The sequence below is a fragment of the Erythranthe guttata genome, chromosome 6 (assembly GCF_056151865.1).
Source record: "Erythranthe guttata isolate IM_541 chromosome 6, IM_541, whole genome shotgun sequence".
Taxonomy (NCBI): domain Eukaryota; kingdom Viridiplantae; phylum Streptophyta; class Magnoliopsida; order Lamiales; family Phrymaceae; genus Erythranthe; species Erythranthe guttata.
The window spans coordinates 15822859-15967037 of record NC_142538.1 but is presented as its reverse complement, the minus strand read 5'-3'; the positions used below and the strand labels follow the sequence as shown (position 1 = coordinate 15967037).

Genomic DNA, 144179 nt, shown 5'->3' with positions numbered 1-144179 from the left:
GACTTCACTAGAGGACCGATTGTATCGTGACCTGTCTCTGAGTCCCACCGCGGACCACTCCAAGGGCCAACGTTCGTGCAATCCGAAATCTAGTGTGAAGTCTGTGCATTGTAGTAGGGGATTCGAGCGCTTGAGTAGTCATGGATGTCCTGTGTGTTCTGACGGTTTATAATCCATGGAATCTCTGGCCAGAGTTGATAGTGGGGTGATTAGGGAAATGTGTTTCCCTAAGTCGCACACGAACGGATTTATAATACCAAGAACGTTCGCACGGTTATTGAACTTTATAAGAGGTCTCGGTGAACCAATGCCTCTAGTTCAATCGGGACATGTGCTACGAAGGGATCGTACTGTACGCTAACTATATCATAAGGTTCTTGCAGGCACTTCATTTGTATCTAGGGAATCATGATGCGTAGTTTCTAGACGCCAATCTTGACTCGTTGGGCACCGATTTGATCGGGATTAGGTAAAATGAGTTTTACTCTAATCGGGACTCTTGGGAGGAGTTCGTATAAGAACAATGTGTTGTTCGAATCACAAAGAGTTGTGAGCCCACGGCTAGCATACACCTGAACCATTGAGGGTCACACTTCTCGTGTAATATAGATCCTTGATAACAACAAGCATTGATTAATGTGTTAATCTTTGAACGATTGGATGTCAATATGATTGAATCCAAGATTCGTAATTGTGGATTGCAAATCGGAATAAACGTAGAGAAAGAGAGACATGCGGAATTTAGTGAACTTTCTAAATTGGGAAGTTTCCCGATTTAGCAAGTCCACTGAAGTGGAAGTTTCCAATTTTGGAAATTGGAAATTTCGAAGAGGCACTCGTATCAACGAGGACTTTGAGCTCGTCACAAATATAATTTTGTTATAATTTTGTGAACGATCGTTTATTAGAAACGAGGCCGACGAGGGAATGGGCTTAATGCATCAGTAGGTCAAGCCCAATGACTTAAGCCCACTAGGGTTTAAAACCCTAAGTATAAATAGACCTCAAAAGGAGTTTTGAGATCAGATTTTCAGCACCAAACCCTAGCCGCTCAAGCCCTAGCCGCTCCCCTCTTCGGCCGTTGCTGCCCCGGCGCGCCACCGCCGACCACCGCCGGAAAACCGCCGGTTTTTCTCCTCTTTTTCCTTCGTTTTATTCGTGTTGTTATCTAACTCGTTTACATCTAGTGCTGTAGTTCGAGTGGGTCGAAAATACGAGGTGAAACCTAATTGGAGAGGAGCTGCTGCCCCGACGAATCCACGCACCGCCGCACGTGCCGATACGCCGCTCACGCGCCGCCGCTGCCGCTGCCACGCGCCGCCGCTGCTGCTGCCGTTCGTCGCCGCTCGTTGCTTGCTGGATCAGCTTGTTCCAGCCGTGAGTTGCAGCCCCGTGGATTGGTAATTAGCAGCTTGTACGTGACTCGTTCTAGGATTTCGATTCGTCGAAATCGCACGCTACAAGAGGTAATTAAATCGGAACTTTCGTAATTCGATTCGAACATGTTTGTATGATTATTAATTTGCGAGCATGAGTAATACGTGATTACATGTTTCGATTTTGTGAAATGAAGAATAAGCATGTTTCGTAATTTTCGGTTTTACGCGTTTTTCAATTAAATCGATAATTACCATATGTATGGCGGAAGCGTTAAGGTACGTTGACTATGTGATTAGTTTATGCATGTAATCGAAACTAGTTCGATATAAAAATTTTAAATTCCGCTGCGTATTCATGCCCGATCCCCAACATTATGGTGGTTGGGGTAATGGTTGCATGAAAATTATGAGGGGTAATATGCTATGTTTTAAGGCCATGAGAATGCAAAATATGTATGTATGTCATTCTGAATCATCTGCTTCTGTGAATGTTGTCCAAAGTTATCATTCTATTCTGTGGCATAATAGACTAGGTCATATTAGTAATAAAGGCCTCAACATTCTGCATAATAATCACTATTTTGGCGATGATAAAGTGTCTGAGGTTACTATGTGTGACTCTTGCATCGTTGGAAAGCAAACTCGTGTTTATTTTCAACCAACCCCTTCCCCCAATCCCTCTAAATGTTCTGATATTCTTGAGTATGTGCATGCTGATGTGTGGGGTCCTGCCAGTGTTCCTACACATGGTGGGAACCGTTACTTTCTGTCCATAATTGATGATTTCTCTCGTAAGGTGTTTGTCTTCCTGTTGAAACAAAAATCTGATGTTGTTGATAAGTTCAAAACATGGAAAGTTTATATTGAGAACCAAACAGGAAAACGGATAAAAAACCTTAGGACAGATAACGGTACAGAATTTTGTAATCAAGAAATGGATGCTATGTGCTCTGAATCTGGTATTAAAAGGCACAAAACTGTTCCTTACTCCCCTCAGCAAAACGGGGTGGTTGAACGTATGAATCGAACTCTTTTAGAGAGGGTTCGAGCCATGCTCGCCACTTCGGGTTTACCAACTATGTTTTGGGGTGAGGCTGTTTTGACTGCCACCTATTTGATTAATAGATCTCCCTTTGTGCCTTTAAATGGTGATTTGCCTGAATGTGTTTGGTTAGGTAAAAAGATCGATTTGTCCAACTTACGTGTTTTTGGTTGTGCTGCATTCATGCATCATAAAAGTGATAAGCTTGAACCTCGTTCTGTGAAATGTGTTTTCTTGGGTTATCCCGAAGGGGTTAAAGGTTATAGACTTTGGGTTAAAGGGGAACATGGCTATAAAACTGCTATTAGTCGTGATGTGATTTTTAATGAATCTGTTTTTCCTTGCCTTGTTGTGCATAATGCTGTGAATTCAGAGGCTGCTCCAAATGAGGTGGAGCTGCCTACTGTTAAATCTGAAAATCTGCCTGATATTGAGTCTGAAATACTTGAAAGTTTGCATGACCAAAATGTTCAACATGACTTGCCTAATGTGGATGACTTGTCTGATTATCAACTTGCTAGAGATCGACCTAGACGTGAAAATGCTAGGCCTCCACAACGTTTTGATAGCTTTCATATTGCTTCTCATGTTTTCAATGTGTTTGAATCTATAGATAGCAATGAACCTAAAACTGTTAGGGATGCTCTAAAATCTGATAAATCAGCTGAATGGTTAAATGCTATGAATGAAGAAATGAACTCTTTGCATGTTAACCAAACTTGGACTCTTGTTCCTAAACCTGCTAATTGCTCTTTAGTAGACTGCAAATGGTTGTTTAAGGTTAAGGATGAGGTAGACTCCATTAGGTATAAGGCTCGTCTTGTTGCTAAAGGTTTCACGCAAAAGGAAGGTATAGATTATACTGAAATTTTTGCTCCCGTTGTTAAATTTACCACTGTTCGTATTATGCTTGCATTAGTTGCGCATTTTAATTGGGAATTGAAACAAATGGATGTAAAAACTGCTTTCTTGCATGGTGAATTAGATGAGCATATTTACATGAAACAGTCCGAGGGCTTCGTAGATGCTAAAAGGCCTGAATATGTGTGTTTGCTGAAAAAATCTTTATATGGCTTGAAACAATCACCTAGACAATGGAATAAGAAATTCGATTCTTGCATGCTTTCATTGAAGTTTAAGAAAAGTGATTATGACCCTTGTCTTTGCTTCAAAGATACTCGCTCTGTGCCTATTTTCTTGTTGATCTATGTTGATGATATGCTCATAATCAGCCCTTGTGTGAAATCTGTTGATCATGTGAAAATGTGTCTAAGTGAACAATTTGACATGAAATACTTAGGGGATGCTAAGAAAATATTGGGCATGAACATTGATCGCAATCGAGATAATAATTTGCTATTCTTGAATCAAATTTCTTATGTGAGTAAGATCTTAGAAAAATTTGCCATGTCTAATGCTAAACCTGCAAGCGTGCCTTTAGCTGCCCATTTTCAATTAAGTAAGGATCAGTCCCCCAAGACTGAAACTGAAATTGACTCTATGCAAAATGTTCCTTATGCCAATGCGATAGGTTCTGTGATGTACTTGAGTGTAAGCACTCGTCCTGATATAGCTTATGCGGTAAGTTGTTTGAGTCGCTATATGTCGAACCCAAGTATGCCGCATTGGGAAGCTTTGAAATGGCTTCTTCGTTATTTGAAACATTCTTTGCATGTTGGCCTAAATTTTTCTAAATCTGAAACTGAAATTGAATTAATTGGCTATGTTGACTCCAACTTTGCGAATGATAGAGATAGTAGGAAATCATCCACTTCTTACGTTTTCACTTTGTGTGGATCATGCATTAGTTGGAAATCGCAACTGCAGAATATTGTAGCCCTATCTACAACCGAGGCTGAATACATCGCTGCCACTGAGGCAATGAAAGAAGCTATATGGCTTAAAGGCATTCTGCGCGAAATTGGTTTTCTTAAAAAGGATGTCATTGTTTTCTCGGATAGCCAATCAGGAATTCAATTATGTAAAAACCCGGTTTTCCACGATCGTACTAAACACATTGAGATTAAGTATCACTTAATTCGTAATATTGTGGAACAGGGTATTATCAAGCTGGAAAAAATCCCATCACAATTTAATCCAGCTGATATGGGTACTAAGTGTCTACCGCTCGAGAAGTTTCGCTCTTGCTTGAAAAGCTTGAGCCTAATCTCTCAATCATAATTACTGTGTGTAATTAAAGGGCTGTCTTCGTGACTGCCCCTATTTTTTTTTAATCTGTGTGATTAATCTTTTAATGTACGGTGCTGACTTTGTGTGTTGTTGTGCAGGTACATTTAAAACGGCAATGATGACCTCATATCCCAATTTTGTCCCGATAGTCCATTTGGTCCCAAGTGGAGATTGTTAGATAAAAGGGGCCCACATGTTTATTTGGCCCAAAATTGCTAACCCACTTTGTGCAGCCCATTCCCTTGGTGTCGGCCCATCAGCTCACTTAAGGCCCAAGCAAATTCAATCTGGACCGTTGATTGATAAGTCTCGATCTCAGCCATTCACTCTCAATATAAATATCCTCCCTCTCTCACAAAGCCTCCAAACCCTAACCTAGCAGCTGCACCTCTCTCTTCTTGACGGCCGAATCTCTCGCCGGTTTCCATGGCGGTCGGATATTCGGTCGATTCTCTTTCCTTTCTTGCTGCAGCTGCACGAGTATATATACATCTCTTCTTGAAGATGAAGAGGACAACGAGAACGACGAAATCTTCCTATCTTCTACCTTCTTGTCTTAAACCTCTATGTGGTGAGTGGTTTTGTGACCTCTGTGAGTGAGGGTACCAGATCTGGGGAAACACTGTGTGTGTGAGTTCGATTCGTTGGGGTTTTGGGTTGGGTTGAGACTACAGTCGGAGTGAGGCTGAGATCTGAGCACTCGGATGATGTTCTGACTACGGGGCGTGGATCTGTGAGCTTGACACCGGGAGTGTGCTGGCTGCCGCCGACTGGACTCCGGACGTGGACACGGGAAACGAGGACTGAGCCGTTGCTGTGTCATCTTCTCCACCGGAGCCGTAAACGGGCAGATTTTCGATCTGCCCCAGATTCGTTCTTATTATTATTTATTTCTGTAATTTATTTGTTAAGTCTTAATCCCCTTCCCCTTAGGCTTATTAATCTGTGTAATTCATTTGATTAAAGGTCTGTAATATTAATGCTATTTGAACGGCCACCCAACATGTTTCCGTTCAATTTCTTCAAGAACTTTGCGGCGGCAAAGAGAAATTGGCGGTGGAAGAGAAGATAGTCTTGAAGGCGAAGAGGAATTAACCTCTGCTATGGACGGTGTCACCGGCGAGAAGAGTGGCGGCGATGGAAGAAATTTGGGGAAGACATATTCCTTCAGATTTTTTTTACTGTATTCTTTTCGTTTGTTTTAAGAAATTTTGAAAATTGCTATTTGATCCAAAAATTTGAATTATTTATATTAAGCACCAATTAGATTTATCTTTATTTATAGAAGAACTTCAGAGGGTATTTTTAACTTTTCATATCAAAAAATACACTCTCAGTCGCACAACCCGCGTGTGGATCACACGACATGTTTTCAGGGACTTTTTTGGCTTTAAATAATTTTTATAGGGGGGTTTATGCTAATTTTTTTAACACTGGGGCTTTTTTAGCCATTCGAGATTACATAGGGGTGGTTCTTGCAAAAAACCCGAAAAACTTGTTATGTTGTTAAACAATTACTTTGAAAGTGTTAAGAGTGATTTATTTATTATAATATAAATTTTCAAATAACAGAAGAATAAAACAGACAAAACACATTTTCTGTGAATTTAAACGGTCAAACACGGTTAGAAGGAGATTTTCGTAATTGCACAAACACAAGAGGAATTTTTATAATTTGCCCTAAATATAATGTTCCAAATCCCAAATGGGAGGCCATAACAATAGACTAATAAAATATATTATTTTCAAAATCGTTGAAAATGTGGAACCGAACAATTGACTAGGCCACCTTTGGACAAGTTCGATCGGATTCAACTAGTTTTTAGTTTATTAATATTTATATTTTTATAATTATAATTTATATATAAATGTAAAACAACTCTACTGGAAAAATACATTAAAACCTATAATAGAAACATCAATATTGAGACTGAGAGCTATTTCATGCTCTTATTTTCTTTGTCACTAGCTAGAAAATGTAAGGAATCATTGCTTTGACTTCTTTGGGAAAATCTTCAAACTTTGACTCATACCATTCTCTAGTGGCATAACTCCTTCCCATCAAGTAGAAAACTGATCCCACAGTAAAACACAAGGGGTAGAGTGTTTGGCAAATGCAGGAAATTCCCAAAAACCCGAGAATTTCGAAGAAATAATGCGGACATATCACCAAAGAAAAGAGGCCCCCTTGAGGGATTTGGTACCCTTTTTCGCCGTCTTTTCGCAGTTTGGATAGAAGAAAATGGTGATACAAATTTCCACCAATTCCCAATAAAAACATCGCAATTCCGACGTATTTAAGATCAATAACGGGTTCGGGGAGTCCTTGCACCAATTCTTGATTGTAGATCATTGTCGATGCGGATAAAAAGTAACTCACCGAAAGCAGGATCATTATTTCCGCATCCATCGACCCACTAAATTTGTGAACGAAGAGCACCTATATTCCACATGAAAGCATAATTACTAGTTAACAAAAGGGTGAATTACACCTAGACCTCTAAGGTATGCTAAAATAACTTTAAGGTCCCTATGGTATTGGTAATTACAGTCACGCCCCTGAAGCAATTACTAGAGCCAAGATTTCATATCATGGAGACCGATATGCACTATTTTTGTTTTTTGCGCTATCATAGACGAATATTTATTAATGTTATATAAAATAATAAGGATTTAAGAAATGCTGGGGGAGGAATGTCACCTCCAAACTCTAAGTTGTCTCCACCATTTCCTGAAACTAATAGTCCGTTAGAACCGTAACGAAATAACTTATACAATACATTATTCCTTTAGTGTTTCTAGCAATGTTTCAGGGGGTCATTGTAATTACCGATTTCACAGGAACCTTAAATATATTTTAGCATACCTCAAGGGTGTATGTGTAATTTACGCTAACAAAAATCGCATATCAAATTGACTAGAAATTTAAAAGAAAAGGACAGCATTAGTGACGTACCCTGCAATGGTGACGATATCAAAAGTTGTGACTAAATTCTTATAGTGACAAATACACTGACAATATGTTTGGCCTAACCATATGAATTCGAATAGAAATTGTACACCTAGCTAGAAATGTACCTCCAAGACTCTCTTGAGGAAATGGGTGGTGATAGCACAACGAACCAGATTAAACCGGAGATTTCCACTGGGGCGAAGGGCAAAAGAGGAAACTCCAGCAAGAAAAGCAGGCGCGTAGAGAACAAACATACCGAGTTGACTCGGTACTTTAGCCTTTTCTACTATCTTCACATTCTTATTGTTTTTGTTGTTTTCTTTATTGTTATTATTAGTATCATCACTTTTTTGGAGCTTAGAGTACTGCAAATGCTTTCCCCGAACTTCCATCCACCCGGAATTGGCCATCGACACAAGATTGAATACTGAAATTGCTGTTACCGCCAAATTTGCCGGCGGTCGGTACATAATATTCAGCAGCACTGACAGAACCATGCTTATGTTTGATGTGTAGTGTGTAATGAAGATTACAATTTAAAATGATGGAGTACTATGTGGTTTTATTTGGTTTTATTTATACTATAGTGTTTGTTAGTGTGGGTGTGCTATTTGTCGTATTATTTTTACTGGTACTGTTTCATTTTTTAGATCTTGTTTCTCTCCTCTCTTAACGGAAATTCATCCGACGCATTTTTCTCTACATCCGTTAAAAAACAATCTTATTCAAGTAATTATCGGACGAGAATTGGTTATCGGATGGGGATTTTTATCCACTTGAGGCGGAGTAAAATTTCAACATTTTGTCCCGCAAGAGATGCCCTAGCGCTGTGTGCCAATTGACTCAGGTTAGAATTCCCTTACCAACGGTCGAGCTTGTCATAAATGGTTAGCCTAGTGTGGTTTACGTCTCTCGTATGGTTTGCAAACTATTATAAGAGAGCGTATGTTTACCCATTGCACCTATATGGTTGGTTGTGTTCCTTTGTTACCAAAAGAAGAAAAAAAAATTAACATTTTTATGAATTGTTAAACAATTATTAAAAATAATATCAGTATTTAAATAATGTCTATACATTTACTAAACAATTAATACAAATTTATTAGACATTTATTAAACATAAATGAAATATTTACTAAACAACTATTAAGAAATTATTATGTAATTTATCAAAAAGATAAATAATATAACATATAAAATGCCCTATATTATATTGGGAGGTGATATTCGCGGTAGCAAAATTACGAATGTCGTTTTAAAAAATCCACTCTCTATCTTTCTTTCTCTCTCTACAATTTTAGCTTTTATATTAGAAATCATTCCAAAACTCATGTTATTGTAGCCATTTGCAAAAAAAAAAATTAGTGCATCGAATGAGGATCGAGATACGGAATCCAATGAGGTAAAATTTGTTCGTTTTTGTTCTTTAAATCGTGAAAACGCGACCCACGACCAATTTGGACACCGAAAAATACGATTCACGCCCAAACTAGGCGCAAAAAACTCGATTCACGCAACTCATGTTATTGTAGCCATTTGCAAAAAAAAATTAGTGCATCGAATGAGGATCGAGATACGGAATCCAATGAGGTAAAATTTGTTCGTTTTTGTTCTTTAAATCGTGAAAACGCGACCCACGACCAATTTGGACGCCGAAAAATACGATTCACGCCCAAACTAGGCGCAAAAAACTCGATTCACGCCCGGTTTGGGCGCGGAAAAGCACTTCCGGCGCCCGGTTTGGGCGCCCAACACAGCTATCCGCGCCCGGTTTGGGCGCGCGTGCTGAATGAGTTTAAATAAAAAAAAAATAAAAAAACCATATATTTGTGCAACTATAGGGACTCGAACACGAGATCCATTTGTTGAAGTTCTAACTTACCTAACCAGCTAGGCAACAGTCAATTTAGTTATAGATTCTTATTTAACAATAATTACACATTTCATTATACTGGGGAAAAAATAAAAAAATACGCGCTGGTACCATGACTCGAACACGGGTCTATTGGGTAATAGACAAAACGCCTGACCAACTAGGCTACAGCGAGTTTATTAAGTAATACTTATTTAAGTATATTCATTCAATTCCGTTATACTGGGCAAAAAAAAAAAAAATGAACCGGACGACCGGTCCAGAACCGGCGTCCGGACCGAACGCCCGAAGTAATTTTCCACGCCCAAAATGGGCGTGGGAAAGCAGTTTCCACGCCTGGTTTAGGCGTGGAAACTGCTTTCCCACGCCCATTTTGGGCGTGGAAAATTCGAAAACCCAACACTAAAAACAGCCCAAAATCGCGATTTTCATGGGATTTTCACATGATTAACCACAAATTCAATATATATAACTACTTTAGATGATTAATTACGTTTCAAATTGACGAGATTTTTAGATTTGGGATGATTTGTGAGAGAGGTAGAAGATTTTTGTGAATTTTGGGGGGTTTTGGGGATTTTGGGGTTTGGGTAGATTTGAGGATTTTTAGAGAGAGAAAGAGAAGACTATTGTGAACGACGTTCGTAATTTTGCTGCCGCGTAAATCATTTCAGTATTATATTTGTTACATTTAATGATCCGAATTTCTACCAAATTAAAAAAAAATGATTATTTTAACTTGAAGTGATCATAATAAATTGAAGTATATATATATATATATATATATATATATATATATATATATATATATATATATATATATATATATATATAAACAAGGAAAATATATATACTATATGATGAGAAAAGATTAGGTAGATAGTTGGGCAAGGGAAATATTAACATGTTCTTTATGTGCTCACAACATATGCTCTTACTTTTATGGACAATCTAGGTAGTCTTTAAGGCTGGAATTATTTGAATTGCCCACCTCAAAATCAGTTCATTTTTTGGTTTGAAAATTGACTTCTACCAAACTCGTACCAGATTATTATCAAACTCTCGAATTTCACCTCGTGCAATTCGATCCACTTCTTTTGTACCACTATATATAGAAAGGTCAGAATACGGCAAATAAACGAGGGAAATAGATGGAGATGAGTGGTGGTGGTGGCTTGGCAGCACGGTAGTGGGCACGACGGCGCATGGGCAGCCTAGAGAGGAGCGGTCGGCTAGGGTTAAGTGGAGTTGAAAAATTAGTCAATTCCACTTAATGTGTATATATACTAGGGTTCTCAAAACCCTCGTTGGGCTTAAGATGGACCGTGTCCAGTAAGTTGTTAGGTCCACAACTTGGCATGTTTTTTTCTCTTACAAACGATTGCTCATATTATTGTGATGAGTATAAAATTCTCGTTAATACGAGGGCCACTTGAAATTTTACAATTTTCAAAACTGAAGATCTTCAATTCAGTGCACCTATTAAATCTGGAAACTTTTCCCATTTATAAAGTTAATTAAAATTACTCATATCACCCCCTAACTACATGTACTCTTCACCACTGCCGGAACTAATAGTCCGTTAGGATTTCTAACAATGTTTCAGAGTGTGATTGTGATTACCGATACGACATGGACCTTAATTTATTTTAGCATACCTCGTGGTTGTAGGTGTTATTTTTCCTTACTTGTATTGAATTATGTCACAATTATACTAAATCGTTCAAAGTAATAGAGTAACTCGGTAGGAATATTTCTAGAGGCATTTACAAATAAGCCATCATGGGCTACTTATTCTTAAAGAACACCATACCAAAATCTCTTTTACGGAAAAAAATATACAAAGTCCAAATGTGTGTAAAAGACTAAAATACGCCACATTTTAATATGCTCTAATTTCATCCCTTAACTCAATTTAACATCAATTGGACCATAAATTTCACAAATTATTCAATTTTGACAGTCGTCGCCGTTGACTTTTTCTTTCTTTCTGCTACCGCCATTGTGCCTCCACTAATTACCCCCGTAGATTTTTTTTTTATCTTTTCTACTACCGCCACCGTTGACCGGCGGTCAACGACGGTCTCCACGACGTTGATCTTTCTCCGTACACAAAATAGTAATATTTTGTGGTTGACATCATATTAACTATAATACTGTTTAACACAATCATATTGCTATATGTTATATTACTATCTAGCACAATAATATTAACTCAACAAAATCACTAAGTTACATAATATATTATCGTGTAATACAATAATATTATTATGTTAGCGAGTCAACAAAGGCAAATATAATAAAAAATAAAATAAAAATAATATTATTGTGGTTGACAGCAATATAAATATTGTAAATCAAGTCTAATGTAAAAATACATTAAAACCTATAATAGAAACATCAATATTGAGTCTAAGAGCTATTACGTGCTCTTATTTTCTTTGTCCCCAGCTAGAAAATGTAAGGAATCATTGCTTTGACTTCTTTGGGAAAATCTTCAAACTTAGACTCATACCATTCTCTAGTGGCATAACTCCTTCCCATCAAGTAGAAAGTTGATCCCACCGTAAAACACAAGGGGTAGAGTGTTTGGGAAATGCAAGAAATTCCCAAAAACCCGAGAATCTCGAAGAAATAATGCGGACATATCACCAAAGAAAAGAGGCCCCCTTGCGGGATTTTGTACCCTTTTTCGCCCTCTTCTCGCAGTTTGGATAGAAGAAAATGGTGATAAAAATTACCACCAATTCCCAATAAAAACATCGCAATCCCGACGTATTTAAGATCAATAACCGGTTCGGAGAGTCCTTCCACCAATTCTTGATTGTAGATCATTGTCGATGCGGATAATAAGTAACTCAGAGAAACTGTCACCATTGTTTCCGCATCCATCGACCCACTAAACTTGTGAACGAAGAGCACCTATATTCCACATGAAAGCACAACTATTTTACAAAATTCTCATATCAAATCAACTAGAAATTTCAAAGAAAATAACGGCATTAGTGACGTATTCTGCAATGGTGATCGATGAGATACCAAAACACTAGTGGAAACATTGTTTTTTACTACGAATTTCTTTGCTACGGTAAAATGCCGTAACAAAAGGTATTTCTTACTGCGGGACAATTTTGGAGTCGTAGTAAATGCTAGGATTTACCATAACAAAAAAGTATTTGCTACGGTCATTTACCGTAGCAAAATTTTTGTCACGCCCATATATGCTACGGTGCAAATTCGTAGCAAACACGTAACAAAAGCCTTTTTACTACGAATTTGATACATTTTGTTACAGTTAATAGTTGTAGTAAAAAGTCATTTCTCTACTAACGAAAGTTGTCACTAAATTTTTACATTATGTGACAATATTTTTTTATCTTATCACTAATATAATAGTTCGATATATGCTGATGTCAATTAATTCTTCTTTTTTTTTTTTTTTATTGTCACTATATAGGACTAGCGATATATTAGTGACAAATATATTGACAATATGTTTTGCCTAACCATGTGAATCCGAATAGAAAATGTACCTCCAAGACTCTCTTGAGGAAATGGGCGGTGACAGCCGAACGAACCAAGTTAAACCGGAGATCGCCACTGGGTCGAAGGGCAAAAGAGGAAAATCCAGCAATACAAGCAGGCGCGTACATTACAAACATACCGAGTTGACTCGGTACTTTCGCCTTTTCTACTATCTTCACATTCTTGTTGTTTTCGTTAGTATTATCACTTTGGAGCTTAGCGTACTGCAAATGCTTCCCCTGAACTTCCATCCACCCGGAACTGCCCAACGACACAAGATTGAATACCGACATTGCTGTTACCGCCAAATTCGCCGGCGGTGGGTATATAATATTCAATAGCACTGATAGAACCATGATCACTCTGTTTTGTGGTGGTTTTGGTTTTTTTTTTTTTTTTTTTTTTTTTTAAGTGTAATAAATATATATTTATATATATATTTATGTAAGTAATCCCCACAGACACTCACGCTTATGTTAGATGTGTGGTGTGTAACTGATAATTCCAATTTGAAATGATGGAGCAATGTGTTTTATTTATAGTGCTTGTCAGTTGGGAGGTGCTTATATGGTGTGTTTGATGCTACACCCGGTAAAATACTTTATATGATTATTAATTGTTGATCTGTACACAATATCACACACACACATCAATGGTTAATAATTATTATATGTGCTTAGTGGGAAGTTATTTCACCACATCAACGGTTAATAATTACCCAGTTACACCAGGTGTGGCATCTCATAAACGGTGCTTATATTATTTTTTTTTTCTCTTCTCTCGTAATTTTTTTTTTTTTTTTTTTTTGTAGTTTTGGTCCTGTATTTTTTTCCCCCTATTTCTTTCATACTTAATGGAAATATAGTATTTTGTTTTTTCCTATTTCATTCAAAATTTGAATTTTATCCGTTGTTTAATAATTTAATTAACAAACTCGTTGAAATTTATTTACATGGACGCTTACAAATTACAGATGCTCCTTTAAGCTCTAACTAAGTTTACTAATTCGTCTTCTCACATAATCAAAATTCTATCAAGTTTAAGGTTAAGTTAGATGTCAAATATATAATCTTTAAGCGTCCACATAAGTAATATGTGTCAAGTTTATTTGTCAAGTGAAGTCCTAAAATAAAAAATGCAAATATGACACCTGGTTATTATATAAATTAAATTGAAAGTATGTATTATGTAGATGGAGTTTAGATTTTACACCTGGTTATTTATATTGGGTAGATTTGAATCGTAAAATTTACACATAACCACATACGCCCATGTGTATGTGTGCTTAGTGGGTAGTTATCTAATCAAATCTACGATTGAAATCCATCTTATATAAATAACCAGATGTATCATCTAAGAGGTCGTTTGGCCAAGCTTATAAGATGTTAAAATGAGCTTATAATAAGATGATTAACAACGTATAAGCTCTTCCAAAGTATTTGGTAAATTTTAAAAAAAAGATCTTAATTTTTTTTAAATAAGTTGTTGGAGAGTAAATAAGATTTTTGTTTTAAAAAATACATTTACCCCACCTTTTTTTTAAGATCGTATAATGAGTAGAAATAGGAAATAAATTCATTATCCAAACACTTTAAAAATTAATTGTAAAAATAAGATATAACAACTTATAAAGTCTTAAAACATCTTATCAAAGCAACTTTTTAAAATAAGCATAGGCAAACGGGCCATAAGTTGGCTATGTGGACAAGGGAAATATATGATGAGGAAAGAGTTAGGTGGATAGTTGGGGAAGGAAAATAACATGTTCTTTTATGTGCTCACAAGGTATGCTCTTACTTTAATGAACATTCTTGGTACTAGTCTTCTCATGAAAGGCTGGAATTTTTTGAATTGGCAAACTCAAATTAGTTAAGTGCTTGCTTTTGAAAATTGACTTCTATCAAACTCTTACCAGAATTTCAATATTAGATCAATGATGCTTTTCACCTCGGTCCGCCCCTGTCGGAACGTTAGCTCCGTTCACCTGTAACTCCGAGGATTGGACACATTGGAAAATTCTCTGACGCTCAAGTTCGACGGGGAAGACGGCTCAAGAAAAAATAAAACGATACTAATGTCGTATGACGAGAACATGAAAAATAATGTAATATTTACACCTAAGGGTTTAGAAGTAGTAATCTTTTCCAACTAGACCTCTTGATTTACCCTACATCAAGTTACTTTGTTCACACATACTTCCCGTATTATTCCTCACCATACGTTAAAAATCAACTTTCTTTCACATACTTCTTTAAAACATATCCCATCTCTACCTTGGCGCCGAGCACAAACAAAAAGCCTACAATTTACAGCCCAACACGTAACGAATTTGGCCCATGATGCCGAACTAGCCCCCATAAATTTCATTAACGTACAACCAGGGGCAGACCCAGGGGTTTTGGGTGGTGGGGCTATAAATATTTTTAGGGGCTTAAAGTGTATAAAATTCAAATTTTGGAGGTTAAAGTACATAAACTAATAGATAAATTATAATTTTAAAAAAAAATGCTTAATTTTATTTTCTACTGAGGCAGAGCGCCCCCAAGAGACATTGTGGGTCCGCCCATGCGAACAAATCCGCTACCACTAGCATCCCCAAAATGTATTGCACGTCGTGGAGTGTGATATTCATCTCGCGTGTGGAAGGTGTTCGAGTCGAGTTGCAACATGTCCAGAAAAGCACTAACCAATGTTGGTTATGAAAAGCTAGCTAGTGGGCAGTCTCGTAAGTTGTAGAGCCTGGTCCCCTCAAGGAGGTCAATAAAATATGATTGTACCAGCTAGCTCGATCTCTAAAAGTACTTTGTCCGAAATTCGACCTATGTGTTGTTTAATGCCAAACCCCATGTAGTGCTTTGTTCCTTGTCTAAGCTCTCTTTCTAACTCCCGGTGTATTGTAGAATGCATTTTTTCATATAGTATAATACTCATGTAAGCTCTGCTACGTGCTATGCAGTGCAACATTTGTGAGTCGATTGATGGTTGGCAACGGAATATTTAGTTCCTGAATAGATTGATTAGGGGTATACATGTCATCTAGTTTACTTTAAAAGATCCAAAATTTAGAGTAAAAGTATGCACTTTCTACCTAGTACCACTTTGCCATTATCATATATCAATTCAAATTATTAATAGCAACTAAAAAAAATTACAATTCCAAAATTCAAACTAATTTTAAGCAAGCAAATTATGCCATAATGTCACAATATCATTATCACTTATCAGTTCATAACAACCAAAAGCAAATCAAGAAAAAACTACTTCAAAGTTCAAACTTCACTCTACTGCCAATATTAAAAAATAAAATAAACCACAGCGTTACTCTGCCCTACTGTGCCGCGTCATATAATAACGAAACCTATTTATAGTACACTATTTACTTTCATAAAATCCTCTCGATAATCGCTGCTTCATACAATACATAATAGTTACAACGTTTGAGGTCAACTAGAAAATGTAAGGAATCAAGGCCTTTACATCCTTAGGAAAATCTTCAAACTTAGACTTGTACCATTCCCTAGTAGCGTAACTCCTCCCCATCAAGTAGAAAGTCGTCCCCATAGTAAACGCAAACGGGTACATCGTTTGCGAAATGCAACAAATTCCGAAAAAACCGAGAATTTCGAAAAAGTAGTGCGGGCATATCACGAGAGAAAAGAAACCACCTTGTGGGATTTTGTACTGTTTTTCTGCCCCCGTTCGCAGTTTGGATAGAAGAAAGTGGTGATAGAAATTACCACCGATTCCAACTAAGAACAAAGGAACTCCAATGTATTTAAGATCGATAGCTGGTTCCGGGAGACCTTGCACCAATTCTTGACTGTAGATCATTGTCGATGCGGAGGCTAAGTAACTCAGAGAAATTGTGATCATCGCTTCCAAATCCATCGAGCCACTGAATTTGTGAACAAACAGTACCTATATATATAATATCCACAGAGCAAGAGTATTAAAAATATAGTCCATCGCTAAAACAACTCTATCGGGCATTTCATCGAACACCTTCTCTGTATCATACTTATCATCAAATTTATCCATATTTTATTGTGTTCTCCACAATATTTGGGCAACTGCAAAGAGGATCTTAATACACTTTGATTCTTATATTTCATATTCACCAATTAACTGTTATGTAATGGTGTAAATTACTGCATGCAGCATAATAATACTTAATATACATTTTCTTAATAAAAGAATATAAAGAGAATTAAAAAATGGAGTGAAGTGTGTACCAACCTACCTTGACTCTATGTTTTAATAATACCTGCAGACTCCATGAGTTTGGAAAAGTACCCAAATTTCTATTGATGTTTGGTTCCAAACAATATTTTATTACATCCACCCTTTAACCTACTTAAAATTGATGATGTAAGACGATAAATAAAATTTATTGTTTTTTATGAGTAAATTACGGTCACCCCTGAGATAAGGCAAATTACGAAAAAAAAGCACTCCCTGAGGTAAGCTCGAATAATGAAAAAACTCATCTTTGGGTAATTACCACCACCTCTCACCTATGAATCTTCTTACACGTCCATCCTCACGGTGTCAAACTTAATGAAATCTTCTAGATTATGTGAAACATTCTCCATTTTGTACTCGTTTTACCCCATTCGAGCTCAACATTTTGAAATAAGATGATCATAAAATGTGCCTCTTGTCTTGTAAATATCGAATCGTGGTGCATCAAAAACTATATTTTTACACAAAACAAATACACACTAGAGAACATTTCACGGAATCTAAAAAAATACATTGAATATGTCACTATAAAGGTGCACGTATAAGAAGATTCATAGATAATGGGTGATTGTAATTGTCCAAACAAGAGAGAGATTTTCGTAATTTGACTTTATATCAGGGTGGGCGTAATTTATCCCCCTTTTTTTATCTTCAATAAATTATGTATCTTGTTAAATGGTACCATACTCTCCTCTCCCAATATTATATTAGGTCTAATTCGGTATTAAAAAATCACGACCTAATTTTATTGAGGTTTTACTCCGGTGAGAAATCCAACAAAATTTCAATCAACAATAAAAAAAAAATTTAATTCATTTCATATAAAATCCGAACAGAAAAAAAAAATAAAAAATTGTTAATTAGTACCTCAAGAACCCTCTTGAAGAAATGAACGGTGACGGCGGAGCGAAGCAAATTAAACCTCAAATCCGTCACCGGAAAGAGGAAAAATGAGGAAACTCCGGCGAGAAAAGCGGGCGTGTATAGAACAATCATGCCTAATTTACTCGGGACTTTCGCCTTTTCTGTTATCTTCCCCTTGCTACCGTCACCGTCACCGACATTCCGTAGCTTAGAATACTGCATGTGTTTTCCCTTGGTTTCCATCCATCCGGCATTTGTCAGTGACGCAAAACCTATCACCGCCATCACCTTTACCACCAGGCTCGCCGGCGGCGGGTAGAAAAAATTCAGCAGCGCCGATAGAACCATGATGTATAATAATATATATCGCTCCGCTTCTTTTGTTTAATTTGTTGTGAGTGAATAAGGGATCTTTATGGCACAAATGCTAGTCTTATATTATACGTATAGTGTGTGTGTGTCTGTGCGTGTTTTTTTTTTTTTTTTTTGTGTGTTAATGTTTAATGAAAATGTACATAGGATAAACTATATATTGTGACTAAATACAGAAGAGAGATGATTGGAATTTATGAACTTAAATTTTAAAAGCAATGTGGTAATAATTATTTTTTCCAATAAAAGTTTTTATGTTTACTTTTTTTTTTTTTTTTGGTGGGGAATTATCCATGAAAATTAATGGGGGTGGTGTGCATATGAGATGATGCACTTACGTTTGTGGACCAAGAAAACATGTGACCAAGATGACTACACGAGGTAGATGGCTCTAAGCCAAGAAATTAAAACAACATTGTGTAGGCAACGTGTATGATTTTAGGAGCATTGATTCTTGGTACTTGTCTTTGTTCGAATTAGGTATGACCACCGGTTCTGTTAGAAGCGGGGTCAACGGTTTTTTTAATCGAACCGGAACCAGTTTGACTAGAACAGGAACCGAAAAAATCGGTTCGGTTCCGGTTCTCCATTTTTTAGTGTTTTGATATTTGTTCAATTTTTGTTAATTTATACTTTTTTTTTCTCTGATTTTGAGATTGCAGCTTAATGGAGTCATTGATCCTCTCTTTGAAGGTGTTAAAAAATTTAGATGAAGTTGTAAATGAATTGATGATTTTGACATCTGCTTCAAGTTGCAGTGTTCCACCGACTGTGTACATTACTACACATTACTATACGTTAACATGTAGTAACATATGCATCTAATTGTGTATTTCGACTCGTATTTTTGGTTCTAAGTTGATTCATAATATAAATATTTAAATTGTGAATTTTTGTTGTTGGTGTTTATGATTTTTTTTTATAAGCGTCGATATTCATGTGTGTACATAATTGGTCGACTAAAAAATTGGGTTTAAAAGAAAAAACATTATTACGAATTACTATAGTTTACTACAGTTACATGTAGGATTTTCAGTACAGTAAACATATCGATTTTCAAAAAAAATTAAAAATGAAAACTAAAAAAATTAAGATTTAAAAAAAAAAAAAAAAAAAAAAAAAGAAGAGGAAGAAGAAGATTAATAAAAAAGAGGGTAAATTTCACTTTACTCCCTTGTACTTTGGTTGGATATCACTTTACCCCCTTGTACTCTCAATTGCATCGATTTGCCCCCTTTATACATTGGTTTGATATCATTTTACCCCATTCTACTCTCAATTCATCGATTTGCCCCCTTGTACTTTGGCTCAATATCACTTTACCCCCTTCTACTCTCAATTGCATCGATTTGCCCCCTTGTACTTGAAAAATTATCTCAATGTGGCCCTCCCGTTAGTTTTCAGACCTTTGACCTTAACACCGTTTGATTTAAGTTTGAAAATTACAAAAAAGCCACCCCTCCTAATTTAAATAAATCCTCTATTTCAAATAAATTCAGCCCATTCAAACTTATTTGCACATAAGGAAAATCCTTTTATATATACCAAAATTACCCTCAATTCAATGAAACCCAATTTAACTCCAATTTCATGATTTACACCTTAATTTAGCCCAATTTCATCAATTAACCAATTTTAACCCTAATTTCAATTTTGACCCCAATTTTGACCCGCCACCACCGGAGACCGCCGGTCGCCGCCGTTGACCGACGTTGACTTTTTTTTTTTGAAATTTCTTTTGAAATTTTTTTTTCCTGAAATTTTTTTCCTGCCGGTCTACTGCTGTTGACCGCCGGGTCTCCGGCGTTGACTTTTTTTTTTTTTTTTTTTTTAATAATTTTGTTTTATCTTAAAAAAATAATTTTAATTAATATTACTGTCTCCGGCAGTTATTTTACTGTCGGAGACAGTAATTTAACTTAACTCTTTTGTTTTTTTTTTTTCTTAAAAAATATTTTAATTAATATTATTGTATTCGTTGCTAAATTACTCTCTCCAGCAGTTATTTAACTGTCGGAGACAGTAATTTAACTGTTAATTGACTTTTTTATTCTTAAAAAGAATATTTTTAATTAATATTACTGTATTTGTTGCTAAATTACTGTCTCCAACAGTAATTTAACTGTCTTAGACCATAATATTAATAATATTACTGTTCGGAAAAATAATATTCATAATATTACTGTCCCAAACAGTAATATTACTGTCTGAGACAGTAATTTAGTAGCCAAGACAGTAATATTAATTAAACTATTTTTTTTCTAAAAAAAAAAAAAAAAAGTCAACGCCGGAGACCGGCGGTCAACGGTGGTTGACCGGCCGGAAAAAAAAAATTCAGGAAAAAAAAAAGTTTCAAAAAAAAAAAAAAAAAAAAAAAAAAAAATCAACGCCGGAGACCGGCGCGGCGGTCAACGCCGGAATCTGGCCGAAAAAAAAACATTTCAGAAAAAAAATTATTTTCTGAAAAAAAAAAGTTTTGGGGGTTAATGTGATATATTTGTTTAAATTCGAGGTCAATGTGTAATATTAAGGAAGTTAGAGTATAATGGGTGGAATTGATAAGAATTATATTATTGAGGGTATTTTAAACTTAAGACATGGGGATGGGCTTAATTGAGAGACTGTTTTTTTTGTGGACTAACATACATTTAAGTCCCATGTGATGGGTTTTTTGCCATTTGCCCAAATCATGAAGCATCTGCACATACCGATTCATCTCATCTATTGATATTGCATGTAATTTTATAATGTTAATGCAAGGTTGTTGTAATATTTTATTTTTTAATTTTTAATAATTTTAGCATATTATTGTATTGTAATGTTGGTATTAAAAATATATTTGAAATAAATTATATTTTTTAGCATTTTAATTAAAAAAAATTTGTTCCGGCTGCGACGGAGCCGCGACGGAACCGCGACGTTGCAATGGAACTGGAACGGCAGTGACTGCGATAACAGACTGTTCTGTGCCGACGAACCATGTTTGCCACCGAAGGGTATGATATTACCTTGAAGTCAAACGTCAATATTCTATAACACATGTTAGGGCAGTTTCGTTATTAGGGCGGTCTTAAGCTTTGGAAGGCCCACGGTAGGGAGTACAATTTGACCAGCCCATTGAGTACAATCTCGCCCGGAAAAAAATATGAGGTGAATATAGGTATTAATGCAAAATCTATGTAGCACGGAAACTAAAACATATTTCCGCATTTCGAGTTCACATGTACTTAATTAATTGTGCCACTTTGCCCTTTTTTGTCTATTTTCAGGTCAAAATGATCGGTTCTGAACCCATGTGCGTTGCACATGCAAAATTCAAGGCTATTGTTACGTTGTCTCTACAATCCCAAATCTCCCAACCTCCAGTGGTACAAACAACAAAGGAAAAAAAAAGAATGCCATTCTGTAACGTGGGCCCTTATTAAAACGAAGATGGGACCAGATGACCACACTCTCTCCGTCCTACTCCTCCTTGGTGAGACCTCCCGTTTCTTAATGGCAGATATGAGGATTTGTGCGGCCCTCTGCCGTTCACTATGTTTGGTGGAGTGATTCGCCGAAGGAGGTATGTGGATCGCCGGCTTCATTTTTTCTGCCAAAGGTAAATTGATTCCAAATTCATTTCCACCACCAATAAGACTTATGCCGACTGCAATGCTTGGGCTCCCAAACAGACCTTCACTCATGGAGACTATTTGAGTAAAGCTGATTTTTCATTAAGTATTTTGAAATCCGAGATTTTTGCTTGTTGCATTCATTTGGTTTGTGTGATCTGAGATTTCGTTCCTTATTTGTGTTGTATTGATGGTTGCCTTTATGGAGATTTCAGAAATTGTTTATTGTTAGGGTGAATTACAGTTTGCACGTCTGTACTATCGAAAAGGTCGCATTCACCCCATGTACTATCAAAATCTACAAATACCCCCTGCTTTTAACAATCAATGGTCAGACATTTGACAGTGCTAACTTTTACTGTGCTTCTACCCTCGTTTTTACGTCTGATGAGTGTCGAAATTTCTCCAAGTCCTTTCATTCTCTCACTAACAACACACACTCACTCTCTGCCTCTCTGTTTCGAATTTTCATAAGGTAAAAAGTCTCACAAAAATCTCCCTTTCTCTTTGAGTTTTTGTGAAATTGGTTTTTAGAACTACTCTATGAGTGCATTCGAGGGACGCTTACTGCAGAAGAAGGTAAGATTTTCAATTTTAGGAGTTTTCTCAACTAAGCTATGAACTTATGCGGGTACATTGAATTTTGTTTTTTGGATTCTTGAATTCGATGAGCTTTGAAAGTTTAGGATATGTTTTTGAGTAAAATTTAGGTTGTTATTTTTTATTGTTGTCGATTTTTACTGTTTGTTAAAATTAGGGTTTTGTCGATTTTTATTGTTCGTTGATTTTATGACTGATGTAGTTCGAAATGAGGGATTTTTCAGTTTTTTTTATGGGATTTTATTGATTGAATTCTTCTTTTTTTTTTTTTAATCCAACGGGGAGGAAAATTCACAGTTGATGGTTTTGACTACATTGGAGTTGATGGTTCCTGAAAAACAATACATATAATGTTTGGATCTAACACACGATTGTTGAGAATTTAAACCATTAGAAGACATTTTAGCATGAAAAATTAAAAGGAAACGAAGCTGGAAAAAAAAATAGAAATTGAGGTTGAATAAGATGCAGATTCATGGAGAAAAGAAAACAGGAGAAAAAACAAGAAAAAAGAGGAAAAAATGAGAAAAAACGAGGAGAAAAGGAAACAAAAGAAAAAATGAAAAAACAGAGGGGAAAAAAGGAGAAAAAAGAGGAGAAAAAAGGAGAAAAAAGAGAAAAAACGAGAAAAAATAGGAAAAAATGGAGAAAAACGAGCTGAAAAGGTGAAAATTTTGGTGAGAAAAAATGGGCAAGAGTACGCAGCATTTATATAGTGATTTTTTGGGGGTATTTTCGTCAGAAAAAACCAACGGCTCTATGAAACGGTAAGTCAATGCGTTTGACAAACAGAGTCAATAGTCAGTTCTAACGGCAGAGGGGGTATTTGTAGATTTTGATAGTACAGGGGGGTGAATGCGACATTTTCGATAGTATAGGGGTGCAAACTGTAATTTCCCTTATTGTTATTAGGGTTAAATACAGTTTACACTCCTACAATATATCCCTTATAACACTTACCCCTAAAGTATCGTTTGTAACATTTACCCCCTCAAACTCAATTTAATTTGTATTTTAAATCTTAGTACCTTAAAAAAAAATTTTTTTTTTAATTTAAAAGATAAAATTAAATTATACAAATAAAAATATATGTTGAAAAATGCAATGTTTTATAATTTAAAAATAGGGGTAATGGCAAATAGGCCCATGACAAGGGCACTTAATTAAAAGAGGGACATCCAACTTTTTTGTCTTTCAAATAAATCCAGCCCATTCAAACTTATTTGCAAATAAGGAAAATCCTTTTATATATACCAAAACTAGTATCTCACCCGTGCGATGCACGAGATCAAATTTTAGATCAAAAGAAATTATTCTAAAATATCACCGAACTAAAAAAAGGTCGAGGATTTAAGTCGAATACGACCGAACAAAAAATAACAATTTCGTATTTTATATCATCACCAAAAAGTCTACATAAATATAAAATGGCAATCTTGTACAAACCATCCACGCCGAAATGCCACAACCAACTCCAAGTGGGGAATCGAATGAATGGACCACTCTTGTACATTAATCTAAATGTTGGTACAATATAACATGAAGCTACAGTCACGAACAATGAAAATACATTTAAATAAAATAATATAGTAAAAACTTTAATAAATTGATATATAATATGATATAATCCAAAACAAAAAAAATATCCATTCCATCTGATTTAAATACAAAACTTAAACAAAAATAATAATAAAATAAAATATAAAATAAATACTTGTGATATAAAATATACAATACCTCATCTGACCCAAATCGTAAAACTATCTCGCCCAATGCACTCGAATCTTTAACATGAAATTTAGTTATCAAAGTGAAATTTTATACATGCATTGAAATCGTTTACAACTCATCTAATACCTTGTGAGTAACCTACACATTTTGCATTGTTCATATTCTCTCAGTCGTACACATTACTGAATAATAAATCACCTAAAAATGTAAAATAAATACAATTTATATAAAATTACCTAGATTAAAAAAAATTCATTGGAGCGGCACTCATGTACATTAGAGATGAAATTTTTTGTTATAAAATCACAAAATTTTGTGCTATACCTTCACAATCACTTATAAACCCTCCTTGTAGACAAAATTGTTAATAACATTATTCGCCTGATTCCAACTTGATAAATTTCTTTATGCTACCCATTCTCTATTATCTGCATTACGATATATAATTGTCCATGCAACTTGTAATACTAACGTTGATACTAATACTAATACTAATACTAATATTATTACTAATACTAATCCTAATACTAATACTAATACTAATACTAATTATACTAATATTAATACTAATACCAATACTAATACTAATACTAATACTAATACTAATACTAATACTAATACTAATACTAATACTAATACTAATACTAATACTAATACTAATACTAATACTAATACTAATACTAATACTAATACTAATACTAATACTAATACAAATGCTAATGCTAATACTAATGCTAATACTAATACTAATACTAATAGTATATTAATAACGATAATAGTGATACTGATATTGATACATATTATATTCACTAATATTAATACTAATACTAATACTAATGTGAATACTGATACTAACACTAATCGTAATACTAATACTAATACTAATACTAATACTGATACTAATGTTAATGCTAATGCTAATGATAATGATAAAAATAATGCTAATGCTGATACCGATACCGTTACCGATACCGATACCGATACCGATACCGATACCGATACCGGTACCGATACTAATACTGATACTGATACTAATCCTTATATTCGTACTCAAAATAATACTTATAATCATACTCATACTTTATTATTAAACAAACCAAAATACTTACGGACTACCATAAAGTGTGCATGTAGTATATGTAAATGGTAGAAAATATAAGATTTCAAAATTCAAAAATTTCAATTGGGCGGCAAATAGCAAATCGATTTTCCTAAAAGCATTAACTCTGAATGGAAGGAGTATAAATTTTACCTAAAAAATATATATTGTTATATAATTGGACATAAATGATTCAAATGTATGTCTCAATTAAAATTTTATTAACGTAAATATTTAAATTAAAATATAATACAAAAAAAAAAGACATTAAAAATTACGTTTCTCGGAACATTAAATTAAATAAGATAATATTTTTTGAATTTATAAAATATAAAATTCATAAAAGAATATGTATATACAAAAGTTAAGTAGGAAACAATTTAATTATACAAAAATAAAAGCTGACAAATAATCAATTGACTAAAATGCATAAGCAATTTAGTTCAACTAAGCGATTTCAAAGTTTAACATAAGCGCATCTTGACACATGTCATTCGTTAAGGCAATAATTTTTTTAAAATATTTTATATAGATTAGTATAATATAAATCATGCCTATTGTCCTTTTTGGTTATATGCAAATTAATTTCTCGAACGTAGCATTGTATTGCAATTCATTATTTATCATGCCTTCAATAATTTTATAATAAAAGATCATTTATCAAAAAAGTTATAATATTTAAAATCTCAATTAATCTAATTTCCTTTCTTATAATATGAATATAACACGCTATTTTATATTTAGCATTTCTTTCACTTTTATGAGGAGAGTAATACAAAAGGTATTGATTGTTGTTTGATGATGTCACATGCTTATTTGAAAAATTAGCTTATTAAATAAAATCATGCGGTTTTTATTTATACCAAAACACATTATGCTATTCAGATCATGAAGGCAAGATTAAAACACTTCTAATTATAATCAATGATTTTTTTTTTTTTTGCGTATTTATATAATTTATCAAGTCAACTAATTAAAACTTGATATTCATAAGTTCAAATAAATATATAAGATTGGGAGGACATATTAAAATAATCTATCCATTTAAGGTAATTAAAGAATATAATTTGAGGAAATAAAATAAATTAAAAACTCGTATAGTTTTGAAAATAAGATTTGAATATATCAAATTCATATCAATATTTTTGACAAAGTTAAAATAAATTAATATGTAAGTTGATTGGAATATATTGATAACAAACATGACAAAAATAAAGGAAACATAAAGTAGATAATGACGAGTGAATGTCAAACGAATGTAAGGAAATAGTAATTATCACCGAAACATTATTAAGTGAATAAAGATACTAACAAATTTTATAATATAATATAGCATTTAATGTGATAGATTCTTTAAAATTGAATCATGTAGACAAAAAAATTGACGTATGTACGAAAGACTTGTCTTAATCGATTGGAATAATATATAATCTTAAAACTATTTACCATGAATAATCAAAGTGCGGCAAACACTTATATAAAATTTTGTAACCTAGCTACTAAAAAAAATGGGAAGATAAGCCTAATAGTAGCTATGCCAAATTAAAGAATTGGCCAATGGCGTTCATACTTCATACAACTATAATGTTGCAGTCAAACTTCCTTGAATCCCATTTTGCATTTCTAATTTCTTTATAGTCTCATTTATTCCGTGAATTTGTATATGTACCTGTATGTTTTGTATTTTTCACTCAAACAACGTAACTGGGTAATTCCACTATATATTTTTGCCTATTTTTCAATAGTTGCACAAGTGCACATGATTTGGCCTCAACTAAGTGGCTAAATTTTGTCACTTCTGTATAACAAAAAAAAAAATCATATATCAAATTGTGTTAATGATACAAATAAATAAATAGAAAATAAAAAAAAAATTATAGAAAACTATATAATAAAATATTCGTATTATAAAAATTATTGAATAATAAAATAAATAATTATAAATAAAAAATGTAAGCAAACCCGTTTCGATGAATTATGTATGATCGAAGTTGGATTCGTGAAAATACTCTGCAAGAAAAACATAAAACATATAACATGTTATTATTTAACTAAATAGAAATATCAAATGGAGTTAAAAACATATATAAAAAATTACGAAAACATAAACATATAAATACCAACAAAAAATAAGAGAAGAAAAATGCACAAAAAATATAAACAAAAAAAAAATCAAATTCAATGTAATGTACATTATACTATGTGTAGAAAAGGGTTGGGTAGTGTGAATAAAATGAATGGGGGATTATATAGTTTTGATTATGATATATCGTTTAGGAAATTTTATGAATTCAAATTTCAAATTAATTGGTCATGGGCGGCAATAAAAAAAAATAAAAAAAAAATATGATCAAAAGTCCTCACATTTTGGATTTTAGTAATGGAATATTTGCAAAATCATTAAATACAATATATACATATACCATATTGGTTCCAAAACTCAACTCAAATCAAAATCTGATACCATAACTGAATATACACATGCCCCATATGCCATTGATTGAAAAAAAAAAAGTTACCAAAATTGGATAACTAAAAGAAATCATCATAAATAAGTAATCATTCAAAGTCTAAATTAATTGGGAGAGCATTTTGGCAACATATTAAAAGGAAAACTTAAATATTCAAATTTTATAAAATTTGAAATCCGGATAATTGATTAATTTGTTACATTAAAATATAAAAATGCATAAGATAGTAGTAGAACTAATTTTATCAGAAATTAAATAAAAGAAAATTAATAGTATGTATATTTAAATAATTATTGCATTACAATAATTATTAGATGATATTAATTTTAATATGCAATTTCAAATTTCTAATTTACTTTCGGATTTTGAATTTTGACGTGATTTTAATTTATTACACGAATTATTTTCATTCTAAAATATTGGAAGACTTGAAAAAATATTAATAGAACTAATTAGATCAGAAATTAAAAAACAAATTAGAATAAAAGAAATTAGTTTTATTAATTTAATAATTCATGAAACATTAAATGAAAGAAACGTGTACAATATATATATATTATAAAATATGGAAATGACTCAGACATACTAATAGATATCATGCAAAATATGAAAACCATGCATAGTTTATATTATGCAATTCGTATATATTATCAAAAAATCTCGCAATAAACTCAACTTGTTATGATATTATCATATCTTGAAATGATAAAAACTTATGATATTATGGTATATAATATACATATTATAGAGAAATGATTTATATAATAAATGCATATCCAAATTTTAGAAAAAAATCAAAATATATGAAATATAAATACATTTGTTTTTGTATTTTAATAATAAAAATATAAATTTCGTAATATATAAAAATTAAAATTTTCAATTAGGTTTAAACATTTAAGTCTATAAATATACTATATTTGCAAGAATTAAAATAAATGAAAATTAATATGATATCAAAATACATGGAATGATGTTAATGTAAATTTTTAATTATAAAAATACTATATTTTCAAGGAACATACAATGCAAGATCCAGAGCGTGGAATGACTTTGATTGATTCCCTACATGAGACGCACATACATGGATCGAAATTAGGATCAAAATACGCGTTGCGAAGAACACATTGTTTGAAATGAGCGCAAACAATTTTTTTGATCTTCATAAAGTACGAACGACTTTATTTAATAAACTGCATGAAAACAATTAAAAAAGTATATTAAAATTAAAACCCAAAAGAAAGAAATACAAATAGTACTAATATGTATTTATAAAAATAATTATAAAAAAAAAATGTAATATGAAACTGTATAATACGAACATTGTGCACTTTGTAATCGAATGGTGGTAGATAAAAATGAAATGAACATTGAGGGGTTTATATAGTATTGAAAATGAACTTAATTCTATGGAAAAATAAAAAATTCATAAGATTTATATATTAGTAAATCAAATCAAATCAAACAAATAAAGGAAACAACCCAAAAAAATAAAATAATAACTTGTGGAAAAAAATCTTGCAATATAAAAACATTAAATATGAAGATACGATTTTTATTTTTTACCATTCAATTTTGAATTAAAGTGTAAATTAAATCAATCAAGGATGATATAAAGGAATCTTGGAATATTAAAGATTCCTTTGTATTGGTGATTTGATATTTTATTTGAAATAGTAATTGACAAATATAATGCATAATCCGGATTATAGTTCGAAACATATTATATAATAAATAGTGTTTTCGAAATATACTTTAAAACTACTGCATTTAGAAAACAATTTCTTGTCCTAACAATTGCGGGCTGGAGATCACAAAAAATTTAGAAAACAACAAATATGCTTTAAATTGTTAAAATATACTGCATTTAAATTATTAAATTTTCAAATTTCAAAATATTGCATATTTATTAAATAGTATAATTATTTTTAATTTGAAATATGGTATAATAAAAATTATATACAAAAAATATTGTATATTTATTAAATAGTTCAATTAAAAAATAAAACATTTTTTTATTATTATTTTTAATGGAATGGATATTCGAATATTCTAAAATATTAAAAGTTTAAAAAAAAACAAAAAAAAAAAAAAACACAACAACAACAACACATTCCTTTATTTTAATATTTTAGTATTTTTAAAAAAAATTATGAAAATTATTTGAATATTCGTAAAAAAATTGAGTTTCATGAATTTTTTTCAATAAATATATTTTGAAATACTGAAAATATAAATAAGATTTTTTTATTTCGAATTTATAAAATATTAACTTTGGAAATAATATATATACATGTGGTAATTATTTAATGATTGTGTAAATGTAAAATAGGAAAAAACTTAAAAACATCCATAAATAAAAATGCCACCTAATCAATTGAAGAATCCACCTCATCAATTGAACTCCAACTAAGCAATTTTGACAAATGACATCATCATTTGCCACATGTCAATCATTGAGGGCATAAATCCTCTTTTTATATTATATATAGATTACCACCAATTCATTGAAATTCATTGAAACCCAATTTAACTCCAATTTCATGATTTACACCCCAATTTAGCCCAATATCATCAATTAACCAATTTTAACCCTAATTTCAATTTTGACCCACCACCACCGGAGACCGCCGGTCGCCGCCGTTGACCGGCGTTGACTTTTTTTTTTTTTTTTGAAATTTTTTTTCCTTAATTTTTTTTCCGGCCGGTCAACTGCCGTTGACCGCCGAGTCTCCGGCGTTGACTTTTTTTTTTTTTTTTTTGTTTTTTCTTAAAAATAATATTTTAATTAATATTACTGTCTTGCCTGCTAAATTACTGTCTCCGGCAGTTATTTAACTGTCGGAGACAGTAATTTAACTGTTAATTGACTCTTTTGTTTTTTTTTTTTTCTTCAAAAATATTTTAATTAATATTACTGTATTCGTTGCTAAATTACTGTCTCCAACAGTTATTTAACTGTAGGAGACAGTAATTTAACTGTTAATTGACTTTTTTATTCTTAAAAAAAATATTTTTAATTAATATTACTGTTTTCGTTGCTAAATTACTGTCTCCGGCAGTTATTTAACTGTCTCCGGCAGTAATTTAACTGTTAATGTTTCCGAACAGACAGTAATTTAGTCAATTTATTTTAATTCAATTGTCTAAGAAAATTACTAAATTACTGTCTCCGGAGAAAAACAATTGAAAAAAAAAAATTTAGTCGTAATATTTTAATTCTAAGAAAAACAATTGAAAAAAAAAAGTCAACGCCGGAGACCGGCGGTCAACGGTGGTTGACCGGCCGGAAAAAAATTTCAGGAAAAAAAAAATTCAAAAAAAAAAAAAAAAAAAAGTCAACGCCGGGATCTGGTCGGAAAAAAAACATTTCAGAAAAAAAATTATTTTCTGAAAAAAAAAAATGTTTTGGGGGTTATTGTGGTATATTTGTTTAAATCCGGGGTCAATGTGTAATATTAAGGAAGTTAGAGCATAATGGGTGGAATTGATAAGAATTATATTATTGAGGGTATTTTAGACTAAAGACATGGAGATGGGCTTAATTGAGAGACTGTTTTTTTTTTTACCAAAATGCATTTAAGTCCCATGTGATGGGCCTTTTTGTCATTTGCCCTTAAAAATATTGCCTTGTGTTGTGTTGGGTACATATTTAATAAATAACATCTAAGTGTTATTTGGACCAATTAATCGAATATATTCATATATATCGATAAATTTCAAGAAATCAAAATACATAACTACTAGTAATCTTAAGTATTTAAATTTATTTTAGTTCATTAATTTCTTAAAATTTATTTTCATGCATTATTATACAATATATATTGCTTCTTATTTTTTTTCAATGATTTACTTTTAGTTACTTTTCATTTTTTTATGATCCAATAATTATTAGATGGTTATGTTTTAAATTTAAAATATAAAATAATTGGTGTTGAGGGGTTAAGTATTACAAATAATACTTTAAAGAGGTAAGTATTATATAGACTCAGGAGTGCAAAATGTATTTAACTTTGTTATTACTCTAATTCAATTTATAAGAAATACATTGGTATTATTGTTTTTGAAGGCAAAAAGAAAAAAAAAGGAAGAGGACAAATTTGACCAACCGGCATGTAGAAATATAGTCAAGACTCAAGCCCTTGAATTTGCATATTGCTCAACATATATCATCTGATCTTTAGTTTCAGTTGTTTTTTTTTTTTTTTTTTTTTTTTTTTTTAACAATTGTAATCAATTGTGATTACCATATTTTCTATCAAATTTTGATTTTATAAATTTTGGGATCTGGCTTTGCTTAAGACCGATCGAAATGATTGGTTAAACGGTGTTCCATATCTGATTTAGAGCCGCCACCGTTATTGAAAACAAATATAGCAGATGCAGGCGCGGGCAATAGAAGATTGGGGGTCGACTGCGCTTACAATGAATAGTTGATTTATACTTCTCACGTGACAGTGAATAGTGGATTTCGAACTCTCAAGCAACAGTGAATAGTGGATTACATTATGTATAGATGGATTTCAAAATCTCAAGCCATAGTGAATAGTGAATTCAGTTAGAGAGGACAGAGTGTAGTTCGAATTCTCAAGCACCAAATAATGAATAATGGAGTCGATTTCAAATTTACACACTGACAATGAAAAGTGGATTTACGTTAAATTTTATAGCAAATGTCGATATTTTTTTACGAATGTGTAGTGGATTTCGTTTTTTGGTAAACTTGCTGGGAAAAAAAATAATTTAAAAAAAAACTGAAAACGGAATTAAAAAAATAGCATAGTAAATTATGTTAATTATATAGTAGATTTCAATAAGTTTGTAGGGGATTTTTAATTTTGCTTAACGCACTGAAAAAAAAAATTAAAAAAGATAAAAAAAATCAAAACTAAAAAGACGATTTTTTTTAGAAAAAACAAATTTAAAAAGAAAAACTGAAAATAGAAATAAAACATAGAAATTAAAAATATAAAACAAATAAAAAAATCCAACAAGACACTAAATTGGGGTACTTTAGGTATTCTGCATTTTAAGGGGTTATCCCAAATATGGGATTTAAATTTGGGTTTATCCCTCTACTGAAATTCATGACCACTGTCGGAAACATTCTGGGGATGTTTATGATAATAATGAACAATTGAAAATGCGTTTCCAAACAAAATAAATCCAAATTTCATTTTAAATAAAAACTCCGAATTGCATACGTTTAAAAAATCTTAAATATTATGTCTCATTTCCACTTCTTGTGGTGTTTTAATATTTTTGTAGAGGTTAATTCCATACTAAAATAAATTTATATGCCTCGAATGTAATTTGTGGAATGATATTAAACATTATAATATTTTTTTTAAATTATCAGTGCACCCCTATATTTTTATTATTTACGCGTTTCCCCCACATTCCCGTATCCAACTTCTTGGAAAACAAAATTTTGCCATGTCTGTTTCCCTATTTTCCCCGTCCACATTTCCGTTTCTGTGCTACATAGTATACAAGTAATATAGTTGAAATTGAAAATTTAAACCCCTAATTCAATAATGACAGCATTCTCGCTTCCTTCATCATTAGCTACATTAAATATTGCATAAACAGTCCCAATTCGCCACCCTTTTCTGACAAAACCACCCTTTAATAACATTAATAAAGGCAAATTTGATCCCGGAAGAGACAATCAAGCTGTTGAATCAAGTGAGTCTGTGACAATTGACCATAGTTCGAATCTCCTTGCCAACAACATTAGATGGAGTTTGTCACACATGATTAGCCTAATGTGGTTTATGTCTCTATTATGTTTTGCAAACTATTTATTATACGAGAGTATAAGTTTACCTAGTGCACTTATATAGCTGGTTGCGGGTTCCTTCATTACAAAAATATAAAAACATAGGGAAAATCTCGGTAACCTTCTTTCCAGATTATATGCTACATTGGGTCATTTTTAATCATTGATAAAAAGTTCAAATAACAATTCACTTAATACACATATACATGTTTGTGTATATAATTATTGTACGAAATTAACAGTAAACCCCTTCTTCCACAGTAGTTTAATTGCTATGTCATAGTCATAAAATGAAACTAAAGAAGATAAGAATCACAGCCGCCCATGTGCAATAAAGCAATAAACTAGTCCAAATTAAAGAAATTGTAGGACCCGTTACTAGCAAGCAATTGGAGGCGGACTTAAAGTAAATATTAACCCTGTCCGGTTACAAACTTTTGTAAATGATTCTTTTGTGCTTGAATTATCAGCATATAATTCTTTTATGGTAGATTGGGATAACTTTTGTTAGTTTTTCCGTCAACTTAACCGCTTGTGTCAAACATTAAAGTCTTTTTTTTTTTTTTTTTGCAGATGACCGCTTTCATTTTTGCAGATGACACCCTTGAAGTTTGACATACGTAGTTAAGTCTGACGGAAAAACCAACGTAAGTTACTCCCTATAAACTGATATTACGAGCACAAAGAGATCATCTGCAAAATCTTGTAACAACCGGGGAGTTAAGTGTTATTTACCTACAAATGAAATTTGTTTTCATTTGAATTAGAAACTTCCTCGTTTTTGAGTGTGGAGACATAAAAAATGTTACTTAATTGGACTTAAATTTATGGTCTTTGCCATTGACTTGAGTTGCGAATAATTTGCATATATTCCCTTCCCACACTAACTCTTTAAAAAAACACACACACACACACCTAACATTTAACACTTCACGTCAATTTTATCAGTCATGAAAAGTTCAGGCCAATTTTCCACACTTGCATTTTTCATGCTGGTTCATTATTGTCTGATGATAATGGGCAATACAACCTTAGCCAAATCGAAACCCGGCAACACGATCAACAACGATCGATCTTCGCTTCTTACATTAAAATCCCATATCACTTCAGATCCTTACAATAGCCTAAAATATAATTGGACAACAAAAACCTCTGTCTGCAGTTGGATCGGAGTCAGCTGCGGTCAAAGTAACCGAGTTACCGAGTTGGATCTTTCGGACATGGGTCTTTCGGGCACGATCCCACCCGAAATCGGAAATCTTTCGTTTCTGGTGAATTTGAAGATGATGAATAATCTTTTCCATGGCCCTATTCCTCTGTCTCTTTTCAACGGCATGCCTTTGTTGGAGATTGTTTGGCTGACGAATAATAGTTTGTCGGGAAGTTTGCCGACGGATATGTGCGGTACTCGGCCGTACGATGGTAATAATGTTGGGAGCCGATTGAAAGAGTTTGATGTGTCGTATAATAGTTTTTCCGGAGAAATACCGACGAGTTTGGAGCGGTGTTCGATGGTTGAGGTTTTGTCATTGTACAAGAATGGGTTTGTTGGGAATTTGCCGACGGGGATTGGGAACATGACTCGGCTTCAACGGTTGGATATTGGTTTCAACAACTTAACTGGTAAACTATATATCTATATATATATATATATATATATATATATATATATATATATATATATATATATATATATATATATATGGATATATATTTTAATTTTCAGTCTGCAGTTTTGATAAATTATATACATTTTATTATTGGGTAAATTACGGCGCCCTTGAACTCTGAGATATGGTCAAATTACAAAAATTCACATCATGTTTGGGTAATTGTAATCACGTCCATCAATTGTGATTTTTCTTACACATTCACCCTTACGGTGTCAAATTTAGTGGAATCTTTTAGATTATATGGAATATTCTCAAGTTTGTATCCGTTTTATCCCATTCGACCTCTACATTTTGAAGCAAGATGATCATAAGATGTGTTTTTTGGCTTGTATATATCAGATTGTGGTGCACCTGAAACTGCAATCTGTGCACAAAACACTAGTAGAAAAATGACTTTTTACTACGACCATTAAGCGTAGCAAAAAGTATCAAATTTGTAGTAAAAAGGCTTTTGCTACGAATTTGCCCCGTAGCATATACGGGCGTGACAAAAACTTTGTTACAGTAAATAGCCGTACCACATACTTTTTTGCTACGGTAAATCCTAGTATTTACTACGACTTCAAAACTATTCCGTAGTAAAAAGTACCTTTTATTACGGTTTTTTACCGTAGCAAACAATTTCGTAGTACAAAACATTTTTTTTACTAGTGAAACAAGAAGATTATGTTGAATTTGACACCATAGTGATGGACTTGTAAAGAGATTCATAGTTGAGGGATAATTATAATTATCCAAACATTAGAGGATTTTTCGTAAATTAACTTTATCTTAAGGAGTTGGTTGTAATTTACCCTATATTATTTTATCGTGGGCCTAGGTGGTGGGTGGTGAGTGGTGGTAGGTAGAAGGAGAGAGAGAGGAGAGAGAAAGAGATTGTGCGCCAAAAATTATGGGGTATGAAGAAAATGTTTAGGGGATGGTGCACTAGGGCTTATGAAATCCTACATATATTCACTGTATAGTTTTAAACTATAGATCTACATAAATAATTATCTACTAAGCATATTTATATATATGAGTGCGTGTGATATATTATCTGTAAATCGATGAAGTAAAACTGCATGATATATCTCCTAAGAACCATGCATTGTTTAGGAGTCTTTGCCAATAAAATGATATGAGAAGTTTTTAAGTTTTAACCATTTGATACAGCATGGGTACTAAATGCAATATACTCAATATGGTAGAACCTCGATAAATTATTAATAATTTCACTTAAATAACATTTTTTCTGATTCTGACTGGTGCACTAAATTGTTAGTTCGATAATTTAATATTTCACTAAATTAACAGAATTTTGCTAGTACTGACTGCAATAATATATATATATATATATATATATATATATATATATATATATATATATATATGTATATATATATATATATATATATATGAACAAGATCGTACTTAATATATCAATAGTATCCTGTTGGATCTTTTAGAAACACAGATAGGATATTACTGAGGACATCCAAAGTCCATAAGTTAACCTGAAAAAAGCTTAACGCCCAAAATCGCCTGCGCCTGGAATCAGCATAACGGCAACTAGGCAAGCCCACATGGTTAACTTATGAATATCACTGGAAACCTCATACCTTCTGGTCAAACCAAACTCTACCTTTGATATCTTAAGTAAAATAAATCTTACATTTCACAAATGCACATGATAGTAAAGTAACGTTAAGTCAAGCCATGATTTAATACAGGAAACCTAGCCGGCCATTGAGGCGGCGATCATTTGAAATAAAAATAAAAGACTGAAGATGAAAGTAAGAGTACCTTAAAGAACACCAAGAAGTTCAAACCAACTACTATTCCACACGATAATTATACAAGAGAGGAATTAAAAAAAAAAAAAGAGAGAGAGAGTCTAGTCCCTTCTCCCTAAAGGAGTTGGAAACTCCAACTATAAATAGAAAAGAGAAAGAGCCGGACATCAGCCCCGGATTTCAAAAAGATAAAAAAATGTGAATAGTAAAAAGTGTGAATAGTGTTTTACTATTCATGAACAGTGCTTGGTCTGCTGGTGTAAGCAATGACGAAATTTAATTTGTCGGATACTGTAGATGCATATTGCTGAAATGCTCTAAGATAAAATCTTCCTTAAATCGCCATTAAAGAAGCTTGTTTCTTCAGAAGTCTTAGAGTTTTCTTAAAATCTTTTAAGGACTGGACAACAAGATTGTTTCTCTGCCTAATTTCTTCCCCAATTAGAATAAAATTTTCAAGGGCCGTAATCTTCTTTCTAAGAATCTTGAGATAATTTTTACCTGTGGTCTCGTTAGATTTTTCATCGAACCTAACATGAAAAGGAACTTCCCAGATGTTCCAATCTGGTGATGAACTGAAGCGTACGAGATAAATCTCCCAGTCTTCCATTAATCTTTTCCTTCCTTTACTTTCTCTTTAAGAGAGGATTTGAGCAAATCAAAACTTTCTTGTAAAGAAAGATCTTGATAATCTTCGTTAGGATCCTGAGCATCTTGGAGGTCAGTAATAGAACTCATAGAAGCATCTGATTTTGAATCAGAAAAGTCAATATCATTGAACAAGTCCTTCTTAATGTGGTCCATATAAAGATCCATAATTTTTTCTTTTGAGAAAATGTCAAAATACTGCTTGGAGAACTCAGAGAACGAAGGAAGACTATATGAAGTCTTCTTAGCAGAGATCTTCTTATGATCTTCCATTTTGGATTTAATCCTACGAATATTTTCCTGTAAAGGTGACTCATTGGAGCCAGGAGTAATAACATTTAGATTATTCCAAAACCTAGTAGTATGAATTCTCCATAAACACGGCGTACCATTGGTCGTGAACCCGAATTGTGGTTTCCATTTCCAAACCCATGGAATTCCGGAATCAACAAAAAACATACAAATAGTTTTACTACTTGTATTGTGAGTTTTAAAAGAAGAAAAACTAATAGAGTATTCTTCTAAGAGAGATTTAATCTCTTCTGGCAAAATGTCTGCCATTGCACCAAAAATTTCCCACCAAGAGAAAAGCCAATTCGGAATTTGATTCCCACTGATATTATCACAAATTTTTATAAGCCATGTGTGCTAATGCTTAGGATTCCGATATAAAAGAGTTTTATAAAAACTATGTAGGTAATCCCAATAATTGTACTGGTAGACTGACCTAGTAACCTCATTAGTAATGCTTTTCTCAGCAAAAGGAGAAGTACCCCATTCTTGGATGGAGATGATCTTCTTGATAACAAACTTGGAGTAGTTAATAACCTTATTCTTAGGAGGATAGTGTTGAATATCAACACTTCCCAGGCTGGTGAGGATATTCTCATAGAATCCTCTCGTTTTGTAAGTCTCGACCTTCCAACAATTTGCCGGGAGGTACTTATCCATAAGAATCCATGGGGACTCTTTGAACGTCTCATCGTCATCTTCCATGACTAAAATTAACTCTTTCTTAGGGGAGTCAAAGAATTTGTATTCTTTCTGAGCAACTAAAGAGTATGATTCTTCCTCTTCTGACTTTGAGGAATTGTCCTCCATCGGTATATTCTTTCCTCTTTGTCTGAGGAATTCCTGGAACTCCTTTTGGACCTCGTCTCCTTTTGAAGAAGAACTAACACCGGAAATATTCTGGCTGTAAAGGGATTTCTTCCCTTGCTGAATAATAGTGAAACCTCTGCCTCCCCTTCCTCTTTGAGAGGAAAAAGGGTTTCTTCCAGAATAGCTCATTTCTGTCATGAAGAAATATATTCACGAGTTAAAAAGTCTGGAAGATGATTATCTTTCCCTTGTTTATAAACAATGTTAAAATCAAAGTAAGCAAGATGAGATTGCCATCGGGAAAACATTTATTTAGAGACATTATGTTCAAAATCTTTAAAGAGCATAAAAATAGCTGCTTTACAATCAGTTTTAATGGTAAACTTTTGATTGTATACATCATCCTGAAATTTAAGGACGCATTTAACAATACCAAGAATTTCTTTAGCTGTAGTAGAATAATTTTTTTGAGCATTATTCCATTTACCGGAATAAAATCGAATGATGTATTCAATCTTATTATCAGGGTTGATTTGTTTTAAAATACCCCCATACCCCAAATCTGAGGCATCAGTTTCAACGTATTTTTCCCACAAAGGGTTAGCAAGCATAAGACACGGGATGTTTTTAACTTTCTCCTTAATATTAATAACATCCTTAGTGTGATTATCACTCCAAGGAGAAAGATTCTTTTTAAGCCTATCATATAAAATAGCAGAATCGTTAGCAAGATTTTTAATATAAGAAGAAACATAATTAAGACTTCCTAAAAATCTTTGTAACTGAGGTTTATCTGTAATAATATCAGGAAATTTATTTCCAAGCTCAATACTTCTTTGAATGGGGATGATGTTTCCTTTATCAATAGTATGACCTAAGAAATTTATCTTTGTCTGAAAAAGAACCATTTTAGGTTTTGAAATAACTAAACCATTTTTTATGATTAAGTTTTTAAACATATCAAGATGTTTAAAATGCATCTCAATGTCTTTAGAGAAAATCAAAATATCATCAATATAAACAATGATAAAATCGCTATACCGATAGAAGATATCATTCATAATTTGTTGAAACTCAGAAGGAGCATTCTTAAGGCCAAAAGGCATGACATTCCATTCATAATGACCGAAAGGGACATTGAATGCAGTTTTATACCTTTCAGTCTGATCAATTTGTATTTGCCAAAATCCTGATTTTAAATCAAATTTTGAAAATATAAGAGCATTGACTAGTCTGTCAAGAAGATCCTTTTTATTAGGGATAGGGTGTCTAATCTATTTAAGAATTTTATTAAGAGGTTTGTAGTTAATAACCAATCTGGGAACTCCTCGTTCTTAGTCCGAATGTTTATTAACATAGAAGGCAGTACAAGACCAGGGGGACTTGGGATTACCTACGTAGTTTTTATAAAACTCTTTTATATCAGAATCCTAAGCATTCTCACATATGGCTTATAAAAATTTGCGATAATATCAGTAGGAATCAAATTCCAAATTGGCTTTTCTCTTGGTGGGAAATTTTTGGTGCAATGGCAGACATTTTGCCAGAAGAGATTAAATCTCTCTTAGAAAAATACTCTATTAGTTTTCCTTCTTTTAAAACTCACAATACAAGTAGTAAAACTATTTGTATGTTTTTTGTTGATTCCGGAATTCCATGGGTTTGGAAATGGAAACCACAATTCGGGTTCACGACCAATGGTACGCCGTGTTTATGGAGAATTCATACTACTAGGTTTTGGAATAATCTAAATGTTATTACTCCTGGCTCCAATGAGTCACCTTTACAGGAAAATATTCGTAGGATTAAATCCAAAATGGAAGATCATAAGAAGATCTCTGCTAAGAAGACTTCATATAGTCTTCCTTCGTTCTCTGAGTTCTCCAAGCAGTATTTTGACATTTTCTCAAAAGAAAAAAATATGGATCTTTATATGAACCACATTAAGAAGGACTTGTTCAATGATATTGACTTTTCTGATTCAAAATCAGATGCTTCTATGAGTTCTGTTACTGACCTCCAAGATGCTCAGGATCCTAACGAAGATTATCAAGATTTTTCTTTACAAGAAAGTTTTGATTTGCTCAAATCCTCTCTTAAAGAGAAAGTAAAGGAAGGAAAAGATTAATAGAAGACTGGGAGATTTATCTACGCTTCAGTTCATCACCAGATTGGAACATCTGGGAAGTTCCTTTTCATGTTAGGTTCGATGAAAAATCTAACGAGATCACAGGTAAAAGTTATCTCAAGATTCTTAGAAAGAAGATTACGGCCCTTAAAAATTTTATTCTAATTGGGGAAGAAATTAGGCAGAGAAACAATCTTGTTGTCCAGTCCTCAAAAGATTTTAAGAAAACTCTAAGACTTCTGAAGAAACAAGCTTCTTTAATGGCGATTTAAGGAAGATTTTATCTTAGAGCATTTCAGCAAGATGCATCTACAGTATCTGACAAATTAAATTTCGTCATTGCTTACACCAGCAGACCAAGCACTGTTCATGAATAGTAAAAACACTATTCACACTTTTTACTATTCACATTTTTTTATCTTTTTGAAATCCGGGGCTGATGTCCGGCTCTTTCTCTTTTCTATTTATAGTTGGAGTTTCCAACTCCTTTAGAGAGAATGGACTAGACTCTCTCTCTCTCTCTTTTTTTTTTTTTAATTCCTCTCTTGTATAATTATCGTGTGGAATAGTAGTTGGTTTGAAGTTCTTGATGTTCTTTAAGGTACTCTTGCTTTCATCTTCAGTCTTTTATTTTTATTTCAAATGATCGCCGCCTCAATGGCCGGCTAGGTTTCCTGTATTAAATCATGGCTTGACTTAACGTTACTTTACTGTCATGTGCATTTGTGAAATGTAAGATTTATTTTACTTACGATATCAAAGGTAGAGTTTGGTTTGACCAGAAGGTATGAGGTTTCTAGTGATATTCATAAGTTAACCATGTGGGCTTGCCTAGTTGCCGTTATGCCGATTCCAGGCGCATGCGTTTTTTGGCGTTAAGCTTTTTTCAGGTTAACTTATGGACTTTGGATGTCCTCAATAATATCCTATCTGTGTATTAAAAGATCCAACATGATACTATTGATATATTAAGTACGATCCTGTTCTTATATATATATATAGCCCATCATAGATTACATATTCATAAAGAGGACCAGACCAAAAACTTTTTTACAAAACACTCCACACAAAGTCTAAAGGTGTGTAAACTAAAATACCCCTCACATTTTAATATGTTCCAATTTTATCCCTTTAAACCAATTTAACCCCAAGTTGACCTCAAATTCCACCAGTTATTCATTTTTGACCAATAATTCAATTTTGACTCCAATTTTGACCGTCACCGCCATTGACCGTCGGTCTCCGACGTTAACTTTTTTTTTTTCTTTCTTTTTACTTTTTTTTTTCTCCCTTTTTTAAAATTTTTTTTCATGAACATTTTTTGCCCTCGTAAAATTAAAACAGTAATATTACTGAGTAATATTATATTACTGTTTAACACAGTTACATTGCTATATTACTATCTAGCACATTAATATTAACACAACAAAATCACTATTTTGCATAATAAATTATTGTGTAATACAGTAATATTATTATGTTGACAGGTCTACAAAGGCAAAACATAATAAAAAGGCAAAAAAACTAATATTATTCTCGTTGACAGTAATGTTACTGTAACATATTACTGTCAACCACAGTAATATTGTTGTGTTTACAGTAATTTTATTGTCAACCACAGTAATATTACAATAGTAGGCAGTAACATTATTACATTGACCGGTCAACAAATCAAACAAAATAAAAAAGCCAAAAAAATAAAATAATATTGATATGGTTGGCAATAATATTATTGTGCTTACAGTAATTTTGCCGTCACCGGCGCGTGGAAAAAAAGTTAATAATTTAAATTTCAAATAAATAAATATTTTTTTTTGCATAAATTCCACTTTTGTTGTAAAAATCATGCACCAAGCCCTCTTGTCTTACGAAAGACTTGCATTAAATCCCTTCAATAGTTAACGATGTTAATTATTAAAGGAATAGATAATTTCATGCAAAATAAAATAAAACACAGGGAGATTCTACTCAATAAAAATAATACAGGGGGATTTGGTGCAAATTTTTCTTAATACATTGTGATTTTATGCAGTTAACCCTCCATTATATAGGAATTTTAGCAATAAAATAACACAGGAAGTTTTCTAACAATTCGATATAACACGGGTACTGAATGAAATAATTTTAATATATATATATATATATATATATATATATATATATATATATATATATATATATATATAATTTTAGTTTAATTTATTTGACTAAAGCACACGAAATTCATTCTATTTTTTATGGAAAATTCGATATCAACTATTCATGGATTTATAATGACGATATATATATATATATGCAGGTACTATTCCAGAAGAAATAGGGCATCTTAATAAATTGAAGGAACTGTGGATGGAAAATAACAAGTTGACGGGGCCGTTACCTTCAAACATTTTCAACATATCTTCGTTGGAATATATTGACATATCATATAATAATTTGTCTGGAAGTTTGTCTATTGAAATGTGTAGTGAAAATCTAAGTACGGTTCGTCTATCTGGGAACACGATTCGTGGGGAAATACCAACAACTATTGGTCGCTGTTCTCGACTTCAAAACTTGTGGCTTTTTTCGAATACGCTGAGTGGACCTTTGCCGACGACTATCGGGAATTTGACAATGCTTCAGACGTTATACCTTGGCGACAACTCCTTAAGAGGTATGTAAGGCTTATTATGTATGCTTCCTTTTAACTTGCATGTTTTTTTTTTTCATTTTTTCTTTTTGGGGTTTTTATGGATTAATTAGAAATTCCGTAGCCATTTTTAATTTCATATTGCTTTTGGGTTACTCGTGTTCTATATTTATTTTTTTATGTGTGTATGTCAAGTGGCGCGAGTCCCGAAATTTGTTATATGGTGGACTTAATTTTCTGGGGGTTTGAGAACGGCGTCCACATTTTTTTCTTTTTTAAGATTTGTTTTGCATAAGATGGGACAAAATCATAAAATAGGAAAAAGAAGAAAAAATAAAGAACAGAAACAATGTAGGACTTTTTTCTGCATAGGGTAGGACAAAATCAGAAAATAGAAAAATAAAAGTTTTTTTTTTTTTTAGGATTCTATTGCATTAGTTTGATTTTTGAATGAGCTACATACTAAAAATTGAGTAGCTAAATAAAAATATGGATATGATATATATTTCAGGGTTGGCTTAAATCTACGTACTCTAGCCATAGGGTGGACTCGCTCCCGTGTATGTATGTTATATAATCTACCAATCACGAACTAGAAGAAAACTTGTTAAGAAACGAAATCAATCACTCAATTGAAGCATCAACACCAAATGTTAAGCCTAGAATCACTGCAAAAACTAATCGTTTTTGTGTAGTTTATCATTTTTCAAAAAAAAAAAAAAAAAAAAAAAGGTGTAATTTATTACAAAAAGTACCCATGTGTTCGTGGAATTGTTAAAAATCTACCCTATATTATTTTATTTGCAAACACCCCCCCTATGATTTATATTTTATATAAATTAGTACTCGTGTTTAGAAAAAATAATTCACTCCATGTATATAGTTTAGTTATTTGAATTATTAAAAGTTTTGTAACAAGAATTCCTTCCAATTGTATAGTGTAATTGGTAACATGATTTTTCAATGGATATTATAATATTTCAGGTATTATTCCAGAAGAAATTCGTCATCTAAATAACTTACTGGTTTTAGACATGTCGAATAATAGACTTACTGGAGCATTGCCCAGAGACATTGGGAATGCGACGTTGCTTTGGGGTTTAGCCCTCCGTGACAATGCTTTAACTGGTAAGATTTACTACATCTCTCCAATATAACATTACGTTTTTCAAAGCACACCGGTCCTTATTTCGAAATTTGTTATCGACTTCTGTGAAACGGCCAAATTACCCTTACGAAAGAAATATTAAAAAAAAGAAAGAAAAAGAACAACAAAGGAAACAAAAAGAATTTCGAGGGTATTTTAGACTTTTTTGCTTTGACTATTTTTCATAAGGGGTTCTTGCTAAATATTTTTAACAAAGGATTTTTTTAGCAATTAGAGACTACCCAACGGGTAGTTTTTGCAAAAAGAAAACCCTTAAACAATATTTCAAAAGTTAACATAAGCACATATTATCATTTTGTTTTGTGATCATAAAGCTTTTAACAATAACATTGAGCTATAATTTTTATTTTTTCTTTATTTTTTGCAAAGTTATATGTTATTGAATTAATTGCCTCACTTGTTATATTTTTTTCAGGTAACATTCCATCGGACATGTTCCAAGGAGATATCAGAACGATCGATCTTTCGAACAACAATCTATCGGGTTCAATACCTTCAAACATTGGTAATGCCACAGATTTGGCTTTCTTATTACTCCACGACAACCAATTGGAAGGGTCAATTACGCATTTATGCAACTTACGAGTCCTTCAATATCTCCAAATATCGCACAACAATTTGGAAGGTTCGATCCCACATTGTTTAGGAAACTCGAGCATGTCTTTGATACTATTGCAACTAAAGCAAAATAACTTCCGCGGCCTCTTTCCTTCAACTTTTTCAAATGGTAGCATTCTCGAGTATCTCGACTTCAATGGTAATAATTTGGAAGGGACGTTACCCAAATCCTTGCTAAATTGTGAACTATTGACGGTTTTCGACGTTGGAAACAATCAAATAAGAGACGTGTTTCCTTATTGGATGGAAACTCTACCCGAGCTTCGAGTGCTCGTCTTGAGGTCTAATAGATTCCATGGTGACTTTTTGGTTTCGTCAAAGAGTTATAGTAAGGTCCCGTTTCTTAGTTTGCAAGTTTTCGATATATCCAACAACGAATTTGCCGGCGCTTTGCCCGTCAGATATTTGGAGAATTTCATCGCCATGATAGATTTGGGGGATAATAGTACAACACCGAAATTAGACTTGTTTACGTATTATGAGCAATCGATGACATTTGTTCTTAAAGGAGTGGAGCTTCCGTTGGTCAGAATCCTGACAGCGTTCACAACCATTGACTTGTCTGGCAATAGATTCTCGGGGAATATTCCTGAATCCATAGGAAAGCTAACTTCTCTCAAGTACTTGAATTTGTCTCGTAATAGCCTCGCGGGGAGTATACCTCCCTCTCTGGGGAATATGAGTGAACTCGAGTCATTGGACATGTCTTCAAATAAATTGGTGGGGGGAATTCCGTGGCAATTGTCAAGGTTAACATTTCTTTCCAAATTTAACCTTTCGTTCAACAATCTTGCCGGGCAGATACCTCAGTCTAGTATTGGCCAATTTCCTACATTTGACAATAGTTCGTACATGGGAAACTCGGGATTATGCGGATTCCCATTGACGAAAAAGTGCAAAGGCGACGATGAACAAACTTTGGTTCCAGTGTTGCCGCAAGGTGATGATGAGTCCGATTTTCTCGATGGTTTTACTTGGCAAGCTGTTGCTTTGGGATATGGATGTGGGTTAGTATTTGGAACTATTATCGGTTATTTCATTTTTCGATATGGAAAGCCTAAATGGTTTGTTGGTCTCTTTGTTAGTGTTCAATATAAGATGAATCGACGTACTAAAAGGAATGTAGTACGACGAAGAGCTTGATTAATTGAAGATGTAAGTAGATTAATTAAGCTTAAGTTGGAACTCTTGTATGCTTATTTTGTATTTTTGATGAGATTGTTGGAACTCTTATTTTCGAAACGATGCATATGTGATAAGACTCTTATTTTCTATTATATATTATCAAACAAAAATTTAGTTCCGAAAACTTAGCAAATAATTATGCTCGGCGGTTTTCCTACATCATGGGCTGTTTGCTCAATTGAGTTATCAAATACTTATTTAATATTTGAGATAATATTTTGATATCAATTTAACCATGGCCGTCAAATTAATTATCAATTGAAGATTTTAGGTGGTTTTATTTGTAATTGTCACGTGTCAATTTGTGATTGAATATTCAGGTAGTTTTTTTTTTTTTTTTTTTTATAACTCAATTTCCACTAAGTATTTTCACATACAAAAGATATCGAATATCAAAACAGTCACCCATATTTATGTGTTTTATCTGGAGGTGTTATCAATGCATATCCAGGTTAAAGTATCTCACCAACTCAAACAAGCCTCTTTTGTTTAATATTCAAAATTTTGAAGTTGTAAAAAACATGAATACGTAAATGTATATGGCTAACGAAAAATTACAAAAAATAATTACCTATAGCATATAGCATATAGCAGCAGCTAAGTAGGGACAACTCGAATAAATTCTACTTCAGTTAGACCGACTTTGAAGGAAATCCTCGATTCGAATGTTGTGGCTTCTCGGAGCCGATTAGTCGCGGTAAACGTCAAAGACAACGATACACAACCCGGTGAGAGATGTTTGTTTGCTTTGATCACGTCCACCACATAGTATATGGTGCGCTACACATACACACACAGACATAACATATAGACATAACAAAACAAGTTTATATATAGCAACTAGTATTCACCCGTGCGATGCACGGGGCGGCATATTTTCAACTGAAAATACATGTCTGTAAAACAAATTTACGCATATATCAATTATTACGCTCATTAATTTAAGTACAAAACGTTATCGACCAACAATATTAAAAATATGTTATAAGTATCATATTCTTCATAGTTACAATATAAGAATAATATTAAATATTAGTATATCGACAAACATAAATCTTAAAGATAATAAGATTTGCACTGAGCATCCTAGGGACATGACTGAAAATAAAATCGCACGGGGAAAAACATACAGGAAAGATAGACCTGCCAAAGAGTAAGGTGTTAAAAAAAATAAAAACCAAGACATATTACATGAAGAACTCATAAATATGAAAATATTTTCAACCTTCAAATTCGATGAAATACTTCCTTGTATACGACATTTCTAGTAACATCGGTGAGTTCGCCCGAATCCCACTTGATGAATATCTTAATGCCACCTCTGCTCTTAACTCTGGATAGTGAAACATATAGTTGACCATGGCTGAAGACAGGCCGAGGAAGATACAAACCAACATCCGAAAGAGTTTGGCCTTGGCTTTTGTTGATCGTCATTGCAAAAGAAACAATCAACGGAAACTGTGTTCTCTGAAATTTAATTGACAGTCCGGAGTTAGATGGTATTAAAGTCATCCGAGGAATGAACACAATGTCACCGATATTTTTACCGGAAAGAAGTTTACAATGCAGAACGTGAATGTCGATTATAATAATTTGAAGTCTGACCCCGTTTCACAATCCCCTTGCAATCCTACCAATAGAAAATCCTTTTTTTCTTGGCACCCAAGTGCAAGAATCCTTCTTTTACACCAACTGCTGTGGAAAATATCCGTACCTCAAGTCCCTGGCATGTGGATAACTCTTGTTCGGCTCTAACCACCCTAAGAACATCGTTTGCTTGGCAGATGGGTCTCTGTAATGAATATCAAAATTAAACAACCTCCACATTGCCTCACATGCCGAAAGATATATGCAGTCGTAGTACATCTTTATCTCGTCACGAATCTCAGCACCGCCATCTGTATTGCGTCTTTCGTAAAATGCCGCCGTAACTCGATCATGACCCTTGTTGACGTATTTGAACAGGTATTTGATTGACATGTTTTGGTTGCATAGCTCTATATTAATGTGAGATCTGTATTTACTCAATAATACCCAATTGTACGGAACTGCAAGCCCATTGTCAAGAGTAGTCTTCTTCTTCATAACCGTTCTGCCATCTTCCCTTCTCCTGTACACAGTATAACCATCTGCATCTGATTCAGTTCGCTGCACAAATGGCTTTGGAAATCGCTTTGTGCAAACTCGATCCTTCGTACTGGGAGATTTCAAATTCGCCTGATCACACGATCCATGTATCATATACTTCTCCACCAACTGGTACATCTTTTTGTCGGTTTCTTAGTCAGGAATCTTAGCACATATAATCTTGTCAATTTCTTCTAAGGTCTTGGGCTTGTCATCATTATGCAACCACAACAAAATATGTGCATGCGGTAGACCCCGTTTTTGAAATTCAATAGTGCACACATTTGGAGAGGAACTGTAAAAAAATGATATTAAACAATATGTATTAATTTAGTTAATGAGTAAATAAATATTAAAACTCACACATGATCCATATCTCTAATTCCTATGGATGTAGTAAATGTATAATTATAAATTGAGATCTAATTAAATACTTACTTGCTCTAATACGTCCGAATATACGTCTTTTCTTAATTTATGTCATCATACTATCGAGCTTCATCTTGAACACACGACATATAATGTTTGGCCGATACCCCAACCTGAGATTTGTATCTTTCAACATGCTCTGTATTTCAGGTCATTGAGGATTGCATGTGATGGTGATGAAGAGAGTTGGAAATCCTATAATGTGAAAATAAACAATAGTTAGTTAAATATAGTTATAATTAGATTTGATAAATGGTTCCTATTTGTATTTTATTGAAAATGTATGAATAAATAATGTAGCAAATACATTGTTATTACCTCATTTGTTTCACTCAATTCGTCCAATTTTTTTCTAATAGTCTTACGTATGAAATCGTCTTCCATCGAGTAAGAAGACTGCGACGGCATATGACTTATCACTTGACCACTATTTGGTTTACTCCCAAATGAAACTAAAATAAAAACTACATGCTAATAAATCGTAATGAACGAAATAAATGTAAAAACAAAGTAATTTATTTATTTAAAGATAAAAGTATAACCTCGATTTGAATTCATTAATTGCAGGAATATCCTCATTTATAAGCACACGCGATGAATGCCGATGGTTGGATACCTGGACGTCACCTAAGAAAACATAAGGATAGTCATGAAATGTAATAAATGTCCTTCACATTCATTAAACCAAATACATAAGAGAAATATTGAACAAATTAATACCATTCTTAATCTCAGTCTTTGCAAATTGTATTACAACAATATACGGCCCTTCACTAATATCCTGAATTCGTTGAAGTATGTAGTCGGCAAACTTTTCCCCCAACAAACAATCACTTGCATGTCAAATAAAACGATGATAGATACGAAAAACACATGTAAAACATTTAAGATCTAAAAAATATATTTCAGTGAGCTAATTACAACTCGGTGAGAGATGTTTGTTTGCTTTGATCACGTCCACCACATAGTATATGATGCGCTACACATACACACACAGACATAACATATAGACATAACAAAACAAGTTTATATATAGCAATTGAAACCCCGAAAAGAAACAAAATCAAAATCAAATTAAGAAAAAAAAGAACATACGTACATCTGTAACGTTGAAGTAACCTAGTGCTACTTTTGCATATTCTTTGAGACGCTTCGCTGTTTTACAATCATCAATGTTATAGATGAGTTGTTCATCTCCAACGCTGGGCTACAATTTATTTTAAAATAGGATATTATAATTACAACAAGATAACAAATAAATATAAGAGAGAGATATGTAGAGAGAGAAACACACAGAAATCTGGCGTAACTTCTCATCTGAATCCTCATCTTAGTCTGAATCATCCTCCTCCGCCGCCGCCGCCTCCGCCGCCGCCGCCTCCTCCTCTGAATCTTCCTCCGAATCTTCCTCCTCCTCTGAACGCTTCAATTTTTCGAGTATTCTGCGTATCTTGTCGATCCGGTTCTTCATCTCGACCCGGATCTGGGAATCCGGATCCACCTCCTCCAAGTTTCTTTTCTTCTTCTTCTTCTTCAATTTGCCCCGATTTAAATCCTCCAATTCTTCGAGTAATTTGTTTATCTTATCGATCCTGAACGCCGTCTCCCTATATTTGAAGTGGGCGTCGGGATTCATCTCCCAACACAAAATTCGTATTTATTCTAACAACCCCTAATCAATCGTTTTCGATTCTCCCTTTGCTTAATATTCTTAAATATCCTTTGCCACATATTGATGAATTATCCGAGAACTAAATAAGGTGACTGTTAAAAATAAATATCCTTTGCCACATATTGATGAATTATTCGACAACTTACAAGGATCTGTTGTATACTCAAAATTGGACTTACGACAAGGATACTATCAATTAAGGGTGAGGAGTACTGATATTTCTAAAACTGCATTTTACACACGATACGGACACTATGAATTCGTAGTCATGCCCTTTGGATTAACTTATGCCCCATCCGCCTTCATAGATTTAACGCATCGAGTCTTTCGTCCCTATCTAGATAAATTTGTCGTAATTTTCATTGATGATATATTGGTATACTCAAAAACCGATGAAGAACATGAAAAACATTTACGGATGGTACTACAAACCCTCAAAGATTACCAACTATATGCAAAATTCAGTAAGTGTGGGTTCTGGAAGAATAGAGTGACCTTCTTAGGACACATAATATCTGGAGCTGGTATAGAGGTGGACTCGGATATGGTAGAGGCGGTAGTAAATTGAAAACGATCAGAGAACGTGACCGAGCTTCGAAGTTTTCTCGGATTAGCAGGATACTATAGAAAATTTATTCTAGATTTTTCTAAAGTAGCAAACCCGCTCACCAAATTAACCCAAAATGGGAAACCATTTGTTTGGAACAAAGCGTGTGATAAAAGCTTTAGGGAATTAAAGAAAAGATTGACATCAGCTCCAGTATTGGCACTACCCGAAGGGATTGAGGGATTTATAGTGTTTACCGACGCTTCTAAAGAAGAACTAGGTTGTGTGTTAATGCAAAACGACAAGGTGGTCGCATACGCTTCTAGAAAACTTAAAAACCATGAGCAAAATTACCCTACACACGATTTAGAGCTAGCCGCCATAATATTTGCGTTATCGAAATGGCGGCATTATTTATATGGAGCTACCTTTGAAATATTCACGGATCATAAGAGTCTTAAATATATATTTAGTCAGAAGGTGTTAAATTTGAGACAAAGAAGATGGATGGAATTTTTGGAAGATTATGATTGTACGATCTCCTACCATCCAGGGAAAGCTAATGTAGTAGCAGATGCATTGAGCAGAAAAAGAAAGATTGCGGCAATCACAAGTAAAATAGAACTAGAACAATTAACTTCTAAATCCAAAGTCGACACAACTATATCACTCAAGACGTTAGTAGCTGGGATAAGCATTTACCGCGAACTCTATAATGAAATTCAAATTGCACAAAAGGAGAGTAAGTGGACGCAATAACAAAAGCAATAAGCAACAACAGGGAAACATTCAAACTTATGGATCGACAAAAATGGTTTAGTATGCTTCAATAAAAGAATATGGGTACCAGAAAATTTAAGAGAGAGTGTTGGCAGAAGCTCATACTACCAAGTATACAGTTCATTCGGGCCGAACAAAGATGTATCGGGATCTAAAAAGAAAATTCTGGTGGCACGGGATGAAGCATGATATAGCGAATTTCATTCGGAGGTGCCTCATGTGTCAACTAGTAAAAGAGGAACACCAACGACCCGCATGATTGTTACAACCACTTCCAATTCCTGGTTGGAAGTGGGATCGAATTACAATGGATTTTGTAGTCGGACTACCAATAGCACAAGGAGAATATAATAGTATATGGGTAGTAGTAGACAGGCTTACGAAATCCGCGCATTTTCTACCTGTAAAAACTCGGTATAATGTAGAAAAGCTTGCAGAAATTTACATTAAAGAGATTGTAAGATTACATAGTATTCCACAAAGTATTGTCTCGTATCGAGATCCAAAATTTACTTCTAGATTATGGAAAAGCTTGCAAGAGCATTTAGGCACAAAACTACAATTCAGTTCTGCAGCTCACACGCAAACGGATGGTCAGTCATAAAGAGTAATCAGAATTTTGGAAGATATGCTACGCACTTGTGTACTAGATTTCAAGGGAATTTGGGTAAAACACTTACCACCCGTTGAATTTGCCTACAACAACTGTTACCAATCCACTATTCAAATGGCGCACCCTATGAAGCCCTTTACGGAAGAAAATGTCGATCTCCACTACATTGGGATATGAACGAAATTAAAGATGTATCGGTTAAGGACCAATTCAGTTTACGGCCGTAAAATGATACAAGAAGCAATAGAAAAGGTTCGACTTGTTAAACACAATATGAAGACAGCTCAGGATCGTCAGAAAGTTACGCCGATAAACGCCGGAAAAATTTGATGTTTGAAGTAGGTGATAAAGTTTTTCTAAAAGTCATACCTCGAAAAGGAATAAAGGGAATTCGGAAGGGTGGAATATATGACCGACAAAAAAAGTCAAATCCATTATATTTAGGATACCGGGAAAATATATTTTTTCCCCGCTAAAGTTTTAACAAATATAACAGCGTTTTATTTCAAGATTTGGAGCCCGATAAATTAAAAGCTATTATAGCCTTTTTTTTAAGCAATTAAAATATTAAAGATGAAACAATAGCACCTAACGAATAAATGCTATAATAATAAGCTATAAAAAGTATATATTCTTGTCGTGTACAACGAAATAGATATTTTAATATTTTTTTTTTAAATTAGAGCTGTTTATCTTAGTCAAATGAATGAATATCACCCTAATTCCCCAAAAAATAACTTTAAAAACGAAAATAAGTTTTTAACCTTTAAAAACTTGTGATTTAATCGCATTTTGAACCTTGAACCTATTTACGATTACGAAAATAGATATTTTAAAAATTATTTCTCATTATTAGAAATGAAAATAAGTTTTAACCATGAAAAAATTATGTTTTAACGGTTTTTTGAATCTTGTATCTATTTACTAAAACAAGGTAATAGTTTAAAAAATGATTTCTCAAAATTAAAGCGGTTTACCTTAGTCAAAGCAATAAATATTGTCCGATTTAACCAAAAAATAACTTTAAACACGAAAATAATTTCTCAAACTTTACAAAATTATGATTTAATCGCATTTTGAATCTTGAATCTATTTAGGATTACGAAATAGATATTTAAAAATTATTTCTCAACATTAAAGCGGGTTTATGTTAGTCAAGGCAATTAGAATCTTCCAATGCACGTAATTCATCAATAACATCATTAAACTGAAAAATATTTTTTTAACCATTACAGAATTATGATATAACCGCTTTTGAATCTCGTATCAATTTATGATAACGCAATATGTATTTTAAAAATATCTTTTCAACATTAAAAACGGGTTTATGATAGTCAAAGGAATTGAAATCTTCCAACGCACGTAATTCACCAAACGATAAATTTAAAAACAAAAATAAATTATAACCATGGAAAAATTAAGATTTAACCGCTTTTCTAATCTTGTATATATTTATTACCTACAATGAGATAGATATTTTAAAAATTATGTCTCAAAATTAAAGCACGTTTGTCTTAGTCAAATCAATTAAAATCGTCTTAATTTAAAAAAAATAGCTTTAAACAAGAAAATAAATTTTTACCATCGAAAAATTAAGATTAAACCGCTTTTTGAATATTTATTTATTCACTATAATGAGATACATATTTTACAAAATTATTTCTCAAAATTAAAGCGGGTTTATCTTAGTTAAATCAATTAAAATGGTCTTAATTTACAAAAAAATAAAAAAATAACTTCAAATACATAAGTAATTTTTAACCATGAAAAAATTCTGATTTAACTGCTTTTTGAATCTTGCATCTATTTACTATAACGGAATAGTTTTTTTTTTAAATTATTTCTTAACACTAAAGCGGGTTTATGTTCGTCAAAACAATTAAAATCGACCGACACACGTAAATCACGAAACCGTAACTATAAAAACGAAAATTATTTTTTACAATGAAAAATTATGATCTAACCGTTTTTTTGAATCTTGTATCTATTTATTACAACTAAATAGATATTTTAAAAATTATTTATCGTCATTAAAGCGAGTTGATGTTAGTCAAAGCATAAAACCTTCCAATGCACGTAATTCATAAAAAAAAAACCTTCAAACACGAAAATAATATTTTAACCTTTTAAAAATTATGAACCGCACTTTGAATCTTGAACCTACTAACGATAAAGACATAGATATTTTAAAAAATATTTCTCAAAATTAAAGCGGGTTTATCTTAGTCAAATCAATTAAAATCGTCTTAATTCATCAAAAAATAACTTTAAACACAAAAATAATACTTCATCCATTTAAAATTTATTATTTCACCCTATTTTGAATCTTGGTCCTATTAACGATAACGAAATAGGTATTTTAAAATTATTTCTCAACATTAAAGCTGGTTTATGTTAGTCTCTTGATGCCAATTGAAAAAAATTATCATCCCGAATTCGTTTCTGAAAAAAATAGGAACAAACACTTAGTATACGTCTCGACGCATCTTCGTAGCAACGGATTCCATCAAGTCCTTCACGAATTCGTTTTGAGGATACATCTCGACGCATTCGTCGTATTCTTTTTGTAAGACGTCTTTTTCACTTAGATAATAGACATGCTTATGTTTCCGCAACACCTTCAGAGGTGTGAGGAAGTTGGTGCACAAAAGACTGATAATTAATTTCCACCTATTGAGTCAAATGGGTAGAGACATTAAGAATTAATAGGTGGAAATTAATTATCAGTCATGGATATCTTGTGTGTTCTTGCGATTTATAATCCATGAAGTCTGTAGCCACAGCTGAAAGTGTCGTGATTAGAGAAATGTGTTTCATCCGATCAAGAACATATCGAGAGGTAATATCCCTTTAAATTTATCTGCATTATTTACGTATGTTTGATATTTGTACTAAATTCAAGAACACATTTATTTTTTATAGCAAATTAAATGGCGTACCGTTTGTTTGGGAAATGTTTTCCGATCAAGAATAACGTGGTGATGGCTCGGCTACTCACGTTGGACAATCTTAAAGGGGCCTTCATAAAGATGGTTCAGTACGATAAAGAAGGTTTGATTGAGAACGATTATATTTCTCAAGAAAGTCTTTTGTGCACCAACTTCCTCACACCTCTGAAGGTGTTGCGGAAACATAAGCATGTCTATTATCTAAGTGAAAAAGACGTCTTACAAAAAGAATACGACGAATGCGTCGAGATGTATCCTCAAAACGAATTCGTGAAGGACTTGATGGAATCCGTTGCTACGAAGATGCGTCGAGACGTATACTAAGTGTTTGTTCCTATTTTTTTCAGAAACGAATTCGGGATGATAATTTTTTTCAATTGGCATCAAGAGACTAACATAAACCAGCTTTAATGTTGAGAAATAATTTTAAAATACCTATTTCGTTATCGTTAATAGGACCAAGATTCAAAATAGGGTGAAATAATAAATTTTAAATGGATGAAGTATTATTTTTGTGTTTAAAGTTATTTTTTGATGAATTAAGACGATTTTAATTGATTTGACTAAGATAAACCCGCTTTAATTTTGAGAAATATTTTTTAAAATATCTATGTCTTTATCGTTAGTAGGTTCAAGATTCAAAGTGCGGTTCATAATTTTTAAAAGGTTAAAATATTATTTTCGTGTTTGAAGGTTTTTTTTTATGAATTACGTGCATTGGAAGGTTTTATGCTTTGACTAACATCAACTCGCTTTAATGATGATAAATAATTTTTAAAATATCTATTTAGTTGTAATAAATAGATACAAGATTCAAAAAAACGGTTAGATCATAATTTTTCATTTTCGATTTTAATTGATTTGACTAAGATAAACCCGCTTTAATTTTGAGAAATATTTTTTAAAATATCTATGTCTTTATCGTTAGTAGGTTCAAGATTCAAAGTGCGGTTCATAATTTTTAAAAGGTTAAAATATTATTTTCGTGTTAGAAGGTTTTTTTTTATGAATTACGTGCATTGGAAGGTTTTATGCTTTGACTAACATCAACTCGCTTTAATGACGATAAATAATTTTTAAAATATCTATTTAGTTGTAATAAATAGATACAAGATTCAAAAAAACGGTTAGATCATAATTTTTCATTTTCGATTTTAATTGATTTGACTAAGATAAACCCGCTTTAATTTTGAGAAATATTTTTTAAAATATCTATGTCTTTATCGTTAGTAGGTTCAAGATTCAAAGTGCGGTTCATAATTTTTAAAAGGTTAAAATATTATTTTCGTGTTTGAAGGTTTTTTTTTATGAATTACGTGCATTGGAAGGTTTTATGCTTTGACTAACATCAACTCGCTTTAATGACGATAAATAATTTTTAAAATATCTATTTAGTTGTAATAAATAGATACAAGATTCAAAAAAACGGTTAGATCATAATTTTTCATTGTAAAAAATAATTTTCGTTTTTATAGTTACGGTTTCGTGATTTACGTGTGTCGGTCGATTTTAATTGTTTTGACGAACATAAACCCGCTTTAGTGTTAAGAAATAATTTAAAAAAAAAAAACTATTCCGTTATAGTAAATAGATGCAAGATTCAAAAAGCAGTTAAATCAGAATTTTTTCATGGTTAAAAATTACTTATGTATTTGAAGTTATTTTTTTATTTTTTTGTAAATTAAGACCATTTTAATTGATTTAACTAAGATAAACCCGCTTTAATTTTGAGAAATAATTTTTTAAAATATGTATCTCATTATAGTGAATAAATAAATATTCAAAAAGCGGTTAAATCTTAATTTTTCAATGGTTAAAATTTATTTTCTTGTTTAAAGCTATTTTTTTTTTGAAATTAAGACGATTTTAATTGATTTGACTAAGACAAACGTGCTTTAATTTTGAGACATAATTTTTAAAATATCTATCTCATTGTAGTTAATAAATACAAGATTAGAAAAGCGGTTAAATCTTAATTTTTCCATGGTTATATTAAGCATATATCTTTAAGTTCTTTAACAATAACAATTAACATAAACAAAATAAAGCATGAACTCATTTTTTTTATTAAAAGCCCAACTTATATTTTGAAATAAAAAAGTTAACAAAAAAAAAACGGGTTTTGTTCAATTTTTGGCACTAAAGTTTGACCCGCCTCCAAAGTTTGACTGCCTCAGATCGCCTCAACCCGCCTCAAACCTCCTCAACCCGCCGCCTAGGACCGCCTAGAAACGCCTCACAGGCCAAAACTCAATTTTCAAACATTTACACAAAAATCGTTAAGGTTTGGGTCCACCTCCGCCTCAGAGACAGAATATCAACCGCCTCGGCTGATTTTTAGAACACTGCAAATAACTATATGAAATATTTATATGATATTTTCTATTATTTCACCACTGCATGCAATGCACGGGGCAATTTAAAAAATAAAAATGCATTTTACATAAAATATTCGAACGTAAACTTTGAATATATAGTTGATATTATAATACGCTACATTCCAAAAACTTTAAAAAAATCCATTCCATTGATTTGAGTACCAAATTAAACAAAATAAATGATAAGAAAATACAAAATACAAAAATTGTGATATACAAAATAAAATACTTCATTTGTCCTAAATGGTACAACTATCTCATTCAATGCACTCGGATCCTTAACATGAGACTTAGTTATCAAAGTGGTGTTTTATAGCACAAGCATTAATATCTCCGTAACTCATCTTTGGGAGTAACGTGCACATTTTTCATTACTCATATACAATCAGTGACACGCATCACTGAAACATAAATCATCTAAAAGTGTAAGAAATAAACAAAATTTAAATGAAAGTACCATGATAGAAAAAACTTCATTGGATTCGACAATAAGATTAGCTTAAAGTGCAAATAAACCTAACACTGCAAAATAATTGTTCATATAAATAATACAAAAGATAAATATGTTATCGAATCACAATATACAATTTCGTGATATAACATTATATTCGCTGAAAAATTATTTTAGTCAAAAGTGCTAGTAATGTTAATCGCTGGATTCCGAGTTGATGAATATCTTTATGCCACCTCTACTCTTAACTCTCGACATTGAGACGTATAATTGTCCATGTTGCCTCTAATACTAATAATAATTCCAATACAAATACCAATATCGATACCGATACGCATAACGATACCGATAACGATACCAATACCGATAGCGATGCCGACACCGATACCGATACCAATGCCAAGACGATACCGATACTAATATTAATATTAATACTAATACTTATATTAATGCTAATGCTAATAATAATACTAATGCTAATCATAATACTAATAGTAATACTGATACTAATTCTTATACTTATAGTTATACTGATAATAATATAATATAATAATATAATACTAATATTAATGGTTAATACTAATATTAATGCTAATACTAATGTTAATGCTAATATTAATACTAATACTAATACTAATACTAATATATATACTAATATAATACTATTACTAATACTTATAATTATAGTTAAGTATATAATGATAATAATATAATACTAACACAATAAATAATATGTTAAATTTACATATTAGTATATTATAATTAATTTACATACTTAAACAATGATTATCAAAAATAGGAATTGATTCCATTCAGATATGGCAAAACATAATAAATAATCATCTAAATATATATTTCAATCATTAACAAATCATTCAACTTGATACAAATTACGCTTAAATACAGTTTGCACCCCTAAAGTATAGGGCTAGTAACACTTACTCCCTTAAAGTTACACATGTAACACCTACCACCTCCATAATGAATTTGATAGACTTTGACTTTGATAATGCGGAATTTTTATTCCATAAATAATACCCTTCAAATCATTATATAAATAATGAATATGCAGCAATAATTTTTTTAAACACCCTTTCAAGATATATCTCAATTTTATTATTTCAATATATAATTTTACTAACGAAAAAGAATGAATTTTGGTTTCATTTTTTTTACTTTATGTTCATTGTTATTTAAAGAAAGTTTAGTAATTACTCGAAATTTAATTTTAATTTTATAATTGATCTTGTTATATTAAATAATGTATTACTCTAACATATTAATTATTATTTTTCTCATGAATGTTTAACAAATTTTATTACTTTTCAGAAAATTAATTGATATTTTTATTTATATTAGGGTCACACAGTAATTAAAATGTGGAGGTACATCATAAATCAAAATAATATTTTTAATAATTTTTTTATTACATAATTAAATTAGTTTTTTTGAAAGATTGTTGAAAACTATTATTCCATATTCATCTTTTCATAATGGCTAGAAGATATTTTGGGAAGAAAAATGACATATCATTCAAAGTTAAAGTCTTAGCATTAAATTCACTAATGGAGAGGGTAAGTGTAATATTTGTAACATTAAAGGGTAAGATTTAATACCCTTATACTTTAAGGGTGCAAACTGTATTTAATCTATATATTAATAGGGCTTAATTCCACGTTGCATCTCTTAAAAGTTGCATTTTGGCACTTTGTATCCTTGAAAAAAATCAATAGAATATGCCCCATCAAAGTACAATAAATCATTCACAATTCACCTTGTATCAATTTTAAAAAAAAATATTGAGGTGAATTTCATATTTTTAGTTGTACTTCTACAAAGATGCAAATTGTCAAATTAAATTTTTTATTTTACTGAATCTTTCAACCCAAAAATTTCAACCCAAAAATTTCATAGATATATGTCATCTTGAAGTAATAATATTTTCTTATTTTTCTGTTAAAAAAAAAAGTGCAAAAAATTGTAAAATATCTCGTTGAAACTTGAAACTTTTATTTTCCCACAAAAAAATTGATGTTACAAATATTTTGTCACCAAATTATTTGTCTTTTACCGAAACTGGTAAAAAGAAATTCGTAGTGTTTCTTGTATATGAGAAACTATATTTTTCTACTTATCCTGTGATAGATATATCTTAAACGTTACTCGTATTTTAAACCATGAAAAGAAATAATACTCAAAAGAAAAAAATATTCCCGTTCACTTAAGAAAGGAAAACCAACATGGGATGTACTCAATCAGAGTATTTTTTAAATATTTCAAAATATTTATCATTGCGGAGCAAAGATGCATCACCTTAAAATTTTTAGTTTCCGTTCGCCATTTTCTGAAAAATTACTGAAAATTGATTTTTTTTTATATAAAAAATTCACCAAATATTTTCACCAACTGCAATAAATGTCCTACAATTGAATTGTTTGGTGATAAAAGTTTATGAGAATTCTTTCTTTCTTTTTGTGAGAAAATATAGTTTAAGGAGACATTTTATTTTATTTTTTTGCGTTTTTCACTTGAAATTAAAATAATATTTTAGTATATTCTGCCTAAACAAAATCACCAAAAAGATGAAAAATCACTCATAACTTCTAAAAAATAATTACGGAGTTATACCTTGTAAACACGGAATTAATTAATAGGCGAACATAATTATCTGATTCAAGATGCACAACGTTGAACACAAAAAAATTAATCTTGTTGGGCATGTGCAATGCCTGTAAACAAAGATGAAATTGTAGATTCAGACAATCTCAACAAATTTTACTGTAGCTAGGGCATCGAATTCATCAAGCTTGGCTTTGTAACTTCATATAGAAATGAAAATCGGAGGACAGACTACAATTGATCCGACCACGCCCACCATATGGTAACATGTAGACTGCACACATGCAAACCCAATAAATAAATCAAGAAAATATAAATATTTGAATACTTGTAAGTAAAAGAAATGGATTAAAATTCGCCGTGGACTGATAATATAAATTGTGAAAGTTAAAAAGATAAATATCATTTGTGAAAGTAAAGAAGATTTTTTTTTGAAATATATATATATATATATATATATATATATATATATATATATATATATATATATATATATATATATATATATATATATATATATATATATATATATATATATATATATATATATATATATATGAAGTTAAAGAAGATGGAATCAATATTTATCAAGTAAAAGGGTGTCCTAACTAAGATTCAAGACATATTTGACACTGAAAACTAAGATTACAACCGGCTTCTAAAGCCAATACCAATTTCACCGCATAAAATCCACAAAAAACAAATGCAAATTAACCCTTTTCCTAGATAAATTGCGTAAGAATTTTGTTTTCAATCGACATTAAAAAAAAATTAAAATGAAAAAAAGATAAAAATATAAAAGTATAAAAACATATAAATTAAACTAATGAATACCAACATTGTGCACTTTGTAATAGAATGGTGGTGTAGTGAGAAGTGAAATGAAGGTTGAGGGATTTAAATAGTATTGAGCATGAATCATATTTTATGGAGAATATAAAAATTCAAAATATTTTTATATTAGTAAAATAAATCGAATCACACGAATAAAGGAAACAAACCAAAAAATAAGACAATAAATGAAGAAAACAAATCGTGCATTGTATATATGGATAATAATCTTGATTAATGGTTGTGATATGCAATTAAAAAAATAGTATGTAGGATATATATATATATATATATATATATATATATATATATATATATATATATATATATATATATATTTATTTATATATATATATATAGATTGATATGGCAAACCTTCTTTCAATATAAATTGATATACTTACCATATATGGACATAATTAAAATAAATGTCATTTAACTCTAAAAGATAACATATATAAATGATTTGACAAAATATAAAAAAAATACATTAATGTAAATTTATAAAATATGTTAATGCATTAACAAAAATAATATTAAAAGATTTTGAATATTATAATAAAAAAATATCTAAAATAATGTTTTTCGTATAATTCGAAAATTTTCAAAATCTTATAAAATTCAAAAATATATACATAATATAAGAAAATTCGAAAATATATACATACTATAAAAAATCGAATTTTTTTTCGAAACTATATACATACTATTAAGAAAAAGTCGAAAATAAATTCATAATATAAAAAATTCGAAAATGAATTCATAATATAAAAAAATTCGAAAATATATTCATAATATAAAAATAATTCGAAAATATATACATAATATAAAACAAATTGAATATTCATAGAAAATAAATTGAGTGTTTCAATTTTTTTTTTAAATACATGCGAAAAACATATTTCGAAAAGTTAAAAATATTAAAAAGACAATATTTTTTGAATTTATAGGATATTAAATGCATGAAATATTACATATATACGTGGTAATTTTGAAATGAATGTGCAATTGTTAAATAGGAAAGAACTTAAAAACATACCAAAATAGAAATGCCTAATAAGCAATTGAGTATTACACATCTTCAATTGAGTGCCAACTAAGCGATTTGAGAAAATGACATAAGCATTTGCCACATGTCATTCATTGAGGCTATAGATCCTATTTTTATATTATATATAGATTAAATTGAATTCCAAGATTATAATTTATCTTGCAAAGTAAGTCGGCCAATAGGATTATTTCTTCTCTTCCAAGTTATAAGAGATAAATATCAATTTAAAGAGAGTCAATCAAATCGCGTCACGCCATCAAGAAGACTTTTTGTAGGCAATAGACACCATGCATATTGTTTGCGACAATTGATTGACAATTTTAGAAACACATGTATAGATTAAGTCTATGAAATTATTCATTTATTCGTTAGTATGAAAATTAATTTAACTCCGCAGTACTTATTTTGGCTACTGAGATGAAATTATACATTGTCTCTATTCATGTGCAGTCTAAAAGTGTTGAAGGATCGTACAATTCGTTTCTCGTAAACGTTTTATAGTGATCAAGGTATTGGTATGCATCAAAGGAAGGACTCCAAACAATTTTTAAACAAAGAGAGGGCATAGTATAACAGAGAAATTCATATACAACTAACCATATAAATGGAAAAAACTAAAGAATACAAACCCGAATGCAATAATACAGTTGATCGAAGTATGAAATAGTTCACAAACCGAATGCAGAAACATAAATGTAGTCACAACCCGATTAGATGAAAAGCAACACAACTTAACAATCTTCCTCTTCTGAACTAGAAGAATGTTCTGAACTAGAATAGCCTGCAAATGAAAAACAAATTTCTATAAAACGAAAGAAAAGAAAGTGCAAATAATTCAAACACTACGTACATAGCAATTAATTGAAATATATGCAATCGCAGTAGACTGTGGAAAAGACAAAGCACAAAGTCACTTGAATGCAAGTCGAACCCATGAATATAGAAATTATTTAACTAATTTTGTTTACGAACATGGTATCTGAGAAGCGGAAGTGTGCATTTGAGAAGGAAAGATTAAAAATTTGTTTTTGAGAGGGTGCAGTGAATTGGGGTACTATTTGAACAGTTTTCAAGCGACGTTTTATTCAGCACACGAATTAGAACAACTTAATGTTGTGAATGTAAGAAGGAGGCGGGATAACTAAAATGTCTCTATCAGTAACGGAATAATCAAACGGTGAAGTAACAAATCAAGTCATTTGCATTTCAAAGTAAGGATTTTCTAATTTATGTCTACCATGAAGAAATTGAGTCCGTCGTGGTCAAAAAGAAGGTGGGGATCGATTCATCATTAAAGAGAAATTATGAGCAACAATATTTGAAATACCACATATTAGTGCCAAGAATTTTTATGAAATACCACATATTAGTGTGAAACAAATGATTCCGTCATCAAACACGAGCAATGCAAGGACTCAAACATAACATTCAGGTTAAAGTATCTCACCAACTCAAATAAGCCTCTTTTGTTTAATAATATTCAAAATTTTGAAGTTGTACGAAAGACAGACGAATATGTAAATGTATATATAAAAGACCGAAAAAAAAAGAATATGAAAAATCATAAAAGAAGAGCAAAGATTGAATTGAAAAAATAATTACCTGTAACAATTCGAACAGATCTGACTTCAGTTCGATCGATTCCGAAGTAAATCATTGTTTCAAAAGTTTTGACTTGTTCCTCAGAATTAAATGTGGCGGTAAACGTCGAACACAATATATAGCCGCCCCTGCACGGAGATTCGGTTGCTCTGATAACGTCCACCACCGACCGACCATTCGTTGTGCGGCAGCTACACACATACATACAGATATAACAAAGGAAGCAATAAGTCTCGGAAAAAAAACAAATTAAAAAAAAAAAAAAAAAAAAAAAAAACATACATTTGTTCTGCGATAGTGACCTAATGCAATTTTGGCTGATTTATTAAGAAATCGCGCTTTTTTGCAATTACGAAGTTCACTGGATGTGGAATCTCGATCATAGACGAGCCGTTTACGTCGATCGACGGCCTGCAGTTTGTTTAATTTAATACGATAAAATTGAAGCTTAAAATAAATTATTAATTCGAAGAAATCAAAAAAAAAACAAAATAATACATACCTTAATGAAAAGCGTACGATTGATCCGCTTCTTCTCCGCCGCGATTATTTCGAGTTGTTCGCGTATATCATATATCAGATTCGCCAATTCCAATTTAATATTTTTCTTCTGTTCCGTATTATTCACCTCCTCTTCCAATTCCAATTCCAATTCCAATTTATTATTCACCTCTTCCACCTCCTCCAATTTGTTGAATAGTCTACTCATCTTATCGATCTTGGTAATCGCATCCCCGTTAGCATCTTTTTCTCCCCATAATAACCTTTCAATCAATCCCTAATCGTCTCCACCCTTTCCCTCTGGCCTTCTCGTCTTTTCTTTCCCTTTCGTCTCTTAAATATCTCTCTCTCTTAAAACGGAAGAACCCCTAGGGGTATTTTAGTCATTTCCTATTTTGGCCGTTTCTCTTTTTTTTTCTTTCTCCTTCTTCTTCTATGATATATATGGTTATTTGTGATAAAGAAAAAAGTAATTCCAAAAATTGAGAGATATATTAGAATTAGGTTTTAACTACTTTTCAGATTATTTCTTGCAAAGTGGTCGTTTTTTTCTCGATTTATCAAGGTTTTTTGAGTTTAACAGGACGACAAAGATTCTGTCAGTTGAGTTGTTTCTAAAATGGTGAAATTTAATAGAATTATGGATTTAACTCATTTTCGCATTTTGTTTGAAAAATGGTTGTTTTTCCCAGTTTCTTAATATCTTTTGAGTTGTAATAGCAAGTGAATAACTATATTCCCAGAAAAATGGCACATACCTAAACTCATGAGCATAGCTCATGAATCACGTCAGATTTCGGTGATTCGACGTCGTTTCGACTAATAAAAATCATTTTTTTGCAATTTTTGGAAAAAAAATTAGAAAAAATTCATATCAATATATTAAATTACAAGATCTATTAGAATTAGGATTTAACTCATTTTTGCATTTTTTTTTTCAAAATGGTCGTTTTTCCTGAGTTTTTTTTTGTTTTAATAGCACATTAAAAACCATATTCCGAGCAAAATGCCCCAACAAACAAAACTCACGAGCATACCTCATGAATCACATCACATTTTGATGATATGACGCCGACTCATATAAATAAAATTTTACTATTTTGGGAAGGTTTTAGAAAAAATCATAAGAATTCACAAAAACATCGGATGAGGATTCCATTTGTTGGGTTGATTGTAAAATTGATAAATCTGTTAGAATTTGTATTTAACTCATTTTCACATTTTTTTTGAAAAAATGTCGTTTTTTCCCGATTTAATAATATATTTTGAGTTTTAATAGCGCGTTAAAAACCCTATTCAAAGCAAAATGCCCCGGCGAACAAAACTCATGAGCATAGTTCATAAATCATGTCATTAACCCTTTGCCATTAACCCTATATTTTTTTTATATATAATTGACAATGGTTAAATTTAGGGGTGCAAGTTGGAACGAAAATTTCAATTTCCGCTGGTTCCGATCCCAAAAGTTCCGATTTAGAAACAACTTTTTTCATTCCGACTTCCGAAATTTCGATTTTCGATTTTTTTCCGAGTTTTTTGGATTGGAATTGGAATTATATAAAATAAACCTGGAATTTCCGATTTCCGATCCGATTTAATTCCAAAAAATTCCGATTTTTTTCCGAAAAATACAACGACTATGGATAATATATATAATATAATACTTATTTTCCGAAAAATACACCTATACGTTTTTTTTAGGATTTTGACATAATGAATTGTTGTTAGAAGTTTTATTGTATATTATGTTGTGCTTATTTATTTATTTTTTTGAACTGAAATTTAATAGTTATTAGTTTTACTTTTATCGACGGGATGTTCTTATTTTTGGAAAATTATGAACATTTTAGAAAAAGTTTTGAAATTTTAAAGCTTGTGTGATTTCTGATTTTTTTTTCCGAAATTCCAAAATTTCACGGACCTTTTGGAATTGGAATGAATTTTTAGATTCCGAAAATTTTGGAATTGGAATTGGAATTGGAATTGGAATTGATTTTGTATGTCCGATTTTTTATTTTTACGAAAAGGCTAATTCCGATCTGATCCATCCGACTTTCACCCCGAGTTAAATTATGTCATCACTTATACTAATAAAGTGCATAAATAACGATATTAAATAAGTATCTTCCGGTAGTTCAAACATCCTAAGATTACAAACATCTTTACAATCCTGTAATTGTTGAGAATTTGAACTACCGGTAAACATTTAAGAAAAAATGACAAAAATAAAAAATAAAAGGTTTTATTCAGAAAATTAAAAAAAAAAATCTAAGTAATTAAATGTTTTGGAGAAAAAAAAATAAAAAAATCAAAATTTCTCAAGTAAAATTGACAGAAAATGTTAAAAAATATAGTGGAAAATATTTCTCAAACAAACCTTATATTTATAGGCTTAGCAGGTGTATTTTAGTCAGATTTTGGAAAAAAAATGTAATAATAGGGGGTTTTTTGTATTTATGTGTAGTACATGGGTTATATGATACAAAATCCACACTACAATGATGTTTTTGTATTTAACCCTAATTTTTTCATGGTTAAAAATTATTTTTGTGTTTAAAGTTATTGCTTTGGTAAATTAGAAAGAAATTAATTGTTTTGACTAAGATAAACTCGCTTTAATTTTGAGAAATTATTTTTAAAATATCTATCTCGTTATATTAAATAGATACAAGTTTCATAAAGTGGTTGTCCCATAACTTTTTCATGGTTAAAATTTTATTTCCTTTTTAAAGTATTGTTTGGTGAAGTACATGCGTTGGACGATTTTAATTGTCTTGACTAACATAAACCCGCTTTAATGTTGATTTTTTTTCCAAATATCTATTTCGTTATCATAAATAGATATGAGACTCAGAAAGCGGTTATATCATAATTAAGTAATGGTTAAAAAATTATTTTCTAGTTTAATGTTGTTTTTGGATGAATTATGTGCATTGGAAAATTTTAATTGCTTTGCCTAACATAAACCCACTTTAATGTTGAGAAATAATTTTTAATTTATCTATTTTGTTATCGTAAATAAGTTCAAGATTCAGAATGCGATTAAATCATAATTTTGTAAAGGATGAGAAATTATTTTCGTGTTTAGAGTTATTTTTTGGTGAATTAGGACGATATTTATTGCTTTGACTAAGGTAAACCCGCTTTAATTTTCAGAAATAATGTTTAAAATTACTATCTCGTTATAGTAAATAGATACGAGATTCAAAAAGCGGTTAAATCATAATTTATTCATAGTTAAAAATTATTTTCGTATTTAAAGTTTTTATTTATTTATTGTAAATTAGGAAGATTTTAATTGTTCTGAATAACATAAACCCGCTTTAATGTTGAAAAATAATTTTTAAAATATCTATTTTGTTATCGTAAATAGGCTCAAGATTCAAAATGCGAATCACAATTTTTTAAATGTTAAAAAAATTTCTTCGTTTTTAAAGTTATTTTTTGGTGAATTATGACGATGTTAATTGATTTGACTGAGATATTTACTTGCTTTGCTTTTAAAAAGTAATTATTAAAGAGATTAAATTCTGGGCGGATCAGTTGATATTTAGGTGGTGTTTGTAAATGATTATTTAAAAGCAGATGTTAGTGATTGTGATTTAAGTTAGTTTTAAGTGCTTATTTCTAAAAGTTGTGGGTGTTTGCAAATATTTCGGAAAATGAACTAAAATTGAAAAAGCAGGGTTAGAGGTGCTTTTAAAAAAATAGCTTAAAGCAGATTATTTTAAGAGAAACAAAAGCAAAAGTTGATTTTGGAAACACCTAAAAACAGATTATGAGCAAAAAAAACTGCATAATCACTTTCAAAAAGCATTTACAAACACCACCTTAATATAAGGGTCCATTTGATATATACCACCCATATGGAAAATATATAGGAATAGGTCCACCCCTAAAACTCTTCCTTTAAGATACCCCCTGGAGAGGTAAAAGTACTTTTGTGCCCTTATGTGCAATTTTCGCCCAAGTGCATTCAACATTTTCACCAACTACATTTAGCATTTTGGACCTGCATTTAGTATCTTTTGTACTGCATATATCATGATTTTTTTTAATATTTTTTTATTCATGTATATATATTGTACTATTTGTTTATTATTATTATATTTTTTTTATAAAATGTTTTTTTTTTAATTTTTTAATTTTTTAATTTTTTAAATTTTTAATTTTTTTTTAACTTTTTTTAATTTTAATTTTTTAATTATTTTTTATTAATTCGAATTTTGGTAAAATTACTGTACTGAAAGTATATTACACATGACTACAGTGTGCTACAAGTTTAATAGTCATGTATAGGTATATGTAGTAATGTACTGTCTTTTTACTCCAAAATTCATCCACACCAACAACAAAATTCACAATTTGGATCTTCATATTATAAATCAACTAACAAACAAAAATGAAAAATCACAATTAAATGCATATATTCTTCAAATATAAACAAGCATTACTGTACATTAAAAAACCTATACATGTGAGTTATAGTCATATATAGTGACATAAAGTCTAGACTACTGTAGATTAATCTAACTTCACAAGGCACTTCACCGCATCTTATTCTATGCATCTCAAAAAATTATAATAAAAGAAAAACCTGCGACAAAAAACTACGAGTTAAAGAGCAAAATGGAACATGCGATTTAGATTACATGAAAAATACAAAAAAACATGAATTTTTTTTCTTTGATAAATTTACTGTACAGAAATCGACTACAAATGACTATAGTATACTACAAGTTCTATAGCCATGTATAGTTATATGTAGCCATGACTATACGCGACTATATATGCATGTATATGACTATATATAACTGTATATTCACCTGACCCAAATTACCCATCTAAGTAACCACTACCGATTAAGTTTCTACTACAAATAAACAAAGCTCTCACACTTGAGGCATTTCGGATCATCTTCAAATAAATACAAAACATAAATGACATAAAATTTATAACAAAAATAAACAAGATAAGAGAACAATTTTGAAAACCTTACATAGAAAAAAACATCCACTATATTATCAGAAAACATGGACACACATTTTGTAAGAGAGCGAAATTCACCAAGACATGCGAAAAAAGAAAAAGAATTTTGCTTCAAATTTGAATATGCACACACACTATCACCTACTAATATACACTATCACCTACTAATATACATACACATCACCAGCATATACTCCTCACATAACTCATACATGACTACATGTTACTACATAAGTTATATATAACTATATATTACGACATGTTACTACATATCCACATATAACTATATATTACTGTATATTACTATACGTGACTATATATGACTACCAAAAGATTCATATCATAATAGAGCTTAAGGAATTATTATCAAGAATAATAAATAATTTTTTGGAGCTGTTATAAACCTTGGTTCAAAAGCAACAAACTCAACTGAACCTGAATATTCAGTCAACGAACCAACAACCTGCAATTTGAGACATCATTAAATCATTCATTACCCAAGAGAAACTACAACTTTGCGCCAGCAGAAGATATATAAAATAAAATAAAATAAAAGGTGAAGAAAAAAACACCTTTTTAGTTGAACAACATGAACAAAACCATCAATTAATTAATTTCTTCAAATTCTTAAACAATTGCAGTACCGAATAGAGAAAGGAAAGCTGAAAATCCAACTTCAAAAAGCAGCACACAAAACCGATAAAATTAAATCATTCAATCAACACTCAGAAAATATTCTCCTCTGCAAATTCTCATTAATTTTCTAGTAAATTTGATTCTCGTTAATTAATTACCTTCGATGGAATCGACTTGTTGTAGGGCATTCCTAGCGACAAAGATGACTTCGGGGCCGATGCCATCGCGGGGAGAAGAGTGAGGGTGTAGCTTTTCGACGACGATCCGGCAGCGCAACGGATGGTGGAGAGTTTGGGTTGCGCTTCTTCTTCCTCTTCTTTGTCGGTGCGAGATCTGGCGAGAAAGAGTAAGAAAGAGGGAGAGACGAAGAGAGATGAAGAGAGAGGGAGAAGCCAGATCTGGCGAGAGAGGGAGAGAACGGCTCGGTGTAGGAACGTGTGAGTGAGAAGAGATAAGATTAGGAGATTAGGGCATATATTGAATTAAAACTAAAAGGGTAAAATATGTACTTCAAGTTGTCCAGGGGTGTCTCACTAATTGAGATCATAATTTGAGTTTTTGACTAGGAAGGAAATATTTATTGGGTCTCTTCATATATATTTTCAAAACTAGGGGGTTATCACTCATTTCCCCTTAATATAAATCGGATTCTATTAATTTTTCGACATGTAGCACTCTTAAGTGTTAACAGATCTTAATAAATCACGCTGATTATAATTAGGGATAGAGAGGTTATGAATTATGCTTTTTTTTTTTCAGTTATTAAAATCTTAATTATATTTTTATTTAAACTATCCATGTGTCAATCATTCCATGGCATCCGATTTTCCTATTAAAACAAGCTATCCGGTCTAAATTTGCACCCATTATTGAAATATCTATATCTATATAGATATAGTTCACTTTCCAATATTAATCACCCATAGCTTATCTTGTTCATGCGTGACTTGAGAGTTAAGGTAAAAAATGAAAAACTATCACTCTAAGCTCACATGTGAGTCTGACCAAACACTTCAACGAAAGTCCCATTGACCAACCAACTTGACCACATTTAAAGCAAACCATGGCAGAGTCACTATAGTGACACTGGGGGGCATGACCCCCTTAATAATTCTCGAATTCCTAATTTTTATGTAAAAATTTAATAAAATTTGTGTAAAATTAGTCTTACCTCGACCCCCTTATGAGTACAGTTTTAATGCATTCGGCCCCGTAAAATTAAAATTGTCTCTGCTAAGTGACTATAACTGCTAAGTGACTATAACGTTTAATAATCAATAAAAATCTAACTAGCATGGCAAAATTAATCAACGTCGTATACATGAATGACTGTGTATTTATTTATGCATTACACTTTTATTTTTTTTAATGAAGATTTCGCAACCAACTATATAGGTGCGTTGAGTAAATCTATACTCTCGTATAATAGCGTGTAAATCATACGAGAGAATGCATTACAATTTAACAAATACTAATGTGAGTAACCATATATAATCTAATTTTGTAAGAAATGTACATGTACAAATATAAAGTATATAAGATCTCCTATCTAACCTTATAAGGGTGGAAATCGGAACATAATTTTTAAAATTCCTTTGTCTTTTCTATCTAACAATTTTGTGACTTTGCAATAATATATTTAATATTTTTGGATCATAAGCGGGATTATATATAATTTTAATTTCTAATTGTATTTCAAGTTTCAAAAATATTTTTAAAGTTTTTTTTGTAATTTTCAAAGATATATGTCTATAAATCTATGTTGTATTATTGTTAAAATAATATTCTAGACGTGAAAATTGAAATATAATTTCGGAATTTACCGATTTTAGCTTTATCCGATTTTTTGTAGAACATTTTTTTCTCCATTTTGGTTACCAAATTGCGGAATTTCGAATTTCTGATAAAAATTTGAAAGAAATTGAACTGAATTTTTAACTCTTGGTTTGTTTTTAAATAATACTAATTTCGATATGATGCGTTCGATTCTCACCCATAAAGCCAAAGAATCGTAATAAAGGCGTGTAATTTGTGAACATGACCTCGTACTATTCTCTCCATATTGTTCGACAAATTACATATAAAATAAAAGAGGATATACTATAGAAGAATATGTAAGTTTAAAGCAAAAGCAAGAAATTAAAGTGTGAAATATGACATGTATAAATTTGCAGAAGAATATTCCGTGAGTGCACAATATATATAGAGATACAAGAAACTAGTGTTTTGGACATATATATAACAACTATAATATAGATATAGGTACAAAAATGATGAGTCTTACAAGTATGGGGAGCAACGGGCGACCATCGACCGATGATAAGGAAGAACACGAAGCTTCAAAAACGGCGATTGCAACATATCAAGAGAGAGAAGAAGAAATCGAGAGGAGAAAAATGGAAGTGAAGGAGAGGGTTGAGTCTCAGCTCACCCGTGCCGAGGAAGAGACCAGACGCCTGGCTCAAGTGTGGGAGGTAATAATTAATTAATTAATTCACTTTGTAATTTTGTTTAGAAAATATGAGATTTATCTCAAGTATATACGAAGAAAAACAAAATATTGATATTTGAACTATGTTGCTTATTTAAATTCAAAAGATGTAAAAAAAATTGATTAAAATGTTTGTGATAAAATCGAGTCAATTAGTTGAAAATAAGAATATTATTCACAAACATAAAAATGCTCTTTTCGTTTTATTTTAACTGTCGCTTTGGGGAACTTTTCATCGATATTGTTTGTCACTTTCCAATGATGAATGTGTCAAATTCCAATTTCGCCCTCATTATTCCTAGATTTTTTACAAAATTTGATTCTTACAAAATAAATCGAACAACTAATGGAGAGAATTACTGGACAGATATATATTTTAGTCATATTGTATTTTTTTTCCTAAGATCTATACATATTTATTGATTTTTTTTTACTATGTGTGCCGAAATCTTAAACGACGTGTAATTTAAAAACGAACGACGTAATTTGATATATTAATGTTCTTTTTTTCTTTAACAATTTTGATATATTAATGTTAGGAATTGGAAGTATTGACTGATCCAATGAGGAAGGAAGTTGCCACTGTGCGCAAAAGAATAGACTTGGCCAACCGAGACCTCAAATCAATTGGACAGATCTGTCAAAAGAAAGTAAGATTTTTCCATTCAGCTTCATCTTCTTTAAATTTTCTCCATTTTAGTTAACTGAAATGATATTCACAGAGGAAAAATTAATAGGTCACAGAGTAATTTCAATATTTATTAATTTTTCGTATTTCAAAACCTTACGATTCTTGAATTATGTATATTTCAAATAAATGAATTATGCTACTTCCGTGTTGTTCAAAACGGAACCCGGCCGGTTTTCAGTTTCTATTTTTTTAATTTTTTTTTTAATTCTGTGTTGTTTAACACGGAATTAAGAATTGGAGATAGGTTTTCCGTGACCAACACGGAAAAACAAAAAATAATAAAAATCGGAAAAACGAAAAATTGACATGAAAATTGGGATAATCGTCGTCCATTTGGTTTATTGTCGCTTCCTACTCGATAAAATCCAAGAAAACGTAACGATTTGCGAGATTGAAAATGAGAGACGTTATTAAATTGTTGGAGTTTTTTGGATTATAGTGAAAATTACGTCTGAAACCTATTAAAAGCCCTTTCTGCGTCTATCAAGCTCCTTTTACTTTAAACCCGTATTTAAATTAGAGCGGGAAAAATGAGATGAGAGAGACTATTATTGCTTATTATTTAGCTTTTTATATAAAATAAAAAATAAAATAAATTTGAATATAATTAATTGGGCAGGAGAAAGAATATAAAGAAGCGATGGAGGCTTTCCAAGAGAAAAACAATGAAAAGTCTCAATTGACCACTGCCCTTATTGAGGTACATAATTAACCTCAAACCATTACTACATTGCTTTAATCTTTTTTAATTCAAATTATTTTACATGTGTAGGTTTAATTAATTAAGAATGCGATTTACTTTATTCTAACCACCTATTATTTGTCACCTTTTTAAACTTTGTTTTATTTTATTTTTTATTTTTGTGGTGATATTTAATAATTAATTACAGCTGGTGAATCAAAGTGAGAAATTCAGAATGAGGAAGCTTGAAGAACTCAGCAAGATTGTAAACTCAAACACATGAATTGCACCATAATTGGCCTATTGATCACATTCTCTGCATTATTTGATCTCCATTAATTATTATTCTACTCTTTATTCCAATTTAATTTTTAATTTTCGTTTTATGCATGTTAATAACATAAAAAAAACATGTTCTCCTAGCTATTTATGCAAGCTATGGAGTAAATTTTTCAATTTAGGCCTCAAAACAAGTTTCATTCGACATAAGTCTCGACCTATTTGACGTATCCCGTACTTTACTGGGGCCATAAATTTGGGAGGGTGAACTAAACTTATCTAGGCGTTCAATGCCCCTGAATTGTTTTAGGAATATTTATGTAAAAATAACAGAAATAATTAAGTATTTACAAACATTAATTAAATAAAAATAAATTGTAACATAGTATGTACAAATATGATAATTGGAACTCCGTAAAACAAGAGATTGAATAGGTGAGTAAAATTGTTTGAAAAAAAAAAAAAAAAAAAAAAAAAAAAAAAAAAAGAACCCGAAATAGATAGAACTTTGATTGACTGAAAATAAACCCATTGAGAAGAACTATTTTTAATTAGAGTAAACTGCAAAAACTACCCCTGTGTAATCTCGAAATAGCAAAAACCCCCCTGTGATAAATAAACTAGCAAAAGCCTCCCCTGTGAAATTATTTAAATAGCAAAAACCCCCCTATGGAACTATTTGAGGGTTGACTTGATATAAAAAGACACAAATACCCCTGGAGTCTTGCAATTAATAAATTCTTATATTTTATAAATATTTTAATTATTTTATTTAAAAAATAATCAATTTAGTTGTTTACTATTTTTTTTTTAATTTCTAAACAAACAAATTAAAAAGAATAAATATACATATAATATGTATATATATAAATACATTTTGAGGGACAATTTTGTCATTTCAAGTCTAAAAAATCAGCTAGGGGGGATTCTGCCTTTGACTAAATTTCACAGGGGGGTTTTTGCTAGTTTATTTATCACAGGGGGGTTTTCGCTATTTTGAGATAACACAGGGGTAGTATTTGCAGTTTACTCTTTTTAATTATTTTATGTTAAATTGGTTTTATAGTGGATTTTATATAAATTTTGATAAAATATTTCGTAGGATTAATTATCAAACTTGATTCCAAAATTATACATAATGGTTTATTTTTTAACGAGAGCCAATACATAAGTAGTTCTAAATAAAAATAAAAATGCAATATATATATATATATATATATATATATATATATATATATATATATATATATATATAAAGAAGGACGAAATGCACTTCGCCCCTTAGAAATTTTTAGTTTTTACACTCTCCCCAATATAAATTAAAAAATGAGACTCTCCCCCTTTCAAATTTTGTTACAGTACTTTGTCCCAAATAGGACTTTTCGGCGTATTTTTCACCAGTTTTTTCATATCTCCTTCAACTTGAAGGGTAGTTTTGTCATTTCACCAACCCCACCCAAATATTATAACTACCACTAGTACCGACATAATTACGGCCAATTTCTCCTGCCTTAACATCTCCGTCAGAAGCAGCGCCTCAACTCTGTCGGTCCCACTGTCTAAATCCGCACTTGATTCCTTCCATAGTGTGTTGGTGGCCACAGGTCAATCTCCAGGAAGCTTAATGAGGCACGCCAATATGATGCTGCCCACCGCCATGTGGGTTACGACACCAGCGGCGCCGACCACCGTCGTTTTCGGCAGCACATTCTAAATGCTCATATGACCGCAGCCGATGGTGGTGGCAACAACCCCTCATCCTCTGGCCCATCTGAGGCAGCCTAGATGTGCCCGTTAGCCAACCCCCACGACGGCGACGACAGAGAAAACACGGTGCAAGTGCCATTGTATTTTATGCCGAGGTTCAATTACTCCGACAACGGCCTTGATTTCAAGGCGAAAGATCCAGCCCATTGCTGCTTGAATCGATATTAATGAGGCACGCGGATATGATGCCCTTCAAGTTGACGGAGATATGAAAATACAGATGAAATACGTTGGAAAGTCCCATTTTGGGCAAAGTGCAACTATAACAAAATTTGGAAGGGTGACTCTCATTTTTTAATTTGTAGGGGGGAAAGTGTGAAAACTAAAAATTTCTAGGGGGCAAAGTGCATTTTGTCCTATAAAGAAAAATAAAGGGCGAATTGCATATAACCCCAAGGAGAAGGACTTAAATGCACATATGTGCACAAAAACAATTTCGCAAATAGACCCATCTCCAAGTTTTTTTTTTCCCTAAAATACCACTTATGATATAATTTAAATCACTTTTATCCATTAAATTCTAACTTCACCAATATTGCACAATAATCCCAAATTTAACGAATATATCACATTCACCCCCATTTTCAAAATTTAAAAAAAATTAAAAAAACATTTCCCGTAATTTTTTTCTAGCCGGTTGCCGGAGTTGACTGCAGTCTCCGACGTTGACTTTTATTATTTTTTTAACAACCAAGACAGTAATTTTACTGTCTCAGACAGTAATATTGCACTGAGACAATAATATTACTGTCACAGACAGTATAATTATCAGTGACAATAATATAACACTAAGAGTTTGAGACAATAAAATTATTGTACGAGACAGAAATATCGCATGCGGAGATGGTATTATTACTGACAGTAAAATTACTGTTTGAGACAGTAATATTACAGACTGCGACATAAATATTAATATTAACAAGTAGTATTAACACATAAATATTATTGTCTCAGACAGTATTATTAATATTGACACATTAGTATTACTAAAGATAGTTAAGAAACAAATATTTCAAAAAAACTAAAAAATAATGCGGGAGACCGGCGGCTATCTTTCAGGAAAAAAAAAATCAGGAATTTAAAAAAAAAAAAAGTTCAACATCGGAGGAATTTTTTAAAAAAATTATAAGTCAACGTCGGAGTCCGATGGCCAACGGCTGTTGACAAGTGGTCACCGGTAGTGCCAGTCAAAATTGGGGTATCTCTAACGGTATTACAAAATTGCTTAGGAAAACTACCAGTGACAGTGACAGTGATTTGCACAGTTTAGTTATATTAATAAACAACAACTTAAGTAAAATAAACTGAATAAAAAACTAAAACAAAATTAGATGCATCCCACATCACATACGCAACTTACAGAGACATCTTAGAAAATTTATTTACAGAGCTTAGTTTTATTAATGAGCAAAACTTCTAGAAAAAAAAAATGTATTTCATGTAATTTTACTACGAAGTTTGAGCTAATTAGACAACGGAAGCTTATTTGAATAGCTTAATCACATAACTTAGTTACATTGATGGTCAACAACTTAGTTAAAATAAAACAAAGAATACTTAAATCTCGTGCCTACATCACCACCAACATTACCAACACCACCAGCAAACAATTTTTCGTATTTTTCCTTTTTGGTTTCCGGGATTATCATATTACAGTCGGGAAAGTGTAACAAAAATTGTATGTGTGCGCGTGTGTGTGGTTGCGTACATGTGCACTTGGCAGAGTTTCGGCCAAAGTAGCGGAAGAGAATGGGGTGAAGCAGATTCGACGAAGTGCTGATAGTTGGATGAGAGTGCAATTAGATTAGACAGAATAAAGGCGAGTCAAAATAAAGAACATAAAACTTTTAGCAAATGACAAAAATCCAATTGTATTATTGCCCAAAGTATGTAACAAATTCTCTCATTATAAATACAAGTATTTTGTGTCGATTCAACTCTGTCAAAATATAAATAAAATCCACTTAGAAATGCATTCATCTAACCACAATTCAAAATAAGATGACACGTGTCCAATTCCCACCGTCATTATTACGAGAGATATATCTCTTTTTAAGTCCAAATTTTATGTAAACACAGGGAATTAACGGCGAGTTTCAAAGTTTGTTTGCACTGGCTGACGGCAATTGAACAACTATTAACGGCGAGTTTTCTGTAAATAAGTATCCATTATTTCCGTGAATGTTTAATTTGTTTTTCTCTTTTCCAGTGTCCCCTGTTTTATCCATTATAAATGATTTGTTGTTTTAAATTTTTTGTGCTTGCTGAACAAACAAAAATAAAATAAAATGAAAAAAAGAGGAAAAAGATCAAGTGGTTTTGTTCTGTTGTTTATAAGGACAACATGAAATTCATAATTTGATACAAATAATTATTCCTTACTAACAAATTTTTACATATATATGCAGAGATATGTCAAGTGATCAGTACTTGTACATGATCAGAGACATAAACAATTCAACTATCTGGTGGGATGCTAAGGTCGTAGTATATGACAAAACGCACCCCCGTCGCGCATCGTCCAGCCCGCGTCTATACCAACGCATAACTTTCATGGATAACCTGGTACGTATGTTGTATGGCCTACTATTTGTATCTATATACTAGAAAGGTGTACGTGCGATGCACGTGTTGTGTTAATTTTCATCTATATTATATTTTGGATAAATTGCAATTTCAAAATTCGCACTTTCCCTCCAAGAAATTGAAAAATGAGACGCCCCTGCAAAATATGTTTATGTTTCACTTTGCCCCAAAGTTAAACTTTCAACCTATTTTTTCACTGGAATTGGCAAAATTCCATCCACTCAAAGGTTATTGACGTCATTTCACATTTCCTACTAAATCCAAGCCCCTAATATCATTCTATTTTTCACGGCAATCGTCAAAAACTCCACTCTCATTTCACCAAACAATTTCAGAACACAAAATTAGGGATTTTTCTCTCGGGGCAAGTTGTACATAGCGTAGTCCGAAAATTGTGAGAATCTTTCATTTTTTGTTCGATTAGAAAGCTATCCCGGTTTTCCCATCACAAGCGTTAAAAAGAGGACACAAGTAATGTGTGGTTTCAATTCAAACAGTGTGTATGCAATTGTGAGAATACAAATGCATCAGAAAACGCACAAAGATCTTACTCCGTTCATTAAAGCTCTCGCTTTGGGAGAGAAGAATCGTAATTTTAGAGAGAAGAACCCTATTTTTCAATCCTAATGTTTGAGTAGACGGATTTGTCAATTCCAGTAAAAATATACGCCGGAAGTTTGACTTTGGGGCAAAGTGCAACATAAATATATTATGCAGGGGACTGTCTATTTTTTGAATTTCTAGGGGGCAGGTGCGATTTTTTAGAATTTCTAGGGGGCGAAGTGCAGTTTGTCCTCATATTTTTCTACATTGATTAAATATTATTTTTTATATTTAAAATGTGATGTAGATATATTGAGATAATAAATATATCTTCCATTGTATCATAAACAGGGACAAAAAGTTGATGCAACAATATTCGGGGACGACGACATTGCTTTTTTCGACCACGCATTCAACTTGCACGAAACGTATATAATCAGTAACGCGTGGGTAAATTGCATCTCCGAAAAGTGCTACAATAGACACAACTATCCGTATCAGTGGGCCGTTGATATAGATACGGAATTTCGTTTGGAAGTGTCCGATCCTATCCCACGTTCCCTCCTACAACATCACTTTACTTCTTTCTCCGACATTCATACCCTCATCGGCAATGAACATTTACATCTTGGTACGTAATTTATACATGTTTTTTGTATCTTCGATATATTTTCTTTGTAATAACTAATTCAATAATGTATCTAACAATGTATTACCATTATAGATATTCTTGCTATAGTGATCGACCGAAAGGAACCACGCTCAGTCTTTGCAAGAGGCGGACTAAATCACATTAAAGAATATGTTTTGCTGGATCAACAGTTGCGTACCTAATTCCTTACATTTATTTAATTGTCTCGAATTTTATAGGATTTTAGTTAAATTTATTTATTTGTCGGCTAATAATTATCGTTCTATATGTAAACAGGCATAAAGCCGTTGTGCTAACTTTGTGGAACGTCGTCGCTGAATCGGAAGGAAATGTCATCGACACTTGCATAGACACCCTCCCAATTATACGAGCAACTGCACTTTTCGTCTCTCCATATTACGGCACGGTTTTTTACTCCCCCTATATTATATTGCTGCACTTTTTTTTTTATCTAAATAAATAATTTCTTTTATTTATTCTTAGGTGGATCTCTCGGCTCAACAATGTGGACAACTGTTGCGGTGAATCCACAAATTCCCGAGGCAGCAGCTTTGAAATCCTGGTACTAAAACACTCGTCAATAGATCAAAAACCGCCACTTATAAATATCCTATTTATTGTACATTGCAATACTTCTTGTATGCCTATATCTGCAGGCGACAAAATAACATGCTCGCTATAGTAGAAACTGTAAAAGGAAAGCAACACTTCGATAAAATCTCCTCAATTTCGGACATATTTGTCGACACGAAGGTGAATGCTGATCGATGGCGTACAATTTAATTTATCAATTACCGCAACAAATTATCTTCTATTAATTAATTCTTGCCTATGGTGGCACACGTTTAATTTATTGAAGGTTGACGAATTCGATGTCAGAGTTACGGCAAAAATCACTCGGCGTAACCAGAAAGGATTCTATATGGGATGCGGAGAATGTCGTTCCGCTGTTAGTGCAGATTACAACTACAATTACACTTGCAATATTTGCAAGAAGAATACTACTGCTACACCACAGTATGATAGATATTTAAAAATGATAAAAATAGCTATTTTAAATTAATATTATTCACTAATCACACGTGCATTAATGCAGCGAAAGCATACTCCTAACCATTACCGATCCCAGTGGCTCGTTGGATGTTATCGCCTTTGGAGAACAGGCTGTCGAGTTTACACGTGTGAATGCCGTAGCCTGCATGGAGATGTTCGACAAGGTTATTAAGCAAGAAAATCTCTCATATTAATTATAAAAAATAGATAAAAAAATTCGCTACGTACATCTCATCCGTGTATTCATAGCAGGGCCTTAAACTTGCCACGGACGAAATTAATACGATGCTCGGCAAGGCTTCTTTTCTGATGAAAATCAAGAAAAAGAAACGCGAGTTTCGAAATGCAGTTGAATTCCAATACACTGTCGTGAAGAGTGAAGGTAATTTTTTATACTTAGAATTGAACCACTAACATTTCGCCACGTGTTAGTTTTTTTTTACCCCCGGCCCTCACCTTTGCAGTTAACACAGAGGCTGCGGCATCTTCCAGTCATTAATTCCCTCCACTCGCATGTGTACATATTTTTGTAGTGAGGCCACTTTAGTTTTTCTTTTTTGCAATCGGGACCCCTGACGTAAAAAAACTCATCATTAGGTCCCCTAACTTGGGATTTATAGATTTTAGTTGTTACATTTTTATCCTGTTTGTATGAATTTGTTTAATAGAAGAGTTCTAACTGAAGCTCAAAGAACCACTAATTACATTTTTAATCAAGTATTTTCTAATTCCACATACTTTCTTCAATTCCTTTCAATTTAACTTTCATTAAACATTGAAAAAGAGGCCTACAAACCATTTTGGCCTTCGGTATCGAAATTTGAAATAACCGATAGTAGTTCCAAATACAAATCCACATCCATACCCCAAAACAACCGCTTGCCAACCAAAACCATCGAAAAAGCCAGAATCATCACCTTGTGGTAATATTGGAGGCAAAGGCCGTACCTCGTTTTGTCCACACATTTTTGTCAATGGAAACCCACACAATCCCGAGTTTCCCATATACGAACTGTTGTCAAATGTAGGAAATTGGCCGGTACTTGATTGAGGTATCTGCCCCACAAGATTATTGAACGAAAGATTTAACAAAGAAAGAAATGTGAGACTTGTCAATTGCAATGGAATTTCCCCGACCAATTCGTTCGAAGACAGGTCCAAAGATTCAAGTATGCTCATATTTCCAAGAGACGATGGTATACTTCCCGTGATGCTATTACGAGACAAATTCAAGTACCGTAGAGAGTTAAGATTTCCTATGGATTGCGGAATAGTTCCGGAAAATCTATTCCCGGACAAGTCAACGGTTGTAAATGTTTGTAGGATTCTCATCACGGGAAGCTCCACACCTTTCAAAACAAACACGATCGACTCTTGATAATTCGAAAACCAATTTCCTTTCTCGATTCTCCTTCCCTCCACAACCGTCATGGCTCTAAGATTGCTCAAATATCCACTAGGCAACGAGCCGGTAAATTGATTCAACGATACATCCAAAACTTGCAACTTGGGAAACGGAAGCTTATCCCTTGAAGTAGATAATATGTCACCATTTAATTTATTAGACCTCAAGACAAGCACCCGAAGCTCAAGAAGAGTTTCCATCCAATAAGGAAACACGTCTCGTATTCCATTGTTGCCGATATCAATAACCTCCAGTTGTCCGCAGTTGACGAGGGATTGTGGTAACTTTCCGTCGAATTTATTACCGTTCAAGTTTATCGACTGAAGGGTACAACCCTTTGAAAACGTTGTCGGAATCGGACCACGAAAATTATTACCCTTCAAATGCAAGACCCCTAAAGTTGTGCTCAAGTGTCCTAAACAATTTGGAATTGGTCCTTCTAAATTGTTACTTGACAGATGAAGATATTGAAGAGATGTTACGTTGCAAATGGACGACGGAATGTCGCCTATGAGTTTGTTGGAATGGAGTATTAAGAGAGATAAGTACTGCAGGTTCCCAATTGTGGAAGGTATTCTACCGGAAATATTGCTTTTTGCAAGATTGAGTGAAACCAAATTTCGAGATGTTCCGATTGTTAGTGGTATAGAACCTTGTAATAAATTGTTGGAGAGATCGATCGTCCGGATATTGGTTGTGAATATTTCCCAAGGAATGTTGCCTGAAATATATACAGAAAACTTGTAAAATTAAGAATCAACAGCTTATTTTGTGAATTTTTAAGATTTAAAAAAATAAAATTACCAAACACTTTGGAAGAACTTATAAGCTCTTAAACATCTTGTACTCCATTTTTAACAGCTTATAAGCTTAGCAAAGCACACTCTAATTAAAACGCTATCTAATTATACGAATGCAACATATAAAGAGGTTAACGATCAATGATTATATGCAAAGAGAACGAATCTTACCACTCAAAGCGTTGCTTCCAAGTAATACATCTTCAAGTCTCGTCAAATTCCCGATTTCTCTTGGCACCGAACCACTAAATCTGTTGAATGATAGATATAACGCATGAAGTTTCGGACATCGTCCAAGATTAGATGGTATTTCCCCACTGAGCATGTTGTCATTTAAATGAAGAGCATTCAGATTATGTTTGCATATGTCGATAGGCAGATTTCCTGATAAGATATTACCGAACAAGTAAATATATTGCAACGAAGATATGTTAAAAATCGTCGGAGGTAACGGGCCCGTCAACTGATTATATGTCATTTCCAATATCTGCAGTTTATTTAGAAGACCAATTTCTTCTGGTATAGTACCTGCATGATAATATATAGGGGATCACTACATTGGTATATATCAATATGATTAAATACAATATATGGGCTGATGTGAGAAAACAACCGAAGGGTAAATTACGTCCAATCCTCTAAGGTAAGGTCGAATTACGAATAACTCTCTATGTTTGGGTAATTACAACCACACCATTTAACTATGAATCTTCTTACACGCACTACAAAAAACAAATTTTTTTTGAGTGACTACACTATTTTTCACACAGTTAGGCAAAAAGTGTTGTCACTATGCTTGTCACTAACGGGGTGGTACTGCTCTATAGTGACAATAAATAAGGATTAAGTGACAACAAAAAGAGCTATTAGTGACAATAAAAAAGATGGGGGTCTTAGGATATAGGTCCCTGGTGACAAAACTTATTTGAACTAAATGACAAGTCTAATTAAACATTTGCTTCACATCATTTATAAAATTCATTCCAATAATGCCCCTCCACTGACAAATTCAAAATATTCATTAAGTAAATTCCAAACTGCATTTATCATTTTATTTATTATGCATTTAATATTTTTATCTAATATTTTTTTTCTTCAAAATATCCGTTTGTCTTCATTTTCCTCGTTATTCATTTTAGCATTTTATACACTATTATAAAAAATTCTTTATTTTTTTTCTTCTTTTTTCTACATAATATTGAGAATTGCGAATAAAAAATGCTATTTTTTTTTTAATTTCAATTTACATATTTTTTATTTTTTCTGTAATAGACTATGGTATACTACGACGTACTGTAGTATACTATATAGTGTAGTGGTGTACTATGGTATACTACACCAGTGGTGTACTATGGTATACTACCAAACCCTAGCCACCAAAAACTCTTAGCCGTCACAAACCCTAGCCACCAACGCAGCCGCTGCCAACCCTAGCAACCCACGCTCGCAGCCGCCGTGACCATAGTCACCTACCAACTTTGGAAAAACCTAGATCTGACATTTGAACAACCCAAATCAAGCAAAATCTTTCAAAACACAAGGAAATTAGATCTAATTAATTAGTCAAAAAATACTTTCCATAATATCTCAACCATAATCACAGCCCCCTGCCACACCTTCCACCCGCCCCGCCGATTCCACCCGTCGCCACCGTCTCCACCGGTGGCCGCCGCCTCCACCCGCCATTGTGCCTTCACCGGCGGTCGTCGCCTCCAACAAGCCCTCTCGATCCACCGCCGGAATTTACAAATCTGTTTTTTTCCGCCACCATAGCCCACCGACCATAGCTACCATCTCCAGCCAACCATTACCGGCGAGAGAGATGTGGAGAGAAAGAGATTGAGAAAGGGAAAAAACGTGAAGGAGAGAACGAGAGAGAAGCAGAGAAAAGAAAACTAGGGATTAAATCTGATAAGTTGGAGAAACGTGAATATTATATTTAAGGTACAAGGGTAAACTAGGGATTAAAAAAAATCAAAGGATGTGGCCCATATATTATTTGAAAATAGGGATTTAATTAAAAGGTTAAATTTAAGGTTGTCATTTAATTCAAATTAGGTGATTTGAGGGACACTTAGCATATTACCCCAAAAAGATGTTGTCTACATTAAATGACAATTTTTGCATTTGTCACAATTGGGGTGTTGCTAATGCAATTTTTTCTTGTAGTGACGTCCACCCTTGCGGTGTCAAATTTAGTGGAATATTTAAGATTAGGTGGAATATTTTCCAGTTCGTACCCATTTTACTACATTCGATCTCCACATTTTGAAACAAGATGATTATAAGATGTGTCCCTTGGCTTGTAAATATCAGATTCTGATGCACTAGAAACTGCATTTTGCACCAAAACGAGTACAAACTAGAGAACATTTCACGAAATCTATAAGATTATGTTGAATTTAACACCATAAAAGTGTACGTGTACGAAATTTTATAGTTACGGGGTGATTGTAATTACCAACGATGAGATTTTTTTCGTAATTTCATCAATCGTAATTTACCCAACAACTAAAATATACAACTGAGTGAATCAATGTTAGAAAAAAAAAGTTAACAAATCTGTTTGTCAAATCAGTAATCAAGCTGACCTAGTGCTGACGAAATAGTGCTGACAACAGCCAACACGTGGTGATGTAGTGCTGACGTTGTCAAACTTGGATCCAAGTATCCAACCGAGTTCAATCAAACGCGTAAAATTAAAAACTCAGATAAATTTGGAACAAAAGGGTTTTTTCAAATTGATTTATGTAACACTGAAATTAAGAAACATATAGAGACTAGCTTCCTAAATGAATGAATTGCATTTACTACACCTGTGTAAATGTCATCTACGTGAACCCCCTATCATAATAAAGGGGGAATATGGCAAACACCCTCCATTGGATTTTTTATTCTTGATAAATCCATAATTAATTAATGATTTTTGAGATAAGTCCATTGGACTTGAAAATCCGTATATGCCCCCACTAAAAAATTAAACTAAATATTACGGTACTTTAATACCAAATCCCTCCCAAAAATAAATCAAAACCCATATCAATCCCAAAATCAAATTGACGTATATTTCGCCTCTCTTCCCCCCAAATCACGGTAGAAAAAACCACTCCGGCTAAGCCCATTATCCCCCGTTTTCTGCAATGCCCCACACTACGGTAGAAGACGTTCTTCTTTTACGCTGAAATCAGAGACGAAAACTGCTAGAGGAAGCGAAATTTCATCGTATTTTTGTACAACGGCAAGATGGTACAAAAATCAGCAGCGAAAAGTAAGTAATCGGTGTCACCATAGGTTGATTCCGTTCAAGTAGTAGAAAACCACAATAAATCGAAATGGGTGTTCTCATTGTTTTGTGCATGTGCAAGTTGTAATCTGTATTTTTTTACAGGGAAAAGGAAATCCAAAACCGGTCCTGACATTATGCCCGTAGATGCTGGTGAGTTTTTAAATCCGTAAATTGTGAAAAAATGTTTCAATTTTGTTTTGTTTTTGGGATGGGTGTTTGCCCAATTACAGTTTCGAAGTGCATTCTTAATTTGGAAACAACTTATTTGGTTCCAAAATAATGTTTGAAGTGGAAGTCTGTTACTTGGATGTTTTGCACATCCTGGTATGTATATGTTCAAACATTTAAGTGTTAATGTGGTTTTTCCTGGGTTTTGTTGTTACAACCAAAATATATACTTTCCTTTGTTTTAGTGGTTTTAAGGGTTGAGCTCAAAACCACCACAAAAGTCTCAAAATCTATTTATGTATTAGTGGTTTTCAGCAACCATATTTACATGCTATTTTGTTCGTCTGGTTATATGAGTTGGTTTTTAAACCACAAAAAAATATGTGGTTACGATTTAGTGGTTTTGAGTTTGAAACATATTCGGTGGTTTTTGTAGTAAGTTTGTTTTTCGTAGATATTAAGTGTAATATGTGTTCTTAATGGTACTCGAATAAGTGGTTTTCATTCATGGTCTTTATTCGGTGGTTCTGTATTAAGTGTATTAAGTGTTCTAAATGGTATGCGATTAAGTGTTGTGATTGGTGCCTTAAATAAGTATGTGGTTTTAATTATGTGGTTTTGAAAAATGTAATGTGTTTATGAATTAAGTGCAGTTGGTACAAATGTTGTGTAATTTATGTATGTTTTGCTTCAGAATTTAAAAAAAAAAATGTATGTGTCGTGATTCAACTTGTTCGGAAGTGTGCAAGAATGTTTTTTTTTCCTTTAATGGTGTTATCTAAAACCACTTAATGGTACGTTTTGTATTGTTTTTTAAACAGTTTTCATCAATGCGTTGTTTTGGTGCTTGTATGAATGTTAATTAGTGTTGGAGTGTATAAATATATATTACTATACATATTCAGTTGTTTATGCACTGATATGTGGTTGTCAATCAATGCATAACCAACGATATTTTAACTTTTTATTCGTAGATGATATGAAGAAATTGGGACAAACCGTCCGGCAAGAAAAAACATGGACGCGACAATTCCGTGGTGGAATCTGTAAAACTGTCACCTTCTTCCGTGACATGCCTCTACGACAACCACATTTAGACTGCCTGCGGAAAACACCATTCTATCATTTTGTCATGTCGTTCCTGAGAAGACAGATTACACGACGGTCGGTGAGAGCTACGCAAAGTGGTACAGCTGCGCTGTTAATGACATACGACAAACAGAGCAAGTGTTTCAATCTCGGAGGGAAGGAATTAGTGATTACACCAGAAGAATGTGATTTGATATTCGGCATAACGTCTGGGTCAATGGAGGTTGACAGAAAGAGGGCAAACCGTTCGGCTTCACCGTTGGCGATGCGCAAATTCAAAGAGTACAAGAAGCTGCGGCCAAAATACTTGAAGGTCCAGCTATTAAAGTACATTGCCAGTGATTTACATGATGATATCGAAGATAAAATTAGGATAATAATCATACATATATTGGCAAATGTATTGTTCATAAACGGCGGTGAAGTAGTCAGTTGGTGGATATTTAGGATTTGTAACAATTTGGAAAAGCTGAACGACTACAACTGGGGCAAGGGGGTAGTTGATTACTTGATGAGCTTCGTGAACAAAATTCATGCTATCAGACCAAACATATTTTATCAATGAATCAAAATTCATGCTATCAGACCATCGTTTTATTGCAACAATCCCTCGAAACCTCAACACAAATGTCACGTTGGAATCCATGAAAACTGCACAAAATAATTACATGGTAAATTATGACGAAAAAAAAAACATGCTATTAGATATGGGAAAAAAATACCCTATTACCACGATTGAGACATACATTACACATCTGACATGTACATTGTTCATAATTTTAAAACGGACATGTAACGTTGTAATCCGGGAATATATCAAAACCACTATGACATTTTAAATTATCGATCGAATATATCCTACGACAGCATAAAAAATGTGAATTCGTATTAAAATTAATTCAAAAAGTGCTAAACCCATGACTATTACGCACTATCTCGGTTTGCGGAGAAGCACGAGAACCACTATGTATTTTTTTTAACAATTGTATTGCATAATTAGACTCTATATTTTCCCACTATATATTTTGTTGAAAACCACTGATTATTGTTACGTTAATGTACCCCTGTACCAATAAAACAATGAAATCGTGAACATCACTCTGTTATTTACTGAAAACCACTTTTATTTTGCCACGTAGATGCATTCATATTAACATAATTTTGAACCCATAAAAAAACAAGTGAAAACCACTCTGAATTTTCAAAAAAGTTCGATCGGCTATATGTTAAAAATCACATACCAATGTCGGGGAAAACCACTCTGTATTCATATTAACATATTTTTGCACAAAAATAAAAATCATTAATATTATGGGTGTCGGCTATTATTCGTAGACACCACTCTGTATTTTGAAAGGTTCGTATATGCTAACAACCGCGTAACAATGGCTGGGAAAAAAACAGTTGCTTTCATGTACACATAATTTCGAACACCAAGAAAAAAAAAAAAAAGAAAGAGAACATGACTGTTAAGAACTTACAGAGTTTGAGTAATAGCACGAGAACCACTCTGTATGTTGTTAATATGAAACGTTCTGCTCGTACAATTGGATCGGTAGAGGAAGTGTGGAAAAATACAGATATCTATGAAACGGTTTCTCTGTAATTAAGGGGCGCAATCGTGGGATATGATGATGTGTTGTTACTATAAAATAGGAAAATATATTACAAATCTTTTTTAATTTTTTTTATTTCCAATCATAAAACATACGTTACTTTTAAGTTAGGGGTATAATAGTGATAATTTATTATTTTTTATTATTTAATAATTAAATGGATTTATCTCAAAAAGTTCTAAAAAAAATGGATCTAGTGTAATTAGACATGTGTAATGGGGGACTTTTGACAAATAATCCCCATAATAAAATTAGCAAAACACCTCGTGGTAATTTTTAGATTGCATACTTGACCCATTTATTTTTTGTCTATTGCCTAGCTGTGAAAAGACAAAATATCCTCGGAGGCTTTTGCGAAAACAAAAGACCCTGTTCTTCAACGAGTAATTTTTAAAACTTGGGGACCAAATTGAATTTACGAAAACTTAAAGAGGTTAAATTGCAACTTTCAAAAATTAATTAAAGAAAGAAAAAAGTTAATCTTCTTCACAGAACCAGCCTCCACCACCACCACCCAACTCTTCTCCGGCGCCATATTTGCTCAACATCCCAGCACCCGCCGTCTAACTCATATTCGCCGCGATCTTTGCCTAATAGGCTTTATTCCAAAGAAAAAAGGACAAAAAGTCGAAGCAGACGAAGAAGAGAGGAGAGGGGAGAGATGTTGTAGGCTTTTGGGGGTAATTATGTCATTTCACATGCAAAAATGAAGAAAAAATCGCACAATTCGGGAGTGCGACACACGATATGCTCCGAGGGGATTTTCGCCTTTGACTCATATAATTAGTTGGGGGGGGGGGGGGGGGTTGGGTTGCTAATTTTTTCATGACAGTGGGGAATCGCGCGTATATGATTTACACAGGGGTAGTAAATGCAATCCACTCTTCTGAAAATGGATAAACTGACATGACCAAAAATATTTTCGGTAATTTATGATTTTTCTTTTAATTTTATTTTATAACTAATGGGCATTATAGACATTTAGGACCGGCAATTGAGTCGGGCCTAACCGAGCTCGGCCCGACTATATTTGACACGAGCCTACTTATTAGTGAGCGGGCTGAGTTTGAGCCATTTCACTAAACTCGATTTATTTATGAGCTGAGTTTGAGCCTACTATGGCTCAACCCGAATAAGGCCTGACCGATTATGTTAATAATAAAATATATAATATATTTATTATTTTAATGCTATGACTCAACATACAAGTTACGATTGTAGAAGATTATTTTCTTTTCCAAAGAAAAAAGTAAAAATAAAAGGAATTAAGTGGTGGCGGTGGCAATAAGTTAAAAAGGAATCAAATGCAAAATACCCATCGAAATCCAATTGCTGAAAGTTATCACCGAAATTTGAAAATATAAAACTTTTCCAATAATAAGAGTTACTATTTTTGTTTTTTTACTTCTTTCGGTCTTATTTTAAGTTTTTACAATAACTTGCAAAGATCGTTTAGGGTTTTTTTAGATTGACTTTAATAGAGGTAAATCTTGTTTATCACTTAATTTTATATTTTTTTTACTCATTACAATTATATAGTAATGGGGTCTGATATAAACCCGAAACCCAAAAAAGTACATGAGCTGAGTTTGAGCCTATACTAATGAGGTCCGGTGCTATGTGAGTTGAGCCTATAGTAACAAGGTCCAATGGTATGTGAGCTTGAGCCATCCCAATCTCGGCTCACATGGCCCGATTGCTAGCTCTTTAGACATTATACATTTTTGTGTAAAGAAATTTGGTCAACCGTTAGTCAGAATGGCTGTTTTTGGTAATTATGAATATTTGAGGGGCTTTAGATAATTTGATCTTAGTGCAAATCTTACCAGAAAAATTGTTGACACCAAGATATAATTGTTGAAGCCGTGTGATGTTCCCAATTCCTCTCGGCACCTTTCCATCGAAACTGTTGGCAACTAACGATAGAACTTCAAGTTGTGAACATTGGCCCAAACTCGACGGCATTTCGCCATCGAAATCGTTATAAGATAGATCAAGTTCAACGAGCCTACCAAGACTACCATGGCCGCAAATATCCACCGGTAGGTTCCCGGATAAGCTATTGCTCGCGACCGAAATAGTTTCCAACAACGACATATTGAATACGGATGAAGGGATAGGACCATGGAAACGGTTATATCCCAAGTTGAGTGTCACGAGAGACGAAAGATTTTCGATTTCGGGTGGGATTGTGCCTACGAGGCCCATATTTGAAATATCCAACCCGATCACCCTATTGTGGAGAGGGTCGCAAGTGACTCCAATCCAGCTGCAAACAGAGGCTTCGGTGGTCCAATTATTTGTAAGACTATTGTAAGGATCTGAGGTTATGTGGGATTTTAATGTAAGAAGTGAAGATCGATCGTTGTCGATATTGCTCGTTTTTGCGGTTGTCGAGTGATTATGAACCGAAAATAGGAACGCAAGTAGGAAAAAATGGCAAAATGACGATAACTCCATTAGAGTGAAACTCTAAAGAATATAATTGTGTTGGCAAACAAGAAATTAAATGGAGCTATATTAGTGTGTGTGTGTGTAATATAATATGATTAGGTTATTGTCCTATTACTGAGGAAGTTTCTATGTGAGAGAGTGTTTCATCACCATATATATAAGTCCCATTTGGCACATTCTGATATATATAACATTGGTTTTACAGATTAATACCTATTGTTTAAAGAAGTAAAACAGTGACGACAAATGAAAACAAACAAGATGCCTTGAGACAAACAAGTCCAAATTCATGGCGAAGAACTTCTTGGAAGTATTCAAGTATATGTGTAGAAATATGATGATGGATTCAATCCTTTGCACGTTGGATATAATATGATCTAGATGAATCTTTGGTAGTTTAATTGAGGGATAATTACATTTTTTGTTCCTTATATTACACATTTTTTTCTGATTTTGGTCCTTCAACTTTTTCTGGCACAAAATTGGTCCTCAAATGACCAGTTTTTTTACACTTTCCGTCCACTGTTTGAAATTGATGTTAGTTTGGACAGAAAAACCACATGCGAGGGACGTGATCGTGTGTCACCTTTTTTTTTTTAAACTGAAATAGTATTAAAAATTATTAAAATAATAATAAAATTACCATAAAATTTGTAGTACAAGGAAAAATTGATTTTATTGTATAAACGACTAAAAATAATATTTCTGGAATTATAATATATGTTTAATCATTTCTTTTACATATTCTTTATTTTCAATAATTACAAAATAATGAAATAGATTATATTTATTTAAAAAAACTCCTTAATTAAATTTGGTATTATCAAATTAGTTATAGTGTTTTCAATTAAAAATAATAATATAAATAAATAAATAATATTTGTGAATAAAATATAGGGAAAATTTCACAAAAGTCCCCCATTACACAAGTGTCATTACAATGAGCCCATTTTTATTTTACATTTTTTAAATAAATCCAAAACAACTTTTATTATTATTTTTAAATTAATTAAAACACTTAATTATTATCATTATACTCCTAACTAAGAAATAAAATATATTTAATTTTGATATTAAAAGATATATAATATTTGTATCCATATATATATCTTAAATAACTCTCTCTCTCTCTCTCTCTCTCTCTTAATATACGCCTCCCCCCCCAAAAAATATGTGTTTCTCTATTTTAGCTACGCTTGGCACAACAGAGATCTCTGGCGGCGCTAGGGGTTAATGTTGTTCGATTCTCGAGAGAATCGCATATGTATGAACATGTTTGGTTATACATAGTGGAATTCATTAATTACATGTACTAATGATTTCATTCATTACATAGTAGTTTTCATTAATTACAGAATGGATTTTTGTAATCGAATTCTTTAATTATACAGTGGTTTTCATTAATTACAGAGTGATTTTGTAAATTGATAAGGTTTTAGTGAATTTTGCAATGGAATTTGTTAATTACATAGTAATTTTCGTTAATTATTGAGTGATTTTCGTTAATTATAGAGTGGATTACATTAATATTAATGTGGATTATGTTTATTTTGTAGTAATTTTTACTATAATTTCATAGTGGTTTTCGATGAGTATGTAGTGTATTTCAATTTTTTTAAATATGAACTATTTAAAAAAGTGAAAAAAAAAACTAATTTTTGTTTTAAATTGATATTAAAAAACCATTTAAAAAATAAAAAAAATAATAATAAAACTTAAACTGAAATGGCGTGATAGGGAGAGAATTAGGGGATGGTGTGGGGAGAAAATATGGGGATTTGCATATCTACCAAAAAAGTAATAGATTTTTTAAAATAATATAATATGGTAATTTTCAGTAGGGGCATGCTAAATCCCACACTAAAATTTACTAAACCCCACACATAAATTAAAAAAAAATCTCTCTCTAACTTTTTTCTATGATGATTTTTTCCATGTCACTCAAAATCCGTTAATCTTTCACGTGAATAATCATAAAAAGTGAGTTTAGGTTTATTATATTTAATATTTTTCAATTTCATTATGTCTTTTTTATTATTTAAATTCATATTAATTCGATTTTTTTCTCAAATTCCAACTTTATTTTAGTTTGAACACATGAAGATTTTTCTCAAATTCGAACTTGGAATGATATGGACGTTTTTAGTGCGTGGTTTTGTGAAAAAGTTAGGGAAAAAGAAGAAGGGTGGGGAAGGAGAAGATAGATTTTAGGGAGAAAATTTTTCAATTGTGTGTATGATTTGGTAAAATTGGTGTGGGATTTAGCATATCAGTTTTCAGTAATATTAAATAGGGGCATTTTGGATTATTCCAGTCAATTGGGTTCATAACAAATATCAATTAAAAAAAATGGATTTATCAAGAAGTCAAAATTCAGTGAGGGGTGTTTGTCATTTCACATTTTTAGTACATTTAATTTATCGAATTGAATTTTATTTGGACAAAATTATAAGAATAAAGTGATAGTCGGGTTAAATTAACAATAGAGGTAAAAATAAGGGGTTGATGTGAACTGTCACGTGCCTCGCATGAGACTCTTCCGTCTAAACTAACAGCGATTTCAAACTATAGACAAAACTTGTAAATAAAACTAGTTATTTGAGGACAAATTTTTCTTGCCGGATAAAGTTGAAGGATCAAATCGATAAAAGTATATGATATAGGTATCAAAACTGTAATTATACCTTTAATTGACAATTGGAAGCAAAAGGTCATTAAAAAACATCAAACGACTCCACTAATATATAAATACTTGATGTGCATTTGTCCATGAGAAAGTTTCAATCTTTTGTTTTCTGTTAGATATATATTATCATTTATCACGTCCATTTGTCCGTTTAGTTTTAATTAGTAGTTATCTTCAATTTCAGTTAAGAAATAAGTATGGCTTGAATTTTTTCGCAAGAGTGCAAAGTGAACAAACTTTGTATTCTAAGGGGGGAAAGTGAGATTGAGTCAATTTCATTAGACATTGTTAAGATAATTTGAATTACTGCCTAATAGATTCATGAATTGCCTAATAGATGGTCTCTTACGATCCTTGTTCTATTCTATGTAAAACGGACACGGAAATGGCGATACAGAAAAATTGGCAAACGGACACGGGAAAACGGCATATCTCGACAAATGGGGATTCGGGAACTTGGGAAAACGTTGAAATATTAAAAGTATAAGGGTATATTTATAAATATATATATATATATATATATATATATATATATATATATATATACATATATAAGGTTTTAAACTCTTTTTATATATTTTCATACAAAGATATTCAAAATAAAAATTACTATCAAATGTCAATTTGCAATCGATCACTAAATCATATAAATAATTAGGGAAACAACAAAAATATTTAAAAATTTACTATTCAAATATTTTTCTAACTTTTTAGAAATTGCAAAATAACCTATAAGGTGTCCAGCAGATGTCTTCAAATTTTCGCAGGAAACATTAAAAAGTTGAAGTTTATGTGCTACATATGTTCTCATTGATTTGTAGAGTAGACACAAATCAAATACTTTTTATTTCATTCTAAGGCAATAATCAAATGACATTATTGTACAATCAAAAAAAAAAAAAAAAAAAAAAAAAGACTACATTCTTGAAATCTACCTCCTCTGGAAATTCAAAACCTTAATCCCATACACAAACACAAAGAAGAAAAGCAATGCCCATCCAACATGTGCCAGTGCAACATACCCAAGAAAATCAGATTCATAACCTAGAAATTGTTTAAGGTAGTCCTTAATCGGCATGTCTCCATGCTCGGGTACATGTACATTGTCCATTTTCTCCCCCACCTGTGATGTCACTAGCCCGTATATCGTCCATGCAACCGGTGACCCCCAGTAGTACCATCTCCACCATATCGGAATTTCCTGCATTTTTTATCCATACAAAAAAATATTTTATTTTTTTAGAAAGTACAACGAATGGGAAAATTACACTTTTTATTCCTCAGATTCAGCCCGATTTCACACTTGGTCTCAAAAAATAGATTTTGTCCCTCCTGTTTCAAAAATTTAATACTTCTGGTTTCTCCTGTCAATTTTCCATTAGTACTAACGGAATCAAGCATGTATGCATTATTGTCTTAACTGACGGACTAACGCTAAATTGACGGAAATGACCAAAACAGTTAAATTATTAAAACACGAGGGACTAAATCTATTTCTTCTGAACAAAAAGGGACCAAATGTGGAATTTAGGTAAACTTGAGAGGCGAAAAGTGTATATTTTTCTTTTTATTTTTGTGCTTACCATTCTTGGAATGAGAAAACCGGAGAAGAGATTCCAGAAGCTAAGGAAGAACGACATGACAATAGCAGCTATTTGATAACTCGGTGTGAGAGCCACAAGCATCATTCCGTATAGTGTGAAGTATACGAAGCACATAAATACGTAGTAATAAAACCATAAGAATTTCGTCGCACCCCACTCGAAACCGATCATTGAGTAGAGTAGTAGACTGTATACAAATGTCTGAATCGCAACATAGATTGTTTCAACCGAAACCTGCGAAAATAATAACATTACAAATAAACATTTAGTTGATTTGTTCGATTAATTAATCAGACAAGATCGTAATAACCGACTTTGTTTATTTTTACCTGCGCAAACGCGTAGGGCAATGCCGAAAACATGCCAGCTGCTGTTTCGCGGTAAAAGACCGTTCTTTCTATTGCAACCACAGACTGCACCGCGGAAGTGTTCGTTCCTCCGAGGAAAAGTACAGCCGCGTACATTGCTCCCATAAGATTCGACAGGTCTTGTTCTTTAAGGCTATTCAAAATAAATTTAAAAAAATTAAAAAATTAAAAAGTTTAAAGGGTAAATAGCACTCAACCCCCTGTGGTTACAATCTTTTGCAGATGACCCCTGGTGCTCGTAATTTCAAGAAAAAACATGCAAAAATATACAACATGAAAATCTAACTTACATTTTGTCTCCTTTATCCCAAAAGATGACTCCGAATATGATTCCGATTACGGTTGTCATGAAAAAACGGATAACGTTGTACTGTGGGTTCCTCCAATAAGACCAGTGTTGTTTCCAAAAACACGCGTTGAACTGTACGAGGAACGGTTGTGAGTATTTAGTCGGGAAGTACAGGTCGTGGGATCCTTGTTCGGGAATGCTCAACTTCTTATTCAGTTCGAGATTCTTGCTGCAAGTATTCAGGACAACGGAGAACAGAGAAATAAATTCGACTGAAAGATAATTTGTTGCAACTATGTAAGATAAATTAAAAGTAATTAAGATTAGTTTTTCTATGTGAGTTAACCTATGCAGAGAAGAGTTGGAGTATGCTTCTGCAAAGTCAATCCCGAGTTGAGTTTCGACTGCCGATGAACTAACTTCGAGCATCCATGTCGCGGGATTGTATCCGTACGTGATTTTCGGCACCCCGGGAATCGACTGCATGATATGTGAATATGTTTATATGGCCAAATAGTTCATTTTTCCAATTTTGGAATAGACCACCACAAACTTGAAAAAAATATGGCTTTATTGTATTTAGAACCCTATGTTTACTCTAATTGTCAAAAAACAAAAAACTCCCCGTGTTATAAATATTAGCAAAATCGCTCTTATGATTCAATTCTATTAGCAAACTACCCCTGAACAGGCACCACTTAGGGGGTTATGTGCTAAAAAAATGAATCACAGGGTATTTTTTTGCTAGTATTTATAACACGAGGAGTTTTTAGCAATTCGGTATAGCCCAGGCGTATTAAAATGCAATAAACTTAAAAAAAAAGAGAAAGAAAAACTCACCTCAAAGTATTCTACTAGAAGCTGAGAATTGGTGCCAAGAGCTCCAGCATATATAACTTGTCCACCTCTCTTCATCAGAAATAGCTACAGAAAATATATATAATAATTAGCCTCAAAATATCGTGAATTCTTACAAGACAATTACGTATAGCTAGAAAACGAAAAAAGTACCTCGTCAAATGATTCGAAAATATCGATGCTCGGTTGATGAATAGTGCAGACAACGGTTCTCCCAGTGTCGACCGTGTTCCTGACAGCACGCATAACAATGGCAGCAGCTCTAGCATCCAAACCGGAAGTTGGTTCGTCCATGAAAATAATCGACGGATTTGCGACAAGTTCGACTGCAATTGTAAGCCTTTTTCTCTGTTCGGTGGATAAACCATCGACTCCAGGTAGACCAACTAAAGATCCTCTCAACGAGTTCAACTCCACTAACTGCATCACTTCCTCAACAAACATCTGAAAATTAAAAAAAAAAAAACAAAAAGATATATATTTCCTTAGATCAAGAAAATGTTTTTATGATGAGAGAGAGAGAGAGAGAGAGAGAGAGAGAGAGAGAGAGAGAGAGAGAGAGAGAGAGAGAGAGTTGCCTGTCTTGTTGCATTGGATACATCTGCGGGGAGACGAAGCCAAGCGGAATAAAGGAGACTTTCGTAAACTGTGACGTGTGGAGAATGGATGTCGTTCTGCTCGCAATAGCCACTTACACGAGCAAACGTTTCTTGATTTTTGGGGTAACCGGATATTCTGATTTCTCCTTCGATGTATCCACCGGTTTTTCTTCCGGCTAAAACGTCCATTAGAGTTGTTTTTCCGGCACCACTTACTCCCATCAATGCTGTCAAAACTCCTGGCCTAAAAGCACCGCTTACATCCTTCAGTAACTGCAGCCTCGTTTCGTCGTCCCCTTCGATTTTCATTTCCTGACAAATTAGATTAAGGTGCATGCGAATATTAATTCTTTATCGACTTAGGTCCTAACAAACTATTATGACTTTTATTATGTAAGTTGCTTACTGCTGGCATATCGACGTAGTAGTTGACGTGATCGAACGAAAGTGACAAGGGCTCGAAGGGAAGCACCATTCCTCGTTTGTTATTCGCCTCGGTTGCAATTTCTTGTTCTTGATTATTCTTCCCTGCATTACCGATATGGATGAATCGTTACCTCAGACATTATTAACAAGGATGACATGAAGAAAAATAAAATCAAAAATAAAAAATTCAAACCTTCGCATATTCCGTCGTTCTTGCTTTCGTCCTCCAAGTTTGAACTAACCGATTTCGTATCTCCCAGTGCTGCATTCAGATCAAATCTTATTTTCAATTACATCGAATTTAGCCAATTTCATTACCAATTTTTCTTTTCGATAATAAAAATAATCTTACGCTTTAAGTACGTCAGTGCTGCAACGAAACAGAGATTGAAGAACAGAGAAAACCCGAACAGAGCAACGACGCAAACCCAATACCAATGTTCTTCAGTGAACATTCCCCTACCCGCTAGAAGCTCCTTTCCGGAAGTACTACCAGGAAATCTCGTATCGTCATTCGGCTGTAAATCAAATCAAATATTACGATTTTTTTTTCCAATAACGAATGAAGAATTATAAACGTGTGACAACAAAGAGAAATAGTTGGCTCACCAAAGACCATCTTGGATCGAGAAATTCCACGAGGACGATTGCGTTTTGTCCGTACGACATTGGAGAAAGGTAATAAGCCCATTTCATCCACGGTTGAAGATCATCTGCAATAAAACGAGGCGCGTTTAGACTTTTTGCATGAATTATATGTGTGAAATATTATGAGTGAAGTTTCGATTTTTGCTAACCTTTGGCAATAATGAATCCACCGAGTACGAAAACCAGCAGCAATGTGAAGGTTCCTAGTGTATTTGCAACGACCTGCGTTCTTCCGAGGGCCGCAATGAAACGAAAGAGGCCTAAAGCCATCTGATGAATGCCCACAAACGCCAAGTATTGTCGAAAGAACCTGTAATAAATATAATATTACATTAAATTCACAACCTTAGTTTTCGTAAACTACCCATCAAAAATGTTGCATGACCGAATTTTTCGAAATTGGTGGCGGTGGAATTTGAATATAGGACATTTCATTTGGTCTGATTATAATACCATGTTCAATGACCAGCCTTGGTGGGATGAATAATTTAATATGAGTTTATTGCATTAAGTACCCCGTATTATATCAAATTGCTAAAAATTCCCCATGTTAATATGAGTTTATTGCATTTAGTACCCTTGTATTATATCAAATTGCTAAAAAATCTCACCGTGTTAGTAATATTAGACAAAAAAACCCCTTACAATACATTTGTTTAGCACATTACCTCGTGGAGCCTCTTGGGGGAGGTTTGCTAAAACAAATTGAATCATCGAGGGGTTTTTTGCTAATAATATAACACAGAGACCTTTTTAGCAATTAAAAAAAACACAGGGGTGTTAAGAGCAGTAAACCCGATTTAATATTAATATCTCCAACAAAACAGAAATGCGAAAGCACTTACCTACTGGCGGCCGGAGCAAATCCAACGGTGTAATAAGTGAGAATAATCCATATCCCGGATTCCATAATCGAGATCGGAATCCTTAGTAGCCAAATCGGTAGCGCAAAAGCCCAAGCCGGATAAAACAAAGCATCCCTTTGTTTGAAAAAAACGGGAAGCCGAAAAATGGTCATTGCTAATTCTGCCATCCCATTAAACATAACATTAATAAGACTAAAAAAAAGAGCCCCGTAAAATTTCCTCCCATCGTCTATATGCCCATGCTTCATCTCCGTTCGAAAGAACACCGTAAAAGTAAAAAGAGCCATAATCGTAATCTGCGTGGTTTTAAAAATGTACACGAACGAGTTTCTCTTCATTAACAACCATTCCCTCGACAAACACGCCTTGAAAAGATCTTTGTTGGAAATACCGTATTTATCCTTCACCAAAGTAGCTGGATGAGCTCTACTCTTGTCGTACGGAATTCCCAATTCACCGAAAATTTTCTGCCCGACGTAGAAAGATTTAAAGTAATGCACGAAATCCGATACCGATACATATTTGTACAGTACGTTCTTTCTCGACCAATATTGTTCTTGATCTTTATTTGAAGTAACTTCTTGAAGAAAATCCGCAACTCCTTTTCTCTCGGGGCATTTGAATCCAACGCTCTCGAAAAAATCGAGCACGTTTTCACGTGGGCCCTGATAGACTATTTGACCTTCCGAAAGCAAAATTATATCATCGAAAAGATCGAAAGTTTCTGGTGCTGGTTGGAGAAGGGAGATTATCATTGTTATATCCATTATGTGAACCATTTGCTTCATATATTTGATTATTTGAAATGTGGTGGAGCTGTCGAGACCGGTCGATATTTCGTCCATGAAGAACACTTTTGCGGGCCCCACCAACATTTCTCCTGCACGAGAACATGTGCATTACTATTATTTGCTCAAGGAGAAAATAAAATGATCTTGTTATGTTCCGAAATTACTGCAAGAAATTTAATTTATTTATTACCGGTTGTCACACGCTTCTTTTGTCCTCCGGAAATACCCCTTCTCATTTCATCTCCGACCATAGTATCGGAACAAATATCCAGTCCAAGTATCTAATTATCAAATATTGTGGTAATATATTAGCATGGTATCGTACAAGTGAAGAAAGAAGAGTTTATTGCATTCAGTACCCCTCCGCTATATCGAATTGTTAAGGAACACCCGTATTATAAATATTACTCTCTCCGTTCCACAATAACTGTCACTTTAGAGAAATACTTTTGTTTCACGCTATTTGTCACTTTAGTGTTCCAATACTGCATTAAATGCATTTTTCCATGTTTTAACCTAATTAATTTAACTTTATTAAGTATTAAGTCTCTCGTATCGCAGCATTAAATGATAAGGTTATTTTAGTAATTTTTTACGTGTTTTTCCTAAAATCAAGCAGTATTTGTTGAGATTTTTAATATTTGAGCAAATATGAAAAATGACGGTTACAAAGGAACGAAGGGAGTAGTAAGAGCACCCCCTATTATGCATTGTTTTTTACCAACCCCCGAAATTGTAATTTTTTAGGAGGGTAGTTTGCTAAAAGAAGTGCATAATAGGGGTTTTTTGGTAATATTTATAACATGGGGGGTTCTTTAGCAATTAGACTAAAAACAGGGGTGCTGAATGCAATAAACCCTAGAACAAGAAACTAACCTTAAGCACATAGTCAGTGACCAAACTAGTCTTTTGTCCAGCTACTGAAATGGCTTTCATAAAGGCATCAATTTCGGCATCTGGTTTGATACCGGCATCTTTTTCCCGCCTCGACAACTCAGCCAAAAGTTCGTATCTCGCTCCAACACCGAAGCAACGGCCCGCAAAATCCAAAGATTCCCGAACCGTCATTTCTCCGTGGTGAAGATCATGTTGACTTATGTAAGCACAAGTTCTCTGAGGAATGAATTCCCTCAGTTCGTGGCCGCAATAAGTTATCTTCCCGCTTTCCTGGTATTCGAAATCGAGAATAAATTAATTATTAACGGAAATGTAACCACGAAAACATTCATTTTGTCCCCTATAAAAATTTCCTATTTTCGCACTTTTCCCCCTTGATGTATTGTTTTGGCTGCACTTTGCCCCAAAAGCCAATTTTTGGTGGGCATCATGCAACAGAATAACATTTTAGGGGCAGTGCAGAAAAATAATGCTTTGAAGGGGAAAACTGTAACAAAAATAACATTTAAATGGGCAACGTGCAGAATAATCCATCGGAATTTTGCTATCGGGGCAATGTGCAACAAGAATAGTATTTTGAAGGGGATATTTACTTTATCAAATTTTGAGGAGGTAAAGTGTTAAAATTAGAAATTTACAGGGGGTGACATGTAATTTTCCCTATTAACTATTAAGAACTTTTGTCTTACCCTAAAACTCTGCTCCAGCTTTCCAGCAAGTGCTTTTAGCAATGTAGTTTTTCCGGAGCTCGGAGGTCCCAAAAGAAGTGCCATTCTGAAAATAATAATTCAAATATTTCGTAAAACAAATTCACAGAAAACGGTTAAAATGCGGTTATATGAACTAAAATACTTAAAAGAGCATGTTTATAAACTTTTCGTGTACACGTACCTTGACGGTTTCACTATTCCGGATACATCCCTTAGTATCTTGACATTCTTCTTTTTCGAAGGGAAAAGCCTTAAGGAACTTAGAATTCCCTATTCGTAACGAAAAAAATAAAAAATTATTCGCTTATCGAAGAAATATATGGAAAACATGATTGTAAGAAAATTACCTCAAGGGCATTTACGGTAGAATTGTACAGAGTCGGAAGTGCTCTGCTGCCAGCGAAAGCATCTCCTTCGACTGATAAATGTTCGAACCTGACTTCACATTGTGGAATCTCGATCCCGACCCTATTTAAATTAAAAAAACGACGATCATGAAAACAAAATTACAATTTAAATAAAACAAGTTGGGAAAATTACAGTTTCCTTCCCTAGAGTTTGTACCGGTTTCACATTTGGTCCCCCATGTTCACTAAAAACACATCTGGTCCTTTATGTTTCAATAATTTAACATTTTTGGTCATTTCCGGCAATTTACCATTAGTACGTTAGTTAAAGCAGCGATGGACACACGCTCTGATTCCGTTAGTTTTAACGAAAAATTGACGAAAAGGACTAAAAGTGTCGAATGTTTGAAACATGAGGGATCAAATGTATTTTTCTCGAAACAAGCTCGAATAATTAGCAAACATTAAGAATTCGTGTACCTATCAATCCTTTCTCGGAGCCGAAGAAGCAACCTCTCGTTATCATCTTCAAAAGCCTTCAACATATTATCCATAATTTGCTTCTTATCCTGCAAACCGAGATTAGCGAAATCGACTTCTCCATGTACGATTCTTCCATTGTCCAAAACTTGCTTCAAGATTCCCTTTCTCATTCGATCGTAAGTGGGCAGCCTTTCAATAGCGGCCCACTTAAGCTCTTCCTCGTCGTCTTTTCTCCCGCTCTTTTGAAATACATCGCCACCTGGCGCTCCGAACGCCTCCCGGATACTAGCCGAAGCCCAGCCCTTTGTGCTCGGTGATGATGAAAAGCTGGCCCTACGGCTCATTGACCTAGTCAACTCATCTCGTGTCACTGCAGCAGCCATTTTAGTAGCCTGCTACAAAAATGTGTAACCGCCAACGAAAAAAAGAAAAAAAAAAAGAAATCGTGTTCGATATTATTTTTGGTTTAGGGAACGTACTGCGGAAAGATAATTTGGTGAATTGGAAGGTTTTCGGAGTCCGTTTATATACGAAACAACACGAAGGAGAAACGGAGATTAGTGACAAAAACTGGTATAAGTTTCAGACAAAATGATACATACATAAATTCTATTTTTTGTCAGCTAACGGCAATATCAATGTACGAATATAATCAAATACATCTGTTCTAAAGTATTCATGTTTTTGTCTTTAATATGTCTACACTCACTAGTAGAAAAATGAATTTTTACTATGATCATTAACCGTAGCAAAAGGTAATCAAATTCGTAGTAAAAAGACATTTGCTACATATTTGTTACGAATTTGCCCCGTAGCATATACGGGCATGACAAAAACTTTGCTACGGCAAATAGCCGTACCAAATAATTTTTTGCTACGGTAAATCCTAGTATTTACCACGAATTCAAAATTGTTCGGTAGTAAAAAGTACCTTTTATTACGGCTTTTTACCGTAGCAAACAATTTCGTAGTAAAAAACAAATTTTCTACTAGTGACTGTAGTACAGTAGACTCTCGATAAAATTATACTCGTTAAGTTAATAGCCTCGCATAAATAATAATTTATCTTGGTCCAGATTCGGTGAAAACAATCTAAATTAGTTACACGATAATTTAATATTTTCCTAAATTAATAGAATCTCCATAATGGCGACTTTATTAATTTATACAGGTTTATACGTCTTACATAACTAGAAAAAAGCACGTGCCTCGCACGTGTTTAATTAATTTTATAATGTTAATTATGTATGTGATTTAACATAAAATTTTGTATTAAAACTAAAAAAATGTGGATTATTTTTTTTTAACAATGTAACTTGAAAGAACATTTTATATTTATACAAGAAGTGTGGATTAATTGCAATATTTAACTACAAAATTAATTTTATAATGTGTACTTAAAGCAACATGATTTCATATTTTTTTACTATGTTGTTTTTCAAAAGCACAACCGTCAAACCAACATAGTTACATAATTTATTGCTCCTTTCTTTTTCAACATGTGTTTTTACATTCATGTTCTCTTAGATATCCAATTTCATTTCAAAACCAATTTAATCATAACAAAAAAAATAAAAAAAACTATATCATTAAACTTATTCCATATTTTAATTTTGTTCAAATTCTCAAAAAAATCGTTATGACAAATATTTAATATTAAATAGCAAATACAAACATAAAAAGGGAGATTGGTTATTCAAACATACATATAAGGATGGTGGTAATTTGAGGCATTTAACAGTTTCTCGATTTTGTTGCATTACTATGGTGCTAATAAGTTGACCGAGAAAGCAATATCATGTCTAGTGTTACTTGCAAGATACATTAGTCCCCCAATGGCACTATGATAAGGTACTTCTGGACCAAGTAATTCTTCATTCTCTTCTCTATGGCGGAATGGATCTTTCTTTATATCCACCGATCGAACAACCTTAGGATTACTCAAAGGATGAGATTTATCCATGTCAAATCGTTTTAGAATCTTTTTTTGTATATGTGGACTGATGGATGAAGATTCCATTGAACAAATGCTCGATCTGGAGGGCGAGACAAAATTTTGTCCTTCCGAGATTTTTCATCTCAAAATCTTTCATCAAATAGTTTGCGGTCTTTATGAGCTCTTCAGGAGTTACCAAAAGATTTAGATCCTCCACATAAACCGCAATGTTAATAGCAAGAGTACCCAATTATCATCATCTGGGTAGTGTCGAGTTGATAAAATTTAAACCAAAGAATATAGTACTCATCTTCGTTTTCAGCCTCAATTACCCACCCCTCTCCAGAGCCGTCGGCAGCTGCACATGGAATTAAATTACAAATATATTTTTTAACTTGAAAATATATTATAATTGAATCCTCTGAAATTTTAAATGTTACCCACTTCTCCCTAAGGATATTTTTGTCTTAAATGAGCTATTTTATTGGGACTCCTATGTCGGGGTAAAATGGGGAATTGGGGATAGACTATGAAATATTCCACGAAATCTAAAAAAAAAATTATTTTGACAAAGGGTGAACGTGTACGATGGATACAATGTACACGTGTGGATGCCATTATACGAAGAAAAAAAGATTTTTTTTGTAATTATACCTCAACTCAGAGGTGGTTGTAATTTACTCATCTTTCTTTTAGCTTGTCCAAAAATCCAAAACAATTGTTACTTTCTGGTTTATTTATTTTGAAAAATAGAGATGTGCAGTTGAAAAATAGAAAATACGAAAGCAATTACTATAAAGAAAAAGTAGAGGAAATACAAAACAAAACCATAGAAATATAATAGAAAGAGAAAATGTGCATGACTTTTCATTATGCTATAAAGTGAAACAAAAATTGTTTTTATGAATTAGGGGAGAGCATGATACATTGATTGAATGCATCGATTGAAATAGCAATAACTTTTTTACTTAACTAACCATAAATAGTATATAGTGTAACTTACTAATTAAGGGTAAAATAGGTATTTTTGTTTCTTAACATTTTTGTGTTTCCTATTATGCCCCTTATTACAAAGTTATACCATCAATTAGTTAGGATCAATTGTGTAATAACAAAAACGAAAATAATACATTAACATAGCTTAATAATGTAGTTTAAATATCAAATGTCTTTTCATGTGGTATATTTATACTAAGGCAGGAGTTTATTTTCTTCATATTGAATTTTTCTCTACGTACTGAAATTTTCCATGTAATTTAATTTGTATAAAACTACATTTGAAGAGCATTCCAATGATATATTATAAGCATATACTTGTAAAACTTTATTTTAAAATAAATCATTTTATTTTAAGTTAAGCATTAGATACCTAAAGTAGTTTCAACTTTTAAATTAGCTCTCATATAATTTTTATCACATATATTCCACAAATATGAAAATAGAATAATACAAACTTAAACGAATTATTATTTACTAATACTATTAATAATATTTATATTATGTTATATTAAAAGTATGATAATCTTTTCATATATTATGATTTATTTTGAAAGTTGAAGTTTATTTTCTTAAACTATTAAATAAAATGTATTTTATCTAAAATTCATAATAGAGTTTTTCAGTGACATATCATAAACATGTAAGTTACCATTATCAAGTTAATTATGAATTATTTAGAAATAACAAAATAAAATTAAAAATAAATAATAATAACCAATATATAATAAATATGTCTAAAGTAAGATGAAATAGTTGTGAATGACTGAGATTGATTTTAAAATATCGAGGTAAAAATAAATTCTTAAATTTAATGTACTTATCGTTATTTATGGATTTTATTAGTATAAGTGATAATATGATTTAACCATAGTCAATTATGTAAAAAAACATAAAAAACAAAATAAATTAATAAATAATAATGCATATTAATTACTTTTTAGTATTATAATTTTAATGTTACGGATTTGTTAGTATACTACAAAATATACTAAAAAAATATTTTTTTTAATTTTTTTTTGTTCCTGTAACTATTTTTATACATTAAATTTCAACAATGTCTTTTCTTTAGGGTGACATTTCAAGAGTTTTCCAACGATCATAATATTATAAACATTTCAGAAATTTCAGAAATTGCATTAATTTATAATCTCTTGATCCAAATTCGGATATAATGAGATTTTTCACAATGTTTTCACTCTTTTTTCGGAATTTTATAGCGAAATGCATGAATATCCAAAAAAAATCAACAAATTGCAATAAATAAAACCTAGAAAAAGCAATATGCAACACAGAGTTCCTGATGTAAGAAAAATGCTACATATTCCTTCATTACCAAAAAAATATAAGCTAAATATTTAAAATAGACATATTACTACCAAAATTTTCAGTGATTGTTTTTTATAATATCATTCTATTGGTTTTGTCACTTGCATAACATTTATGAAATTATCATCGATCTTATCATATTTTTTTCGTAAAAAAATATTACGAAGACATACTAAATCAAATGTAGTTTCATTTTACGGGTTTTAAAAGTTTCATCTAATTTCTTTATTACTAAATATGTTTATTTAATTTACATATTTCGATAAAAGAAAAGTTATAAATTTATATCAAATAATAAATAATAAATAAAAACATTCTAGAGGTTTGAGATGTAAATCATGAAACTAAATCACGCCATTAAAAGTATTTTATGGATTATTAGAAAAATATCATTTTCCGATTATCCATAAATCCTAGTCGAATTTGATTTATCCAATAAATGGAATACAAAGTTCCCAAACATTACTTTTGTCTATGTGTTAAATAAAAAAAAAAAAAAAAAAAAGAGAGATCGAGAGAGAGCAGTAAAGTGCAAATATATTAATTGGATGTATTGATTGCAATATAAATAATATTTTTACGTACATAACAATATGTAATATACATAGATATATCTTGGTGCAACATATATAATAACTTAATAATAAGGGTAGAATAGGTATAAAAAAAAGTTTAGAAACATAAAACATTCATGCTTTTAAAGATGGTGCTTTTAAAGGTGGGGAGATTATTGCCTTTTGAGCCTCTAACAAAAGTAATCTTTATCCTTTTCAACACGATTCTTTGTTTTTATAAAGAGTCATCCAATAAAATGAGAGAAACGTGCAAACAAAGATAAATAAATAAACAAGCAAAAAATTATTTATTTCAACGAGTAAAAAATTATGACAAAGGGAACATTGCAATTAATCTTAACCGCTCTCAAAAGTTTAGTAACTAATTTAAGGGTCCATTTGATATACACCCCTAGAATGAAAAATATATTATAAAAAATATATAGGGATAGGCCCACCCTTAAAATTCTTCCTTTGAGATAGCTCCCTGGAGATGCAAAAGTACTATTGTGCCCTTAAGTGCAATTTTCGCCCAACTGCATTCACTATTTCCGCCCCTACATTCAGCATAATGTTGAACTGCATTTAGCATTTTGGGCCAGCATTTATCATATTTATATATTATTTTAATAAAAAATATAAATTCTTATTTTATTATTATTTTTTATATATATCGTATTTTGTATTTTTTTAATTTTTTAATTTTTTATAATTTTTAATTTTTTTAATTTTTATCAATTTTTAAATTTTTAAAAAAATTTTAATTTTTTTAATTTTTTAATTTTTTTTTTTAAAAAATTATTTTTTTAATTTTTAATATTTTAATTTTTTTTAATATATTTATTGTACTAAATTGACTATATATGACTACAGTATACCACAGTCATGTATAGTTATATGTAATCATATACTGTCTTTTTACCCCAAAATTAATCTAAACCAACAACAAAATTCACAATTTAATTTCGATATTATAAATCAACTAACCCAAAAAAATGAAAAAACACAATCACATGCATATAATCTTCAAAACATGAACACGCATTACTATACATTAAAAAACACATAACATACATATAAATATATGTTACTACACGTGACTATAGTTATATACAATTATCTATAGTTATATAAGTGGTATAAGTCTGGAGTACTGTAGCATGAATCCAACTTCACAAAGGCACTTCATCGAATTTTATTCTCCGCATGACATAAAACTATAATAAAAGCAAACTATAATGACTATAGAATACTACAAGTCCTATATACAGTCATGTATAGTTACATGTAGTCATGACTATACATAACTACATGTGACTGACTATATATGACTGTATATGACTAAATATAATTGTATATTCATCTGACTCAAATTAACCATTTTAGTAACCACTACTGGTTAAATTTCTATTACAGACAAACAAAGCTCTCACACATTAGGCATTTCAAATCATCTTCAAATAAATACAAAAAAAAAAAATACATATGATTTATAATAAAAAATCAAATTACATGAAAAATATAAAAAAAACATGATTGTTTTTGTTGATAAAGTTATTGAACTAAAATCAACTACCAATGACTATATTATACTACAAATCCTATATATAGTCATGTATAGTTACATGTAGTAATGACTATACATGACTACATGTGACTGACTATATATGACTGTATATATATGACTAAATATAACTGTATATTCACCTGACTCAAATCACCCATGTAAGTAACCACTACTGGTTAAATTTTCATTATAGACAAACAAAGCTCTCACACTTTAGGCATTTCGAATCATCTTCAAATAAATACAAAAAATAAATTACATATGAATTATAATAAAAAATCAAATTAATCCAACGAAAAATATTTTAATATTAATTGTTCACAAATCTTCAAAAACATAGTAGATCTGTGTTTTTTTTTTTTTGGTAAATGCAGTAAATATATACAAATCGAACACCACCAATTCCAGATCTGAAATTCTAGATCTGACTACACATCGTCGGATCACAATTTAAAATTTTCGAATTTAGTTGATTTTCATAAAAAAAAAACAATAAAATAAGGTGAAATAGTGAAAAGAATTCAGATCTTAAAAAATAAATTAAAAATGGATGGACATTCATAAATTAAAAAAATAACTTAAAAAAGTGAAGTGAATGGTTTAGTACCGAGTTCAAGGCGGTGGGAGGAGCAACGACGGCCGGCACAAGGCCGTGGCAGAGCAGCGACGCAAGACGGCGGCGGAGCAGCGGCGCAAGGCGGTGGTGGAGCAGCGACAACGCAAGGAGGTGAGGGGAGAAGCGACGGCGGCGGCGTAAGAAAGTGGGGGAGCTAGCCGCGACGGTGGAGGGTCGTGGGCAGCCACAGAGAGAGAGATGAAGAATGAGAAAGAAAGAGAAGAGAGAGAGGGAGTTAGAGAGAGAAATGAAGAGAGAGAAAGAAAGAGAAGAGAGAGAGAGTTAGAGGGAGAGAAATGAAGAGAGAAAGATAGAGAAGAGGGAGAGTTAGAGAGAGAGATATGAAGAGAGAGAGTGGGTGAGGGGAAATGACGGCACAAAAAAAAGGGGAAGGGGTGGGAGAAAAAGATTAGGGGTTAGGGTTTTAAATTATAACTAAAAGGGCAAAACGGGTATTTTAATTTGTCTAGGGGGGTCTATCAAATTAAGTTTAGAATTTGGGTTTTTGACTAGACAAGAAAAATACATAGGACCTATCCCTATATATTTTAAAAACTAGGGGGTTATCCCACATTTCCCCCTAATTTAATTACTTGGCCCTGCAGTTATTTATAATTAGTGTAGTTTAAATAATTAAAAAACAAGGCTACTTGTTAAAACCTCCTCATTGGATTTCGACTTCGTGATAAAAATATTTTTTTTAGTTGATATTTAACATAAATCCAATCCACCCAAAATATCTTATATGCCTCAACTAACTATTCCAATGATTAAAAAAAAAAATCTACTGATAAATGCAGATCCCCTAATTAATAGCACCGAAAAATCCTCCCAAAAATTCTGCCCCCCAATCACGCTCAAAATCCACTCGAAAAATATCGTTTGTCCACACTTTACACCAAGCCCACCCAACAATTGAGATTGTTGTTTCAAGGGAAAAAACGGATTAAGACTCAAAACACTTTTTTTTAGGGAGCCACAATTATTCGTAATCGTTAGCTCGACAAGATGGTTCAAAATTTTGCGGTGAAAAATAATTAATTAGTGTCCTGTGTTTGTTGATTTAAACCGATTATTTAAAAATTGCAAGTAATTTACATGATTGTTCTTCATTTATTATGCATGTGCTTCTCGCCATTCCCAAATTATCCCAAGAAGGAGAAAATTGAAGACAGATGAAAACCACTCTGTATAAACAGCTATATAAACATGAAAACCACTCTATTTAAACAACTATATAAACATGAAAACCACTCTATATAAGCACCTATATAAAAATGAAAACCACTATGTATGAACTGCTATATAAACATGAAAATCACTCTGTATAACAGCTATGTAAACGTGAAAACTACTCATTATAACAACTATGTAAGCATGAAAACCACTCTGTATAACAGCTATGTAAACATGAAAACCACTATGTATAGTTACAAATTCATTTTCTTGCCCGGATAAACAACATAACGTTCAAGCAAAACAAACATGTTCATACATCTACAATTCTCTCGAGATAATTCCCGATTGAGATGTTGGGTTTCGATAATCCATTGAAGACTGATATTTTTTGGGGTTGATAACTCTTCACAGTGATGAAAACAAGCGGATGAAGAACGTCCGGCCACCTTTGCCGCCACCGGTTTCCTCTCTCCACCCCCGCCACCGGCCAATGGATTCTCGGAACTCAGCCCTACTTTGTTCAGACATACTAATGTCCTAGGTCTAGAAACCATTAATGAAACAGCTTCATTGGAAAGGCCAAGGCCTAATGGTTTAGACATTCTTAGCAGCTTAGTAGCAGCCATTGTTGTTGTTGGTTATGGAAGTTTCTAATTCTTGAGAGAGAGAGAGAGAGAGAGAGAGAGAGAGAGAGAGAGAGAGAGAGAGAGAGAGAGAGAGAGAGAGAGAGAGAGAGAGAGAGAGAGAGAGAGAGAGAGAGAGAGAGAGAGAGAGAGAGAGAGAGAGAGAGAGAGAGAGAGAGAGAGAGAGAGAGAGAGAGAGAGAGAGAGAGAGAGAGAGAGAGAGAGAGAGAGAGACGTATATTAAAATTATGAGGATTAGAATTTTACAATCAATAAGCGAGAATCGTTGGATTAGTTAAGAACGTGTTATTTAAGATGTATATGGAAAAAATATTATATATCTTTTAAAATCAAAATTAACTATACTTTATTCCTTAGTTATCAAAATTAACTATACTTTATTCCTTAGTTAGAGGTATAATGGTGATAAATAAGTATTTTTAATTAATAATAATTGTTTTGAATTTATTTTAAAAATGTAAAATAAAATTGGGCTCATTGTAATGACACTTGTGTAATGGGGGGTTTTTGTCAAATTTTCCCTTTAAAAAATTAATAATTAACATACTGAATATTAATTAATGATATGATTATTATTATTTGGGCAAAATGCATTTACCTCCAAGAAATTTCTATTTTTCGCACTTTTCCAAGTACAAATAAAAAAATGATACTCTTCCCCTTCCAAATTTTGTTATAGTTGCACTTTGCCGTAAATGGGACTTTCCGGCGTATTTTCACCGGGTTTTTTATATCTTCAATACCTTGAAGAGCATTTTCGTCCTTTCACCAATCCCACCAAAATATTAATATCGTTGAAAAACTTAGATGCTGAGATGGGATCTGATTTTGGTGTTGGTGGTGAAACTCCAGCATATATGAGAAATTCTCCTCGTTATAAGGATAAGGATGGTGAGCTAGCACGCACCGGTGCGCTATGGAAGGAATGAAGTGCGGATTTCGACGGTCACGGCGATAGAGCCTTGTGAGAGAGATGTTAATTAGGGTGGAAAATTTTGCCGAAATTGTGCCGGTGCCAATGGCAGCTATAATATTGTAGGAGGAAAAATATCGACAGAGAACCCTAATTCCTCCGGACTCAAAGTAGGAAAAAGAAAACTAAGCTAGTTCTGTTGGAGATATTAATACTAAATGATATATTTCACTAACAACTTAAATTTTTGGTTGAGATGGTCATTCGACAACATGGTATTAAAGCCAGGTCAAATGAAAGGTCCTGAGTTCGAATCCCATCGCCAGTCATTTCAAATATTTCAAGTGTCTATATTTTATAGATTAATAGACTGCGGCTATATGCAAGACTAATTCCACTTACATTCAAAATCCTCAAAACTCAACAAATCTTACAAAGATGGCATGTATGGAGTCAGAAGACATCAAAATAGAAAATTTTACGGTGGAAGAACACAAGAAGGTATGCATTTATGTGTTTTTTTTTTTTGCTAGAATATCGTTTTTCCAAAAAAATCCCGCGCAGACACAGTCGACATGTACAGGTCGAAATTTATAGGTAAAAATCGACATTGAGATGTCGATTTTGGAGTACAAAATCGACACCTTAGTGTCGAAATTTAACTGTTAGCAAATTAGTCCAAATATACTAAATTTCGACATTAAGGTATCGAATTTATGGACATATATTCGACACCTTAATCTCGAAATTTAGTTGTTTCATATTTTTTTTTACTTTCTATTTTCCAAATAATTTTTATTTTAATATTCATTTATTTTTTATAGCAGAAGGCAAATGCGAAGACGTAGTTATTGTCCAAATTCATCAAAGGTATCAAAAATATGTACAAGACATCAAGAACGTCACATCAAGAGCGGCTTGGCAGCGGAGCTTGGGCGTAGAGTAGGGTTTCACGGGGGGGGGGGGGGGGGGGGGGGGGGGGGGGTTGTTGTGGTGGGTTTTTTTAATTTCACGTTTTTTTTTTTTTTGTTTTTTTTTATTATTTGTTATTTGGTCTTCCATGAGCAAACAAAATTCAATTTGCGGGTATATTTGTCATTTCATCTTAATAAAATGGAATCTTTTGAAGTATATTTTTGATTTTTGGTCTTGCACAAGTGAAATTAGTATTTCATATAGTCGTAGCATATTAGATAATGGTTGTTGGTTTAATTATGAAAGGTTGGTAACCCTCTACATCTTTAATGGAGGCACGTGTCTATTAATGATACTTGATACATTTCATTAACAACTTAAACTTCCATCGATTTTTTTTCTTCTCATCACCTCGTTTGTTTCTTCTTTCTTGTTTTTTTTTTTTTTTTTTTTTTTTTTTTTTTTTTGTTGGTTCAGTTTCTTTAATTTGGTAAAGTAAGGTGAGCAATTTGGTGGAGCCCAAATAACAACCTCCATTGTGTCATTTTACAACATAAAAAAATGCAGAAAAATAGGGGGAAAAAAAAAGCACAAACTGAGAGTCGGAGAGTGACCTACACCGACGACGTAAAGGGTTAATATGTCTTTTACCATAAATTATGAGCGGTGTTTGCCAATTAAAATAAGGGTTAATAAGATATAACCCCCTCATTAGAAAAAATATTAGGACTAACCACCTTACAATATTTTTAATGGGTCAAACCCCCTCAGAAATGTCAATTACTGAACTACCCCTATTATTTGTAATAGCAAAGACCCCCCACCGTTTTCCCCAAATACTGCATATCTTCAACCATATTCTTCAATATAATTTCTCCTCCATTTCCGTTGGTCTGCTATATTTATGCCGAGAAATTCTCCCAAAAAACAAACTGCAATATATATCGGATATTTTCCCCTTTCAAACATTGCCCTAGTTTGCTACATCTTCAGCGAAAAATAAAAACCAGAATACCATTATATTGTGCAATTCGTTCAGCAACACAGGTTGACAAACAATGGTGAAGAACGGCAAGAAGAAGACAGGTAGTTTGCTATATACCCAACTTTACCACATAATTTCTGTTTTTGACACCTTCTTCAGCGACTCCGAAGGACAAAATCGAGGTCTCCTACAGAAACGGTATACAGCGGTACGCGACGACCATATGCGACGGTTCGGATGTCTTCCATGGTTGATTACTCAAAAATGGAGTTTGTAAACACGATTATTTTTTAGATCTACAGATCTATGGTCGCACTATTTGTTGACTCATAAATATTTGTTTTCCTATGAAATTTGTTTTATCAGAGTCCAAAACAAAGAAAAGATCAGTATAAAAATCGGTAGTTCACTATATATTTCCCGAAGTCAACTATAAAAATCGGTAGTTCACTATATTTTTCCCGAAGTCAACTATAAAAATCGGTAGTTCACTCAGAGTCAACTATAAAAAGCGGTAGTTCACTATATTTTTCCCGAAGTCAACTATAAAAATTAGATAGTCAACTATAATTTTTACGATGTCAACTATAAAAAATGGTAGTTAACTATATTTTTGCCAGAGTCAACTACAAAAATTAGATAGTCAACTATAATTGTTCAAATGTCAACTATAAAAAAATTGGTAGTCAACTATAATTTTTCCCATTAATTTACCATATTATTTTTCAATTTAAGATACTATGATGTTATCAAATTGAATACTCATGATAAAGATCCCATCTTCATGAAAACATAAATTTCATAGAGTAGAAAATAAATTGATTTCAAGGACCAAAAAATGAGATATAGAAGAAAAGGTACAGTAGTGAGAAGAAATAGTGGAAAAAAAATGAAACAGAAACAGACGAGAAAAGAGGAAATGAGGGAAGAGAAAGAAGAGAGAGAGAGAAGAGAGAGGGAGAAAAAGAAAAAAAGAAAAAGATACGGGAAAAAGAGAAAATTGGGGAGGAGAGAGAAGATAAGAGAGAGGAGAGAGAAAAATAAGAAGAGAGAGAGAGAGAGAGAGAGAGAGAGAGAGAGAGAGAGAGAGAGAGAGAGAGAGAGAGAGAGAGAGGGAGAAAAAAGAAGAAAAGAAAAAGATACGGAAATTGGGGAGGGGAGAGAAGAGAGAGAATGGAAGGAAGAGAGAGAAGATAGGAGAGAGGAAAGAGAAAAATAAGAAGAATAAAAGAACACGTTAAAAAATTGAGGAAAATAAGGAAGAGAGAGAAAGTAATGGAGATATAAAATGACGGATATGAGAGAAATAAGGAGAAGAGAGAGAAAGTTGGAGAAAAATATAGACAAAAAATGGCATAATAGGCATTAACATAAGCTTAGGGGGTCACACAATTCAGAAAATATTAAATGGATTTGTCTACAAATGGTGAATTATAAATTGGGCCTGTACTATATTATTTTACCTAATGAGGGGGTTATCCCTCATTTTCCCTTAAAATAACTGAAAGGCTTCTTCTGCAATTGAAGATAAAACATGGGTGCAAAATGAAATTAACTAACTATAAAGATCTCAATAAGACCGTAAAAACTAAAAGGTCACAAAAAATAGTTGCATAAAATATCAAAATATATGGGAAAAATCCTAAAAGATCCAAATAGATAAGGAAACAAGCTAATTCAAAACTAATTAGTCTTTTTTTCACCCGTGTAGCATAGAACATACCCTGTTTTTTGCTTATTTCAATCGATAACTACAAATTAAAGTCACACAAGGTATAAAAACTTGTACCAGGATTAATTAAAATCGACAGAAAACAAACAATTAGCTGAAATAAATTAAAGACGATGTCTATGATGTCTGAGAGTGAGACCCCATCAGCAGATAGTACGATAATTCTTTTTCTCTTCTTCCTCCTTCATATATATATATATATATATATATATATATATATATATATATATATATTGTATGAAAGAATTTATTTCGTGCAGATATAAATTATTTGTGTCAGATTCAGTTTTTCGTTACTGTTGCGTGAAGTGTTGCAACAGTTCGTGAAGCAGTTCGTAAAAACAGAAATAAACGAGACACAAATTTAATGTGGTTCGGATACAATTGTACCCTACATCCACGGGGACCTGCAAATAAAATTTACTAATTTTTAGTTTTACGAATACAATAATAGGACTTAATCAAAATACAAAGACTCCCTCTTTGTTGACGCCGTTCTTGTATACTACGCTGAATTATAAATCTTCAATTTGCAGCACGTCCCTTGCTCCGCACAGTTGAACTCCCTTCAACGCTGAATTCCTCAGTCGGCGGATCGATCTCCTCCCGAGATCTGTTTAAGCCCCTCTCCCGAAGAACCGATCTTCTTTTTGTATAGAAGAAGCAAACTTGTGATACTCCTTGAATCTTGGTGTCTTCACCACAAAGCCTTGAAGCCGAAATATTTTCTATGAAGATCACGTATCACGATGGAACAATAAAAAACGAGAGGAAAAATATTTTATGTCAAAAACTTCTCTCGATCAAAGACGTTCTGGGAGCAACAAAAATAAGAGCAGAAAAATATAATTTTTCTTCTCCAACAAAAAGCGTGAGAATGCTGTGCTCTGCTCCCTTATTTATACGTCATGTAAAAACCTGTAAGAGTCCAATAATTAAAAGACGTATAAGAATCGTAAAGGATGTTTAATAATGTGATAATGCCTTATCACAAGATTTTCAATCCTAATCTAATTCTAATTTCCATATAAAATAATATCACAATTAATGACAACATATAAACCAATGGAAACCACTTCTTCCTTTTTAAAAAAAAAAACACACGGCACATACAAGTCTTGTTGCCCAAGACTTTGAGAATAATTAGAATTCAATTTTGGTTCTAACAGTAAGAGACCTGCACACAAGAAAGTCTTGGGTTAAAATAAGAATAACTCTTTAGGAGAATAATTCCTATTATAAATCAATTAATGACAAATTAAAAGAATTAAAAGGTACAAGGACTCTTCCCTTCTTTAGCTCACGGTATATGCAAACTTGTGGCACAAGTTTCATTTAATTCTCGTATAATTAGAATCCAAGGGATTCTAACAATCTCCCCCTTTGTCGTTTATTGATTATAATCATTTTCTCCCGCTGAGTAAAAACCTGAAAATAAAACAATCAGAGGATAGACGGAAACAATAAAACTAAAGATCATCCTCAGCATTAAATGAACAACTCATCATCTCCGTCTCTTTCAGCAACAAGAGTGGCATCAACTGCTGCAATAGTGAGTGCCACAGTTTCAGCAACTGTTCCCACAGTAGTGGCTTCGGCAGGTGGTTCACAACGGAGTCAACTCCCCCTGCATGTGTTTCTCCCCCTGTAAATGATCCTTAGGCAGCTCCTCTTGTAAATGACTTCATTCTTGTGAAGATCTAAACCAATTAATGACAATAAACACAATATTAGAAAAAGTGAAATTCCTTCTATTTTGGATACGCACGTTCATGTGTTAGTGTGGAGAGATAAATTATTTCTTCTCAAATTATCTAATGAGATAACTAAGGAAAATATGTTCCTCATATTAATACACATCTCCACAGAATTCCACTTGGTGTTGTGGACTTAGAATCCCACCGAGATTCTAACACTCTCCCCCTTTGGCATTGATTGGTCAGAACATTTACATCCCTAAATATACGATACATGCATGAACAAGGGTCAGCAAATTCAAAATAACATCTGCAGATATAAACAGTTGCAACAGTTTATCAAACAGTTCAGCAGATAGTGTACAGTTGTTCAATTAAGCAAAGAACAACAAAAAATATGCAGTAGCAGAATCAACTTCCCTCTACAATGAATTCCTCCTTATTTGTCCTGTATTTCTGCACTATTCCAGCAACTGTCTGATGCACTGTCGCAACAGTTGTCGGAACTCCCCCCTGTGTTCATGCCATCGTTACTGTTCTTTTCTCCCCCTTTCTGGGCAATCACCATGCATAGATAACTCAACATTGTGCACGTAGATGTTCAAACACTTAACAAAAAAATTTTGATGATTCGAGCAAGCTGTTCAAACACTTAACAAAAAGATCAAACATAGAGAGAATTTTGAAAGTAAGTAAGAAGAATCACCATACATGACGGGAACACAAAATCACAAACTCACACACTCAATAACACACGATAATTGCAATGCGAAATCAAAAGGATAGTGATATCAAATCCAGCATTAAATAACAAAGACTACAGACTTTGCCAAACTTCATACGAAACGAGGAAATGTGAGTAGTAGGCCCAATAGATCCGGTTGCAATAAGAATCAAATTTAACCGGCACATGAACAAAAATCCCGTCTCTCTCTCTCTCTCTTTCTCTTTTTTTTTTTTTTTTTTTTTTAAATAATGCCTAATGCAAGACAAGAAGTAAACATGAGAAATAAACATGAGTGAAGAGACATATGTGAATAGGATACTGCATGGACAAACAAAACATATGGGATTTATCTTCACATTCACGATAAGCGCAATACCCAAAAATCCGACTGCTCATGCAACCAATAAACTTAATAATCCCAAGTCAAACACAAAGATGCTCTTATTATGTAGCGTACACACACGTCTAATGGTAGCTTTTTCCCATGAAAAATAGAGCAATTAAAAGGAACGAGATTATGGTGGTCGTGCAATGTGTAGTCCCCTGGGCTTTCTAATTGAGCCTTGTAGTGAGTGTTCGGTCAAGTGGTTTACTGGCTCGACTCAACTAGGCTTCGAACTATTCACTGACCATATGTATAATTTATATTGGCCGTGCAATGTGTAGTCCCCTGGGCTTTCTAATTGAGCCGTGTAACGAGCTTTCGGCCACGTGATTTACTGACTCGACTAAAAAAGGCTTCGAACTATTCACTGACCAAATGGCTGTAGATATATATATTAGTAACAGTAGTTCAAGAGTAGCTTTCACTCATTAAAAGAGGCAGCTTTTCCCTATAAAAACATCCAACCATGACAAGACTATTCAGAGAAATAAATAAGTTGGAGCCTTTTAAGTAATCATTTTGGGAATTGGTGAAGTTCTACTCCCACAAAGTTTAGAAGAACACGAAGTATCAAATTCACATTTGTCTCAATCATATGCAGTATGCTTAATGCAGGTCCTATATGAGATGCAAAAACATATGAAGTGTCCTACCACTAAAAGTTGCAAGTCTGGACACAAAGACTGTTGCAACAGTTCATGCAACTGCATCAGATTAAACAACATAAATTCCCAGCGATTTTCGCAAGGAATCAAATCTCTGTGCATCAAGGGTTTTTGCAAAAACATCAGTTAATTCATTCTCCGTTGCAGCATAATCAATTGAGACAACCCCATTTTCAACCAAGTCCCTTATGAAACTATGACAAATATCAGTAAGCTTAGTTTTCGAATGCTGAATTGGATTCATAAACTTATTTTTCGCACACAAATTATCACAATTCAGATTACCAAATTTTTTATTCCCCAAACTAGCTTTGTCACCAGAACTAGTGGAACAGTTAGTACTATCATCACATGATTTTAAAGAAGTAATGGCAGATAAACAATTAAGATCAGACTTCTTTACCCAGATTTTTTGTTGAGTTTTATTCACTAAATCAACATTTATCTTGGGTTTTTGCGACGACACAAAAGTGTGATCAATTTTAGCGGAAAGTGGTGAGCGGGCCATTATTCTTTTAACCATTTTCAAGTACTTAAACCACCTGGGTCGTATATGACCAGGAACATGACAAAAATGACAGGTAGGGACAAAACGTTTTCTTTGAGATGACAGTGTTGATGCAACTGTCGCAACAGTTTGTGAAACAGTGGATTGTTTAACAAAATTGATTTTACTTTTTGAATCTTCTTTCTGTTTCAATGTATCATTAGATAGATGATTACTCCCTATACCTATACGACCATAGTTCGGCTGATTTTTGTTCAAACTTTCATTCAAAGTAACTCTACTGGTATTGAACTTAGAAATAGCATCTTGGGTTTGAACAAATTTAGCCTTCAAACTATCTGTTTCTCTACTAGCAGAAATAGCATTTTGTTCAAGAGTAGAAATTCTTACCTTCAATACTTTGTTTTCCTCAATTAGGACAAGCTTCTCATTTTCTAAGAATTTATTTGACTCGCATACCTGAAGAAATTTTTCGTACATCCTTTCATAGCATTGCTTTATTTCTTCCAAGGTTGACACGTCATCATCGCTGTTGTATTCTGAATCCCCATCATCACCTGCAAGATTTAACGGAGTTAATCTTTTATCATGTATTGAATGCAAATTATCATACCTAAGTTCTGTTTGAACTGTCTGTCCAACTGTTGCAACAGTTTCAACAACAGTTTCTTTGCACTCGCTTATCGGAGTAGTTCCTTCGTAGGCCTCTTGTAGAACATCCCATGCCTCCTTTGCTGATTTGCACATTGATATCAATTTGAATTGGTCGTCATCGATACAACTCAAGATAGCATTGGTTGCCTTGGAATTATAATCTGCTATTCGTACTTCTTCATCACTCCACTTTTCTTTTGGCGTTTGAATGATCTCGTGTGACTCATTCATTGAGGTAGGAGGTGTCCAACCAATTAGAATCGCGCGCCAAGCCCATTCATCGATAGATTTGATGAACATCTTCATCCTTATTTTCCAATCACAGTAGTTCAATTCACCCAAGAGAGGTGGTAGGAATGCGCCTTCACGATGATTATTCATATCTGCACAAAAAAATAAAAAAATTAAATCCCAAAATCTCACTAAGTGTATCTAGTGACAGGCTCTTGATGCCAATTGAAAGAATTTATTTCGTGCAGATATAAATTATTTGTGTCAGATTCAGTTTTTCGTTACTGTTGCGTGAAGTGTTGCAACAGTTCGTGAAGCAGTTCGTAAAAACAGAAATAAACGAGACACAAATTTAATGTGGTTCGGATACAATTGTACCCTACATCCACGGGGACCTGCAAATAAAATTTACTAATTTTTAGTTTTACGAATACAATAATAGGACTTAATCAAAATACAAAGACTCCCTCTTTGTTGACGCCGTTCTTGTATACTACGCTGAATTATAAATCTTCAATTTGCAGCACGTCCCTTGCTCCGCACAGTTGAACTCCCTTCAACGCTGAATTCCTCAGTCGGCGGATCGATCTCCTCCCGAGATCTGTTTAAGCCCCTCTCCCGAAGAACCGATCTTCTTTTTGTATAGAAGAAGCAAACTTGTGATACTCCTTGAATCTTGGTGTCTTCACCACAAAGCCTTGAAGCCGAAATATTTTCTATGAAGATCACGTATCACGATGGAACAATAAAAAACGAGAGGAAAAATATTTTATGTCAAAAACTTCTCTCGATCAAAGACGTTCCGGGAGCAACAAAAATAAGAGCAGAAAAATATAATTTTTCTTCTCCAACAAAAAGCGTGAGAATGCTGTGCTCTGCTCCCTTATTTATACGTCATGTAAAAACCTGTAAGAGTCCAATAATTAAAAGACGTATAAGAATCGTAAAGGATGTTTAATAATGTGATAATGCCTTATCACAAGATTTTCAATCCTAATCTAATTCTAATTTCCATATAAAATAATATCACAATTAATGACAACATATAAACCAATGGAAACCACTTCTTCCTTTTTTAAAAAAAAAACACACGGCACATACAAGTCTTGTTGCCCAAGACTTTGAGAATAATTAGAATTCAATTTTGGTTCTAACAGTAAGAGACCTGCACACAAGAAAGTCTTTGGTTAAAATAAGAATAACTCTTTAGGAGAATAATTCCTATTATAAATCAATTAATGACAAATTAAAAGAATTAAAAGGTACAAGGACTCTTCCCTTCTTTAGCTCACGGTATATGCAAACTTGTGGCACAAGTTTCATTTAATTCTCGTATAATTAGAATCCAAGGGATTCTAACATTGTATATGCGCTTGTGCTGATTTTTTTAATTTTTTTATATTTTATTTTTTGCTGCTATCAGAATTCCCGGCAATGGAAATAAGAGAGGAGTCACCTGCACATTTTTTGCTAAAGATTAAATCTTTCTCCTTGCTTCACCAACACGGAATTCATAAATATGAGACTGAGGAATTTGCGGCTGGTGAATATAAATGGTAATTAATATGTTAATTCTCTATATTCATAGTTCCATGTACGGTAGAACCTCGATAAAATTAATAACCTGGTTAAAATAATATAAATTTGTGTTCCCGACTAAAGGACAATGTGTGTTAAAAAATATTTAGATAAATTAATATTTCGTTAAATTAGTAGAATTTACTTGGTCCCAATTGTTTTAGTTTATAGAGGTTTAAGTGTATTTGTTTTTAATTTTATTTTTTTACCATTTATTCTGTCAATCTTTTTTTTTTTTTGATAATTACTCTAACCATAATGGAAGAATTATATTACACTATCATTTTCACAATCGAAAGCTTTATATGTTAACATTGTGCAGGTGTTGCATGATTAAAATCAAAAGAAATTAGGGAAAATAGCACTTAACCCCTCTTGTTACAAGCTTTTGCAGATGATCCCATGTGCTTGTAATATCAGCACATAACTCCCTTGTGGTTTATGGGGTAGCTCCCGTTAGTTTTTTCGTCAAATTTAACCGCGTGTGGGTGTGTGTCAAACTTCAACGGGGTCATCTGCAAAAAAAATACTTTGACGTTTAACACTGGTGGTTAAGTTTGACCGAAAAACTAACGAAAGCTACCCCATATACCACGAGGGAGTTATGTGCTCATATTACGAATACATGGGGTCATCTGCAAAAGCTTGTAACCACAGCGGGTTAAGTGTTATTACCCAAGAAATTAATATTTTTTCACTTGTACACAGGAAACTAATAATCTACCCAAATGGAGACGACATTGGAAAAAACTGCGACCATATTTCCGCACACTTAGCTATCGCAGACAAAAATTATCTTCCTGCAAATGGAGAGGTTAATGCTGTTTTCAGCATCTTTCTCTTCAATCACAATTCCGGCAAATTTCTTGCTTCACAAGGTATTTATTGTTCTTTTTGTTAGTGTTGTAAGAAAATTAGATAAAATTTAGTATGAGGAAAATACTTATTTGCACAGGAATAACAAGACGTTTTCGAGGACTCAAGTCTCAATGGGGATTTTCAAAATTTATCTCTAAGAAAACCCTATTGGATCCATCAAACGGATACCTAGTTGATGACAACTGCGTGTTTGGTGCCGAGGTTTTCATAGTCAAAAGAGAGGCCGTCACCGAATGTTTGTCTTTGAATAATGTGTATAATGAACACTACAAGCACGAGTTTAAGATTTCAAACTTCTCCGAACTGGAGGACGTTTGGTATTCTGAAGAATTCAACGTTGGACGCCACATATGGTACCATTTTCTAGCATTACAATGATGATCTTTCGGCAATTGTTTACTAACCTTGCACTTGTTCGTCTGACATGAATATGTTTTTTTTTTTTTTTTTTCTTTTTGATAAATTTAGGAATGTTGGTTTTTACCCAAAAGGAGCTCAAGAAGGAACTAGCAGCCACGTCGGCATCTCTTTGCTCTATGTTGGTTCCGATGAATTTATGCGTTCCAAAAGAGTGCACGCACGTTATACCATATGCATTGAAAACCAGGTTGATAATGAACACAATGCCCAATTAAGTAAGTTACAATCTCCATATATATATATAAATATTGTCACTTGATTTATTTTTCTAAGTTTGTCATTGTGCTTTGTTTGAATAAATAATCTTAATTAAACTCGATTTCCGGAATAATTTGCAAAAAAGTAATCTCCTATCCTATGTCTCCAGCAAGTTGCACAAAACATCCATGCTTAGCTTTCACCAACTTTTGTAGGAAAATTGCTTCTTTAAGTATCCCTTGTCATAAGTTTGTCACCTGTACTCTTTACAGCCCTAAATCAAAGCAAAAAACCGCTACAAGAAACCCTAATTGTGACAAAAAACAAGAGTTGTCAAAATATATATATATATATATATATATATATATATATATATATTAAGTGACAACATTTTGTATGTTGTCACTAACAGCTCATTTCTTGTCACTTGATCCTTTTCTTATTGTCACTATATAGAAGTGACAATCCATATTCGTTGTCACTGTCTAGAATTAGTGATACCTTACTAATAACGAGCATAGTGACAACATTTTTTGCTTAAATTACGTGAATAATAGGCGTTGTGGGCAGCGTTGTGGGCTTGTGGCTCAAAATATTATTTATTGCAGTGAACGATAGGCAGAAAGTGAATATTTTCGTCCAAAATGATAATTGAAAGGCAAATATTGTGTGCCCAAATGGCACAATTACCTACAAAGATTTCTAGCGTGTGTAGAGCGTTGGTGTGTGTTTGTACTCCACGCGCGCATTACGCTTTGTGCATGTGTTTTAGTTTCTTATGCACGTGTATATTTGCTAACCCCGGCGGCCCGTCTTCAATTTTGCAGCTAGTAACGACTGGTTTTCATCCCCTCACCAGAATTGGGGATTCTTTAAATTCATTGATATTGCAACTATTAATGATCCTGGAAAAGGATTCATCGTGAATGATTGTTGCATTCTAACTTTAGAAATCTCCATCCTAGCTCTTGTACAAAGATCTCCCTTAACTTAAGTAGCATGCTAGGGTTTGTGAATGTTTAGCAATTTTGTGAATTTTGTCTTGAATAAATTTAATTTTGAAGTATTTGGTATATTTGGCTTCTATATGTTTGTATTTTGATGATTTTCAGAATAATATAATTGAAATAGACACATTTGATGGTCGTTTTGTATTTACTAGCAAGGTGCACGCACTTTGCATGTGTCGGGTGAAATTTCTTTTACATTCTTTTAAGATTGTTCATATATTCATATTAATACAAGATTGTGTTTTATTTATTATGTATTCTAAATATTTAAATTACGAACTATATTGATTTTTTTTTTTCGAGACAATTTGTTTTACAGTAAAATGTATAAATATATTCACGCTTTATTTGTTCATTCACTCAATTATATTGTAGGGTAAATTAAAATCACCCTAAAGTAAAGTCTATTTACAAAACAACCCTCATTTTTTTTCATAATTACAACCACTACTACAACTTTGTAGATTTCTTACATTAATCATCCTTTTGTAAAGGGTCAATATAAGAAATTTACAAACCGTAGGGGGTTGGATGTAATTTTTCAACAACAAGGTGTATTTTCATAAATAGTCTTTATCTTAGGGGGTAATTGTAATTAACCCTACATTTTAATCTTGATAATAGGCTTTTTTTTATTCTTTTTTTCCTTCTTTTTTCCCGCCTTTGTTAAGGAATTCTTCAAGGGTGCATTTCAATTGAAGGATTTGAATCTGAAAGACTTGAAATAATTCCAACTGGAGATGAATTTAAAATCCACCACATTGACTCAAAATTCAAAAACAACTCCAAAATGTATCAGAGTTAAGTTTATAGTAAATTTTTAAGAGCTAATATACTAAGAGCCCTTAAAATCAAACATAATTTCAACTAAAATGATAAGTATAAATCCAAACTTTTAATTAAATTCTTAAGTTGAAATAATATATGACTCACATCCCTAAATTGTTTTTATCATATCATGTCCTTAAACCTTAAATTTTATAACTTACATATCTTTACGTTTCTCAACTCAAATTTATTTCTCTTCTCTCTCGCTTTTTCTCTTCAGCCCTCTCTCGTTTTCATTATATCAATCTCTCTCTTTTTTTTGTCTCTCACCTCTCTATCTCTATCTCGCTTTCTTCAGTAAGCACAAAGGCCGGCGGAGGAAGTGGTGGTGCATGGAGCAGGCGGTGAGCTGTGTGACGGAGGGAGCAAGCTTTTATTATTTATTTCTTATAAAGATTTGCCAATTTTCTTTATTTTTTGTATAGATCTGATATTGAAAGCATATTTTGACTAATTGGATATGCTTTTATTGATATTTAAGAGATTTTGCTTGGTTTGGATCTAATTTGCTACTTTATTCGACTTGTTACAGGCCATTCAGAACGTTCTTAGGGCGATACAATAGTGTAGCGACACACGTTGCTATATTAGCGTAATTATCATATATGATTTCTTGAGCAACCGATAATGCAAAAATATTATCAATGCTTATATTCTTTCTATTCCATATTTCATTGTAATAACTTATGGAATTCTCGGTGTTCCCGGGATTTAAAATTTCCTTTTCTAGTGTATAAGGCTCTATAGATTCATCTGGAGCTTGCTCACTAGGACCCACTTGATTAGTGGTTTCGTCTAACTTTCCTTTTTTTTTCGAGGATAGAGTCCTTTGAACCAATTGGTCTACCCCGTTTTTGTCTTGGGGGACCATCATCCATTTTCGCATGTTCTTCAGGAACAACGATCCTAGCTGGCACATTCACAGCTGGAGTATAAGACTTCGTGACTTTACTGGCATCATTAAATGCATCAGGAAGTCTATTGGCAATATTTTGTAAATGAATGATTCTATGGATCTCATTGTCACATTCAGAGGTACGTGGGTTGAGATGAGATAAATGTTGCCCACACCATGTGAGATTCTCGATTTGTTTTTGTTTATCATTATCACGGATATTCTGAATATCCTTACCAATCGGTATAAATAATGTCTCATCAAAATGACAATCCGCGAATCTAGCGGTGAATAAATCACCCGTCATTGGTTCCAGGAACCTGATAATTGACGGTGAATCAAAACCAACATAAATGCCAAGTCGGCGTTGGGGACCCATTTTCGTCATCTGAGGAGGAGGAATTGGCACATGTACAGCACATCCAAATGTACGTAGGTGCGAAATATTTGGTTCAAAGCCCAATGTCAGTTGCATTGGGGAATGCATGTGATAAACCGTCGGGCATAATCTTATTAATGTTGATGCATGTAATACCGCATGGCCCCATGCTATACTAGTGAGCTTAGATCTCATCAACAAGGTACGAGCAATAATTTGGATGCGTTTAATCATAGATTCTGCCAATCCATTTTGAGTATGAACGTATGGTACTGGGTGCTCGACATTAATTCCCAGCGCTGCACAATAATCATCAAAAAATTTTGATGTAAATTTTCCGGCATTATCCATCCTTATACTTTTTATAGGACAATTAGGGAAATGTGCACGGAGTTTAATAATTTGTGCTAGCAGACGTGCAAAAGCTATGTTACGTGTGGATAACAAACACACATGTGACCATCTGCAAGATGCGTCCACTAAAACCATAAAATATCTAAATGGTCCACTTGCAGGGTGTATTGGTCCACAAATATCGCCATGAATTCTTTGTAAAAATGATGGTGATTCATAACCAACTTTTTCTGTAGAAGGTCTTATAATGAGTTTTCCCATTGAACAAGATTCACAGAAATAATCTTTCGACATCAACATTTTTGTATTATTTAATGGATGTCATTTAGTATGTTCTGCAATTCTACGCATCATCGTTGTTCCTGGGTGACCTAGTCGATCATGCCATAACCCTAATATATCTGGATTAACCAGTTTCCATGACATAGTGGCGTATGATTCAAAGGCACGAATTGGGACACGATACACTCCAGAAGTCGTTGCTTCAAATTTTTCATGAATAGTCTTTATTCTGTTCATATCATATGATGTGATACATATATATTCCTTGGAATATTCAAAACAAGTTTCTAAGTGATACCCATTATGCCTCACATCTTTAAAACTCAATAAATTTCTTTTTGATTTAGTGGATAATAATGCATTTTCGATGTGTAGCGTGGTACCATTAGGTAATACAAGTGTTGCATTCCCAGAGCCATCTATAATTTCAACGGGACCTGATATGGTTTTAACTTGTGCTTTGCACATTGTCATACTCTAAGAAATATATTTTATCAGATAGAATTGTGTGCGTTGTTTCACTATCAAATAGACAATAATCTCTTTTGTCGATACTTCCCATGATATCCTGATTAAATAATATAAAGTTAATGCTTACATCATAACATTATGTGCGAATGATGATAATAAGTACAATATATTATTTGGAATACCAAAATACAAGTTCGACCTTGGGAATGTATCATCCAAGGGAAATTACACATGTACATATATTTTATTTATAATACAAAATATCTAAACCTCGGGAATTATACTTCCGAGGTAAGACTATATACCGTATATACAACATATTTCAAAATTACTATTAAACTAATAGTATTTGATCATCGATCAATCGATATCCATAAGAAAATCTTGCAACTCAAGAGACTTTGCATCCTGAATAGGAGCTTGATCAGACATGATTTCAGTTGTGTTGGCCTCAAGAAGAAAATTTGGTTTTTCTGTTTCTATTGCATGCGTATGGATGCTCTTTTCTTTATTCTTCTTTGAACTTTGGTATAGATCTACAAAGTGTTGGGCAATCCTGCAAACTTTGGCCCAGTGTCCATTCATCCCACATCTGTTGCAAATACTCTCAACATGCTTTTCTTTATCACGATTTCCATGACCGAGTTGTCTTCGTTTAGCCATATAATCATTTTTTGTGGAAATATTCACGTCCACCTAGGGGATTTCCATGATTATCTCGACGTTGACCATTGTGCCAATTGTTATTACGTGCACCACGCCAGAATTTTCGGCCACGACCTTTGAAACGGTTCGTTTGTTTATTAGCATGTGCTTCTAGCACTGCTTGAGACCCACTGGGTCGCAAATCGTGATTTTTCAATAACAATTCATTAGTCTTTTCTGCAGTGAGAAGGACAGAGATCAACTCTGAATATGTTCTAAACTGGCGTTGTCTATACTGCTGTTGGAGTACAAGATTTGAAGCATGCATGGTAGAAAAAGTTTTCTCTAATTTATCAAATTCTTGCAGTTTTATACCACATAGTGCTAGACGAGACTCAATCTTAAATAATGTTGATTTATAATCCGCAACGGATTTAAAGTCTTGCAGTCTTAAATGTTGCCACTCATATTGAGCTTGTGGTAGGATTACTGTTTTCGTGTGATCAAATCACTCCTTGAGTTTTTGCCATATTTCTGATGGTCTTTCTAATTGTATATACTCATCTTTCAGATCCTCAGAAAGATGATGGCGTATAAAAATCATAGCATTTGCCTCATCTTTCCTATTTGCCTCCTTGATATCTACACACTCCAATGTTTTTACAAGATCTAATCCTTGGAGGTGTAATTTGATATCCAAGCACCAGGATAAATAATTATTCCCACTAACATCGAGGATCTGAAATTTTTGTTTCTCGATTCCAGCCATTATATAGAGTAGTGTAAATAAAAATATAAAGATAATATAATTTTAATTATTACAAACCTTCGGTATATTTGGGCAGAACCTCGTGCTGATAACGTGTTGTGAAATAATATTAATTAATCAATATTAACTAATTTTTAATATATAATATGGAACTTGTATATATATGTGTGTATACGGTTATGTATATATGCATAAATACACACACTAATTAATATAATATAATATTATACACAATATAATATAATATAAATATATATGTATAGAGAGAGAGAAAATAGTATAGAGAGAGAGTGAGAAAGCGCAGCCAAAATAGTGTGTTTTATTACTTTGCACACGTTGCTATTTATAGGCTTTTTGCCCAATTACAATTAGACATTTGTCATCACTAGGAAAAAGCAAATGACACATATTTGTATACTTGTCAACACTAGTCTTTTCTCCTATCTTGTGTCTACACTTGGCACATAATTGTGTTGAGTTCATGATATTATAATAATATTGCGAGTTATAGACATTATATTCCTCTTTCTTATTCACCCGTGGCATAATATTGTGTCATTCACAAGAATAATATCGATTTACCGTCTAAATATTGAAGGTGCATCGAAGATTCGAAGTGATCAAACGACGGTTCTAATGTATTGAAGTCTAAATCAAAGGACAATTCTTATCACTCAAATTCTATAAGTTTATCTTTTAATTATATTTATGCAAATCTATGTCGCAACTTTCACAACTCCTAGAAATGAGTTGGGGTTGATACCAAAAGAGAAGAGATTCGAACCGTACGTATCGTATGTGCTTTCGAATTGGGTAACTATGGCTTGGAAGAACTTCAAGTTTTCAAACCAATTTCGTCTCTAGTTGGTATGATGCGTCTCTATGCATGTACGAAGTTGGTATGACGCATGTAGAAGCTGCATGATTACTGTCTTTAATTATCAACTACTCATTATTCTTTGTCTTAAAAATTGTAAAATTATTTGTACGTTTATGTTTTTATTTATATATAAATTTATTTTCGTAAATACTTGCTATATTTTTAATTAGTTAAAATTAAAACAAAATATTGTGGAGAGGAAGAATACTGTATCAAATATAATCACACATTCGGGGCCGGACCGGATTTTTAAATTTTGTCCAAAATTGCCATGCATGGGATTCGAACTCGGGCCGCCAAACACCTGAAAAACATCCACCCACTGAGACAAGGCCAATATTTGGGAAATTTCTTGCACGAAATATATATAACATATACAAACAGTATAAAATGATTCTAATAAATAATGTTAAATAGATTGTTAATTATCATATTCATAATTATTAAATAATTTTAATTAAATTATTAACAAATATAATATAATATAATAATTGAATGGACTTGAGCTTAATCCATTTAAATCTTACGATTCGATTCTAATATTTGATTAAAATGTAAATGTAAAAAAAAGATTAAATCATATGATGTATGATTTAATTCTTACGATTTTTACAAACTAAACCAATTATTAAAAGAGAAATCACATCATAATATTTTGATTAAACTAGTCGTATATAATGTTATTTTTAAAGTAAGAATATTAATTGAAATGAGATATAATCTATTTTTGTTAAAATAAACATCATTTATATTTTTAAATAATTATCTTATGATAAAATCCTCAATAATATTAATAAGTTATTGTCAACAATTGAGGTAAATCGATTTAAATTAATTGAAATGAGTTATAATCTATTTTTTTAAATAAACATATTATTTTATTTTTCATTCAATTTTTTTCACACTATCGATTTTAATAACATAAGTGAATTGATTCAATACTTTATATTTTTCAATAGTGGAGATTAAATTGATATATTAATTAATAATAGATGTTTTGAAGTATTGAACCGTGATTATATATATTTTTTCTTATATTGCATTTGTTAATTATTTAATTAAAATTATTTAATTAAAATTATTTAATTAAAATTATTTAATAATAATTAATATGAAAATTATTAATTTATTTAGCATATTTATCATATTTATCATTTACACCATAGTTGTATATTATATATATTTATTGTCTATTTTTTATCAAATATGTTGGTTGGCCCAGTGGCAAAGAGCCGCACATTCTTCCTCACTGCCCCAAGTTTGAACCCCAAAATGAGCATTTTTGGACAAAAATACCGGATATTTCCGGGTTGACCCGTTGGGTGTCTATGTATATGTCCTTAATCGACAGTTATTTAATAAGGGCAAATGGCAAAGAGGGATATGTCAAGGCACTTAAATGTACATTGGTCCACAAAAAAAAAAAAAAAGTTTCACAAATAAACCATCCCCATGTCTTTAATCTAAAATACCCTCTATAATATTTTTTTTTTATCAATTGTACTTTAACTTCCTCAATATTACACATTGACCTCGGATTTAAACAAATATATTACATTAACTCCTATTTTAATAATTTTTTCAGAAAATAATAATGTACATTGGTCCAAAAAAAAAAGTCTCACAAATAAACCATCCCCGTGTCTTTAATCTAAAATACCCTCTATAATATATTTTTTTTTTATCAATTCCATCAATTATACTTTAACTTCCTCAATATTACACATTGACCTCGGATTTAAACAAATATATTACATTAACTCCTATTAATAATTTTTTCAGAAAATAATAATTTTTCTGAATTTTTTTCAAGCGTTGTTTTTTTTTTTTTTTGAAATTTTTTTTTCTGAATTTTTTTTCCAGCCGGTCTCCAGCGTTGACTTTTTCTTTTTTGAAATTTTGTTTCTTAAAAAAAACCATTTTAATTAATATTAGGGTAAATTACACTTTACCCCCTCGTACTCTGCCCAATAACCACTTTACCCCCTCGTACTCTTAATTTCGTTGATTTACCCCCTTGTACTTGTACGATTTCCCAATACAACCCTCTTTGTCAACTTTTTCCGATTTTGACTCTGACGCCATTTGGTCAAGAGTCAAAATATTGACGTAAATATTGAATTTTTTCGATTTTGACTCTCGAGAATAGAAAAGAGAAAGTTTCACACATTCATATATATATATATATATTTTTTTTTTGCACTAGGTGGAATCGATCAATTTTTGGGTCTTGATTTTTACTAAGTTAGGGGTTTAATTTTGGGATATCTTAGAAGGGGAAGTGGTGGGAGAAGAATAAATGACAATATTGACGGAGGAGAAACGACGCGTTATAGGCAGTGGCAATTTTGTAATTTACGTCAGAGTCAAAATTGACAAAAGTTGAAGGAAAGGGCTGTATTGGGAAATTGTACAAGTACAAGGGGGTAAATCGATGAAATTGAGAGTACGAGGGGGTAAAGTGACTCTTAGGCAGAGTACGAGGGGGTAAAGTGGAATTTACCCTTAATATTATTGTCTTGACTGCTAAATTACTGTCTCAAACAATAATAATACTGTTTGGGACAGTAATATTATGAATATTACTTATCGAACAGTAATATTACTAATTTTACTGTCTCATGCAATAATATTACCGTCTCAAACAGTAATATTATTGCATGAGACAGTAATATTACGGTTGGAGACAATAATATTACGGTCGAAGACTGCAAAATTACAGGCCAAGACGATAAAATTAATTAATACAATAAAATTACTGTCTCAACTGTCCCAGGCAAATAATAAACTAGGAAAATATAGGGAATATAATTTTTTGAAGAGTTGCTACGGCAAAGCTCTTTATAAGTTTATTTCTAGTGATTTATTGGATTTAATTTTTTGGGTTCAGTTACTAAAAAGGTAAAGATCCTTTAAATACAGTTAAACCTCTACAAATTAATACAGCCGATACTAAAGTAATTCTATGAATTTAGCGAATTGTTAAATTATTGAGTTAATAATTTAACACGTTTTTACCGAGTTCGGATCGAGAGATTGTATTATTTAATCAATGTTATTAACTTACTGAATATTAATTTATTGAGATTCTACCGTAAATAATAAAAAAAAGAAAAAAAGACTTTCAAACTACCAAATGCATGAATATTAAAATGCGTGAATACTAAAGTGAATTAATTCCAACATATTCAAGGCAACACGGTCAAAGGTCGTGGTATAAAAACTTGTACCAGGATTAATTAAAATCGAAAGAAAACAGACAATAATTAGTTGAAAGAAAGACGATGTCTATGATGTCTGAGAGTGAGACCCCAACCCCATCAACAGATAGTATGATACTTCTTTTTCTCTTCTTCCTCCATATATATATATATATATATATATATATATATATATATATATATATATATATATATATATATATATATATATATATATATATTATGCTGATTTTTTTAATTTTTTTTTATATTTTATTTATTGCTGCTATCAGAATTACCTGCAATGGAAATAAGAGAGGAGTCACCTGCACATTTTTTGCTCAAGATTGAATCGTTCTCCTTGCTTCGCAAACACGGAATTCATAAATACAAGACTGAGAAATTTGTGGCCGGTGAATACAACTGGTATGTTATTCTCTATTTATATCTAGGTTGTGTTTGATAAAATTAAAAACTTAATGTTGAATGCTGAATACATAGCTGAATGGTTAAGAATATTATCTGAATACTTAATGCAGAACAAATAAGTTCGTTTGATAATTATATATCTGAATCTGAATAATCTAAGATTACGATATTATCCCTAAGAATAAATTATTTATTAGTTGAATTAATAGTACTTTTTATGTTAGAAAAAATATAACATATGTGGAGTTAAAGAATCATACATTTCTTCGTTATAAAATAATATAATTAAAATAGATTTTACAAAAGCCAAAAACTAGCCCGTTCTAATATTTCAGTCACAATATAATAGAATAAAAAATTGGTTAGTGGGTACAATCCCAAGACCACGGCCTAGAATACACTGCTTTTCACCGCCTCAATTTTCTTTCCCCACGAGGATTTTTTTTATAATTATTTTTAATAATTGCAATAGCATAAGCGTTTTATTATTGTTGCTCAAATTTGAAGAAGATTGATTAACTGAGATAAAGGTTGTTGTCAACTGAAGAATACAATTATGGTGGTTTAGAAATTAAATGGATATGAGTTTCAACGAAAAAGACAGAGAGTTGGTTGCCAAACTCAATTTTTTGTAAGGATAAATGTGTAAAAAATTCGTTCAGAGAATCTCTGACTCAATAAGCAAGCATTTTTTGACTAATTCGGTAAGTGGTAAATTCAATCATTAAAATATCTACACCAAACGTACTTAATAGGTTATGTCTGAAGGATTCAGAATTTTACGTCTATTCAGAGCTCATTAAGAGCAATCAAACACACCGTCACAACCTAATCATTTATCCATTCAATCTAACTCTAGCCACATTGAAAGAATTAATTATATTACATATCGTTTTCACAATCAAAAGATATATATATATATATATATATATATATATATATATATATATATATATATATATATATATATATATATATATATATATATATATATATATATATATATATATATAAATATATATATATAGATAGATAGATAGATAGATATATTTCTTTTCACTTGTGCACAGGAAACTAATAATCTACCCCAACGGAGACGACATTGGAAAAGATTGCGACCATGTTTCCGTACACTTAGCTATCGCTGACAAAAATTCTCTTCCTTCAAATGGGGAGGTCAATGCTGTTTTCAGCATCTTTCTCTTTAATCACAATTCCGGCAATTTTCTTTTTTCACAAGGTATTTATTGTTCTTTTTGTTCTGTCGTCGCTTGTGATGGTTTTGGTTTTAGTGTTGTAAGAAAATTAGATAAAATATAGTATGAGGAAAATACTTATTTGCACATGAATAACAAGACGTTTTCGAGGACTCAAGTCTCAATGGGGCTTTTCAAAATTTATCTGTAAGAAAACCCTATTGGATCCATCAAATGGATATCTAGTTGATGACAACTGTGTGTTTGGTGCTGAGGTTTTCATAGTCAAAAGAGAGGCAGTCACTGAATGTTTGTCTTTGGAGAATGTCTATAATAAACCCTACAAGCACGAGTTTAAGATTTCAAACTTCTCCAAACTGGAGGACGTTTGGCATTCTGAAGAATTCAACGTTGGACGCCACATATGGTACCATTTTCTAGCATTACAATGATGATCTTTCGGTAATTGTTTACTAACCTTGCATTTGTTCGTCTTATGTGAATACGTTTTTTTTTTCTTTTGATAAATTTAGGAATATTCGTCTTTACCCAAAAGGATCTAAAGCAGGAAGTGGCAGCCACGTCAGCATCTCGTTGCACTATGTTGGTTCCGATGAATGTATGCTTTCCAAAAGAGTGCACGCACGTTATACCATACGCATTAAAAACCAGGTTAATGACAAACACAATGGCCGCCAAATCAGTAAGTTACAATCTCCATATATCTTGTCACTTGATTTGTTTTCCTAAGTTTGTGAATGTTTCTTTCACTAAATAATCTTAATTAAACTGTATTTCCGGAATAATTTGCAAAAAAGTACTTTCCTATCCTATCTCTGCACCAAGTTGCACAAAATCTCCATGCTTAGCTTTCACCAACTTTTGTCGGAAAACTGCTTCTTTAATATCCCTTTTCATTTTTGTCATAAGTTTGTCACCTACACTCTTTACATCCCTAAATCAAAGCCAAGAACCACTACAAGAAACCCTAATCCTGACAATAACAAAATATTGTCAATATATATATATATATATATATATATATATATATATATATATATATATATATATATATATATATATATATATTAAGTGACTATTGTTTATGTTGTCACTTACTTTTTTTTATTGTCACTGTATAGAAGTGACACTCCATTTTAATTGTCACCATATAGAATTAGTGATACCCCACTAATAACAAGTATACTGACAACATTTTCTTTTAACAAGTGAAACATACGCGTCGTCACTCAAAAAAATATTTCTTACGGTGAACGATAACAAGAAAGTAAATATTTTCTCCCAAGATGATAATTGAAAGGCAAATATTTTCGCTCGTTAGTGTTGTGTGTGTTTGTACTCCGAGCGCATTATGCTTTGTGCCATATATGTGTTTTGGTTTTATATGCATGTATATATTTGCTAACCCCGATCCGTCTTCAATTTTTTGCAGCTAGTAACGACTGGTTTTCACCTCCTAGCAAGAATTGGGGATTCTTTAAATTCATTGAGATTGCAACAATTAATGATCCTAAAAAAGGATTCATCGTGAACGACTGTTGCATTCTAACTGTAGAAATCTCCGTCCTAGCTGTTGTACAAGGATCTCCCTTACCTATTAAAAAAGAGGAATGATTTGATTTTTCGGCATGGATTTATTAGGGTTTGTGAATGTTAAACGATTTTGTGATAAAGACAGTCTTAGATTATTTTGGTCTAGAATAAATTTGATTTTGAAGTGTTTGGTATATCGGCGTCTATATGTTTTTTGATGATTTTCAGAATAAGATAATTGGACACATTTGATGGTCTTTTTGTATTTTCTAGCTAGGTGCAAGGGTGAAAAAAATTACCCTACTCAAATATAATAGCAACGAAAACAAAAAATTATCTAAATACCCATTTCATTTACATAAGGAAGTTTTGGTTATTAAAACAAAAATATATAGTTAATTTTTACATTTCTTTGTGTAATTATCTGTTAATAGCCCCCAAAAACATATTGGAATTTAAAGATATGCCACAGTTTTGCAGTAATCAAATATATATCATCATTTAACACAGAATTTACATATGGCACATCAATTCAAAGGAATTGCTCAATATTACCCTACTCATATATATATATATATATATATATATATATATATATATATATATATATATATATATATATATATATATATATATATATATATATATATATATATATATATATATATATATATATATATATATATATATATATATATATATATGGATTATTTTAAGGACCCCTCAAATTTTGAATACAACAATTACATTCTTGTGGATACCCTCTCCATTTTGAAATTAGCTTGGAGGGTGTATAGCAATTTCATTCATTTTTTCTATTTAGGTTTATTTCCATAATTTTTTTTTTCATTTGTGAGCTCGGAACCTTGGGTGGTTAGCGGCGGCTAGAGTTTCGGAGGCACTTGGGGAGAGGAGTTATTGGTGGAGTGGTCTAAAATTTGTAGCATTTCGCAGCTATGGCCTCTCTCTCTCTCGTACTGTTTATTGATATTTGAGTATTTTGATGTTTCTTCAATTTTTGTTGATTTGCACTAAAATAATTTTTTTTTTGATTTTGCAATTGCTGCTTAATGAAAGTCATTGATCCTCTCCTTGAAGGTGTCAAACAATTGGGTTGAAGTTACATCTGCTTCAAGTTACAGTGTTCACCAGATTGTATACATTATTGTACATTACTATACATTGTTATACATTACTATACATTAATAGTTACATCATGTAGTTACATATGCATATATTTGTATATTTTCGATTTGTATTTATTGGTTATTGGGTGATTTATAATATAAATATTGAAATTGTAAATTTTTGTTGTTGGGATTTATGAATTCTTTTTGTGTAAGTCAATATTCGTGCGTGTACATAATTGATCGATCCACTAAGAATTTGGAGTAAAACGAAAAAAACATAACTACGAATGAAGTTTACTACAGTTAAATGTAGTGATATATCATCAGTGACGATGTAAACATATCGATTTAAAAAACAATTTAAAAACAAAGAACATAACTATGAATGCCTATAGTTTACTACAGTTACATGTAGTTATTTGCAGTACTGGAAACATTTTAATTTTAAAAAATTAATAAACAATTATATAAATAAAAAATAATAAATTAAACAAACAAGTTTTCAAAAACAATTCAGCGAAAATGCTGCAGGACCAGAAATATTGAATGCAATTTGGCCGAAAATTGCATATAAGGGTAGTATAGTACTTTCCTCTGGGATATTACAAATGATGATTTTGGCTTTCCTAGTTTATTAGGCACCTAGGGGCCTCTTTAGTTGGCATTATTACCCAGGATTGGATGAATTGTACTCCCGTGTACAACGTTTGGTTTAGTTGAAATACTCATCCTTGACAAGTGGCCCCACCAATATAATTACCCAATTGAATTATTAATAGTCAAGCCAAAATTGGCTTGACAACTTATCACATCTTCAATCGCAACATCTAACCTAGATGAATTATCGAAAATGTCCTTCAATAATACCACAATTACGAAATTTACACATAAATACTTCAGATCTTCATTTTCCCCTTTGAAAGATCGAGCCCTAGTTTTTTACGTAAGAATCCAAAAGTTCATGCTCTTTTCAATCAGCTTCCAATCTTTATTTTGTTTTGGTGCTTAATCCCTTCAATTTCACCATAAAACCCTCTAAATTTCTAGTATTTTCCGGTAACGGGAGGTTTATGAATTCTGAAACTAGGTTGGAGAAGGAGAGGAAATCGATCTAGCTGAGTTTTTTTAGGGTTTTTTCTGCAACAATTTTTTCTAATTGGCGTTTTTTCATTGTTGTTGTTGTTTTGTTGTGGAATGATAGATCGGAGGAATTTTTGGTGTTTGTGGAGTTTGAGGATGTTTTCTTTGAAGTGGAATTGAGTTTCTTGAGTGGGGTTTTAACTTTTAATAAAGGTGGTTGAGTTTAATGAACTTGTGTTGGTCTTAATTTTGGATGATGAATCAGATGGGAGCTTAATTAATCAGCTTAGTTTGGTTCTTGACTTCGCCATTAATGGTGGTTTTGATTAGCTTTGTTTGGTTTTATGAACGATATAGAAAACTGCAATAGACTTAAAAGAATTAATAAATAACCAATTTTTATTTTAAATTAAAATAAAGAAAACCATTAAAAAAATAAAAAGAAAAAGAAAAATAGAAAATAAAATGGCGTGAGCTGGAGAGAATTAGTGGGAATTGCATATTTAAGAAAACAATTAATTAATTTTCCATGATAACTTTCAGTAATATTAAATATGGCCAATTTTTGATAATTCGAGTCAATTGGATTTATAACAAAGATCAATTAAAAAAAAATAGATTTATCATGAAGCCGAAAATCAATGAGGGGGTTTTGTCAAATAGCCTCTTATTAAAAATGGTTCATTACAAATAAGTCCATCATGGGATACTTATTCATAAATGGGTCCAGACAAAAAAATATTTTACAAAAAAGTCCAAAGATTGTCCAGAAATGTATAAAAGACTAAAATACCCAATCATATTTTAACATGCTCCGATTTCATCGTTTAATTCAATTTAACCTCAATTTGACCCCAAATTTCGCAAATTATTCAATTTTGAGTACAATTTCGCCCGTCGCTGCCGTTGACTTTTTTTTTTTTTTTTTTTTTTCTGCTGCTTTTTCCGTCGGTCTCCGGCGTTGAATTTTTCGATTTTTTTTCCATCGGCGGTCAACGCTGGTCTTCAGCGGCGTTATTTGTTTCCTAATTTTTTTTTCTTCAACATCTTTTTGTCCGTTTAAACAGTAATATTGTTGTGGTTGACAGTTATATTAACTATATTTCTGTTTAACATAACATTAATTATACTACAGTTTAACATAGTAATATTGTTATATTACTCTCTAGCACAGTAATATTAACACAACAAAAAATCATTATTCTTGTGTAACATAGTAATATTAATATGTTGACCGTTCAACAAAGACAAACATAATAAAAAGCCAAAATAATTAATATTGATGTGGTTGACAGTAATATTGCTGTCATTCACAGTAATATTACTGAACGACAGTAATATATTACCACCAATCACAGAAATATTGTACAGAATAATATTGCAATAGTAGATAGTAATATTATTACGTTCATCGGTCAACAAATCAAACAAAATAATATTGATGTAATTGACAGTAATATTATTATGTTTACAGTAATTTTGCCGTCAACGACAAAAATTTAATTACGTTGACTTGTCAACAAATCAAACAAAATAAAAAAAAATGCCAAAAAGATAATAATATATTTATTTGGTTGACAGTAATTGTATTGTCAGCGACGACAGTGCAATTACGTAAATGTACTGTCAACGACAGCACAATTACTGTCAACACAATATAATTACTATTAATGACAGTACAATTACGGTCAACGTTCTGCGTCGGGCGTAAAAAAACAGAAAATAATTTAGGGAAAAAAAAAAAGTTAACGCCGGAGACCGGCGGTCAACGCTGGAAACCGGCAGCTAAAAAGGTAGATAGAAAAAAAAAAAAAAAAGTCAACGCCGTAAAAAAAGTTCAGAAAAAAAAAGTTTAAAAAAATAAAAATCAAAATTGGATTTTTGTGGTAAACATTGATTAAATTAAAGTTAAATTGGGATTACAATTAGGAATTGTGTTTAAAGGGTTGGAGATAATTTTGTCATATGCATTAATTTTGCATTTATTTATGATATATATTAATGGGATGAGCTTATTGGCGAAAGAGATATAACCCCTGAAACTAGAATAATAAAGACTTTTAAACCCAAATTATTTGCCTACACCCAAATTTCATTCTTAATTAAGAAGACCCCCCCTAGACTAGTGTGAGAAGATAAAACTACCCTAAACTACTATAACCCTAATTATTTGTCCCCTAGATTTCAAACTTCTCCGAACTGGAGGAGGTTTGGTATTCTGAAGAATTCAACGTTGGACGCCACATATGGTACCATTTTCTAGCATTACAGTGATGATCTTTCGGCAATTGTTTACTAACCTTGCACTTGTTTGTCTGACATGAATGTACTTTTTTTTTCTTTTGATAAATTTAGGAATATTCGTCTTTACCCAAAAGGAGCTCAAGAAGGAACTGGCAGCCACGTCGGCATCTCTTTGCACTATGTTGGTTCCGATGAATGGATGCGTTCCATAAGAGTGCACGCACGTTATACCATATGCATTGAAAACCAGGTTGATAATGAACACAATGCCCAATTAAGTAAGTTACAATCTCCATATATATATATATTGTCACTTGATTTGTTTTTCTAAGTTTGTCATTGTGCTTTGTTTCACTAAATAATCTTAATTAAACTCGATTTCCGGAATAATTTGCAAAAAAGTACTCTCCTATCCTATGTCTCCAGCAAGTTGCACAAAATATCCATGCTTAGCTTTCACCAACTTTTGTAGGAAAATTGCTTCTTTAAGTATCCCTTTTCATTTTTGTCACCTGTACTTTTTACAGCCCTAAATCAAAGCAAAAAACCGCTACAAGAAACCCTAATTGTGACAAAACAAGAGTTGTCAATATATATATATATATATATATATATATATATATATATATATATATATATATATATATATATTAAGTGACAACATTTTGTATGTTCACTGACAGCTCATTTGTTGTCACTTAGTGTCTAATTGGTTCAAGGAAAATAGTAGGTAAAATAGTGAAAAGGTGATGTGAAATAGTTTTCTTGTTTGGTTGATAAGTAAAATACTATGTAAAACAATTTTATGGAAAATGTGGAAAACAAGGGAAATGGGTTTCATTCTACCTCTCTCTACCTAATCTTCTTCTATCTCATATCTTTCTCTTTCCTCGGTCACCCCTCTTCTTCTCTCTCTTATGTCTCTCTCCTTTTTTTTTTTTTTTTGATAATCAAAATGCATTAATAAGGAAAGGAAAAGATAAATTTACACATATAAGATGTTCATCTTATTTTAAACAATTTTTGCTAATAACGAGCATACTGACAACATTTTTTGCTTAAATTAAGTGAATAATAGGCGTTGTGGCTCAAAATATTATTTATTGCAGTGAACGATAACCACAAATTAAATATATTCTTCCGAAATGATAATTGAAAGGCAAATATTGTTTGCCCAAATGGCACGTGTGTAGCGTTGTGTGTGTTTGTACTCCAAGCGCGCATTACGCTTCGTGCATGTGTTTTGGTTTCTTATGCACGTGTATATTTGCTAACCCCGGCGGCCCGTCTTCAATTTTGCAGCTAGTAACGACTGGTTTTCATCTCCTCACCAGAATTGGGGATGCCAATTCTTTAAATTCATTGATATTGCAACTATTAATGATCCTGGAAAAGGATTCATCGTGAATGATTGTTGCATTCTAACTTTAGAAATCTCCATCCTAGCTCTTGTACAAAGATCTCCCTTAACTTAAGCCCGCTAGGGTTTGTGAATGTTTAGCGATTTTGTGATAGAGAGAGTCTTATAAGCTGAATTTTGTCTAGAATAAAT

General features: G+C 32.4%; 10 protein-coding genes, 4 long non-coding RNA genes and 1 pseudogene across 20 annotated transcripts; 6 read left to right on the top strand and 9 right to left on the bottom strand.

The window, feature by feature from the left end:
• Nucleotides 1-6256: 6256 nt before the first annotated feature.
• Nucleotides 6257-8205, bottom strand: LOC105957303 (uncharacterized). 2 transcript variants are annotated; one of them, XM_088818938.1, is made up of 3 exons: nt 7690-8205; nt 6516-7051; nt 6257-6426 (listed from the first exon to the last, which is right to left on the bottom strand). In XM_088818938.1, the coding sequence occupies exons 1-2, from the start codon at nt 8059-8061 to the stop codon at nt 6581-6583; spliced, it is 843 nt and encodes a 280-aa protein (XP_088675064.1). In that variant the 5' UTR covers nt 8062-8205; the 3' UTR covers nt 6257-6426; nt 6516-6580. The 2 variants fall into 2 exon arrangements, with proteins under 2 accessions (XP_088675064.1, XP_088675065.1); XM_088818939.1 differs by having other exon boundaries at nt 6508-7051; nt 7690-8106.
• Nucleotides 8206-11744: 3539 nt separating this feature from the next.
• Nucleotides 11745-13536, bottom strand: LOC105957321 (steroid 5-alpha-reductase DET2). Its single transcript, XM_012981250.2, has 2 exons — nt 12971-13536; nt 11745-12359 (listed from the first exon to the last, which is right to left on the bottom strand). The coding sequence occupies exons 1-2, from the start codon at nt 13316-13318 to the stop codon at nt 11889-11891; spliced, it is 819 nt and encodes a 272-aa protein (XP_012836704.2). The 5' UTR covers nt 13319-13536; the 3' UTR covers nt 11745-11888.
• Nucleotides 13537-16149: 2613 nt separating this feature from the next.
• LOC105957322 (uncharacterized) lies at nt 16150-18754 on the bottom strand. Its single transcript, XM_012981251.2, has 2 exons — nt 18072-18754; nt 16150-16880 (listed from the first exon to the last, which is right to left on the bottom strand). Exons 1-2 carry the CDS (start codon nt 18414-18416, stop codon nt 16410-16412), a joined length of 816 nt encoding a protein of 271 aa, XP_012836705.1. The 5' UTR covers nt 18417-18754; the 3' UTR covers nt 16150-16409.
• Nucleotides 18755-34581: 15827 nt separating this feature from the next.
• On the top strand, nt 34582-46789 carry LOC105957323 (uncharacterized). The gene is made up of 4 exons (XM_012981253.2): nt 34582-35360; nt 43362-43718; nt 44679-44822; nt 45278-46789. The coding sequence occupies exons 1-4, from the start codon at nt 34688-34690 to the stop codon at nt 46621-46623; spliced, it is 2520 nt and encodes an 839-aa protein (XP_012836707.2). The 5' UTR covers nt 34582-34687; the 3' UTR covers nt 46624-46789.
• On the bottom strand, nt 46769-51453 carry LOC148770287 (uncharacterized). 2 transcript variants are annotated; one of them, XR_016031877.1, is made up of 3 exons: nt 50516-51446; nt 50321-50428; nt 46769-47445 (listed from the first exon to the last, which is right to left on the bottom strand). It is a non-coding gene; the product is annotated as an uncharacterized LOC148770287 (long non-coding RNA). The 2 variants fall into 2 exon arrangements; XR_016031878.1 differs by lacking the exon at nt 46769-47445 and adding an exon at nt 49394-50200 and having other exon boundaries at nt 50516-51453.
• A 12202-nt stretch (nt 51454-63655) lies between these two features.
• Nucleotides 63656-65548, bottom strand: LOC105957304 (uncharacterized). The gene is made up of 4 exons (XM_012981238.2): nt 65216-65548; nt 64996-65124; nt 64714-64904; nt 63656-63892 (listed from the first exon to the last, which is right to left on the bottom strand). The coding sequence occupies exons 1-3, from the start codon at nt 65420-65422 to the stop codon at nt 64800-64802; spliced, it is 441 nt and encodes a 146-aa protein (XP_012836692.2). The 5' UTR covers nt 65423-65548; the 3' UTR covers nt 63656-63892; nt 64714-64799.
• A 4061-nt stretch (nt 65549-69609) lies between these two features.
• On the bottom strand, nt 69610-71334 carry LOC148770286 (uncharacterized). Its single transcript, XR_016031579.1, has 3 exons — nt 70998-71334; nt 70608-70666; nt 69610-69811 (listed from the first exon to the last, which is right to left on the bottom strand). It is a non-coding gene; the product is annotated as an uncharacterized LOC148770286 (long non-coding RNA).
• Nucleotides 71335-73032: 1698 nt separating this feature from the next.
• On the top strand, nt 73033-75192 carry LOC105957325 (uncharacterized). The gene is made up of 4 exons (XM_012981255.2): nt 73033-73313; nt 73870-73980; nt 74641-74721; nt 74912-75192. Exons 1-4 carry the CDS (start codon nt 73110-73112, stop codon nt 74984-74986), a joined length of 471 nt encoding a protein of 156 aa, XP_012836709.1. The 5' UTR covers nt 73033-73109; the 3' UTR covers nt 74987-75192.
• A 5036-nt stretch (nt 75193-80228) lies between these two features.
• On the top strand, nt 80229-80932 carry LOC148770285 (uncharacterized). The gene is made up of 3 exons (XR_016031578.1): nt 80229-80509; nt 80603-80699; nt 80807-80932. It is a non-coding gene; the product is annotated as an uncharacterized LOC148770285 (long non-coding RNA).
• Nucleotides 80933-81607: 675 nt separating this feature from the next.
• Nucleotides 81608-82248, top strand: LOC148770284 (uncharacterized). The gene is made up of 3 exons (XR_016031577.1): nt 81608-81747; nt 81836-81965; nt 82048-82248. It is a non-coding gene; the product is annotated as an uncharacterized LOC148770284 (long non-coding RNA).
• A 69-nt stretch (nt 82249-82317) lies between these two features.
• Nucleotides 82318-92407, bottom strand: LOC105957324 (uncharacterized). The gene is made up of 3 exons (XM_088819094.1): nt 91774-92407; nt 83960-84316; nt 82318-83709 (listed from the first exon to the last, which is right to left on the bottom strand). Exons 1-3 carry the CDS (start codon nt 92405-92407, stop codon nt 82352-82354), a joined length of 2349 nt encoding a protein of 782 aa, XP_088675220.1. The 3' UTR covers nt 82318-82351.
• LOC148770283 (uncharacterized) lies at nt 87139-88896 on the top strand. The gene is made up of 2 exons (XM_088818830.1): nt 87139-87224; nt 88217-88896. The coding sequence occupies exons 1-2, from the start codon at nt 87209-87211 to the stop codon at nt 88894-88896; spliced, it is 696 nt and encodes a 231-aa protein (XP_088674956.1). The 5' UTR covers nt 87139-87208.
• Nucleotides 92408-95988: 3581 nt separating the features above from the next.
• Nucleotides 95989-104392, bottom strand: LOC105957326 (pleiotropic drug resistance protein 2). 5 transcript variants are annotated; one of them, XM_012981256.2, is made up of 20 exons: nt 103971-104392; nt 103491-103611; nt 103325-103413; nt 103123-103207; nt 102413-102703; nt 101727-101817; nt 100725-101625; nt 100029-100189; nt 99841-99944; nt 99584-99749; nt 99419-99493; nt 99212-99360; nt 98785-99117; nt 98360-98650; nt 98189-98272; nt 97695-97828; nt 97350-97577; nt 97021-97192; nt 96671-96925; nt 95989-96288 (listed from the first exon to the last, which is right to left on the bottom strand). In XM_012981256.2, exons 1-20 carry the CDS (start codon nt 104354-104356, stop codon nt 96019-96021), a joined length of 4386 nt encoding a protein of 1461 aa, XP_012836710.2. In that variant the 5' UTR covers nt 104357-104392; the 3' UTR covers nt 95989-96018. The 5 variants fall into 5 exon arrangements, with proteins under 5 accessions (XP_012836710.2, XP_088676073.1, XP_088676074.1 ...); XM_088819947.1 differs by having other exon boundaries at nt 99212-99333; nt 99425-99493; XM_088819948.1 differs by having other exon boundaries at nt 99212-99318; nt 99425-99493.
• A 20017-nt stretch (nt 104393-124409) lies between these two features.
• On the top strand, nt 124410-126275 carry LOC105957274 (uncharacterized). The gene is made up of 4 exons (XM_088819093.1): nt 124410-124662; nt 124740-125016; nt 125132-125298; nt 126109-126275. Exons 1-4 carry the CDS (start codon nt 124410-124412, stop codon nt 126273-126275), a joined length of 864 nt encoding a protein of 287 aa, XP_088675219.1.
• A 3892-nt stretch (nt 126276-130167) lies between these two features.
• On the bottom strand, nt 130168-130982 carry LOC105975174 (uncharacterized; annotated as a pseudogene).
• Nucleotides 130983-144179: the final 13197 nt, after the last annotated feature.

What these genes read in the sequence shown, in the direction of transcription:
- LOC105957303 (XM_088818938.1), bottom strand. Translation starts at nt 8,061, where the DNA reads ATGGTTCTGTCAGTGCTGCTGAATATTATGTACCGACCGCCGGCAAAT. An exon ending in TCCTCAAGAGAGTCTTGGAG is followed by an intron (nt 7,052 to 7,689) that starts GTACATTTCTAG and finishes TGTGGAATATAG; the next exon opens with GTGCTCTTCGTTCACAAATT.
- LOC105957321 (XM_012981250.2), bottom strand. Translation starts at nt 13,318, where the DNA reads ATGGTTCTATCAGTGCTATTGAATATTATATACCCACCGCCGGCGAAT. An exon ending in TCCTCAAGAGAGTCTTGGAG is followed by an intron (nt 12,360 to 12,970) that starts GTACATTTTCTA and finishes TGTGGAATATAG; the next exon opens with GTGCTCTTCGTTCACAAGTT.
- LOC105957322 (XM_012981251.2), bottom strand. Translation starts at nt 18,416, where the DNA reads ATGGTTCTATCGGCGCTGCTGAATTTTTTCTACCCGCCGCCGGCGAGC. An exon ending in TCTTCAAGAGGGTTCTTGAG is followed by an intron (nt 16,881 to 18,071) that starts GTACTAATTAAC and finishes TTATATATATAG; the next exon opens with GTACTGTTTGTTCACAAATT.
- LOC105957323 (XM_012981253.2), top strand. Translation starts at nt 34,688, where the DNA reads ATGAAAAGTTCAGGCCAATTTTCCACACTTGCATTTTTCATGCTGGTT. An exon ending in TGGTTTCAACAACTTAACTG is followed by an intron (nt 35,361 to 43,361) that starts GTAAACTATATA and finishes ATATATATGCAG; the next exon opens with GTACTATTCCAGAAGAAATA. An exon ending in CCGTGACAATGCTTTAACTG is followed by an intron (nt 44,823 to 45,277) that starts GTAAGATTTACT and finishes TATTTTTTTCAG; the next exon opens with GTAACATTCCATCGGACATG.
- LOC105957304 (XM_012981238.2), bottom strand. Translation starts at nt 65,422, where the DNA reads ATGAGTAGACTATTCAACAAATTGGAGGAGGTGGAAGAGGTGAATAAT. An exon ending in ATCGTACGCTTTTCATTAAG is followed by an intron (nt 65,125 to 65,215) that starts GTATGTATTATT and finishes AACAAACTGCAG; the next exon opens with GCCGTCGATCGACGTAAACG. An exon ending in GTCACTATCGCAGAACAAAT is followed by an intron (nt 64,905 to 64,995) that starts GTATGTTTTTTT and finishes GTATGTGTGTAG; the next exon opens with CTGCCGCACAACGAATGGTC.
- LOC105957325 (XM_012981255.2), top strand. Translation starts at nt 73,110, where the DNA reads ATGATGAGTCTTACAAGTATGGGGAGCAACGGGCGACCATCGACCGAT. An exon ending in GACAGATCTGTCAAAAGAAA is followed by an intron (nt 73,981 to 74,640) that starts GTAAGATTTTTC and finishes TTAATTGGGCAG; the next exon opens with GAGAAAGAATATAAAGAAGC. An exon ending in TGACCACTGCCCTTATTGAG is followed by an intron (nt 74,722 to 74,911) that starts GTACATAATTAA and finishes AATTAATTACAG; the next exon opens with CTGGTGAATCAAAGTGAGAA.
- LOC105957324 (XM_088819094.1), bottom strand. Translation starts at nt 92,407, where the DNA reads ATGGAGTTATCGTCATTTTGCCATTTTTTCCTACTTGCGTTCCTATTT. An exon ending in TGGTGTCAACAATTTTTCTG is followed by an intron (nt 84,317 to 91,773) that starts GTAAGATTTGCA and finishes ATTATCATGCAG; the next exon opens with GTACTATACCAGAAGAAATT. An exon ending in TGGAAGCAACGCTTTGAGTG is followed by an intron (nt 83,710 to 83,959) that starts GTAAGATTCGTT and finishes TATATATTTCAG; the next exon opens with GCAACATTCCTTGGGAAATA.
- LOC105957326 (XM_012981256.2), bottom strand. Translation starts at nt 104,356, where the DNA reads ATGGCTGCTGCAGTGACACGAGATGAGTTGACTAGGTCAATGAGCCGT. An exon ending in ACTACGTCGATATGCCAGCA is followed by an intron (nt 99,118 to 99,211) that starts GTAAGCAACTTA and finishes CTAATTTGTCAG; the next exon opens with GAAATGAAAATCGAAGGGGA. An exon ending in TGGGATAAAGGAGACAAAAT is followed by an intron (nt 97,193 to 97,349) that starts GTAAGTTAGATT and finishes TATTTTGAATAG; the next exon opens with CCTTAAAGAACAAGACCTGT.
- LOC105957274 (XM_088819093.1), top strand. Translation starts at nt 124,410, where the DNA reads ATGGGGTCATCTGCAAAAGCTTGTAACCACAGCGGGTTAAGTGTTATT. An exon ending in CAAATTTCTTGCTTCACAAG is followed by an intron (nt 124,663 to 124,739) that starts GTATTTATTGTT and finishes TTATTTGCACAG; the next exon opens with GAATAACAAGACGTTTTCGA. An exon ending in AACGTTGGACGCCACATATG is followed by an intron (nt 125,017 to 125,131) that starts GTACCATTTTCT and finishes TGATAAATTTAG; the next exon opens with GAATGTTGGTTTTTACCCAA.